Source organism: Microcaecilia unicolor, chromosome 11 (genome assembly GCF_901765095.1).
Source record: "Microcaecilia unicolor chromosome 11, aMicUni1.1, whole genome shotgun sequence".
In the NCBI taxonomy this organism is placed as follows: domain Eukaryota; kingdom Metazoa; phylum Chordata; class Amphibia; order Gymnophiona; family Siphonopidae; genus Microcaecilia; species Microcaecilia unicolor.
The window spans coordinates 127614765-127758943 of record NC_044041.1 but is presented as its reverse complement, the minus strand read 5'-3'; the positions used below and the strand labels follow the sequence as shown (position 1 = coordinate 127758943).

At 44.3% G+C, this 144179-nt stretch overlaps 3 protein-coding genes and 1 long non-coding RNA gene across 6 annotated transcripts; 3 read left to right on the top strand and 1 right to left on the bottom strand.

Moving 5' to 3' along the window:
• The first annotated feature begins 33181 nt into the window (after nt 1–33181).
• On the top strand, nt 33182–52698 carry LOC115480100 (phospholipase A and acyltransferase 2-like). Of its 2 annotated transcripts, none has more exons than XM_030218566.1 (5): nt 33182–33526; nt 43962–44069; nt 49519–49621; nt 51121–51389; nt 52460–52698. In XM_030218566.1, the coding sequence occupies exons 2-5, from the start codon at nt 44055–44057 to the stop codon at nt 52565–52567; spliced, it is 495 nt and encodes a 164-aa protein (XP_030074426.1). In that variant the 5' UTR covers nt 33182–33526; nt 43962–44054; the 3' UTR covers nt 52568–52698. The 2 variants fall into 2 exon arrangements, with proteins under 2 accessions (XP_030074426.1, XP_030074424.1); XM_030218564.1 differs by having other exon boundaries at nt 43958–44069.
• A 23440-nt stretch (nt 52699–76138) lies between these two features.
• LOC115480101 (phospholipase A and acyltransferase 3-like) lies at nt 76139–84614 on the top strand. The gene is made up of 4 exons (XM_030218567.1): nt 76139–76347; nt 82877–82979; nt 83539–83807; nt 84412–84614. Exons 1-4 carry the CDS (start codon nt 76330–76332, stop codon nt 84514–84516), a joined length of 495 nt encoding a protein of 164 aa, XP_030074427.1. The 5' UTR covers nt 76139–76329; the 3' UTR covers nt 84517–84614.
• Nucleotides 84615–120223: 35609 nt separating this feature from the next.
• Nucleotides 120224–129023, top strand: LOC115481060. 2 transcript variants are annotated; one of them, XM_030220059.1, is made up of 4 exons: nt 120224–120276; nt 120360–120414; nt 127377–127598; nt 127650–129023. In XM_030220059.1, exons 2-4 carry the CDS (start codon nt 120402–120404, stop codon nt 128177–128179), a joined length of 765 nt encoding a protein of 254 aa, XP_030075919.1. In that variant the 5' UTR covers nt 120224–120276; nt 120360–120401; the 3' UTR covers nt 128180–129023. The 2 variants fall into 2 exon arrangements, with proteins under 2 accessions (XP_030075919.1, XP_030075917.1); XM_030220057.1 differs by having other exon boundaries at nt 127377–129023.
• LOC115481061 lies at nt 124463–127354 on the bottom strand. Its single transcript, XR_003943882.1, has 3 exons — nt 126827–127354; nt 126095–126103; nt 124463–124645 (listed from the first exon to the last, which is right to left on the bottom strand). It is a non-coding gene; the product is annotated as an uncharacterized LOC115481061 (long non-coding RNA).
• Nucleotides 129024–144179: the final 15156 nt, after the last annotated feature.

Here is a 144179-nt window from a genome sequence, read left to right as displayed (position 1 = left end):
CCTCCATCCTCCGAGACCTTAATATCTATCCACACCATCGCATGATCCGCTACTTCTTCGGGACCTATGGATGCTGTGGCTACGAGATGAAACAGGGAGCGGGCCAACAAAATATAGTCAAGCCGGGCAAAAGTACCATGAGTCCTGGACCTATGTGTGTAATCTTTTTCCCTGGGATGGAATATTCGCCACGGATCTACCAAGTCAAGGGTCCGATTAAAGACTTGGAACTGTTTGGCTGTTGGTTTTGTATTCTGGTGCTCATGGAAGCTGTCAGAGGATTGCATTTGAAGCTGAATTCCCTTTAAATACAGGAAACCTTTCCGTATATTGCCCTGCCGGTGAACTTCGGTCTTGTTTAATGAGGATTACCGAACGAGGTGATTATCGAGCAAACGATCGACATTCGGAGATCTACGCCGAGACCCGCCGCCCCGCCGCCCATCCGTGATCGCACACCCTGTGCTGGGCTCACCGCTCGCGTGGAGGTGGAATATCCCCTCTATCTGGCTTTTACTCCACGAGATTGACGACCGACATCCACTCACGGGAGGTGGAATACCTCCTCCGAAAGAAGCGGTGATCAAGACGCCATTAAACAGTAAGCCACGTGGAGGCCTGCCTGTTGCCCATCTGTGTCCTGTGTCCTGAGAGGTGGAACACCTCCTCTAAAAGGAGCAGACTGATCGCACTGTTGCCCGCGTGGAGTCTCCCCTTCCGCGAACTGGTCCACTCACAGTCAAGGAGGTGAACTATCTCCTCTTTATCGGAGGGAACACTGACTGAAACGTGCCTAGCACCACGGAATCTCTACCGACGAATGCCCTGCAACCCGAAACTGCCTGGTATTAATTCTTGCTGTTACCAGTCTCCCCTGCAACGCTTGATCTCACTCTACCTGCAACGTTTTGATCTCACTCTACCTGCTTATATTACTGCCTCCTTCCACCAAGGCTTTACCCTTTACTGCTGCGCTGTAGCACGGAACTTACATTAGACTGTGTGATCTCCTTTAATTTTATATGTTTCATTGACTCTAGTCGCTACCTAAAATCCTACTGTTCTGTATCATGTTGAAATTCTACTACCTAATTGCTATTTAAACTCTGCAATATTGTAGACGCCGAGGCTTTAACTGCACCTCACTGCAAATCCTCATCTTATTTGCATTATTAATTGCCGCTTTACAATCTGCAATATTGTCAGCATTTAGGCTTAGCTGCATCTCACTATAATTTACTCCAATTGTTGATTGAACTGCATTTAGCATTTAGGCTTACCTGCATCTCACTGTAATCTAATTTATTATTGATTGCACTGCTTTAATACTACTGTTTAAATCCTCAAGTTATTACCTCAAGTTGTATATATAGGACTGCTGTCCCAGTCCTAGCTTTCCTGCCTTCCTCCTCTACTCCTATCACTTCAGCCACTTCACATCTATCCACATCCACCTTAGCCCTATATATGGCCCCTATACACATTCTCTTCATTGCCCTGTCCCTTCCTAACATCTTTCCCCCTCCCCTTCCACTGTCTACCTCAGGAACTCATTGCCCACCCTGGTCCCCTCCCGTCCTGCTCACTACTCCCCCACCCTACCTCCCCCCACGACCTCCCCAGCTCTCCTGCCCCCCTCATCATTCCTAGCTCTTAACCTTCTACACTTCCTCCCCACCATTAACCCATCCCCATTCCTCCTTAACACATCCCGTCTTTGTCATCTTCGTCGACCCTCCTCCCCCACCCTCCTCCGCACTCTCTTACTCCTTCTCCTACTTTCCGCAGGTGACATCAATCCCAATCCAGGTTCCCCCCACCTCTCCTCTCCATATCCACATAACCGATCCCAGAATGCCTCCAATCTCATCTCTATTCCTCTTCTCCCCCCCCCCCCGCTTCCCTCCCCTTCTCGTGTGCCCTATGGAATGCCCACTCAGTATGCAACAAACTCTCCTTCACCCACGATTTATTCATCTCCCGTTCCCTTCAACTGCTCGCTTTAACTGAAACTTGGATAACCCCTAACGACACTGCCTCAATCGCAGCCCTATGCCATGGAGGTTATCTCTTCTCCCACACTCCCCGCCCAGATGCACGCGGTGGAGGCGTTGGGTTTCTTCTCTCACCCTCCTGTAGTTTCCAACCCCTCCTCCTGCCACAGTCTCACTGCTTCTCATCCTTCGAAACTCATGCCATCCGGCTATTCTACCCGACACCACTCAGAGTTGCAGTCATCTACCGCCCCCCTGATAAGCCCCTCTCTTCATTTCTTACTGACTTCGACGCTTGGCTCACCGTCTTTCTTGATCCCTCATCTCCATCCCTCATTCTTGGTGACTTTAATATTCACGTTGATAACCCATCCAACGCCTACGCTTCTAAATTCCTCACTCTGACATCCTCCTTCAACCTCCGACTATGCTCTACCACCCCTACTCACCGTAATGGCCATTGTCTCGACCTCGTTCTCTTCTCTTCCTGCTCTCCTTCCAACTTCTGCACCTCTGTCCTTCCAATCTCAGATCACCTAATCACCCTCACACTTCATCACCCTCCCCCTCAACCTCGCCCAACTATAACCACTGCCTTCAGGAATCTCCAAGCCATCGACCCCCCTACCCTATCCTCTCACATCTCCAATCTCTTCCCTTCCATCTCGTCTTCTGAATCCGTCGACACGGCTGTCTCTACCTACAATGAAATTCTCTCCACTGCTGTGGATACCCTAGCACCATCTGTCTCTCGCCCCACGAAGCGCATTAATCCTCAGCCCTGGTTAACCCCATGCATCCGTTACCTCCGCTCCTGCACCCGATCTGCTGAACAACTCTGGAGGAAATCTCGCACCCTGTCAGACTTCACCCATTACAAATTCATGCTATCCTCCTTCCAGTCCTCCCTGTTCCTTGCCAAACAGGAATATTACTCTCAATTAACCAATTCTCTTGGCTCCAACTCTCATCGCCTCTTCGCCACCCTCAACTCCCTACTTAAAGTGCCCTCCGCTCCCACCCCCCCCCCCACTCTCTCCTCAAACACTAGCTGACTACTTCCGCGATAAAGTGCAGAAGATAAACCTTGAATTCACTTCCAAGCCTTCTCCTCCCTGTGACTTCTTAACCCACTCCCTCAACCAACCTAACCTGGCCTCCTTCTCCTCCTTCCCTGAGATCACCGAAGAGGAAACTGCTCGCCTTCTTTCTTCCTCTAAGTGCACCACCTGTTCCTCTGATCCAATTCCTACCAATCTGCTTACCAACATCTCTCCTACAGTTAACCCCTCAATCTGTCACATCCTCAACCTCTCTCTCTCCACTGCTACTGTCCCTGATACCTTCAAGCATGCTGTAGTCACACCACTTCTCAAAAAACCATCACTTGACCCCACCTGTCCCTCCAACTACCGCCCCATCTCTCTTCTACCCTTCCTATCCAAATTACTTGAACGCTCTGTCCACAGCCGCTGCCTTGACTTCCTCTCCTCTCAGGCCGTCCTCGATCCGCTTCAATCCGGCTTTCGCCCACTACACTCGACAGAAACAGCACTCTCTAAAGTCTGCAATGACCTGTTCCTTGCCAAATCCAAAGGTCATTATTCCATCCTCATCCTCCTCGACCTGCCGCCTTTGACACCGTCAATCATGATTTACTTCTTGACACACTTTCCTCATTCGGGTTCCAGGGCTCCGTCCTCTCCTGGTTCTCTTCGTATCTTTCCCAACGCACCTTCAGAGTATGTTCTAATAGCTCTTCTTCCACCCCTATCCCGCTCTCTCTTGGGGTTCCTCAAGGATCTGTCCTTGGACTGCTTCTTTTCTCGATCTACACCTCTTCCCTGGGCTTGCTGATCTCATCACATGGTTTCCAGTACCATCTCTATGCTGATGACACCCAGCTTTATCTCTCCACTCCCGACATCACAGTCGAAACCCAGGCCAAAGTTTCGGCCTGCCTTACAGACATCGCTGCCTAGATGTCCAACCGGCATCTGAAACTGAACATGGTTAAGACTGAGCTCCTTGTCTTTCCACCCAAACCCTCTTCTCCTCTTCCTCCACTTTCCGTCTCTGTTGACAACGCCCTCATCCTCCCCGTCTCCTCAGCCCGCAATCTCGGAGTCATCTTCGACTCCTCCCTCACCTTCTCTGCCCATATCCAGCAGACAGCTAAGACCTGTCGCTTCTTCCTCTATAATATCAGCAAACTTTGTCCTTTCCTCTCTGAACAGACCACCCGAACCCTCGTCCACTCGCTCGTTATCTCTCGTCTTGACTATTGCAACCTTCTCGCTGGCCTCCCGCTTAGCCATCTATCCCCCTTCAATCTGTCCAAAATTCCGCCGCACGTCTTATCTACCGCGTGAACCGATACTCTCACATCACCCCTCTCCTCAAGTCGCTTCACTGGCTCCCAATCCGCTACCGTATACAGTTCAAGCTTCTCCTATTGACCTTCAAGTGCACTCAATCAGCAACCCCCCATTACCTCTCTTCCCTCCTCTCCCCGTATGTTCCCACCCGTAACCTCCGCTCTCAGGACAAATCACTCCTATCTGCACCCTTCACCACCACCGCCAACTCCAGACTCTGCCCCTTCTGCCTCGCATCACCTTATGCCTGGAACAGACTTCCCGAGACCATACGCCATGCGCCCTCCCTGCCCATTTTCAAGTCCTTACTCAAAGCCCATCTCTTCTCCCTTGCTTTTGGCGCCTAACCACCTTCCCCATTCATGTTCCCTACACTGACTACATAGTTTGTAAACCTTTAGATTGTAAGCTCTCTTAAGCAGGGATTGTCCTTCCCCATGTTAAACTTGTACAGCGCTGCGTAACCCTGGCAGCGCTATAGAAATGCTAAGTAGTAGTAGTAGTAGTCTCAGGCTCTCGTCCCTCTATACTGGGACTCCGTTACCCTTACATAAGTACATAAGTAATGCCATACTGGGAAAAGACCAAGGGTCCATCGAGCCCAGCATCCTGTCCACGACAGCGGCCAATCCAGGCCAAGGGCACCTGGCAAGCTTCCCAAACGTACAAACATTCTATACATGTTATTCCTGGAATTTTGGATTTTTCCAAGTCCATTTAGTAGTGGTTTATGGACTTGTCCTTTAGGAATCCGTCCAACCCCTTTTTAAACTCTGCTAAGCTAACCGCCTTCACCACTTTCTCTGGCAATGAATTCCAGAGTTTAATTACACGTTGGGTGAAGAAAAATTTTCTCCGATTTGTTTTAAATTTACTACACTTTAGTTTCATCGCATGCCCCCTAGTCCTAGTATTTTTGGAAAGCGTTAACAGACGCTTCACATCCACCTGTTCCACTCCACTCATTATTTTATATACCTCTATCATGTCTCCCCTCAGCCGTCTCTTCTCCAAGCTGTATAGCCCTAGCCTCCTTAGTCTTTCTTCATAGGGAAGTCGTCCCATCCCCGCTATCATTTTAGTCGCCCTTCGCTGCACCTTTTCCAGTTCTACTATATCTTTCTTTCTTGAGATGCGGCGACCAGAATTGAACACAATACTCAAGGTGCGGTCGCACCATGGAGCGATACAACGGCATTATAACATCCTCACACCTGTTTTCCATACCTTTCCTAATAATACCCAACATTCTATTCGCTTTCTTAACCGCAGCAGCACACTGAGCAGAAGGTTTCAGTGTGTTATCGACGACGACACCCAGATCCCTTTCTTGGTCCGTAACTCCTAACATGGAACCTTGCATGACGTAGCTATAATTCGGGTTCTTTTTTCCCACATGCATCACCTTGCACTTGCTCACATTAAACATCATCTGCCATTTAGCCGCCCAGTCTCCCAGTCTCGTAAGGTCCTCTTGTAATTTTTCACAATCCTGTCGCGATTTAACGACTTTGAATAACTTTGTGTCATCAGCAAATTTAATTACCTCGCTAGTTACTCCCATCTCTAAATCATTTATAAATATATTAAAAAGCAGCGGTCCTAGCACGGACCCCTGAGGAACCCCACTAACTACCCTTCTCCATTGTGAATACTGCCCATTTAACCCCACTCTCTGTTTCCTATCCTTCAACCAGTTTTTAATCCACAATAGGACATTTCCTCCTATCCCATGACCCTCCAATTTCCTCTGTAGCCTTTCATGAGGTACCTTGTCAAACGCCATTTGAAAATCCAGATACACAATATCAACCGACTCCCCTTTGTCCACATGTTTGTTCACTCCTTCAAAGAATTGAAGTAAATTGGTCAGGCAAGATTTCCCCACACAAAAGCCATGCTGACTTGGTCTCAGTAATCTATGTCCTCGGATGTGCTCTGTAATTTTGTTTTTAATAATAGCCTCTACCATTTTCCCCAGCACCGACGTCAGACTCACCGGTCTATAATTTCCCGGATCTCCCCTGGAGCCTTTTTTAAAAATGGGCGTTACATTGGCCACCTTCCAATCTTCCGGTACCACGCTCGATTTTAAGGATAAGTTGCATATCACTAGCAGTAGCTCCGCAAGCTCGTTTTTCAGTTCTATCAGTACTCTAGGATGAATACCATCCGGTCCAGGAGATTTGCTACTCTTCAGTTTGCCGAACTGCCCCATTACGTCCTCCAGGTTTACCGTGAAGTCAGTAAGTTTCTCCGACTCGTCCGCTTGAAATACCATTTCCGACATTCCCCGCAATCCTGGCAGGGATCAATGACCGCATTAAAATCTCCCACTACTATCAGGCTACTACCACTACTCTGCAAACACTTGCCTGCCAGGGATTTAAAGAAGGCCACATCAGGGCTATTAGGCCCATACAAAACCAACAACAAGAAGTCTTTTCCCCACAGCCACACTCTGATTAAAATATAGTCCCCTTTGGCCCCCTTTTCTAATACCGTTGCTTTGTACGGAAGTCCTTTCCGGAATAACACCACTACTCCCCCTTTCCGACGCTGAGATGAGGCTGCAAACACCTCATTAACCCACAATTTTTGCAATTTGGAATGTTCAATGTCTGTGAGGCGTGTTTCTTGTAGGCAGGCGATATCAGCTTTATGTGTCTTTAATGCAGAAAGAATTTTAGATCTTTTAATAGGGGAGCTGATACCGCCCACATTCCAAGACAATATCCTAGCCGTCATCTAGCCAAACTTCCTATCCTCAAGAAATATATGCTCTCCGTTCCAGGAATAATGCAGATCTTCCCAGCTCCAGAATCTCGCCCCTCAAGCAAATTCCCAACCTTCCAGGTTATCAAACATCATCCCAGCCAACCCCGCCTAAATACATACATTATTCTGTGATACCCTTCAAAACCGATGTTAAACATCCCATTCCCCATCCCATCCCCTTCCCCCCTCCCCCACCCAACCCAATTTTTCCCCTCTATACTATCCCATACCATTCTCGCAGGCTGGTAGGCCTACAAAAATGTAAGAATCACGTGTAAACACTATGAGACCCCCACCCCCAAACCTCCCCCGCATCCACACTGTTACAAGGATCTCTACCTATTCACAATGGACATTCCCAGACAACGGTCTAATCATACACACAGTTACCACTAAACCAAAAGGTCAAGTGTCTCCTAAAATTTTGTTGTCCATCAGAAGCTTCCTCGCCTCCATAACTGTATTGCAGGTATACCAGACATCGTGGACACAAAGCCTCAATCGAGCAGGGAATTGTAGTGCAAACTTAATCTTCTCTATTAGCTGGGAACAAAGGGGGTGAAACTTTTTCCGTTGCTATTGTACAGCAGTCGTATAATCCGGAAAAATCAAGATGTTGTGACCTCCGTATTGTAAGGAGTCTCTTCGCAGCCTGAAGCCCTGGAGGATCTCATTTTTATGTTTATAATTAAGGATCTTCGCTACCACAACTCTTGGCCGGCCATTGGTGTCTGTTTTATGCCCCACTTGGTGCGCACGTTCCACCACTAAGGAACCAGCAGAATCTGTGAGGGCCAGCTCCTTTGCCAGCCAGTTTTCTAACCAGGACTCTAAGTTCCGTTCTGGAAGCTGCTCAGGCAGACCTACAATGCGCACGTTATTCCACCTCGAGCGGCCCTCCAAATCTTCCAGCCTGTCCTTTTGGACTTTTAACTGCTGTTGCAGGTCTTGCATGTTGGGGCCAAACCCACGTGCGTCGTCTTCAAGCGCCGAGACGCGCGTTTCGAGATCGCTCGTTCTGGTCCCCAAAGCATCCAGCGATATTTGGAAGGCATCTAACTTACTGTTCAGGGCGGACCACTTCGGGTCCCATGCCTTTTCAATTGCAGTAGTTAGTTGTAAAAGATGCTGGTCCGTGAAACTCAACGGCGCTACCACTTCCGGGGAGACGTCCGCCATTTTCCCCTCTAAGGTACCTGCTTTGATTTTATCTTTTTTTGCGGATTTTTGCGCCATTCCAATCGGCGATCGGTAAATAAATTTGTCCATATGCCCTTTACAAATTGCAGGGATGTCACCAATTGTTCTGTCGGTAAAAATAGGGCGGTTTTAGGGGTGGAGGTCCCGGAGCCGAAGCACCCACAACCTGCCTAGCTCATAGCGTCACGTGACTCCCAAAATATTTTTAAAGATGTTTTTTGAGGGTGGGAGAGGGTTGGTGACCACTAGGGGGGGTTAAGGGGATGTCATCTGGTCATTTCAGGCAACGTTTTGTGCCTTAGTCGTAAGAAAAACAGGTCCGGGTGAAAACGTCCAAGTGCTCATCAGGGACGTCCTTGCTTTTTCGATTATGGGTCAAGGACGTCCAAGTGTTAGGCATGCCCAAGTCCCACCTTCACTACGCCTCCGACACGCCCCCTTGAACTTTGGCCATCCTTGCAACATAGTGTAGTTGAAGACGTCCTAAATCTAGCTTTGATTATACTGATTTGGACCAGGGCCGTGCCAACACGGTAAGCGAGGTAAGCACCGCAGGGGGGCGCTTGCCTTCAAGGGCGCCGCTGCGGTGCTGCCCCGCCTTACTGCTTCCGCTGCTCCGCCTCCCACCTACCTTTAAAAAAAAATTTGTGAAGCCGAGTTGCAGGCTGCGCCTCGCGTCTGCCCGGCTGCTTGTAAAACAAGTAAAATCAAATCTCTTCTCCTCGTCATCGTCGGCCCTCACTGTGTCCCGGCTTCCTCTGAGGTAACTTCCTATTTCTGCGAGGGCGGGACACAGTGAGGCCCGACGATGCGTTGCCTAAACTTCAGTTCTCTGGCATCCTCCTGCAGTAGCCTCTGCCCCTGGCCAAGTTTTCTCATTCAAGGTCAGGAAGCGTTTCTGAAAGAGAGAGGGCAATAAAAAAACAAAGGCTCAGGGAAAAGCTGCAGCTCCTGCTCTCCACAGGCAGGCAGGCAGGCAGGGAGAGAGAGAGTTTCAATGATCTGTCAGGCAGGGGGAGGGAAGACTCTGGCTGCCACAGCATGGGGCGACAGCTCTGCCTCCCTCCCCTCTCTTCTGCTTCTCACACGTGTCACTTTCCGGAATCCCCAGAGTTTAAGGTGCTGTTGTTTCTACTGCAGGATTTGTTTTCTATCTCTCCCAGGTCTCCCAAAGATTGAAATGACTTCTAGGCTTACTAACAAATGTACTCGTTTTACCTGAAGGCTGCAGGGGATTTCGATGGAACTTGCAGCCTCCATAGGACACAGTGTGTGCCCTTGCTAATGCTTGCCAATGCCAGAGAGTCTCGGGACGGGAGGGGAGAGAAGTACACCATTTCAAAACCTGGGGTGGGGGTGGTAAGTATCCCCCCTCCCAGTATATCCCGTGAATAAGGCAGATTGAAGGGTTGAAAGGTGAGGACATTAGACTAGGATTCACCAATTTTCTCTGACCTGTTGTCTTTCTGTGATTTCACAAATTTAAGCAGCTGTGTGTGTGTTTTTTTAAACAGTTCTCTGCTCACGTTGATCTATAAAAAGTGTCACTTATTAATATAAACAGCTGTACCTCCGTTTATAACACATCTTAGCAGTCCGCTTTGAAATTCAAAATACTTATGCCTCCCTCCTCCATCCACCCACCCACCCACAGGCACAACACTACAATGTGCCTGGGGGGGGGGGGGGGGAATCCCCTTTCTGCTGAGCAAGGCAAGGAAGGACAGTGACAATCTGGGTGTCTTAGGGGTTTGTTTGTTTTTTGAGAGAGAGAGAGAGAGAGAGAGAGAGACTGTTGTTAACTTTTTACCAGCACACCACTGGAGAGGGGTGTTGTGGGGGTTCTCAGATGGGGAGGGGAAGGAGTTCTCAGATGGGAGAAGGGGTGGGGGTTCTCAGATGGGAGAAGGGGGATGGGGAGGGGGCTCTCAAATGGGAGAAGGGGGCTGGAACTGGGGTCTAAGAAGGGGTCATGAGGGAAAATGGGGCATGCCTGGGTCAGGTGGGAGAATGAGTTGGGCTGAAAAGGGGGGCCCTAATGCAAGGCATGTGGATGAAGGGGGCTGAAACTGGGGGCTGAAAAGGAGGGTAGGTGGGATAAGGGGGCTAGTACTGGGACTGGGGGCTGAAAGGGGCAGGGGGAAGTGGCTGGAGGCTGAAGCTCGGGACTGGTGGGAGAAAAGGGCTGGAGCTGAAACTGGGGACTGGTGGGATAGTGGGGCTGAAAAAGGGGGCAGATCCTGGATGGATGGGAGAGGGAGGGTAAATGGTGGATTGAAGGGGCAGAGAGAAAGGGCAGACAGTGGATGGAAGGGATAGAAAGGGCAGACAGTGAATGGAAGGGGGAGAGAGAGAGGGCAGACAGGGGCAGATGGTGGATGGAAGGGGCAGAGATAGAGGGCAGACATTGGATGGAGGGGACAGCAGAGAGGGCAGACACTGGATGGCAGAGAGAGAACAAAGAGATGCTGGATGGAAGGAAGACAGTGAAAAGAAGATGAGGAAAGCAGAAACCAGAGACAACAAATTGTAAATAAAATATATATTTTTATTTTTTTGCTTTAGGATAAAGTATTATTGTAGCTGTGTTAATAAATGTTTATAATAGAACATGTAAACAAGGTAATATTTTTATTGGACTAATTTTAATACATTTTGGTTAACTTTTGGAGAACAAAACCCCCTTCCTCAGGTCAGGATAGGATACTGTAACAGCACTGTACTGTATTGATCTGAGGAAGGATGCTTTGGCCTCTGAAAGCTAAATGTATTAGTCCAATAAAATGGTATTATTTTATTTTCTATATTTGTTTTATTTCTATTTGTTAATTTGTAAAGTGGTGATTGGTACTTGTTAGTTTTTTCAAATTTACATCTGCTGTCTTCATATTTTGCACAATACTAGGGGACAGTTTCTGTTTCTGTGGTGTTGCATTGTATGCAGAGTCTGGCATCTTGGGGGTTCAGTTTAATTTTTGTCTAAATAGAAAGTTTATTATTACCTATTCTATAATGGATTAGGGTGTATCTGTGTTTGTGAAAAAGACATGGCTTTCAGTTGGCATTGACTGTGCAGGATTGATGATCTGTATTATTCTGCCTGGTTTCATTTTACAGTAGGTGAATTGATGCTCTAGTGCTCACTGTAGTGTTTAAGATGCTTTCCTTTTCCTTGTGTGACTCATAGAAATTACTGCTTATGGTATGGTAGAATTGCTCTATAGGTCCAGAGTGTTTTGTATTCTCGGCATGCCTAGTACTAGATTTTGGAGGGGGGGGGGGTGTTAAAAAACCTGCACATGAATGGAGAAAATAGGCAGAAGCTGGATCCACTGGACAGTCAAGTCTGCAGAGGACCCAGCTTTTACTTACAGATGTAAGACAAGAAATGAAGAAGAAAGGAGGAAAGTAAAGAAATAAATGGAAAGGAAGACCTGGAAATTGAGTTAAGAGGACAGCAGCAGAATCAGGTACTGGGCCAGCATGATCAGAAAAACAAAGTCACCAGACAACAACGGTAGAAAAAATAATTTTATTTTCATTATAGTGTTTGGAATATGTCCACTTTGATAATCAGGTGCTCCACGTTAAAAGTTTATATTTACTTATTTATGGTATTTTATGCTAGACGGGGGGGGGGGGGGGGGGGGGGCGCCAACTGATAGTCTGCAGGGGGGCACCAGAGACCCTAGGCACGGCCCTGATTTGGACGTCCCTGGGAGAAGGACGTCCATCTTCCGATTTATGTCGAAAGATGGACGTCCTTCTCTTTCAAAAATGAGCCCAATATGTCTGTCACAGAACCATAACTGCTAACATGGCTCAAATTTCGCTCGGTCTGCTTCAGGACGAGGTCCTAAAAAATAATAACATAACATCATAAACTCATATCCTAAAAAACAGAACAATCTTTATAGAATATTATAACTGCGTGAACAAAACTTACCCAGAGATAATATGTTGCCTGTATACTTCACTCTTCAAACATGATGCCAAACGCCAAGCCAACCTTATATTTATTTATTTATTTATTTATTTCAGTACATTTATACCCCGCCTTTTGCCATAGTGTTACAGCCCCAAAGCGGCTTACAATGAACTAATTAAAATAAATCAAAATAAATACATTACAGTTACAATTTAGTAATTAGAGTGGGAGAACAGGAAAGGGAGGGAAAAAAAGACAGAGATGACCAGCGAAGATCCTGGCGGGCCAAGGAGAGAGAGGAAAAACCAGGCTGACACAGGTGTCCTAACTCAACGAATCGACTAAGAGAATTCATAGAAGTGAAACTCAATCAGTTTCAAGATGTGGCCTAGTGGTCAGAGCACTGGTCTTATAATCCACAAGTAGCCAGTTCAAATCCCACTGCTGCTCCTTGTGGTCTTGGGTAAGTCACTTAACTCTCCATTGCCTCAGGTACAAACTTAGATTGTGAGCCTCCTGGGACAGAGAAATATCCAGAGTACCTGAATGTAACTCACCTTGAGCTACTACTGCAAAAGGTGTGAGCAAAAAATCTAAATAAAAGGTTAAGACTATTTGGAGCTTTTGTGTTCAGGTAATATATCAATCTCTGGTTTCTATAGTTAAAAAGGGCATCCCAATCTCCACCCTACCAACCTAGCTCCACCTTGTCTATTATGCGCCATTGTATTTTGTCTACATTGTGCTGCTTCTCTAACCAATAGGCTACCAATGGTGCCATCCAAATTTTAAAATGAATGCATGATTTATGCTCTGTTAGTGTGAATTTAATAAATCTAATTGATCTCCCCACATAAATAAATCATAGGGGCATTGGATAGCATAAATGACATAAGTTGACTCACAAGTGGTGTTACATCTAGAAATTATTATTATTTTTTTATATCTTGGAAGATACCAACTGTGTCCATCCACTGTGAACTTGCACCATTGGTAATGGCCGCAACTGGTGTGCCCCAATGTTAAATGCTCCATGGCAGCATAGTCTATTCCTGACAGTGTCCAGATAAGTGACTGGCTTTTACTTCACAAGTCTTAGAGTGAACTGTTAAACCTTTTGAGTTTTGATTTTTGAGATGTTCTACATTCACTGATAATATGGGTTGTATGACGACATGGTACTTTGGTGCAACAATGGTACAATTAGTATCCATTTAATAGCATTTAAGCCATCAAACAGTGGTGGGCTCCACAGTCACTCTAAGCACCAAACATTTATTTAAAATAGTATTTTATAGAAATATTTTGGGGTATATATTTAAGTAAAATAACAGTGATTTGTCATGTATAATATTTTATGCTTCTGTAATTTTGAAATAATAAATACTGACTTTTGAGTGCTATTCACAGAATTCCTTTTATGTGTATACTAGCTGTTAAGCTACCCTCCTCGCCGCCGCTCCCTCCCCCCCTCCGTGCCGGGCCCCCTGCACTGACCTGACAGTGCCTCTCACCTCCGTGTGAAGCATTGCTTCCACACGGAGGTGAGAGGCGCTGTCAGGTCAGTGCAGGGGGCCCGATATGGAGGGGGGCGGAAGCAGAGGCAGGGATGGGGGGAGAGGGTGGAGGTTGGTGCGCGCGATGTTCATTTCCAGGAGGCAGCAGCAGCGTCCGACAGTCCGTTTCCCTCTCTGTTCCGCCCTCTGACGTCATCATGTCTTGACACGAGGGCGGGACAGAGAGGGAAGTCTCTACTGCGCATTTGCAGGTGAGTTGGTCACTTGCCATTTATATGTTTGATGTGCTCACACCTCAACACATAACTTTCTGGTCCACCCATGCCTGCCCAAACTCCAACCATGGGTATCCCATCTTCAAACCACATGGTATAGAATACTGTATAGCCAGAATATTGGTCCTCATGTGTACACGTATGTGCATATATGCCAGTATTCGAGTCATTTATGCATGCTCTTGGTACCTAAATGTTAGAGCCCACTTTATAGAATTAACTCTAACATATCTAGTGGCCAGTGACCCTCCAAAGGTCTGAAATCTGTGTTTACAAGCAGATATGATGAGCCATTCTAGTATTACAGGGGGTAGGGAAAATAATGTTGTGGTATTGTTATGTCTGTGCTTTCCTCGCCCTCTGGTGGCCAGTACAGGTGGCTGCTATGGACCATCACCCATTCCAGATTTTAGCTGAGTCCGGTCTGGATCTTCCAGGCTGCCAGGTTTGCTTGCTTGGATTGAGCCTGCACAGCCACCATAGCTTCCTGGTGATTGCTGTAGCTGAATCTTTCCTGTCTGGGCTTATTAGCCATTTTGAAACTCTCTGGCTTTGCCTTTGCATCGCGTCTAAGGCCCTGGTATGTTGGGGTGCTGGTGCACTTCTGCTGAGTCCAGTTTCTAGTTTGGTTTCCTGCCTTGATTCTTGTCTGTTCTAGTTAGTCTGTGGATAGTTAGATTAGCTAGTTGTTTGTTTGTTAGTCTTGTCTCTGGGTTATAGTTTTGTGTGTAGTCCTTGTCTGTTTGTATCTTAGTGGCTGCTCTGCAGCTTTTAGTTTTGTGTCTTGTTAGTCAGTATTTTGCTCCCTGTTTTTGTGGCTGTTTTCAGCTTTCAGTCCTGTCCTTTATTTTACCCTTTCCTTGCCCTGCTGTCCCTGTATGTTCATTTCCCCTCTGACCCTCAGTCCCTGTTCAATCTAGTTGGGATCCTGTTCCTGCCCTGTCCTACAAGTCCTGCCGGCCACCTGAAGCCAAGGGCTCAACCTTTGGTGAAAAGTGGCCAGGTGCAGGTGAAGCCTAACTGTTCATTAAAGCTCTGCCTTGTCACTGGTGTGGGGTGGTTTTGCCTGCCGCTGCCGCTCCTTGGCAGTGGCCCAAGGGCTCACAACCTAGTTTCCTGTTTTGAAAACGTGACAGGTATTAGGCTATCTAAAAATAATATTTTCTTTATTCTGTATTAACAGTTTGAATTTTTGAAATTTTGAGCACTTTGTGAAAGATGTGGAGGTTCAGATATTTTCATGTAAGCTTCAAGTTTTCAAGTTTCATTAATACTTGATATACCGCCCATCAAGCATGTCTTCTAGGTGGTTTACAATATACAAATAAAGGAAAACATAATGAATTCATCAAAGAAAGAAAGATCAATAGCAGAGAATAACATAGTAGCTACACGAGACTTGGGTGTCCATTAGCCTTATTTGAACCTAACAAAGGACTCCTCAACCCATAACGCAGAGGGGAGGGTGCTCCATAAAGTAGGGCCTATGACACTGAAAATACGGGAGCGGAAAAAGTTATGATCAACAGTGCAAAGGGAAGGGACTGTGAGGTTATTGCCTGCGAAGAGTGGAGGGATCTAGCAGGAGCGTAAGGTGTAAGTAAGCAGGAAAGATATATGGGGACCCCAGAATAAAAGGCCTAAGGGGTCTTTTACTAAGCCAGGGTAAGGTTTTTAGCTTGCGGTAGAAATCAGCTGGCAGTAAAAGCCAAGACGTCCATAGGAATATAATGGGAGTCTCAGCATTTACCACCAGCTGATTTCTACCATAGTAACATAGTAACATAGTAGATGATGGCAGAAAAAGACCTGCACGGTCCATCCAGTCTGCCCAAGAAAAACTCATATGTGCTACTTTTTGTATATACCTTACCTTGATTTGTACCTGTCCTTTTCAGGGCACAGACCGTATAAGTCTGCCCAGCACAATCCCCGCCTCCCAACCACCAGTCCCGCCTCCCACCACCGGCTCTGGCACAGACCATATAAGTCTGCCCAGCACCATCCCCGAGCTAAAAACACTACAGCAGTTTAGTAAAAGTGCCCCCTCCCCCAGTGAACTAATGTAAGCAATTTATACGTGTTCCTATAAATGACAGGTAACCAATGTTCTTCTTTCATAAGCAGTGTAGCATGATCAAAACATTTCGATCCTCTTATAAGTTTCACTGCTGCTTGTTGAACAAGTTGCAGGTGACTAACATCTTGTTTACGAGATCCATAAAGCAGTGAATTACAATAATCCACCTGGGTCATTACAAATGAGAAGATCAAAATTCGAAGAGCTGATTTGTCAAAGAGATGATGTACTGAGCAGATCTGTTTGAGCCTGAAGAAAGATATTCAGATGATGTTGCTAAACTGCACCTGAAAATTCAAAGCATCATCAAAGAGGACTCCTAGGACTTTCATAGAAGCAACAAGGTTTATCGGTGCCCTACTAATAGAATTGGGGCTATCAATTCCTTAAACTGTCTTTGCTAAATAAGCAGAGTAACTTAAAAATAAAGACACTCCCCCCCCCCCCCACCCAATATTCAGCGCTATTTAACAGGTCAGAACAGCGCTTAATCGGCTATCCACTGATATTCAGTGGGGGGATAACTGGCTATCTTTTGCTGATTATCCCCAGTTAGTGGATAACTGGTTGGATAACTCAGTACCCTTCTCCACCACCGCCAACTCCAGGCTCCGCTCATTCTGCCTCGCCTCACCCTATGCTTGGAACAACCTTCCTGAACCCTTACGCCAAGCCCCCTCCCTGCCCGTCTTCAAGTCTTTGCTTAAAGCCCACCTCTTCAATGCTGCGTTCGGCACCTAACCCTTACCGTTCAGTGAATCCAGACTGCCCCAATTTGACTGCCCCTATCGGACCGACCGTTCACTTGTCTATTAGATTGTAAGCTCTTTGAGCAGGGACTGTCTCTCTTTGTTAAATTGTACAGCGCTGCGTAACCCTAGTAGCGCTCTAGAAATGTTAAGTAGTAGTAGTAGTATATTGCATGATATAACCAGCTATCCGCTGATTTTTAAACTGAATTTATCAACCATATTTGGCCGCTTGAAATAGTGGGATATCTTTGGATGGTTTGAAGATAATTGGCTAAGTCTGAGTATCGACAGCTGGTTATCTTTAAATCGGCCAAAAATAAAAAGGAAATTCAATGCCGGTCACCGGAAACGTCCTGGCATTGAATATCCGGGCTTAGTGCTGACTGCAGGAGTTAGCCGGTCTAACTCCAGTGGTCTGAATATCGGCCCCACTGAGATTACCTATTTAACTCTAAATCTACATTCCTCGAGTTTAAAAGCAATTTCCAGCAAATAACTTACCAATGAAGTTGTTCTGCTTTGGAAGTTCTCTCATAGCACCTCTTTTGAATAGAGAACAACTGAAAGTCTGGCTTACTTATGTGCTTGTGCTGCTTTGATGACTCACACTACAATCAATGTAACAACAGGGCTTGATTGACAGATAACTGAACATTATCACAGTGTTTCTTACTTCCTAACAGGAAGACCCTCTGTATAAGATTCTCTGTAAAGATAACATTCTCTAGCAAATAATTTTAAATAGAAATACACAAGTATTTTTATTTATTTATTTATTATTTATTTATCAAATTTATATCCTGCTTTTCCAATACATCTAAGTGGGTTATATCTTAAGCTCATAAAAATGAAAACATAACGCAAACATAACACATAGCATATAATAATACAGTAAAAAAAATGCATATAACATATAATTCCTAAAGGAAAAAGGAAAAACAAAATCCTGCATATAGCTAACTTAAATTATTTAACAAAATGCCTCATGAAACAAATAGCTTTTTAGCTGTTTTTTAAAACATTAATAAAGAGATAATTTGGTGCATTTCCAGAGGCAGAATATTCCACATAGTTGATCCAAGCATGAAAAATATATGTGAACGGTCTTCATCAAGACAAACTTGATGAAAAGAAGGAACCTCTAAAAGACAGTGACATCGTGATTTCAAGTCCCTTGAAGGCAAATAAAATTTCAGACTTTGTGCAATGGTTAATGGGGAGTCAACAAAATCTTAAACTTAATGTGCCAAACAATGGGAAGCCAATGGAGCTTAATAAGTTGTGGAAGTCACACTTGAGCTGCAGAATTTTGGGCCACCTGTAATGCCCTCAGAGACGTTTGTTGAAGATCATAAAAGAAGGCATTACAGTAGTCTAAATGGGGCAAAACATAACTCTGCATCACAGACTGAAAATTTTCCGTAGAAATTAAACTTTTAAGTCTTATAACTAAGTGTATTTTTAAAAAATACAGTCTTGATAATAGCAGCAACTTGTTGCTTAAGTGATAGAGCACAGTCCAAAATAACTCCTAAGCTTTTCACTGAACTCAAAATAGGAAGAAATGAATTTTCAAGCTGAAAACTCGGTAATGGACATTTTTCTCCTGAATGAGACAACCATAATATTTAGTTTTTTTATCAATATTCAAGGAAAGACAATTAGCATTCATCCAGGCTCATACTGTTTTAAGATAAAGTTCAATCAATTTAATTCCTTCTTCAATTTTAAATGTAATAAATAGAAATAAATCAAAACAGAGAAAATAAAATAAAATGATACCTTTACATCTTTTGATTAGCTTTTGAAGGTAACCCTTCTTCTTCAGATAATGTTGACAAATATCAGAATATATAAGTGAAACACAAAAGCACAAAAGCATTCCAATGACAGTCTCACAGGAAGAGGGAGGGGTAAGTTAGGTGAGAAACAGGGAGAGCTGGGTGGATGAAAGTCAGGGAGAGACGGATGGAAGATAAGAGGGTGACAAAGCAGTAGAATTTTATGGTTTATAATGGGCTAGGAAACCCAGATCTTTGTTGTCAAAATATTTCATCATTTTGACTTCAAAGGTCTTATGTTCCTGGATTGCCTTAAAATTTCCTTTTAGTATTTAAAATTTTTAAATTTATGATGTGTATCCCATGTATATTTATATACATACATACATACAATTTGTTCATTTATCTTTTAGGTTTTTGTGATTCTTATTAACGATCATTAAGTGTTCCATCAACCAGTATACCCTCATATATTTATTGATTGGTAGGTTTTTTCCTCTTTTCCTTATTTATGTCTTATAAGTGATTTAAAAATATTATAAAGTTACAAACCTACTGAATATTATTTGATGTAATATATTCTATTGGTGATAACTCTATTTTTATATACATATAAAGGTTGGGTATTTGTAATAGATTTACCTATCTATATTATATTTTTATGTTAAAATATCTAAGTTTTATCCATTAGCTTCTCGATATTATGGCTCTCTGCTATTGATTGACTTAAAAAATTTTTGTCTTAAAAATTCTTGTCTAAAAACTTTCTTGAATATAGATATATAACTTTTTATATAAAAGAAATGTATATGTTATGTTCTGTTTGGTTTTTATAATTGTATCTATGATGTTTTTAATAAGTATTATATAAATATATGATTGGTTATGATTATGTAAATGATTTTTTATATATTTTTTTTATATGTTTTGATTATGTTTTTATATGTTTACAATTTTGTAGACCCCTGAAGAAGGCTGATATAGCCGAAACACGGGCCATGTTGGGTCCTAATAAAGGTTTTTCTGGAGCATCTTACCCTTATATGTGGTGACTGATCTCTTGATATTGGGCTCTCTCCACCCCATTTCCTTGTTGTGTTCGATTGCTGTGGAGAGCGTGAACCCCGCTTTGCCTTTCTTTTAGTATTCTTACCATAAGATCGTTGATGCAGTGTTCTGGTTTTGTGAAGTGCTGTCCCACAGAGGTAACATCCTGGTTGGCATTGGAATGTTTAATATTGTATCTATGTAAATTGAGCCTTGTCTTTAGCATCTGGCTTGTTTAACCAGTATAGCCCCCTTCTTCACACTTTTTGCATTGAATGATACACATCACATTTGAAGATGAGCCCGTAAATGATCCTTTTATTGAATGTTTTTCCCATGTGAGTGATTGTAGGATCCTGTGAGATGTGTTGGCACAGTTTGCAGCTAGGCATATTGCAGGGACGTGTGCCATTCTCTTCTGCTTTTCACTAATTTCTGTTTCAATGGCTGTCGGAAGGCCAGCACTGGTGGGGCTGGGAATATCTCAATAATTCAACCTCTAGCTCTGGATTGTATGTCACTACAAGAGGGATTCTCTCTGTGGCTTTCTTCTCTTTGCACTGCAGTAGGTTTTGTCTAGGTATTTTAATGGAAGAAGCAATATTCTTGGAGGTTGTTTTGGGGTTGTAGCCAGTTTGTTTGAAGGAATCAATCAGGAGTTTGAGGTGTTTATCTCTGTCTCTTGGGTCAGAGCAGATACAGTGGTATCGTGAGGCTTGGCTGTGTATAATGGATTTTTTTGTATGTGAAGGGTGGAAGCTGGAGTTGTGGAGATAGCTGAATCTGTCTGTAGGTTTCCTGTATATCGATGTTTGTATATAGCCATTGCTGATGGAAACTGTGGTGTCTAGAAAGTTGACTTTTTCTGGGGAGAAGTCAATTTTCAATTTGATTGTAGGATGTACATAAGTACATAAGTACATAAGTAGTGCCATACTGGGAAAGACCAAAGGTCCATCTAGCCCAGCATCCTGTCACCGACAGTGGCCAATCCAGGTCAAGGGCACCTGGCACGCTCCCCAAACGTAAAAACATTCCAGACAAGTTATACCTAAAAATGCGGAATTTTTCCAAGTCCATTTAATAGCGGTCTATGGACTTGTCCTTTAGGAATCTATCTAACCCCTTTTTAAACTCCGTCAAGCTAACCGCCCGTACCACGTTCTCCGGCAACGAATTCCAGAGTCTAATTACACGTTGGGTGAAGAAAAATTTTCTCCGATTCGTTTTAAATTTACCACACTGTAGCTTCAACTCATGCCCTCTAGTCCTAGTATTTTTGGATAGCGTGAACAGTCGCTTCACATCCACCCGATCCATTCCACTCATTATTTTATACACTTCTATCATATCTCCCCTCAGCCGTCTCTTCTCCAAGCTGAAAAGCCCTAGCCTTCTCAGCCTCTCTTCATAGGAAAGTCGTCCCATCCCCACTATCATTTTCGTCGCCCTTCGCTGTACCTTTTCCAATTCTACTATATCTTTTTTGAGATACGGAGACCAGTATTGAACACAATACTCCAGGTGCGGTCGCACCATGGAGCGATACAACGGCATTATAACATCCGCACACCTGGACTCCATACCCTTCCTAATAACACCCAACATTCTATTCGCTTTCCTAGCCGCAGCAGCACACTGAGCAGAAGGTTTCAGCGTATCATCGACGACGACACCCAGATCCCTTTCTTGATCCGTAACTCCTAACGCGGAACCTTGCAAGACGTAGCTATAATTCGGGTTCCTCTTACCCACATGCATCACTTTGCACTTGTCAACATTGAACTTCATCTGCCACTTGCACGCCCATTCTCCCAGTCTCGCAAGGTCCTCCTGTAATCGTTCACATTCCTCCTGCGACTTGACGACCCTGAATAATTTTGTGTCATCGGCGAATTTAATTACCTCACTAGTTATTCCCATCTCTAGGTCATTTATAAATACATTAAAAAGCAACGGACCCAGCACAGACCCCTGCGGGACCCCACTAACTACCCTCCTCCACTGAGAATACTGGCCACGCAATCCTACTCTCTGCTTCCTATCTTTCAACCAGTTCTTAATCCATAATAGTACCCTACCTCCGATTCCATGACTCTGCAATTTCTTCAGGAGTCTTTCGTGCGGCACTTTGTCAAACGCCTTCTGAAAATCCAGATATACAATATCAACCGGCTCCCCATTGTCCACATGTTTGCTTACCCCCTCAAAAAAATGCATTAGATTGGTGAGGCAAGACTTCCCTTCACTAAATCCGTGCTGACTTTGTCTCATCAGTCCATGTTTTTGTATATGCTCTGCAATTTTATTCTTAATAATAGCCTCCACCATCTTGCCCGGCACCGACGTCAGACTCACCGGTCTATAATTTCCCGGATCTCCTCTGGAACCCTTCTTAAAAATCGGAGTAACATTGGCTACCCTCCAGTCTTCCGGTATTACACTCGATTTTAGGGACAGATTGCATATTTCTAACAGTAGCTCCGCAAGTTCATTTTTTAGTTCTATTAATACTCTGGGATGAATACCATCAGGTCCCGGTGATTTACTACTCTTCAGCTTGCTGAACTGACCCATTACATCCTCCAAGGTTACAGAGAATTTGTTTAGTTTCTCCGACTCCCCCGCTTCAAATATTCTTTCCGGCACCGGTGTGTCCCCCAAATCCTCCTCGGTGAAGACCGAAGCAAAGAATTCATTTAATTTCTCCGCTACGGCTTTGTCCTCCTTGATCGCCCCTTTAACACCATTTTCGTCCAGCGGCCCAACCGACTCTTTGGCCGGTTTCCTGCTTTTAATGTATCTAAAAAAATTTTTACTATGTATTTTTGCTTCCAACGCTAATTTCTTCTCAAAGTCCTTTTTTGCCCTCCTTATCTCCGCTTTGCATTTGGCTTGGCATTCCTTATGATCTATCCTGTTACTTTCAGTTGGTTCTCTTCTCCACTTTCTGAAGGATTGTTTTTTGGCTCTAATGATTTCCTTTATCTTACTGTTTAGCCACGCCGGCTGACGTTTAGTCTTTTTTCCCTTTTTTCTAATACGTGGAATATATTTGTCCTGAACCTCCAGGATGGTGTTTTTAAACAGCATCCACGCCTGATGCAAGTTTTTTACTCTGCGAGCTGCTCCTTTCAGTCTTTTTTTCACCATTTTTCTCATTTTGTCGTAATCACCTTTTCTATAGTTAAACGCTAGCGTACTTGATTTCCTAGTTTCACTTCCTTCAATGCCAATATCAAAACCGATCATATTATGATCACTGTTATCAAGCGGCCCTCGTATCGTTACCCCCTGCACTAGATCATGAGCACCACTAAGGACTAAGTCTAGTATTTTTCCTTCTCTTGTCGGCTCCTGAACTAGCTGTTCCATGAAGCTGTCCTTGATTTCATCAAGAAATCTTATGTCCCTTGCGTGTACAGATGTTACATTAACCCAGTCTATATGCGGGTAATTGAAATCCCCCATTATTATTGTGTTGCCCAGTTTGTTTGCGTCCCTGATTTCCTTTAACATTTCCGCATCCGTCTGTTCGTCCTGGCCAGGCGGACGGTAGTACACTCCTATCACTATCCTTTTCCCCTTTGCACATGGAATTTCAATCCACAGTGATTCCAAGGAGTGTTTTGTTTCCTGCAGAATTTTCAATCTATTTGATTCAAGGCTCTCGTTAATATACAATGCTACCCCTCCACCAATCCGATTCACCCTATCACTACGATATAATTTGTACCCCGGTATGACAGTGTCCCACTGGTTATCCTCCTTCCACCAGGTCTCAGAGATGCCTATTATATCTAATTTTTCATTTAGTGCAATATATTCTAACTCCCCCATCTTATTTCTTAGGCTCCTGGCATTCGCGTATAGACATTTCAAACTATGTTTGTTGTTCCTAAGTACATCATGCTTAGTACTTGACAGTATTAATTGGCAATCTTTTGTCTGATTTTTATTGTTATTTAAAGATACCCGATCTACTACAATCTCTTTTGCAACCTCACTATCAGGATACTCTATCTTCCCTGTTATGGTGATATCTTTGAAAGATACCTTATCCCGAACCATGCTCTTTTGAGCGACTGTCGGCCTTCCCCCCATTTCTAGTTTAAAAGCTGCTCTATCTCCTTCTTAAACGCCGATGCCAGCAGCCTGGTCCCACTCTGGTTAAGATGGAGCCCATCCTTTCGGAATAGGCTCCCCCTTCCCCAGAATGTTGCCCAGTTCCTAACAAATCTAAAGCCCTCCTCCCTGCACCATCGTCTCATCCACGCATTGAGACTCTGGAGCTCTGCCTGTCTCTTGGGCCCTGCGCGTGGCACAGGTAGCATTTCAGAAAATGCTACCCTGGAGGATCTGGATTTCAGCTTTCTACCTAAGAGCCTAAATTTTGCTTCCAGAACCTCTCTCCCACATTTTCCTATGTCATTAGTACCCACATGTACCAAGACAGCCGTCTCCTCCCCAGCACTATCTAAAATCCTATCTAGGTGACGCGTGAGGTCCGCCACCTTCGCACCAGGCAGGCAAGTCACCAGGCGATCCTCACGTCCACCAGCCACCCAGCTATCTATATTCCTAATGATTGAATCACCAAGTACAACAGCTGTCCTAACCTTTCCCTCCCGGGCAACATTTGGAGATATATCCTCGGTGCGAAAGGATAATACATCCCCTGGTGGGCAGGTCCTGGCTACAGGAGTACTTCCTACTTCACCAGGGTGATGCTCTCCTTCTAGGAGACCTCCCTCCTCCAAGGTAGCACAGGGGCTACCTGACTGGAGGTGGGACTTCTCTACAACATCCCTGTAGGTCTCCTCTATGTACCTCTCTGTCTCCCTCAGCTCCATCAAGTCTGCTACTCTAGCCTCAAGAGAACGGACACGTTCTCTGAGAGCTAGGAGCTCTTTGCATCGGGCACACACATATGACACCTCACCAATTGGGAGATAATCATACATGTGACACTCAATGCAAAAGACTGGATAGCACCCCTCTCGCTGCTGGACTGCTGACTCCATCTTAGTGTTTGTTTTTTTTTTTTTTTTTTTGAGTTTTTCCGTAATTTAAAACTTGCTAAAGTATTAAGGATATCAGCCTATCACTAACTTACAGTTCCTCCTTTAAACCCCAATCTTCAAGTTCCGAAAGCACAAGCAAAATTTGTTCACTTACCAGAGAAATATCCTCTTCTCCCAGAACTTATTATAAGGAAAGCTTTCGCGCGCCGTTAGGCGCGCGGCACCTTGAGCAGAGGCCCCGAGTGGATTGGAACGGACCTGGGAGTCACTCCGGCGAAGGCTCCGAGGATATGCAGATGAGCTGCAAGTCCTCCACGGCACCTGAGAAGGCAACCGGTGGGAGAGCTGGGCACCTCTCAACCAAGAAAAGGCTTACCAAGGGTTAGGCCGAAGCCAGCATTCCTCCCCCTGAGGGTCACCTGATCCTGGCTAAGAAGTACCTGGTAGCTCTGGGTAGGTGGAGCGAAAGCCCTGGGTAACTGTGGCGAAGGCCCTGGGAAGGTCGGGGTGGATTTGGGAGTCACCCCGGATGCAGCTGTGAGGATATGCAGAACGCTGCAAGTCCTCCACAGCACCTGGTAGGAGCACTGTGCACCTTGAGCAGAGGCCCCGAGTGGATTGGAACGGACCTGGGAGTCACTCCGGCGAAGGCTCCGAGGATATGCAGATGAGCTGCAAGTCCTCCACGGCACCTGAGAAGGCAACCGGTGGGAGAGCTGGGCACCTCTCAACCAAGAAAAGGCTTACCAAGGGTTAGGCCGAAGCCAGCATTCCTCCCCCTGAGGGTCACCTGATCCTGGCTAAGAAGTACCTGGTAGCTCTGGGTAGGTGGAGCGAAAGCCCTGGGTAACTGTGGCGAAGGCCCTGGGAAGGTCGGGGTGGATTTGGGAGTCACCCCGGATGCAGCTGTGAGGATATGCAGAACGCTGCAAGTCCTCCACAGCACCTGGTAGGAGCACTGTGCACCTTGAGCAGAGGCCCCGAGTGGATTGGAACGGACCTGGGAGTCACTCCGGCGAAGGCTCCGAGGATATGCAGATGAGCTGCAAGTCCTCCACGGCACCTGAGAAGGCAACCGGTGGGAGAGCTGGGCACCTCTCAACCAAGAAAAGGCTTACCAAGGGTTAGGCCGAAGCCAGCATTCCTCCCCCTGAGGGTCACCTGATCCTGGCTAAGAAGTACCTGGTAGCTCTGGGTAGGTGGAGCGAAAGCCCTGGGTAACTGTGGCGAAGGCCCTGGGAAGGTCGGGGTGGATTTGGGAGTCACCCCGGATGCAGCTGTGAGGATATGCAGAACGCTGCAAGTCCTCCACAGCACCTGGTAGGAGCACTGTGCACCTTGAGCAGAGGCCCCGAGTGGATTGGAACGGACCTGGGAGTCACTCCGGCGAAGGCTCCGAGGATATGCAGATGAGCTGCAAGTCCTCCACGGCACCTGAGAAGGCAACCGGTGGGAGAGCTGGGCACCTCTCAACCAAGAAAAGGCTTACCAAGGGTTAGGCCGAAGCCAGCATTCCTCCCCCTGAGGGTCACCTGATCCTGGCTAAGAAGTACCTGGTAGCTCTGGGTAGGTGGAGCGAAAGCCCTGGGTAACTGTGGCGAAGGCCCTGGGAAGGTCGGGGTGGATTTGGGAGTCACCCCGGATGCAGCTGTGAGGATATGCAGAACGCTGCAAGTCCTCCACAGCACCTGGTAGGAGCACTGTGCACCTTGAGCAGAGGCCCCGAGTGGATTGGAACGGACCTGGGAGTCACTCCGGCGAAGGCTCCGAGGATATGCAGATGAGCTGCAAGTCCTCCACGGCACCTGAGAAGGCAACCGGTGGGAGAGCTGGGCACCTCTCAACCAAGAAAAGGCTTACCAAGGGTTAGGCCGAAGCCAGCATTCCTCCCCCTGAGGGTCACCTGATCCTGGCTAAGAAGTACCTGGTAGTATGTATTGAAGGAAGGATAATAAACAGATTTAAACATAACCTACCAGGAAGGATTTAAACCATGACAGCACCTTACCAGAAATCCCAAATGATTGTAAGCATTCAATTAACACAGCATATCAAATGCTGCCGCAACATTCAGCAACATCTGAAAAAAAGTTTCCCCTCTGTCAAAACCCAACCAAATTTCATATAACATAGAAATTAATAAGCTTTCAGTATTATGTTTAGATCTGAAGCAGAATTGAAAAATATCAAGTAAATGATGCTGCTCCACAAAATCTGACAATTGAGATAGAACCAACGTCTCCATAACTTTAGCAAAAAACATTAAGTTAGAAATAGGATGCTAATTCTCAACTTGATTAGAATCCAAGGATGACCCTACCTTGCCTTCTGATAGGTATTCCTTTATTTTAAATGGCTAAGCTGTGCTGCAAACTGAAGTAACAACTCTAAAATGAGGAGAGGATCCAAGATGGCGATTTAGGAGGTAGACGCACCTGCAGTTGCTCTCCAGGCTATGCTAATTTCATCTCTTCAGCGCGACTTCCAGCCCGTTGGAGATGGGCAAGCGGAGAGGGAAAGTTAGGGAGACTCCCTCAACTCCTGGTGCAGTCCAGGCGATGACACAGATGACACTGGATTGCTTCAGAGTGCCTGCGGGGCTCCCAATGACCTCAAAGCTCAGTTATCTACCCAGCAGTCCTCTAAAGTTGAGTCCTTAGAGCTAAAACTTCAGACTTTGGAGAATTTGGGGGCTGTCTCAGTTAAGGATAAGAACTTTTTACACCATCGTATGGAATACCTGGAAAACCAAGTTAGGAGACGTGGAGGGGCATAATCAAACAGCGCCGGCCATATAGATGGCCGGCCATCTTTGGGGCCGGCTCCGCAAAGGGGCGGAGCCAACCATATTTTCGAAATACTGTTGGGGCCGGCTAAATCATTTGCAGGGTTTAGAGCAGATGGCCAGCTTTGGTTTTCAGCCATAATGGAAACCGGGCCCGGCCATCTCAAACCCGGCGAAATGCAAGGCATTTGGTCGTGGGAGGAGCCAGCATTTGTAGTGCACTGGCCCCCCTGTCATGCCAGGACACCAACCAGGCACCCTAGGGGGCACTTCTAAAAATAAAAAATAAACAAACAAAATTGCTGGTAGGTGTATAGCTCCCTTACCTTTGTTGCTGAGCCCCCCAAATCCCCCCCAAAACCCACTCCCCACAACTCTACACCATTACCATAGCCCTAAGGGGTGAAGGGGGGCACCTACATGTGAGTACAGTGGGTTTGGGGGTTTTTTGGAGTGTAACAGGTAGGATGGGAAGGGCCTGGGTCCACCTGCCTAAAGTGCACTGCACCCACTAAATACTGCTCCAGGGACCTGCATACTGCTGTCAGGGAGCTGGGTATGACATTTCAGGCTGGCAAAAAATGTTTTATTTTATTTTTTTTTTGGGTAGGAGGAGGTTGGTGACTACTGGGGGAGTAAGGGGAGGTGATCCCCAATTCCCTCCGGTGGTCATCTGGTCAGTTGGGGCACTTTTTTCAGATTTGGTCCTAAAAATAAATGGACTAAGTCCAGCCGGCGAAATGCTCGTCTGAGTCGGCCATCTTTTTTCCATTATGGGGTGAAGCCGACCACAATACACTTTTGAAACTTTCCTTTAGAGATCTAGAGATGCAGTTTTTGGGATCAACAATGCGCATATTCTTTGATCTCTCAAGAGAGACGCAGATGAGGCGTAAAGCTTTCCTGACCTTACGGCCTAGTGTATAAACTTTAGGCACCAATTTTGTGCTAAGATTTCCTTGTTTCTGTTTTGTAATTTATGAGGGTAAACAAATTCAAACTTTTGACCCAAAACAGCTAAATTTTCTAGTTGCTAAAGAAGAATTGAATGTCATAACATAATCCTGAATGTGCGCTATGAGGGGTAGGCTAGAGAGAGTATTCGGGGGGGGGGGGGGGGGGGGGGGAGCAATTGCCTGGTTAGAATTTTTATGTATATTTCTTTATAATAGTTTATTTCTGATACCTTGGATCTTTATTTTCTTAACTTATGGGTGTAAGATTAATGTTTATTTCCTTTAAATATATGAGAATTGTTTCTTTTTCTATGTTTTCTGATTATCTCAGAATTTTGGACATACTTGTTTAAAAATTTGAATAAAGAAAGTAAAATAAAAAAAACACCTTGAAAATGAGGTTTCCTGTGACTATCAGCTCTGCTGTACACTGATGCTATGATTGAACTCTAGAATAGTCCCTTAACTGCTAGGCTATGGAATCGTCACAGAGACTTTAAGGGGGAAATTCTGTATACTGTGCCTAAAAATCAGCGCCGAAAAAAGCACTATTCTATAAATCAAGCTTAAAGCTATTCACGGTTTGTAGAATAGTGTTTAGTTGCAAAAGTCATGTGGTGCAAATGCCCGCACCTAAATTTACACGCAGTGCCCCAATTGTGTGCGTAACTCAAAACTACGCCCCTGATCCACCCCCAAAATCCCATGACCCTCCCATTTCTGCGCCCCCTTGTTTAGACCATGCATAAAATTTAGGCGCAGATCCCTTGCCTACATTTATGCCTATAGTTACCAATTAAATCTAATTAGTGCCAATAATTGCTTGATAAAAAAGCCAATTATTAGCACATATTGACTAACTATTCAATTAATTTGCCCACACAATTTTGGGTGACTTTTATAGAATTAGGGCATAAATGCTAAACAAAAATAAAAAAACCTTATTCCTTAAACCGCCTTTGCTAAGTAAGTAGAGTAACTTAAAAATAAACAAGGCCGATATTCAGACCGCAGGGGTTGGCCTGGCTAACTCCTGTGGTCACTGCTAAAACCCAGATTTTCAATGCCAGGCCATTTCCGGTGACCAGCCAAACATATCCCACATATTCATGCAGCCAAATATAGCCACCAAAGAGGGGCTGAATTGATGGATAGCCAGTTATGTCGGTCAATCTAACTGGCTATCTGCTAACCAGTGATATTCAGGAGGAGATAGCTGCTATCCCCTGCTGAATATCGCCAAATAGCCGGTTATGGGGCATTTAACCAGCCAGGTGCCGATCTTGGCCAGTTAAATGCTTTTGAATATTGAGGGGATTGTCACTTAGGATTAACCCTAAGTCTACCAGAGAGAACCTGAATGGACCCAAGGAATGGAGAGAGAGGGAGAGATGCCGGCAATTCTGTGCCATGACGCTGGAGACAAAAACATTACTTTTCTACTGCTGGTTTTGAGGGCCTGCCGACAGTTGGCCTGACCATTGAAATACCGGCCAGTTGGCAATCCTATTTTAAAATATAATATTCATTTTTTAGGCTATCATTTTTGAACATTTTTTTCTGGCAGAGTTCCTGTTCCATCCTACCCCATCATCCCAGAATTGAAAACCAAAAATCTGGTAACCTTGTTTTACATGTGTTTCACACAAGACATTAACTTAAAACTCAAAGGAGACCACAATGGGTACAAACTAAGTAGCCTCAATGGTGAGCCTTAACAGACATCCACTCAGAACTCCACAGACAATCCACCACACAATCTCTAGGGCATTGGTCCTAAAACCTGTCCTGGGGGACCTCCAGCCGGTCAGGTTTTCAGGATATCCCCAATGCATATGGATGAGAGAGATCTGCATGCCTACTACCTCCATTATAGGCAAATCTCTCTCATGCATATTCATTATATTTCTATGTATGACTAATACATTTTTCAACAATTATAATCTTTGATATCAAAGATTATAATTGTTGAAAAATTTATTAGTCATACATAGAAATACATTGGTATATTGAGGACTAATTTCAAGTAGATTTAACCCTGTTTTTGTGGACAATCCATATTCATTAAGGATATCCTGAAAACCTGATTGGATTGCTTTAGGGAGTTCAAGTTTAAATAGAGACGGGCAGAACCACTCAGTCATCCCAGCAGGAGGTGCTATAACAGCAGGGCAGGATTAACCCAGTGGGTGGGACCTAGGCAAACAAACACATTGGCCCCCATCCTTTAAAATATAAATACAGTTTAAAACTCCAACAAATGGGGCTCCCTTTGGTAGAGGAAACAGCAAGTAAGAAGCACAGTTTGCTGACTCTCCCTGATGACTGGAAGACAATGCACAGAGGTGATGAGAATAGACAGGCACCTATGAGCAGTGGTCTCTCCCCTCAAACTCTTTTTTTCTGGCAGCAGCAAAAATCTACCTCGGGAGCCATCGAATTAGAGCACATCTCAGAGGGTTCCTCCTAAACATTTGGGCCCTAATTTGCCTATGTTTTGATCCTGCCCTGTGTAACAGGATAGCACACAGCTCCTGTCTGCTCTAACTTGTTATGTCCTGAGTAGAGAGGTGTGGTAGCCGTGTACCCTTCTAGTCACGATGGATGTAGAATCACTATACAGCAACATTCCCCATGCGGATGGCATAGCTGCATGTGAGAAGCTCCTAAAAACATCCACACTGGATCATCAATACTCACCAGAAACTATTACAAAATTAATCAAATTTATTTTAACTCACAACTACTTCTGTTTTAACAATGATATCTATCTACAAATAATGGGCACTGCGATGGGCACCAGGACAGCACCCCAATATGCCAACCTTTTTATGGCTGAGCTGGAAGAGACATTTCTGAATACATACCAGACCAAACCCCTAAAATACTACCGGTACATCGATGACATTTTTATGATTTGGACTTAGGGGGAAGAAACTCTGAAACAATTTTACAATTCCTTCAATACATACCATCCAACAATCAGATTCAAAATTGACTACTCCCCAGAAAAAGTCAATTTTTTGGACACCACAGTCTCAATCAGCGATGGCTATATATAAACATCCATATACAAAAAACGCACAGACAAATGCAGCTACCTCCACAACTCCAGCTTCCACCCTTCACATACAAAAAGATTCATTATTTACTGCCAAGCCACAAGATACCACCGTATCTGCTCTGACCCATGGGACAGAGACAGACACCATGAAATCCTGACTGCATCCTTCGAACAGAAAGGCTACAACCCCAGAATAATCTCCAAGAATATTGCCTCCTCCCTCAAAATACCCAGGGAAAATCTGCTATAGTACAAAGAAAAAAAAGCCACAGACAGAATCCCCCTTATAGTGACATACAACCCAGAGCTGGAAAAATCATAAAAGATCTACAGCCTCTACTCCAGGAGGATGAATTACTGAAAGAGATATTCCCATCCTCACCAGTGCTGGTCTTCTGACAGCCACCCAACTTAAAACACAAGATAATTAGAAGTAAGCTCCCAACACAGACTCAAAAAGAAGAGAATGGCACACATCCTTGCAATATATCCAGCTGCAAACTATGCCAAAACATTTCACAGGATCCCACGGTCATTCACAAAGGAAAAATATTCAACATTAAGGAATCTTTCACATGCTCATCTTCCAATGTGGCATATATCATTCAGTGTAAAAAATGCAACGAAGGCTACTACATTGGAGAAACAAGTCAGATGCTAAAGCACAGATTTAATTTACATAGACACCATATGAAAAATGCTAGTAACAATCAGGATGTCAGCTCTGTGGGGCTGCATTTTACAAAACCAGAACACTGTACCAGCGATTTCATGGTAAGAATCCTGAAAGGGAACTTTAAAACAATACAGGAACGTAAGACCTTTGAAGTCAGAATGATTAAATATTTTGACACCCACCAGACAGGACTTAACAAAGTTCTGGGTTTTCTAGCCCATTATAAACCATAAAATTGTACTGCTTTGTCACCCTCCTATCTCCATGATATCTCCCTGTCTCTCACCCACCTGACTCTTCCTGTCTCTCACCTATCCACCCCCATCCTGTTAGACTGTCACTGAAATGCTTTGATGTTTCACTTACATATACTGTCAACGAAGAAGGGCAACCTTCCAAAGCTAATCAAGAAATGTATTAAGTTATGTCCAATAAAAAAGTTATCACCTTATTTTCTTTTCCATGTTTTATTTTGTTTTATTTCTACTTGTTATGTCCTTAAATCAATATGATCGTTCTGTACACATTTCATTTTTTAGGGAGAGGTGGTGATGGCACTTTAAACAGGTTTGTGAAACGGTTCTTGTCTCACCAAGAGGATCAGAACTCCTTGCTAAGCACACGGCATAACAATCGCCATGGTGTGTCCCCCTTGGTTTTTCAGTGTGTTTGCCTGTGTGGTTGATTGCACACACGCCCGGAATTAAGATGTTGGTGCCCATAGGCTGGGCTGGAGAGTGGAAGGATGGGAGGTTTGTCCCTCAGAAGTCATACAGGGGCAAGCTGTTTGCCTGTGCTTAAATCCAGATCCGTTCTGTGTATTCGCAGGATTGTTGTCTGTAGAACCTAGCAGGGGCTTTATTATGATTGTATCAAAATCTTAAGTGTCAGTCCTTATGGGCTGTCCGCGTCCGCATGATCCGTCTTTTACCCGGATCGTCTTTTTACAGGCCACTAGCAACAGCCTGCCTTGCTGCTACGTTACGGAGCCTTGTCTTAGTTGTCGTGCACGCACGGCAGGGGTTAATGCAGCGAGTCACCTTGCAGATTCCAGGGTTTGTGGAGGAATTTGGAAGAAGTCCCGGTCATGCTGCTCTTGCCATTGGCTCAGATTCCTGGCTGTTTTGCAGTTTACTGTTTATTTGTTGATTTGTCATAGGGAGGGGCACATCAGGATTTCCCGGCTGTTGAAGAACCAAAATAACTTTATTCCATTTCCAGGCAGCAACTGATGATCAGCTCCCTGGGTGACGATTAGTTCCTGGTAGTGAACTTCAAAGTTACTTTTAAGGTCTGTATGGCTTCTCCTCTCACTTTTTTTATGTCGGGGTGGCTTTGAGCATTTCAGTTCTGGCAGCCCGGGATGAAGGATTCTAATGACCAGGAAACTGTTGGGACAATTTATGGATCTAAAGATCTGTGGCTAGGAGGAGTTTGGACTGATGCCTGAATTTAGGTATCAGTGCTGTTTGCATGTCTTCTGTCATGCAGGGCTGCTACAAAAGGTAGGCATTGAAGGGCAAATACCCTGGGTGCCAAGTGGCAGGATGGGATGGGGCAGAAGAGTGCTACGCTGTCCTTTTGATGATACCAGCCCAAGGAAGCACGGGAAGCCCACAGCCCTTTCTTAGGGCACCATTTTGCACAGCAGCTGTCATTTGATCTCATGACCAGGAGCAGCCCGGGAATGGGGGGAGAAAAGAACAGGGAGACAGAATGGCAGTGAGTAAGTACGTTCATATGAATATATCAAGGGAAAGGGAAACCTTTCTGAGGTTTTTGCAACTACATGCAAAGCGGTTTACATATATTCAGGTACTTATTTTGTACCAGGGGCAAGGTTTGTCCAGATTCTGGGAATGCGACCCCCCAGAACTAGAAGTTAATGAACTCCCCTTCTAGATGTGGGCAGGGGAGTGGCCTAACCGTTAGACCAGTTGCCTGGGAACCAGAACCCTGGGTTCAAATCCCATAGCAGCTGGTTGTGGCCTTGAAGAAGTTACTTGACCTGATGCCTCTAATATATATATTTATATATATATACATTTTCCTCCAGAAATATCCAAATTATCCACTCCTACCCAAGCTGAGATAATATTTAACCATCTCTCTGACCTCATGTGCAACTTTCTTTAAATCAGTCACCATACTTTCTAACTCTTCTTACTCTCTTACCTGTCTATATGTTTCATCTTTGCTTTACCCTTCACTATCAATTACAATGTTCTATTATGTATTGTGTTGACATTGTAAGTAGTATACTATCAGGCTCATTTTCAAAGCACTTAGCCTCCCAAAGTTCCATAGAAACCTATGGAACTTAGCCTCCCAAAGTGCTTTGAAAATATGCCTTGGTGCCATACTTTGTATTATTATTTGAATATTTTTACTTCTGTAATTGCCTATTGCTCATGTTTGATCTATTCTTACTGTACACCGCCTTGAGTGAATTCCTTCAAAAAGGCAGTAAATAAATCTTAATAAATAAAAAAAGATATAAATAATTCTCTTCTGAACAATCTATTGGTATACTAAGGATGTCTTTAAAATCATTTTTGTTTTACCTCACTCTCACTTTGACTTCATCCTTTTTGCTAATAGTGGACCATATCTTCTTCTGTTTCCTTCTCGTCTCTGTCTGCACATACTGGAGGCAATAGTACAAATTAGGCACTAAAATTTACGCATGCTTATTACATTTTGTAGATGTTTTGTGCTTAGTGCATCTATCTTTTTGGACCATCTTCAGCAAAAAACTGTCCAAGTGAAAAATGCACAAATTCAAGTTACTGGGATGTAGGAGGAGCCAACATTCTTACTAGACTGGGCATCCCAGCAGTAGGGCACCAGGAAAAATAGGTTTTGAAAATAGTGATTTCAACATTTTGGGGAGGAAAAACATCCAAATGGCACTTTATGCCATTTTTAGAGGTTTTTCTCTTTTGAAAATGAGCATCCCCCGTATAGAATTACCCTCTGCATGTCTTGTATTGTGGTCATATCTATTCCACTGTGTTTCTAGGGAGCAATCCAGGGTGAACGTATGTGGCTTTCCATGTCCCTATGGTGCTCATTTTCAAAGCACGTAGACATCTCAAAATGGCCCAAAAAGAACCATTTACCAAAAACGCCCAATTTGTGATTGTGGAACGGCAGAATTTGAAAGTCCTACACTGCAGTTCATACAGATAGCAAGGAGGTGTGTTGTGGGTGTATTTTGGGCATGACTAGTGAGGGCCCAAAATTAGGGTGTCCAACAGCGATAATTGAACAGGAAGAAGCATCCAAGGATGGTTTTCTTTAGACCTGTTTCAGTCACGTCCAGGGTACAAAAAGGTGCTCTGATTGAGCAGCTGACCACAGAAGAGATTAAGGCATGACTCCTCATGAATCCCCCAGTGGTTGCTGTCCCACTCCCTGTTCCCTGAAAGTGACCTCCCCCCTCCCCCCCAATAGGGATTCACCTTGATTACAGGCTTGACTTTGAAACTCAGATATCCTCAGTAGTCAGGGTCAAGTTTTTTGCGCTTTGGTGCATAAGATCCATCCGTTCTTATATAGATGACGCAGCCTGTGCAACACGTCTTTATTCTCTAGTTACATTCTTCTGTGACTACTGCAACATCATATACTCAAGGATTGCCTCAGTTCTTCTAAAACGGCTTCAATCCGCTCAGAATACTGCAGTATGTTTCCTCTCACATGCATGTCAGTATCACCACGGATCTCCCCTTTTGATGCACTATCACTGGTTACCGATGCCTTTGAGAATTCAACATAAAATACTCACGATGGCTCATAAGATCCTACATTCTGAATCCCCTGCTTATCTTTTCACATTGATTACACCTTACACTCTTCTAAGGACACTTCGGATCATTGACTGCTCCCCAGCTTTCTATCCCAGCTCTAAGCTTTAAATGACTACAAGCTACTTGTCAATGCTAATTTTTTATTCAAGCCCCCTCCCTTTGGAATTCCCTTCCTCTGGCTCTGAGGGCAGAACAGATGTTTTCAAAGTTTAAGGCCGCACTTAAAGCCCATTTGTTCGTTTTGGCATATAGGGACCCGACGGACAGTATAGTAAACATAGTAGATGATGGCAGAAAAAGACCTGCACGGTCCATCCAGTCTGCCCAAGAAGATAAATTCATATGTGCTACTTTTTTATTTGTACTGTCCTCTTCAGTGCACAGACCGTATAAGTCTGGCCAGCCCTATCCCCGCCTCCCAACCACCAACCCCGCCTCCCAACCACCAGCTCTGGCACAGACCCTATAAGTCTGCCCAGCACTATCCCCGCCTCCCAACTACCAGTCCCGCCTTCCACCACCAGCTCTGGCACAGACCGTATAAGTCTGCCCAGCACTATCCCCACCGCCCAACCACCAGCCCCGGCACAGACCGTATAAGTCTGCCCAGCACTAGTCCCGCCTCCCAACCACCAGCTCTGCCACCCATTTCACTGGTAGCAGTCATAACTGTAACCCAAAATCTTTTGCTGGCTCTCCCTATACTGTTAGGGAATCTTGTTTCATCTTCTCTACCTTCCTACTCTTTGCTTTCCTATCTGAATTGCAGTTCCTTCCTTTTGATATTTATTTTATTTTTTGTTTTTTGAGTCGTAAACCGCTTTGCTTGATTGTGAAAGGTGGTATATCAAGAGTTCAATAAATGATAAACAATAATAAATATTAGGCTTTATGATAGCTTCAGGTATTATGTGCATTCTGAACAAAACAGTGGCCAGTGCAGTGGAGTGTAAACCAGGGCCGTGGGTTCAATTCCTACTTCAGCTCTGTTTTGTTTCCTTTAAATTATGACCCCTTCATTATGACCTCTCCATAAACACACATATACCTACTGTACCTAAATATTTATGACTTCTGCAAGTCTGGGGGCTATTTAGGTGGTGTATGACAGGGGCGTAGCCACATCTTGATTGGGGGGGGGGCAGTGCCCAAGGTGGAGGGGCACATTTTGGCCCTCCCTGCCGCCACTACTGCCCCCTGCCGCCGCTTCCACCCCCCGCCGGCGCACCCCCCACTACCACTGCAAAGGTACCTTGGCTGGCAGGGGTCCCCAACCCCCACCAGCTAAAGCGTTTGTCCCGCATTGGGCTCAACTAGGAGGCTCTGGGCTCAGCAGCCGATGGGATATGAAAATCGCTGCCACTGTCTGCCACTCTCTACTGAAACGTGTTGGATGCACATGAAGGTATGGGGTGAGATGGGGTTCTGAGAGCTCTAAACTGCCTTTTAAACTCTGATAAATTATGGCTTATGGTGGTGGTGGTGTTGGGGGGCCCACTGAACTGGTCTGCACAGGGCCCCGCAATTGCTAAGACCGGCCCTGGTGAGCGAGCTCCAGTCCTTGTATCTGTCCAGTAATTAGTAAGTTCAGGAACAATGCTGTTTGTTTGGACTCTATAAACAATAATCATTGTGATTGGTGGTATGTGATTCCTTCCATCCCAACTGAACCAATCAGACAGGTGTTCCTTACAAGGCTCTGAGTCTCTGACATAATCATGACAGCGGTTCCTGGAAAGCACTGTTGTGTCTCAGCTAGTGGCTTTTCACAGATAGTGGCTGGCTGTAGGCACCGAATCTAAGGGGCCCTTTTACAAAGGTGCGTATGGACCTACGCACATGCAGCGTGCATCAAATCAGCATTATCGCCCAGCTAGCGCATACGCCTGGCAGTTATTCTGAGTTTGGTTGGGGCATTCCTGGTGGTAATCGGTAGTTGGCACGCGCTGGACGATGACTGTGTGGGTAACACGTGAGCCCTCACCGCTAAGTCAATGGGTAGCGTTAAAGGCTCAGGCTGTAAATAGACGAGTGCTGGTTTTCGTTTTGCCACACATCTATTTCCCGGCCCAACCCCCCCTTTTTTTCCATACAAGATACAGAAATGGTCCAGCGTGTGTCCAATACACGCACCCACACTACTACAGGCCACTTTTTGGTGCGCTTTTGTAAAAGGGCCCATCAGTAAACAAAGGTCACAACAAAAACAAATTTTTATACAGACCTGAGACAATTGGAAAAGGGGATAGTACTACAGTTTTAAATAGTAAAGATGGGATGGTTAAAACAAAATGTATATCTTATTGTATACACAGTCACAATGGAGTCCACAGAATAAAAAATGCATCCTTGAAAAGAAAAGTTTTGAGTCCAGCTTTAGATGTGTTCAAAGATTGACATTGCCTTAGATGAGTTGGTAATGATTTCCATAGGTCTGGTGCTTGAACTGAAAAGATGATATGTCTAGTATGTTCATGGACATCGAGAAGGTGTTGTTCAGCAGATCTAAGGGAACGCAAGGGAATATACGGAATTAAGTAACATGAGAAGGCCCGCTAGCGTTTTTAGTGTGCACTAAAAATAAGCGTACACTAAAAACGCATATATTCCTATGGGCGTCTCTAGCATTTTGCGCACACTAATCATGAACACACACTAAAAATGCTAACGCGCATTTGTAAAAGACCCCCTTGATTTGGTTCTGTGATGCACATGAAAAGTTAGGCTCAGGCTATGCCCCACATTTCCAGTAAAAGTAATTTTTTCCAGGACTCAAAATATATATTCTCATATACTTTATCAGAAGCTTTCTTGGCATCCAGGCTCAGCATCATTCCCGACTCCTTTCTTTTGGTCTTCCACTTAAAACTGCAGTTAACTTGCATACATTCTTTACCCTATGTCTATCTTGAACAATACCCATTCGATTTAATGGCACTAAATCTGGGAGCACTACGTGGAGTCTGCCAGTCAAATGTCACCATCAAACTTTTTGTGTCTAATGTTTCTCAGTGAGTTTGGGTAGCTTGATCTCGTCTCGTGTGAGTCTGCCCTTTTTGAGGCGCACCATCACCAGTGTCTGAGTCACCTCCAGAAGAGTAGAACCCATGTTGCATGGAATGGTCAACCACATTTCATAAAGGCTTAGAAGCTGAGATTTTTATAGAATGCCAGACATAGTCCTCCCAAGCCTCAGGCCTTTCCTAGCTGAAGTTTCTGAATCATTACCTAGAGTTTTGAATCTGTAATTGAGCCATACATTTGCTCCAGATATTCTGTCCATATTTTGGGACAGACTAAGTTCTTGTTTTGGTGTCTTCTTCCTTCCTCCCATAAAATTCCTTATTTTATTGAAGAGACCTTCTGTGTAGTTACTTGTAGTGCCCAACCCATTCTGTATCCCTGTAATGTATGTCTACATTACCCCATATTTAATCTAGTCAGCATTTTCCTTGTTGTATTTCTATACTTGTGTAGTTGGTGTTCATAGAACTGTATTGATTTTGTTGCTGTTTGATGTAGGATGTGATTAAGAGCTATCTGCACGCACCCTAAAGTTTTCCTTTGCTCCTTTGTCATTATTGTTATGTGTTTGTTCTTCCTGCTGTACTACTTTTGCTAGTTTTAGTATTTCTGCATGACTTTTTTTGCAGTTGCATGACCATACGTGCACTTAGTTCCCACGTCACTACTGCTTTCCCCACTTCCATAATAATGATGGGGATGCATCAGATTGTTTGTTAAATTTAAAATATTCTTCCCACTTTCATTTCAAATATTTACAAAAGTTCTCTCTTTTTCCACCAGCAAAACACATGGCAAGTTCTGTCACTAAACTCCAACTTCAAATATACAGATTACTCTTGCCTGAACAATGTGCAAAAAAATTCAAAATTCTGTGCATAAAATTTGCAAATTCTACAAAATTCTGTGCACAAAATTCAGGTTTATTAGTCATAATTTAACCAATATTACAGCCCTCCTCCCTGTACACAGATACTATCCATATTTTTCCCAGCATCCATATTTTTCCAGCTCCCTTCCTACACACACACACACAGAGCGTCCACCTTTACAGCCCCCTGCCCTCCCTCCCTCCACCAACCCACATATAGCATTCACTAGCATTCACTTTTTTTACAGCCCCCTCCTCCCCACAGCAGCCACCATTTTTTACAGCTTCCTCCCCCACCCCCACCCCCACCCCCACCCCCATCTTTTTATTTCCCTACATTTCCCTCCCTGCACCTACATCCATATTTTTTTTCCAGTCTCCCCTGTACTAGGCAGGAGCAGGAGGAGCTGCATGGAAGTACCTCATTGGGGGCAGGAAAGAATCCCACTCTTTCCTGCCACTGCTCTGGGCAGGAGGCCCACTTTTTCCAAATGGCTGCTGAGACTTCCTGTGGCTGTGGCAGTCTACGAGGTTACTGCTTGAAGTCTCGGTGACCATTTTGAAAAAGTGGTGGCACCGGCCCAGAGTAGTGGCAGCGGGTAGGAAAGAGTGGGGTTCTCTCCTACCTCCAATGGTGCCTCTAGACCACCAGGGCATACTCAGGTAGGCCCAGGGGGGGCTTGAGGGGCAGCAGGACCAAGACTGGGGGGGGGGGGGCAGCGGTGGGACCAAGCCTTAGGTGGGCAATGGTGGTGGTGGCAGCGGCAGGACCAAGGCTCGAGGGAGCCAGCAAGCCTTTACCACAGGCTGGGGAGCCCACCCAGTCAACTCTTCTTGGAGCTCAGATTCTGTACAAAAATGTGGAATACAGCCTGGCTGCAGAATTCTGCACAAAAGAGTAACAGATGTGTGATCTGACAGAGAGAATGCTCTTGTTTTGGCTGTCTGTACTGCAGGGAACACAACCCTGAAATGAATATTAAAGCTTCAAGTTTAATACTCACCAGATAACTCTTAGCCCCAACTGCCTGCTCAGCAAGTTAACCCCTTCATCTACCACTCCCTGCCTCATTAGTTTTGGCATTTACAATCCTTACTTCCATCTGGACAGGGTTTCTCAAACCCAGCTGCAGCAGGGGTACAACCAAGCCAGGCTATTTTTTAAAGATATCCACAATGAATATGCATGAGATATATTTGGATACAGTGGAGGCAGTATATAGGGTTGCCAATTGAATCCAGATTTGCCCGACAGGGTTGATCCAATCCTGTTACACCTGCGCATGTAGGGACTTGTAGTTCTGATTTCCCTAAGAAAAGCAAGACTACAAGTCCCTGCATGCAATGGGATAAAACCAGGAGTGGATTAAACCTGTCATGTGAATCTGGATCCTGTTGGCAAGCCTAGTAGTACATGCAAATTTATCTCATGCATATTCATCCAATTAGCTTGTGCTTTTTAAATAGGGCGTCCACAAAATTGTGCGCTAAACCCAAGAAAGCCCACGAGTGAAGCCCAGCGCATTATACTGCATCAGCTCCTAAGTTTGTATCTGAGTTAATGAAGGGTTAAGGGGCAATTCTGTAATGGGGCCCCTCTATTTAGGCACCCTGAGACGGTGCTGTAGGAGCTTATTCTGTAACAGTGGAGGAGTGGCCTGATGGTTAGTGTAGTGGGTTGCAGACCTGGGGAACTGGGTTTGATTCCTGCTGCTGCCTGATGGTTGGCAGTGGGTTGAGATCCTGGGGAACCTGGTTCAATTTCCTCTACAGCTCTGTGTGACCCTGAGCAAGCCACTTAACCTTCCGTTTCCACAGGAACAACAGTAGTAGAATATACTACTTAGATTGTGAGCACACTAGGGACAGACCCAGTACCTGTAAAATGAAGCTGTAAACCACTTAGGTCTAAGCGGTATATAAATACTTAAATGAATGAATGAATGAATGCATGCATAGCTTCCGTTAGAGAATACCATCAGAATCTGGTGAGCCTAACTTGTAGGGATCCACACTTTCACCAGCCTTGGTGCGGTTATCCAACTTCCAGTATTCTGTAAATGATGGGGGCGGACTGAAAGTGGTCTGGGCTCCTGGGCACTGAGTGTGGTCTGGGCCCTCCGCCTGGCTGGTGCCCAACACACCCCCTACCACTGCTCTGCTGCCCCCCCCCCCTCTGCCGCAGCCGATGCCCCTGCTGCCCCAGTCATACCTAAAGGGCCCTGGTGGTCTAATGGTCTCTGCGGGGGAGAGGGGGAAGCATGTTCTTTCCCACCCGCTGCACTGCCACTATTCCCCCGCCTGCCGGCGCCACCATGTTTTCAAAATGGTGGCCAAGACTTCCCGCGGTTGTCTCACGGATCTCGACAGTCTCACGAGACATCTGCAGGGAGTCTCAGCCACCATTTTTAAAATAAAGCAGTGCCGGGAAGGGGGAATAGCAGCAGCACAACGAGCAGGAGAGAACATTCCCCCCCCCCCCCCCCCGCAGAGGCCACTAGATCACCAGCAGTTTGCCTTTAAAGGTAGGAACGTGGAGGGCTGTAGTGTGCGGTGGGCATCTGTGCAAAGCCTCTGAGCCATCGGGCACTGCCTGGTTGCCCAAATGGTCAGTCCGCCCCTGGTGACACTCATAAGTGAGAGCCCCTCCTATGTCCCCCCATGCTCCACCCCTGTGCATCCCCTCCTTACAAATACGTGCTTAGGCAGAATTATGGCATTTACGCGTGTTTGTGCACACATATGTATATATATGGCAGTATTCTAGACATTTATGTATATAACATGTGCAAACACGAGTGTTTAGCTTATAAAATTTCCCTTTACTAGCCGTTAAGCCCGTAACAACGGGCTAGTTTTCCTATGACCTCTCCCCGTCCACCAACCCTGCTCTCTCCCCTCCCATCCGCTCCATCCACCCATGTCCTTCAACTGTTCTCTCCCCTACCCTCCATCCTTGGGCTCCCATCCACCGCGATTGTGACCTCCTGTGCCCTGCCGTCCCCGCCGCCGCCACCACCTTTGACCCCCCCCAATGTCGCCCCCCCTCTTTCTGCTGTCGTCGTGTCGTCAGTTCTCCATCGCTGCATGTGTTTCCCTCAGTTCCGCCCCCGCCTTCCCTCCCTGCTCCCTCCTCCTCCGATTTCCATGCCCATGTCCAAGCCCTCTTCCCTATTGGGCTGTACTGCTGGTGGAGGCGGGGCTTGGACTTCTACACTCTCAGCGTTCCGACTCTACTGCGCATTTGCAGGTGAGTCGGTCACTTGCCATTTATATGTTTGATGTGACTTTACTGCACTTTTCCTGATCCTTGATTCTGACAAATAGTATTATATTTTCTTTCTGTAGCTTTGTGATTTTTGGCTTACTGTTTCAGATGTTTCCTCCTGTACAGTGATCCTTTTCTCATTCTTTGATATTCTCTGCAATCGCATCTCAAAATTTTGCCAGATTTCATCCTTTGCTGACAGTAGTTTATGCAGGAGGTCATCCAACACTACTTAAATGCTTTTGATATTTTTTGTATCAGGTATTCAGACATCACTACTGCAGTTTTTACTGTCTGCCAATTTGTACTTCAGACCCACGCTAAGGCTTTGAAATTGTAGCCTGTTTTACCACTATGCAAGTCTCTGTTTCTGGTGGGTGGGAGGAGACAGCTGCCCCTGGTCTTGGGTCTTTTTGTTTAAAAAAGAAATAAATGAATAAAAATCAAGGGGGCGATTGGACTAAGTGATTCTGGTTCCTTTGTTGGTTAAGAAATGTGAGTTTCCAGGTTTTTCTCAGTGATATCAGGGAAAGATTTGAAGGTGCTTTACCAGACAAGCTACAGAATGCATTCAAAACCTCAGAACACAAATGTGATAAGGCAGAAAATGACAACAGCAAACACTGTTTCTCCAGTGCTAGATTAGAACCCAGAACCGTCTGAGGAGATTCTGAGGTAAGACTAAGCTTTCCAGAGACATGTGAAAGAGTTAACTATTGATCTCAGGTATGTTTTCTTATTACTCAGACAGAAACAGAAAGTTGTCAGTGAATAAAAAGCAGCAAACACAGCAAAGCGGAGCTTGGAGCTAGTTGCAGTCTGATCTCTACTCAGCAGCCAGAAGATGCCTCCTGTCACAGTAAGCATTTGTTGGGGCTGTTAATGATTCTGTTTATATTTTGTGACTATGAGATCACCTGATGGGGACTTGAATAATACTGACATGTCCCCAGTCTTTTTTTTTTTCTGTTCTTTCTTTTCCTGTCTCTGCTCAGTTTCTTTCCCTGTTTCAGGGGCTGAATTTTGAATTTAGAGTGAGAAATGTCTGTCACGTAGGGATCTTCTCTCCAGCATGGAAGGAAGACAGGCTGGGGTGGGGGAAAAATTCTCTCCTAACTCAACCTCATCTCATCCCAATGTAAAATTGGTCTTAAAGGCTTCTATGTAAAAAGTGTCCTCCTATTCATCCATTTAAGGATTGGATCAAATTTGTAGAATATTTGCTGTAAAATATGTTCCCCTTCCAGAAGTTGCTGTTGCCCTTCTTCCCGTGCCTGACACCTCACTTGAAACTGCCACTTCTCTCCCAATACTAGTGCCCAATACCGTTTGTACATATTGCCGTTGCAACAACAAGAAAACCGCTTGCTGACCGACTGAATACTGCCCTGTAAATTGTTTGTAAAAGGGTCACATTTTTTATGTAATCTCACGCATACGGTATTCTGAATTACCACTGTAACTCTTGACATGATGCTGTAACTTCATTATAAAGTCACTGCCTGTTGACCCAATGTAAACCATAGTGAACCTGCCTTGGGGATACAGCAGTATACAAACAATATATTGATATTGATACAGGACTAGATTCTGTAAATGGTACCCAAATTTCAGTACTGAAAAAATTAGCACTGAGTGCTATTCTATAAACAGGTCTCCAGGTTGGGTGCCATAGCACATAGTGCGGGGATCTGCGCCCGAGTTTGGACACGAGGAGTCCTCATATGTCAATTAGGTACGGATCCCCCAAATTCTATAATAGTGTATGCATTCTTTATTGAACGCCCCTGACCCACCCACGGTCCACCTGTGTTCACTCCCCCTTTTCAGTTGTACGCTTAAAGATTTACGTGTGAATCTGTATAGAATAGCGCTTAGCAAGATGCGTGCGTAAATCCAAATTGTTGCCAATTAACGCCAATAATGAACTGTTAGAGCCCAGTTATTGGCGTTAAATGGCTCATTAGTCAATCCAATTGTGTGCACGCCTAAATTTGCACGCACAATTTTGAGTGCCATATATAGAATCTGGAGGAAAATCCTTGAGCCAAAAATCTGTCTCCTGTGCAAATCAAATTAACATGTTGGCTGTCTACCCCTTCTTTCACTGGGGCCCGATTCAGGAAGCTACCGTGAGCCAAAGCGTGCAGTAACTGGGGGGTGTACACGTTACTGGCCACACAAAACACAGGAGTTAATTCCTGTGGTATAGATGGGCACATACTGCATTAAAATGAATGGTAATGAGGCCATTAATTATTCCCCTGCCATTCATAGAAGGAAATGGTAGTTTTTAATGCATGCACAATGTGAAATTTTTCACCAGGTCCAAGGCAGCGTAGAAGGGTTGATCAAGAGGATTTAGTGTTGATTTTTGGGTGTAAATAATAGTTTTGTCTTTTTTTTTTCACTGACAGATCAGTGCCTGCAACTTTAAAAGACAGATGGGAGGCAGAAGTGTAGCCAAGTTTTGTCGTCAGGGGGAGCAGACCTTTTGTAAAATAGGCACCTATGTGAGGCTGAAGGGTCCGTCCACATACACGCCATTTCATTCAAAATCTGTTTGGGGAAGCAAGCACCAATGGCGTACCAAGGCCAGGGTAGTGGGAGCAGTCTGTTCCGGGTGCAGGCAGTAAGGGGGTGCACTGAGCAGTCACAGCCACAGTCTACTGACTGTCGGCTCTAACAGTCCCCTGCCCCAGAACAGGAAGTTGACATCAGAGGGGCAGGTGACCGGCAGAGCCAACAGCCATGCGCCTATACACTGCGCTCTGTGACTGCTCAATGCACCCCATTACTGCTTGGAGGAGGGGGGAGGTGATGCGCCTGGAGGAGGGGGTGAAACCAAGTTAAGTATGCCACTGGCGTCCTCTCTCCTTGCACCCCCTAGCTATGCCTCTGACAAGAGATAGCAGCTCATATGCGCAATTTTTGAAGAAAAAGGAAAATGCCAGCATGCATCTGTGGCTGTTCTGCGCTTAAATATCAATATCACAAAAATTTTATGTGCAAGAAATATTTGGTCGGCTAATATGTATGTACTGAACAACAGGTGCAAATGTGTGCTGGCACTTTTTTTTTGTCTGAACATTGCGCACAGTGAGCTGCCCTAACAAATAACTTTTACGCGCATGTGTCTGGCAGGCTTCCCCTGATTAGAGTGCAAGTTCTGAGTGTTTGAAATGAGCATCTCATTAGCTTCTTGCATTACACAGTTCTAATTTTGTGATAGAAGCTGCCATGCTCAGCCATCCGCGTTTAGCTCTATTGTATGGCTTTCTGCATCGACTCCCTGGGTCTGCAATGGCTTGGCTAAAAGGATAATAACTAAAGTAAATTATAGATGCATCAAACTATGAATCTAAACTGACTGGATGGTGACCAAGGAAAGAAGAGGGGCATTTTTGAAAGGATGTCAGTCACAATAGCAGGATCCAGGTCAGGATGTCCCAAACGGATGTCCATCTCGCATGTATTTTCGAACAGGTAGTACATCAAGATTTCCTGTTCGAAAATGCATGAAATGGATGGCTATGTGCTGGAAACGTCCAGTATGAACATCCATTTTACAAACTAGAATGAATGTCCAAATTATGAAGGGGGGGGGGGGGCATGGATTTCTGTCTGGCAGCATTCTTTGAAAATGGCCACACAGATGTCCATGCAGAGCAGAGGAGTAGCCTAGTGGTTAGTGCTGTGGACTGTAAACCAAGGAATGTGGGTTCAAATCCCACTTTAACTCTTTTATTTTGTAATTGTGAGCCCTCTAGGAACAACAACTTGCCTACTGTATCTAAAAGTACAACAATTCTGTAGCCTTTAGGCTTGCAGGTGGCTTATATATTTAGGTACAGTAGATATTTTTCTGTTTCTGGAGGGCTTACAATTATGATAAATAAACAAACAGTTGAAGTGGGTTTGAACCTAAGTCCCTTGGTTTATAGTCCACTGCACTTCACTAAGCAGTAGGCTTGCTTCCTGCTCTCTTAAGAATGCCCATAATACCTGAAGCTGTCATAGAGCCTGGTATCCCCTTTCAGTTTCACTTTCAGGGGGGAGATAGGAGGACAACAGTTACTGAGGGATTGAGGAGGTGTCAAGCCTTAATCCCTTCAGTGAACAGCTGCTCAATCAGGGCACCTTTTTGTACCCTGGATGTGCCTGAAACAGATCTAAATAAGGACATCCTTCTTTTTAGACGTGGACATTTCTTATTCAGTAATCGCTCTTAGACGTCCAGGTTTCAGGCCTTCCTTAATCCCGCCCAAAACATGCACACAACATGCCCTCTTGCTATTTGGATGTACTGCAGTATTGGACATTCAATATCTGGGTTTGATTGGACAGCTCCTGACTTCTGGGACTTATGAAGATTCTAGCCGGTATTCAGTCAGACAGCATAAGACGTATATATACATCCCAGCTAAATATTAGCTGGGACCCACATAAGGTGATTAGCAACCTTGCCTCCCTAATTCTGAGCCCCCCCCCCTTCAAGAAAAGCACCGCTTCCCCTCTCAAGCAGAGCAACTCTTCCGACAGCCTCCATCCCCAGAAAGCCTCCCTAGGCCTACCTTCATATTCCATGGTAGCCTAGTGGTCTTCAGGGCAAGAGTAATGCCCACTCACTTCTACCCATGCCTGCTGCAGCTTCAAAATATCTGCCATGACAGCAAGCAGTCATCTCATGGTACTATAGCCTCTCCTGCCTGCTTAAATCACTTTGAATATTGGTTCCTAGATGTTTATTGTCTAAATACTAGAAAAAGAACACTTTCCCTAGTACTCTGTCACCCCTCTCTTGACTTTTCTTGTATCCTATGCTTGTTTTTTGTGCCTTTACCCTAAATGAAACAAATGTACATAGTAGTACCTGTGCAGTGAGAATAACAATAAACACTGGGCCCAATATTAAAGGATATGTTCTCCTATCTTTAAGAGTTATCTGCCCAATATTTAGCGCTGTTTAACTGGTCAGAACAGCTGCTGACTGGTTAAATAACGCATAACTGGCTATCCTCCACTGAATATCCTCAGCGGAGAGCCAGTTATATCGCCCAATATAACCGACAAACTGCCGATTTTTAAAATGGGTTTAGCGGCCATATTTGGCCATGCGAAACCATAGTATATCTTTGGCCGGTTTAAAGATAACTGGCTAAATCTGAATATCGACCAGTCAAAAATAAAACAAATATTCAATGCCGGTCACTGTAAACGGCCCGGGATTGAATATCCGGACTTAACGCCAACCATGGGAGTTAGTTGGTCTAACTCCCACAGTCTGAATATCGGCCTGTATATAGTAACATAGTAAATGACGGCAGATAAAGACCTGTACGGTCCATCCAGTCTGCCCAACAAGATAAACTCATTTTACATGGTATGTGTTACTTTATATGTATTCCCGAGTTTGATTTGTCCTTGCCTTTCTCAGGGCACAGACTGTAGAAGTCTGCCCAGCACTGTTCTTGCACTGAGTTGTGAAGCTAATGTCAAAGCCCCTTAAAATTTAAACTCCAGCCCACCCCTATCTATTCAGTCACGATCAAGGCGTAGACCGTAGAAGTCTGCCCAGCTCCCATTTTGTTTCCCTAATTACCGGCGTCACCACCCAATCTCCACTAAGATTCCATGGAACCATTCCTTCTAAACTGGATTCCTTTGTGTTTATCCCACGCATGTTTGAATTCCATTACCGTTTTCATCTCCACCACCTCCCGTGAGAGGGCATTCCACATATCCACCACTCTGAAAATATACTTCCTGACATTAGTCCTGAGTCTGCCATGATCCTAAATTGTTCTGTTTGAAAATTTTCTAGTGCTGAGCACCTAACTTTGTTCTCAAAATTTCACTAAACGTTTAAATTTAGGAACATAAAATATGGGTGGCAACGTGCAGATTTAGCACAGGGGAAAAAGGTTAGGTGCTTAGCACTGAGGTTCTACACTAGGGTCATAAATTAACCTCATAAATGTAGGCAAATGAAGAGCAGGCTTAAATTTATAAGCATAGTGGCTTATGTTCGGCAGGAGATCCCTGGATATTCAGTGGAGCATAATCATATAGTGCTGCTGAAAATCCAGAGACTGCTGCAGTATTATCTGGTTAGTGCTGGGTTGGTCTGGGGACAGAGCCGAGAGTTACCAGGGCACCACTGTTATTCAGCTGTCCTTGATAGAGGACAATCACCATCTTAAGTCTGAGAATGAAAGAGTTGAGCACACACAGAGGTGGATAGGGACGAGGGATGGAGGTACCCTGCCAGGTCTGTGAGAATAACAGCGATTTCTTTTGTCTTTCAGATAGAACCTGAACTTGGTGACCTAATTGAAATTTCTCGCTTTGGCTATCAGCACTGGGCTATTTATGTAGGAAATGACTACGTGATCCACCTGGCCCCTCCGAGTAAGGACAAGAGATGGTTGCATAAGTACATAAGTATTGCCATACTGGGACAGAGCAAAGGTCCATCAAGCCCAGCATCCTGTTTCCAACAGTGGCCAATCCAGGTCACAAATACCTGGCATGATCCCAAAAAAGTACAAAACATTTTTATACTGCTTATCCCAGAAATAGTGGATTTTCCCCAAGTCCAATTTAATAATGGTCTATGGACTTTTCCTTTAGGAAGCCGTCCAAACATTTTAAATTTATTTTTATTTATTTGTTGCATTTCTAACCCACATTTTCCCACCTATTTGCAGGCTCAATGTGGTTTACATAGTACCGTAAAGGCATTCGCCAAGTCCGGTAGAGAAACAAATACAAGGTGATATTGTGGTCGAATAAGGCATTCGCCAAGTCCGGAAGAGAAACTTTGCTAAGCTAACTGCTTTTACCACATTCTCCGGCAACGAATTCCAGAGTTTAATTACACGTTGAGTGAAGAAAAAATTTCTCCGATTTGTTTTAAATTTACTACTTTGTAGCTTCATCGCATGCCCCCTAGTCCTAATATTTTTGGAAAGCATAAACAGGCGCTTCACATCTATCCATTCAACTCCACTCATTATTTTATACACTCTATCATATTTCCCCTCAGCCGCCTTTTCTCCAATGAAGAGCCCTAGCCGCTTTAGCCTTTCCTCATAGGGAAGTCGTCCCATCCCCTTTATAAGAACATAAGAGTAGCTGTATTGGGTCAGATCAATGATTCATCTAGCCCAGTATCCTGTTTTCCAAACAGTGGCCATGGCAGGTCACAAGTGCCTAGAAGAAACCTAAATCATGGCAACACTCCACACTACAAGTCCCAGGGCAAGCAGTTGCTTCCCATGTCTGCCTCAATAGCAGACTATGAACTTTTCCTCCAGGAATTTGTCCAAACCTTTTTTAATCCCAAATACACAAACCTATAGTAAATTCTGAATTACAGGATCGGGGTATCTGGAATAGATATTTAAGAGGTAGAGACCATTGAAATTCATTCAGGTAAATGATTTGGGGGAATCAGATCTTTAAGAGGGGTAGTTGACATGGGGAAGAAATAATCTCCTCAAACTAAGAATGGCCAATCACCACATCACAAAACTTAGCCACAATGGTGGAGAAGGACATTGTAGCAAAAAGTCTTTCCAGCTGCGATTTTGGACTTTGTAAACATATTATGTGTATTCTCAATGCAGCTGGAAAGACTTTTTTTTTCCTGCCACGGTGTCATCCTACTCCCTGGGTATGGTTGATGAAATCTTTCAGTCAGGGACACCACTGAACTGTATGCAGGTGTATGACATGGAGGAAGAGGGTGACAGTCTTTCTGAGCACTGTGTAGAGGTGAGGTGAGGGAAGTAAGATGTAAAACTTTTGAACAATAACATAAAAAGTCTAGTTTACTGGAAGATAACACTTGAGCAGGGATTTTCCTGTCTCAGTGCTGTTTTGACCTCTTTTTCCTGTTTGTTTAGGCGAGTATGCAGGCGCAGGTTCTTCCAGCCTCACATCTGCCCTAATTGAGTATGCCGAAGTGAGGAAGGACCGTTTGTCTCTGGTGGTGGGAAGCAGTTCCTATTGGGTAAACAACAAGTATGATAAGAAATATAGACCATACCCTGTGAAGGAAATCCTTCAGCGGGCCAAGGAAAGGGTGGGAGAGATTCTGCCCTATAGCGTGACCAGCTATAACTGTGAGCATTTTGTGACCGAGGTTCGCTACAACCAAGCCGAGTCTGAACAGGTGCGTGCACATCCATTTACTGTCTCATTAGTTCTGGATCTCAAAGTTAGGCTTCTAGATTTCCTGAACTGGTCTGACATTTCAGAATATCCAAAGAATAAATTTACATGTATTTAGTCTAAGAAAGAAGGTCATTATCTACTCAGGAAACCTGGCCTGATAGGTAAACAAGAGTTCCTCTCTTATCCATTAAAGTTTCTTTCTTCATGAAGGATGTGGTTTTGTTTGATAAGAAATAGAAATTTCTGCAACATTTTCAGCTTCATTTTCTTTATTTTTATTTTCATTTTAAATAAATGAAATGGAAAAAACAAAGAAAACAAATAATGTCTCTGCACACATACACACAATGCTTTCCTTAGTTGAACTGAATAAGATGCCTGGGGATTTCCTTCAGTGTGTGATACAGTGAGATAGAGGGGATAGAAATGCCTGGGGATGATCTTTATTTCCTGCAGTCTGTGATACAGGGACCTAGAAGGCACAGAAATACCTGGGAATGGTTTTTATTCCTTTCACTATAAGAACCAGTGAGATAGAAGGGATAGAAATGCTGGGGATGGTGTTTATTCCCTCTTCCATGTGTAACAGTGACATGGAAGGGATAGAAATAACTGGGGATGTTTTTTTGTTCCTTGCAGTGTATGATAAAGTGAGATAGAAGGTATTGAAATGCCTGGGAATGGTGTTTATTCCCTGCTGTGTGGGATATGCTGATATAGTAGGGACAGAAATGCTTCTCCCCCCCCCCCCCCCCCCATCCAATGTAGTAGGTTGAAAGACAAGAGAAGAACAAAAATGTTCCCCAGAAGACAGAAACAATAAATAGTGGAGATGAACAAAAGGATAATGTTGTCACTGGATCCACATTTAGGTTAATAATGTATTGGTAACCTGACACAACCATGTAATAGGTTGAGACAGAATGGATAGAGATATCCAGATAGACACTCTTTATTCTTTCTCTAATATGACTATTATCTCTAAAAAGATCTGAATTCCTGTGCAGTCATGAGTCACATCCGAAAAGTTTACATTTTCTATTGACTGGTTTGATCCTTTCTCTCCAGGTGGACAAAACCATCGCCACTGCTGGCTGGGTTGCGCTTGGTGCTGTTGTTGGCTTTGCTGCATTGGCTGCTGTTGCGACATCAAGGAACAAGCGAGAAAAACAATGACCCCATTGCATTCCTGGATGAATATTTCCCCACCTCGATTTTATTGAAAAAGTGGTTTAAGGGTCCTTTTAGAAAGGTGCACCAGCGTTTATAGCGCATGCTAAAAATAAGCATGTGCTAAATACTAGAGACACCTATACATTCCTATGGACGTCTCTATCATTTAGTGCGCGCTAATCATTAGTGTGTGCTAAAAACGATAGCGCGCCTTTGTAAAAGACCCCCTGAGTGATGAGAGCAATGGACTGAGAACCATGGAGACCAGGCTTCAATTTTTGCTTTTTCCACTGACGCTTTTTGTGACCTTGAGCGAGTCACTTTTGGGCTCATTTTCAAAACAGAAAAACATCTAAAAAATGGCATAAAGCAGCATTTGGACGTTTTTCTCACAAAAAATGTCCAAATCAGTATTTTCAAAACCTATTTTTAGATGTTTTTCTTTGAAGTCTGTCAGAAGTGCGTCCAAATCTCAAGTGGGCATGTCAGGGGCATGTTCAGGGCGGGACTTGTGCGTTCCTGAGACTTACAGTGGCATAATCGAAAGAGAAGGACGCCCATCTTCTGACACAAATCGGGAGATGGGCGTCCTCTCAGGGTCGCCCAAATTGGTATAATCGAAAGCTGATTTGGGGCGTCCTCAACTGCTTTCCGTCATGGGGATGACCAAAGTTCATGAGGGGCGTGTCAGCTGTGTACTGAAGGAGGGGCGGGGGCGTGGTTAAGAGATGGGCGTCCTCAGCCGATAATGAAAAAAAGAAGGGCGTCTCTGACGAGCATTTGGCCGACTTTACTTGGTCCAATTTTTTTCACGACCAAGCCTCGAAAAGGTGCCCGAACTGACCAGATGACCACCGGAGGGAATCGGGGATGACCTCTCCTTACTCCCCCAGTGGTGACCAACCCCCTTCCACCCTAAAAAAAAAATTAAAAAACATTTTTTTCCAGCCTCTATGCCAGCCTCAAATGTCATACCCAGCTCCATGACAGCAGTATGCAGGTCCCTGGAGTGGTCTAGTGGGTGCAGTGCACTGTAGACAGGTGGACCCAGACTTCAACCTCCCCCTACCTGTTACAGTTGTGGAGGAAACTGAGCCCTCCAAAACTCACCAGAAACCCACTGCACCCACATATAGGTGCCCCCTTCACCCGTGAGGGCTATGGTAGTGGTGTAAAGTTGGGGGTAGTGGGTTTGGTGGATTTGGGGGGGCTCAGCAGACAAGATAAGGGAGTAATGGTGAGATGTGTACCCGGGAGCATTTTTATGAAGTCCTCTGCAGTGTCCCCTAGGGTGCCCTATTGCTTTCCTGAGATGTCAGGGGGACCAGTCTACTAAAAATACTGGCTCCTCCTACATCCCAATGGCTTGATTTTGTGCATTTTGCACTTGGATGTTTTTTTATTCGAAAATGACCAAAAAAACAAAACGTCCAAATCACAAAACCTATTTTTGAAAGCAAAATTGATAGACTTTTTTTTTTTAAATGACCTTCTTTACTATTCAGATTTTGGATATTTTTTGCAAAACATCCAAAGTCGGACTTAGACAGACGTCATATCGAAAATGCCCCTCTTTATCTCCCCCCTGCCTTGGGTACCCACTTGATAGCCAATGGAACTCTTTGCCATTTAGCCTACGAAATATTGCTTTGCTTCTTCAGTTTCATAAGCATCTAAAAGTATATCTTTTTACCCATGCTTTTGCTACTGATTAGAGATGTGTTCCGTTAAATGCTGCCAATGTTAACTGTTTTATTATTGTGAGATCTGATTGGAATCTATTTGCTTGTATTATTCATTCTTTTGTTTCATTATGTATATAACACTAATCCACCTAGAATTGTAGGATAGTGAGGAATATACATTTTTTAAAATAAATAAATAAGCTCTTTGGGGCAGAAACATATTATACCTGAGTACTTGTCACCACGGTACGGCCCTATGTATGTCCAGTTGTACTAGAACATTGATAAGTTAAGAGAGTCTTGAGAATTCAGTCGAGAGCCAGATAACATTGGCCATGCTGCTTGAGGGATTAATTTATGAGTTTAACTGCAAGGGAAGGGAGGGAAGGACATAGGGAATGGTAATTATATTAATTTAAGGAATTATATTTATTAAATAAGTAATCCCCTGTTTACAAAGCCGCACTAGCGGCTGCTGCATGGCAATTCCGACACAGCCCATTCAAAGCGAATGGACTGTGTCGGCATTACCGCACCAACAGCCGTTAGTGCGGCTTTGTAAACAGGGTAAGAGAGTAAGGGAAAAGGGGGGATGGAGGATTAAAATTATTGTTGATTCGTGGCTCTTGTTGTAAGGTGAAGAAGGCTGGAAGAGTTCAGCTGATTGGCTAATATGCAGAGTGGGCGGAGACAGGGTAAGAATTTCTGGCAAGAATTTGGCGGTCTGTTGTAAGGAATTGTTTCTCAGAAGAGAGGTGGTTGGTGGGGTTTTTGCAATGAAAAGGGGTAGTGACAGCGAAGATTGCTCTGAATGAATTATAAAAATTTGTATTAGCAGTAATTCAGTTTGGAATTGTTGATTAATTGTTCTTAATAAAGCTGCGGCCAATTGGTCCACAAAAATAAATATTTAAATAGTTATGTGTATTATTGAGATGTTGAGTGAGCTCAAAAGCAGATGCATGTGCCAATGTTATGGTTATCTTCATTTTGATCTGCTTAGACTATTGTAATGTGTGTCTTACAGTCTCTCCATGAGACCTTAGGGGCCCTTTTACTAAGCTGCAGAAAATAGGACCCTGCGTTAGTGGCAGGGGCCATTTTTGCTGTGCACTGCAGCCCTTTTTACCGCAGTGGGTAGAAAGGCTGCAAAAAAACATGACCATGTGGTAAGATTGCTCTTACCCGTACGGTCATGTCATGGGGAGCTTTTATCACCACCCATTGAGATGGTGGTAAGGGCCTCCGCTCTAACATGGTAGTAATCGGGCAGCGCACGGCATTTCCTGATTACCATCGGGTAACCCCTGTGCTAAAAAATCAGGTCTGATTTTCTGTAGTGTGGGAAATAGTATGCATTGGAGCTGGAACTACCCCCGGTGCCCATGTTGGGCCGGTGGTATCTCCAGATTGGCATGCGATAAGTCCACATTGGGCTTACTACCATTTAATAAAAGGGCCCCATAAAGTGTCTCCAGCTGATCCAGTGAACCACAGTAAAGCTGATTCATAATGCATGCTGCTACAATCATGCATCTCCCTTCTCCAGAAAGAGCACTGGCTTCCCACCTTAGCATAAATCAAATTTAAAGAATTAGTTTTAGTGCTTAGAGCCTGTCAGCTCATTTATCATCTCTCCTTACATCGTACACGCCTGCTTGCTGTCTCTGTTCCATGTGAGTCTACTCTTTCCCTTCCCCTGCACACACCTGTCTTCATATCACAAGAGACTCAGCATTCTCCTATCTAGGCCGTACCTTTGGAATTCACTTCTGGTCCAGATACTCATCAAAGCTTCCTTTTCAAAACTATTATTTTTTTAAACTGTTAAAACATGGTTATTCCAGATGACCTTCTCAACCTCCTAACTGGTGCACTAGAACCTGTATTTTTTTTCACTCCCTCCCCTTGCTATATCATTCCCTTTCTCACACCTGTCAACCGCCCCATAATTCCCTGTTCTCTCCTCTTTTTTTTTTCTTGTGTATCTTACCCACGTCAAACCTATTTTTTTTGTCTTAAAATTCATTGTAAACCACTCTTAAGCCATTGGCTTTAAGGTTGGTTAGTAAATATGTGGAAATAAATAACCTTGCATAAAGTAGTATGGTTGCCATATTAGTTGATATGGTTAATGCTCATTTGAAATCAGTTTCAGCCAGAGGGGAAATTTGCCATTGGCTTCTGGGAGGATAATTTTATAACAGGCCACCTAACCATTTTTCAAAGGGAAAGTAACGCATACACTTGCCATATAAAAATTATCTCATGGAAAATATACATACACAAATTTATACCTGCTGTTTAGTCCAAGAAATTTTGCAGTTTATTTTACGCTCTACACGTAAGTACAAATCTCCCTCCGACCCCATCTCTAAGAAAACCTTCACTCAGGTTGGATAAACTAATGCCCTAACAGGCTGTATGTGTGTGTGTGTGTGTGTGTGGTGGGGGGGGGGGGGATGTCTTTCACAGAGGCGCGTTAGAGTTTTTAGTGCGCGCTAAACACTGGAGATGCCCATAGGAATATATGGGTGTCTAGCACACACTTATAATAGCATGTGCTAAAAACATTGGTGTGCCTTTGTAAGAGGACTCCATAATCTGGCTAATTTTTGTGAAGGTTATTTCTACACATAAAACACTGAACAATATGCCTTTTAAACAGGACTATACCAAGCCAAAATTGCACCCCATGCAACTTGCCCAGTAAAGCCCCTTAAACTGCATTACTGAAAACCATGGGCCCAGCGCTTCCCCTCCGTCACCCTGCCATACACTCTGGCCATGATAGAAAGGACATGAGCCAGGACCCCGTCACCCTTATCCATTGGCTCCCAGCTTTCTGAAGACAACTGCTGTGCCTGTGCCAGTGAGGAGGATTTTTGTACTCCTCTATGTTTGTGCCCTGTGCAGCCATATCTCTTGCACAGCTCTGGCTGTAGTGCTGCTTTTAATGTTACCCCCAGAGCACTACTAGATGTACCCAGTGCTGTGCAAATAGACAAGAGGCAGTCCCTTCTCGGTGGAGGCTACAGTCTAGGCAAGACAAACATACATGACAATAATAATAATAGTAAAAAGGCAGAAAAAGAATATAAGGTGATACCTTTTTCTTGGACTAATAGTACATTTTGTTTGTGTAACTTGGGATCAGTGTTTCACCTAGTGGTCACCTAGAGTGTTCCCAGAATGTGGACAATCACCGTACATAAATATTTCTTAGCTGGGACCGGAATCTTCCAGGAGACTGATAAGGTACTTTCCACACTCTCTCCTTTTACTTCACTGTCACAATAAGCCGGACAAGTCCAAGGCTGTGTCCTGAACCAACTAAAGTCACTCATTTTGACAATCATGATACAAAATGGCAGTAGCAATTTAAAAGTAGCAACAATAATTGATTACAAGTGATCTGTGACTTAAAACTCCCAACTCCAAAGGCCAAGAGAAACTCTCTTTGTATCCTTATTCCTACCACTGAGGTAGAGTCACTACACACTTCCTTTAAGCAAAAGCCTGCTACTAGTAACATAGTAACATAGTAACATAGTAGATGACGGCAGAAAAAGACCTGCATGGTCCATCCAGTCTGCCTAGCAAGATAAACTCATATGTGCTACTTTTTGTGTATACCTTGATTTGTACCTGTCCTCTTCAGGGCACAGACCGTATAAGTCTGCCCAGCACTATCCCCACCTCCAAACCACCAGCCCCGCCTCCCACCACCGGCTCTGCCACCCAATCTCGGCTAAGCTACTGTGAGCAGCAGTGCAGTACAGTTCAGTACAGGTTCTGCTTACAGTTTTTAGATACTGCTGCTGTGAGAATCGAGGGCCTTGAGACTCCAAATGCAGGTTCTGCTCAATTTGGGATCAAATGAGGTGTTCTTAGTTCCTCAGGAGCCCAGCAGTTGTAGTGGATGATGCCTTTCCTTCTGCTCAATAGATGTTCCTGAATTTCCAGCAGTTAGGAATAAATCCCGGTCACCTTACAGTCATTACACAGATAGCCCAGTCTCTTCTTTCTCCTCAAGCTAGCACGAGGGATATAGAGGGTCCCAGTTCCCCCTAACATCCAATAGAGCAGATGCTTAAGTGGCTTTCTGTCACCAGTCCCTTGTTCACTCCTTGCCCTTAAAATACCAGTATACAGGCTGTATGTTCTGGATCTAAATGACCAAGTCTTTGGCTTGAAGGTGCTCCCCTCACAGTTAAGATCAGAGGTAATGAAGGATCAGGAACCAAAGACAACAAGTCACATGTGAAACTGTTTTATAGTCAGGGGAGTTTCCATCTGCAAATAGCTCCCTCCCTCTTTTTATAATAATACACTCCTAGCTTTTCTCATTTTCTGGAAGAAGCTAGAATAATCAAATATGCAGATGGTGCTCTGCCTGCCTACCACTGAGATCATTCAAGAAGATGAGAGGGAGTCCAAAGCACACAGTAGAGAGTAACAGCAAAAAAAGAAAAGGCCTCCAGGCTAGCAGAAGTTTATTATAAGACCCGACAAGAGCCATGTTTTGGCATAAGCCCATGTGTGAGGGGGTTAATGTTGTATGGCTCACTCAGTACAAGAAACCTATCCAAAAACAAAAATTACAGCAGTTTAGACTGAACTCCATTGCTGAGAAGTGCTTGAGCATTGATACTTTGGCGTCTTTTGAATTAACATTGTATATCTGATTACTGTAATTTTTGTTTTTGAATAGCGTGTCTGGTCTTATAGTAAAATTCTGCTATCTCTATCCCAGAGGTCCTTGGTACTTTTTTTTGCTGTTATCACTGAGATCATCTCAGTCAAGAGGTAAACTCCTATTGATTATCGTAGTGGCACTGAGAATTATTTATTTATTTTATTCGATTTTGGTATACCACCTCTTGTAATAATACATCAAAGCAGCACCAATACTTCTAGATTACCAGCTGCCCTACAATTGATTAGCCTTTGAGAGCTAAAACCCTTGACTATCAGAGCCAGTTCCTCTCTCACTAGGGACCCTGATGTTCTTTCACATCACCCATAGTAGCCTCCTTTCTCCTCAGGTTGAGCTATTCAGTACTCAGAGGCTGAAAGGAGACATAGGCCCAAGGTGCTCCCAGCAGGGAGGAAAAGACACCAGATATTCAGTAGAAAAAGATAGCAGGAGAAATACTGGGTGTGAAACAAATAACATCAGCAGGCAGGTTGTGTGGAGAGTTCCAGGGTTGTTTAAATACAGGAGGCCAATTAGCATAGATGCATACTACAGGAACCAATCAGAGCAGGGGCATTTATAGGAGACCAATCAGGATGTGCCAGATCATCAGCCCAAGACTAGTATAGAAACCCTAGGGTTCTACTCCCTTAAGGACTTGAGACTTTTAATGGCTCTACCAGGATAAAGTACTCTGATTTTTTCTTATAGTTTCCATTCTGGAAAAAGAGATGTCTTTCTGCTTTGAATGACAAAGGTAGAAGGAGTCACCCCTTGGAGGGAAAACTGGTATAATATAAATATGAAGTTTGGCTTTGGCTACTGCTCCCTGGCCACTACACCACTGAAATAAGGAGAAGCTAGTGACTATCCACCCAGCAAGTGCACAGGGGGAGAGTAGGAGTGAGGAAATTGTAACAGAGCCTCTCCAACTGCTACAGTAGTCCCTGGTGGAACCTGAAATTGAGAGCAAAGCACCACCAGTTCCTGCAGGAAAAGAAATAAAATGAGTTAAGCTAGGTGTGAAGGTCATGAACCTGCTAGTTGTCTGGTCTAGAATAAGTCTTATATCCATCTGCCAATTCACTGAATAGTGGATGGTAGGAGTCTCTCATCTGCCTTAGGAATGGCTGCTCCTATCTGGAAGAAAATCTAATTACATCTGGAAATTGCTATCCCCCTTAACCTTGCGGTTCAAGGTGGATGACAAAATGATAATCTAACTGCACACATACTACCGCAGTTGTTTCAAATCTAATTACAAAATCAATTCATCTCCTAGATTAATTGCAATAGGGGTAGATATTCAGCTGCAAGCCAATAAACCCCAGATATTCAGTGCTGAGCCATGTCTGGGCTCTGTTGGTGGAGGTGTACATTGTGTGCTGCTTAGTACAATGTACACCTCCACCAACAGCTCCAGCATTGAATATCCGGGTAAGTGCGGTCTTCCAAAAATTAATTGGGCACTGACTGATATTCATTTTGCTGTCCTAAATGTGTCTGCTCATTTAGCTTGTTAGTGGACTGAATATTACCACTAACTAGTTAATTTCCAACTCGACCCAGGCTCCATCCCTACCTAACCAGACACTGCCTGGGCATTTATTCAGAGGCACTGACTGTTTAAGTGCCACTGAATATTGCTGGATGGCTAGTTCAGTGGGAAGGAGCTTCTCCTGCTGGTTAAACTCTTTTGAATATCAGGCCCCATAGCGATAAGTCAGGTTACAAATGACAGCATTGAACATAAAAACTCTATTCACATGTGTGCTGAATAATGCTGCATCAAAGGCTACTATCGTTATGCATCTCTTTAAAACTGCTGTGGATTGGGGTTCCGTATTTATGCATTAAAAGGTGTTCTCTCATTTGAGGACTGACTGCTAAGTATGCCCAAATGTTTTGCACTAAGCATGTAGGCAGGGTTGCATCAACCACCAATGGGGGCCCTGGGCCCTCAACCATTCTTCTAATGTTTGGAGATCACTTCTCATTGCTTCTACTCCTTCCAGGGTATCCACTCTATTGGCCATCTTCCTGTCATCTGCAAAAAGGCAAACCTTTCCTTCCAACCCTTCAGCAATATCTCTCACAAATATGTTAAACAGAATCGGCCTCAACACTGACCCCTGAGGAACTCCACTGCTCACCTTCCTTTCCTCTGAGAGGATTCCATTTACTGTTGTGGATGGAATCCCCCTTATTCAAGACCCCCCCCCCCCCCATTCTAGCTCTCCCAGTCCAGCATCGTCCTCCCTATCTCCTCCCACAGTCCACCAGTGCAGCTTATCTTGCTTCCAGGAATAAAAAGCAGCATAAAGGCACAGACCGCAGAGCTGCTGTCATTCTGCATTGCTGTTGGTTCTGCTTGTCCCATCCCATGTCAGAAGGGGTGTGACTGGTAGAGTCATCAGTGGCAAGGACTGAGAGCAGCTGCATGCTTTTATGCCACTTTTTATCCCTGGGAAGCAGCTATACCAGAGAAAGGGAAAGGAGGGAAGGAAGATGAACTGGCATGGGTCCTGTGCTTAGGGTCGCTTTTTCTTACAGGCCCCCTATTAAGCTGGGCAAAGGGCAGCTGCCCCCTTTACTCATAGGAAAAAGCAGACGTAACTATCTTGCAGCGAGCTGTCTGGTTCTCATTCACTTCTACAACTGTTTTGTTATCAGAACAGAACAACCTCCTCTGTGCTGCAGTTGGGCATCCCAAACGAACAGGGCCACTATAATGGGAAACAGCTCCAGAAAGGTAATATTCCTGTTGGTTCCTGTGGAAATCCAGCTGTCTGGCTATTGTGCAGCACAGCAAGATTTCAGAAAACATATCCCCAAACCCATTCCTCTTGAAGCATATAAATACAGTTCAAGGTGATTACTGGATAATGGCTCCCCTGGCTTACTGCTAACCCTTTGTAGGCCCTTAGGAATGTTTCCCACACTTGCAAATCAGTAGGTATGGGTCTTGTCATTCTGATAAAGTGGGATGACCTTTGAATACTGACTGTGGCAGCTGATAATCTGCATTAGAAAATCTGCCCTACAGGTATGATTACTGTTATTACCCCCTTTCATAGAGTGCTCAGCTCTACTATCCCAGGTGTTAGTAGTCATGGTGGATACCTCAAGCTGTTTCTCAGAAACAGTGTGATACAATATAAAGTGACCTTGTCCAAACAACTCAAAGTTGAAGGAAGAAGAAGAAAATCTAATTTCAGAATTTTTTTTCTGGTTTAAAGAAATGAGCCGCAAAAGAGATTGTAAGTTGACAATAACATTTATTTGAAACTGTAATTTGAATGTAATTGTATCATTAAAGCTCTGTCAATATTTTCCAAAATGCAAACAGATATTTTCATCAAAAATTGTAAATCACTTAATGTGTGAGTTCAGCTGAACTTTACAACTTTGTCATATTTACTCTCTTACAGGAATCCACCCTTGAAATAAACAGGAATTTTTCTGCAGACTGTACAGATAGGTCACTCTTATTCCCCTTTACTTTAACCAAACTTTTTCTTCTAATGTGTTTCAACCCTTCCCTTGTCATAAGAATTGATTCTTTGTGTTAATTTTTTTCTTTACTGAACCTGTTTCTATCACCCAGAACTTCTCCAGGTAAATATGCCACCCTGTATTTTACTTTTATTTGTCTTTTTAAAGTCCTTCTTTCTGTTTGCGTAGGTGTAGAGATCACTTAGCTGAGGTCTTAACTCCCTTTGGTCTTTCTTGAATGGTGGGGCTCATAGACAGCAGTGATGATCCTCACAGCATAGACAATCTCCACGACCGATGCAGGGCTCACCTAAATTTACAAACTTAAAGGAAGCAAAACTCTGGTTCCCTAGTCTTTACCCAGGGTCTAAATCTGGGGTTTACATTTAAAATGACTGTGGCCTTGCTAGCTTGTAACATACATAGTAACATAGTAGATGACGGCAGAAAAAGACCTGCATGGTCCATCCAGTCTGCCCAACAAGATAAAAAATAAAATCTTACCCCCCTGTTTACAAAGCCACGTGGCAATGCCGACACAGCCCATTCAACGTGAATGGACTTTGTTGGCATTACTACACCAGCAGCCGCTAGAGCAGCTTTGTAAACGGGGTGTTAATTTTTAGCTGTATCTTCCAAGGACCTCAGTTTTTTAAATCTCTGTGGCTACTGAAGATCCTTTTCTTTTGCTTCACTCACTGTCAGCAGACATTCAGACCAGCATCTTACTTTCATACCTTGTTAGGCTTTCATGCTGAGCTTTCAAACTTGCAAACATTTTCAGGTGTCCAATCACCTGTTATGCAGTTCAGTAAAATGTTCTGACTTTTTACATTCACACTTCAAGCAGTCAAGCAGGTTAACTTTCACACATCCCAGCACCCAAATGTATTTATTTCTGAAAAAGCTTAAAAACGAACAATTTATTTTATTTAGATTTTGCTCATACCTTTTTCAGTAGTAGCTCAAGGTGAGTTACATTCAAGTACACTGGGTATTTCTCTGTCCCTGGAGGGCTCACAATCTATTTATGTACCTTAGGCAATGGAGGGTTAAGTGACTTGCCTAAGATCACAAGGAGCAGCAGTGCACTCCTAGCCACACTCACGACTTATACCAGGTTTCCCAGAAGCAAACTTTAACCACTTTGGCTATATTGAGCCCTTCTTTCTCAAACTTCAGAGACACTGTAAAACACATCTGCTTCTCTCAGATTCCACAGCTCTTCTCTCCAGTAGTCAGAGAAGCTGTTTCCTAAGAGACACTGCTTCAGCTGGGCCACTTGACCTGTCTCGTCCAATCAAACAGCCTGCACGAAACCTTTCGGATTTTCCTAATACATGGAATATGTTTGAACTGACCAAATCCCCATTTTGGATGTAACTTGTCCATCCAGAGTCTCATCCCTCCTTCTCTCCCCTTCCATCCAGCATCTCCTCCCTTTCTGTCTCTCCCCCTTAGCATTTCCTCCTTCTCTCTCTCTCCCTTTCATGCAGCATCTCCACTGTCTCTCCCTCCCTCTCCCTTCCATCCTGTCTTTCACCTTCCCCTTCAATCTATCATCTCTTCTCTTGCACCCAGCGTCTCCAATCCCTTTCTCTCCCCCTTCTCCCTTCCATCCAGTGTCTTCCCTTCCCTCTTCCATCTAGTATTTCCACCTTCCATCCAGTGGCTTCCCTCGTTCATTCTTCCATTCAAAGTCTCCCCTCTTCCTCCTTCCATCCAACATCTTCCCTCTTTCCCCCTGCCATCCAGTGTCTCCCTCTTTTTCCCCTTTTCATCCTGTGCCTCCATTCTCTCTCTCCCCCCCCCCCCCCCACTTTCCTCCAGTATCTCTTCTTGCACTCGTTCTTCTATCCAGCAATGCCCATTTCTCTCCTGTCTGCCACCCAGCTGCCCTCCCTTCCATCTAGCGTCTCCTCTTCTACCTCTTGCCTCCTGCATCCAGTGTCTCTCCCCTTCCCTCTACACCCTTAGCGTATTCAATTCACTTGTACTAAAGCTCCTGCTGTTTGACTGGACCAGAAGCGGCAATAAAAAGAAGATAATTTGAATCCCTTTCCTCTACATGTGTGTGGCTGCTGGCTATACTGTTAATGCTTTTTTGGAAACAGGAAGTTGGCGTCAGAGAGGGCAGAACTGCAGAGCCAACAGTCACGCCTACAGAGACTGCAGCCATGCAGTTGTTTTTTGTTTGTTTTCTTTTTGCCCAGTGTTGCAGCATTTTGTTTTGCATAAGTTTATGTTTGCATGTTTGATTTTCTCATCAAATATTTTAATTGCAGAGGGTACATGCAAAACAATCTTGTCTCAAGCTTGGCAAGCAAAATTCACAAGTTGTCTTCAGTTTTTCCCTACTTTTGACCAGTTCAAAAATCTGACTTTGTATTGTTAAATTTTTTGGAAAGGATTTATCAAGGAATAATCCATTTATACGATCAGCATTAGTACTGATCATATAACTCCTAATGCATTATTTTCACACTTACCACTTTGGTGGCAATTACAGTTAACTAGCACTGTGCAGCAAGTCCTCTGAGTCTTAGCTTCAATAATTCAGTGCAGTTGCACTTGCTGTTTGCCCGGGCTGATGCAGCAAGGCTCACACTGACACATGCATGGGTCAGCTGCACATGAAGGTTGCCATATGCATGCACTAGTAGATCAGGTGACCTTTGTTGTTCCTGGCCCATGCATGTGCCATTGTGAGCTTTGATGCTTCAGCCCTGGCAGAGATCAAGTGTGGCAGTGTTGAATTAGTGCAGGGAGGAGGAGATGGTACTTGGGTGTCTTGGAGAACCCTGGGTATGTAAGTGGTCACTGAGAGGCTCATATACTTCTGCAAGAATTATCTCCATCCCCACGGGATCCCCACAGACTCCACAGGATTTCTGCAAACTCTGTTTTTGTGCAGCTCTCGGCTGCGGCACACCAGTTGAAAAATGCTACGTTAAATAACCCTTTAGTGTCCAATGTTCCCGTAATAAGCCACATGGGAACAGATTGATGGGAACATTGGACACTATTAACCTGTTCAGTGTTGAGGGAGTAGATTTATGTATTATAAATACCCTTCTGAGCAAAAAGGGGGAAGTTTGTAGCATTCATTAAAATTGAATAAATAGTTGCTAGCATGTATAGTCTAGAGCTTGGTCCTTTATTAAAAGGAAAGGAGTCTTTTGGGAGGCCTGGTGGCTTAAGCTGAAGAAGTGGAAGCCTGTTACAAGGTAGAAGAGTGGACAGAGCACCTTCTTTTGGGTCACACTATTCCCAAATTATGCTAGCTCCCAAATGCCATACTTTGCTAAGGTAGAGGACTGGACCTATGAACCCTCACTAGGGTGACCCCTAGTGGTGACAATATTCATGAGATATATTTCTATACAATGGAGGCAATGCTTGCAAATTTATCTCATGCATATTCATTGTGGATATCTTGAAAACCAGGCTGGTTTGGACTTCCCTGAGGACTGCTTTGAAAGCGCCTGAGTGGAGCAATATTGATATTTCCCCCAACTATAAGCTGGTATTCTCATAATTCCAGCAATTTGGAGATTGTACTAGCAAAGAACCTGTGTGAATAAATATTTGGGCAATACAGGCTGCATGGAAAAACCTTGTGTCCATATGAAGGAGCCTATCAGAATAATATATCTACATTCTTTGTTTTTGGATGGTGTTTTCCAGTTCAAATGGGAGCTGCTTATGTATGACGACTGCCCCAAAGTCTTGTCTTATTGTGCAGGAAGGATATCTGCATTATCCCATGTACTCACACCTTAACTTAGTGGGGTTATCATCTGTCAAGTGTGGTTTCTGTAGAGCAGTGGTTCTCAACCTAGTCCACATGACACACCTAGCCAATCAGATTTTCAGGATATCTACAATGAAAATACATTGATCAAGAAGGCTAAAAGAGACTATGAAGGAAAACTTGCCACAGAGAAAAAACTTATAGTAACATATTTTTCAGATACAGCAGAAGCAGAAAGCCTGTGAGGAAATCTGCGGGACCTTTACATCATGAAGGAGCAAAAGGGGCACTCAAGGAGGACAAGGTCATCATAGCGGAGAAATTGAATGAATTCTTTGCTTTGGTCTTTATGGAAGAAGATGTAAGAGATCTACCTATACCAGAAATGGTTTCAAGGGTGACAATGCAGAGGAACTGAAGAAATTTCGGTGAAATTGGAAGACATACTGAGCCAAATCGACAAGTTAAAGAGTGCAAACATGAAATTGCTGTTCTGTTGGTACTGATCTCTAACCTGTCGTTAATATCATCCATAATACCTGTAGATTGGAGGGTGGCCAATGTAATGCTGATTTTTAAAAAGGGTTCCAGGGGTGACCAGGGGACTTACAGACTGGTAAGCTTGATTTCAGTACTGGGGAAAATAGTGGCAACTATTATAAAGAATAAAATTATGGAACACATAGACAAGCATGGTTTAATGGGACAGAGTCAGCATGGGTTCAGCCATGGAAAGTCATGCCTCCAATTTGCTTCACATCTTTGAAGGAGTAAATAAACGTGGATAAAGGTGAGCCAGTTGATGTAGTGTATCTAGATTTTTAGAAAGCTTTTGACAAAGTTTCTCAAGAGGGACTCCTGAGAAAATTAAACATAGGATAGAAGGCAGTGTCCAGCTGTGGATTAGGAATTGGTTATTGGACAGAAAACAGAGGGTAGGGTTAAATGGCCATTTTTCTCAATGGAGGAGGGTGAATCAGGGGCGTAGCCACGGGTGGGCCTGGACGGGCCCAGGCCCACCCACTTGCCCTCCAGGCCCACCCATCCAAATCCTTCATCGCTGTCGCTGCCTTTTCTCCCGCGGCTTCCGGGAGGCAGCGATCAGCGTTACCTGTCAGTGCCTGCCCTGAAATTATGCTTCTCTTCTCCCCAGGCTTCGTTTCTTCGCTCGTCGGCAGCGCTACGCTGCGCTGCTATTCAAACAGGCAGCTCCGCTCCTCTCTGCCGCGTTCTTATGAGATAAATTTGCATAAAGAGGAGGTAGTGCATGCAAATTTATCTGACATGCCAGGACATCAACCTGGCACCCTAGGGGGCACTGCAGTGGACTTTAAAAATTGCTCCCAGGAACATAGTTCCCTTACCTTCTGTGCTGAGCCCCCTAAAACCCACTACCCTCAACTGTACACCACTACCATAGCCCTTACGGGTGAAGGGGGCACCTAGATGTGGGTACAGTGGGTTTGTGGTGGGTTTTGGAGGGCTCACTGTTTCCTCCACAAATGTAACAGGTGGGGGGGGGGGGCTGGGTCTGCCTGTCTGAAATGCACTGCACCCACTAAAACTGCTCCAGGGACCTGCATATTGCTGTCATGGACATGAGCATGACATCTGAGGCTGGCACAAAATATTTTTAAAGATGTTTTTTTAGGGTGTGAGGGGGTTGGTGACCACTGGGGGAGTAAGAGGAGGTCATCCCCGATTCCCTTCGGTGGTCATCTGGTCATTTCAGGCACCTTTTTGTGCCTTAGTCGTAAGAAAAACAGGTCCAGGTGAAAATGTCCAAGTGCTCCTCAGGGATGTCCTTGTTTTCTTCAATTATGGGTCAAGGACGTCCAAGTATTAGGCATGCCCAAGTCCCGCCTTTGCTAAACCTCTGACACACCCCCTTGGACTTTGGCCGTCCTTGCGACGGAGTGCAGTTCAAGACGTCCTAAGTTGAGCTTCGATTATACCGATTTGGACATCCCTGGGAGAAGGACGTCCATCTTCCGATTTATGTCGAAAGATGGACGTCCTTCTCTTTCGAAAATGAGCCCGATAGTGGAATTAGAAAAGGTTCATAGAAGGGCGATGAAAATGATAAAGGGGATAGGACAACTTCCCTATGAGGAAAGCCTGAAAAGGCTTGTGCTCTTCAGCTTGGAGAAAAGACGGCTGAGGGGAGACAAGCGATTCACTTCTACCCATTCCACTCCACTCAGTATTTTATACACCTCTATCATGTTTACTCTTTCCAAAAATACTAGGACTAGGGGGTACACAATGAAGCTACAAAGTAGTAAATTTAAAATGAACCAAAGAAAATATTTCTTCACTCAGCATGTAATTAAACTCTGGAATTTGTTGCCAGAGAATGTAGTAAAAGCAGGTAGCTTAGAGGTTTAAAAAGATTTGGATAGCTTCCTTAAAAAAAAGTCCATAAGCCATTATTAAAATGGACTTGGGGAAAATCCACTGCTTATTTCTGGGATAAGCAGCATAAAATGTACTATTTTGGGATCTTGCAAGGTACTTGTGACCTGGATTGGCCACTGTTGGAAATAGGATGTTGGGCTTGACTTCGGTCTTTCCCAGTATAGCAATACTTATGTAATAACATCTCTTAACTGTTTTATATTCATCTGGAGTATACCCATGCAGAATCTCCTTTCACTTCAGTGAACCACTTAATTTGCCATGTCATTAATTTGTAACACACCTTGCCCTTTTGTACCTCCCACTCCCTAGTAACACATTAACATTTCACTACACTGGCACCATTTAGCAAAAAGCCTCATCCCACTCTCTGCTGGACTTGGTGTGTAGGTGTGTATATATGAACATCTAGCTCAATTGCCATTGGTCTTCAGTTAACATTTCCACTGGACTACTTATAGTGACTTGGATAGTTACATCGTGCCTTTATGACACACTATCTTTCTCCGTCTTTCTTGCAGGTATTGCATTTATTGTCTATGTGCTTTGTACAGCTGTTGAAGTTAATATCTGCTGTATGGTCACATTTTGCATTTCTCTTTCATTGCCTGTATCACACATGGCTCTGAGTTTATCACTGTTCCTTTCTATAGTTGTTAAATTACTATCTGCCTCTGCTTTTAAGTTGTTTTCAACTGTTTACACCTTTCCTACATCCCGAGAGCCTCAATTCTTCATATTATTCTTTTAAAATTGCAAACCCACCTGTGGCAAACCTTGAAACTTCCAAGTATAAAGTGAGTTTTGTGGCAGTTTTGTTTGGACCTGTCTGTGTCATAGGATTAGCCTTGTACATTTTCTTCTTTTTCAGGCCCTCTTATTCCATCATTTTATATTTCTATCTACTGTGAACATGGAAGAATATGAATCTACATGTTTGCATGCTTTAGCATGTTCTACTCATTATCTGTTACTTCTGCTCACACCTTTGCTCCATTAAATTATCAAACAACAGCGAGGAGTGGGAAATAGACCAGGCAATCCAGAGACAAATGAGGAGACTTCAGCAGTGCTGCCAAGGGGGGGGGGGGGGGGGGGCAAAATTCCCTGGGCCTGAGCCTCCAAGGGGAGCCCGGTGCCGGGGTTTCTCTCTCTCCCCTGCTCATGCCAGGACCTGAGTAATTGTGTCCCGACAGGAGCAGGAGAGAGAAAACTCCGGCGCCTCAGCTGGTCCCCCCATGGCTGCTGGGGAGGACGTGGAGGAGCAACTCCAGCGCTGCTCTTCTGCCCAGCTGAGCAGTGGCTTTTCCTCTCAGGACCCGAGGCAACATGGCTTTACCAAAGGAAAATCCTGCCAAATGAATCTTATTGACTTCTTTGACTGGGTGACCAAAGAACTGGATGAAGGACGTGTGCTAGATGTAATACTTGGACTTCAGCAAAGCCTTTGATATGGTCCCCACAGAAGACTCGTGAATAAGCAGAAAGGGTTGAAATTAGGACTAAAAGTGGTGAACTGAATAGGAAACTGGTTGACCGACAGGTGGCAGAGGGTGGTGGTAAATGGAATCCGCTCAGAGGAAAGGAAGGTGAGCAGTGGAGTTCCTCGGGGGTCGGTGCTGGGGCCTATTCTGTTTAATATATTTGTGGGAGACATTGCTGAAGGGTTGGAAGGAAAGGTGTGCCTTTTTGCGGATGACACGAAAATAGCCAATAGAGTGGATACCCTGGAGGGAGTAGAAATGATGAGAAGGGATCTCCAAACCTTAGAAGAATGGTCGAGGGTCTGGCCATTAAAATTTAATTGCTCTTATCATGAAATAACAAAACTGTGTCTGTGTAAATTTATTTTCTAAAAATGATCGTGCAGTGCTCAGTTTTCACCTATTACAACGGAAATGGTTATTCTTAGTAATAGTGTGTACCAGACATCATAGCACTGCTGTTCTCCCTACCTCCATGCAATATCACTACATAGTTCAATGCTGTAGTATTATTTAGCAAAAAGAAAAAAACACCTTTTTTGCTCTATTCATTTATCTTATGGCTGCAGTTTTGTTCCGTACTGATGCTGGTTAGCCTTTACTTCCAGTGTAACAGCTGAATGTGTAGTGCTTGTGAAGTCCCGATTTTCTATATACTGTTCATTATTTTCAGTTCATTATACCTGGTCTTCGATTCTCAACTAGTTCTTGGTTCTCAACACTAGCTGTGTTTTGCTGATGTCCTTGCGTCCTCAGGAGAACTTTAAACCTCTGCAAAAGATTCATATGTTATTCTTCTCCTTTTTCCTTAAGCTTGCTGAGCTTTACCTTCATAGGCGGTCGGTGATCCAACTGTTTGGGGAGGCTAAAGGGGGCAGGGTTAGGGGTGGGGTCAGGGGTGGAGCTTAAATCCATAATTGTCTGATAACACACAGAAAAAATAAATAAATAAAAATAAAAGTCACAATTAATACCTTTTATTAAATTTAGATATTAGATATGTATCATATGTCAAAGAATAAAGTGGTTGCTCAAAGCATATTCTAACCACAATCGCTCAACTGCAAAACACTATGCACAACTTTGTGCAAAAACACACTCAGAGCATACCAATCCCACTTCCTAGCACCTAAATTCTGCAATTAGATTTAATACAAATACTTTTAAAATTTATTTTTAGCACTTTTAAAATCTCAAGTGGCAGTGCAAGTCTCTTTGGTATAAACTGCTCATGCAGGAAGTCATCCTTGTTAAATATCTCCCTGGCAACCCAGGACACCTCCAGCCAACCCCCCTGCTCTCCCAGCAGTAAGGTAAACAAATTAAACCATAAACCAATTTCTACAACTGGTTACACAAGGCTAGAGACGGGCTTTCACAGCAGCTGCTGGTAAATGAACAATTTAAACCCCCCCCCCCCCCCAGAGCAGCAGGACTCCAGGGAGAAACAGCTGATCCATCCTGCTGCAGCAGGAGAGGCTTAGCCTCCCCAAGCCTCTTATACCGGGCGCCTATGTTTACCTTACATTTTTCAATCTCATCATTGTTACAGATTAAATCTAATCCTTATTTTTCTACTATTCATTCAACATATATTTTATAATTCAAGTTTTGGGCATACCTGGCTTGGAGCATCGATCCCTCCAAGATCACCAATCCAAAAAATGCCAGTGCATGCGTTCTGACTTTATTTACGTCAATGATGACATAATACCCTTCAATTCAGTCATGTATCCACTCTATCTCCCAGTTTAGACTGAACGGTATCACCGTATTCCAATAGAATATGAGTTGTTGTTCCTTTTGCAGTAGTCCCCTAGTAATATCACCCCCATCTGGTAGATGGATCTGCACTAGTATTAAATATTTAAAATCCTGCAACTCATGATTCAACTCCGTCCAGTGATCCACTAAGGGGGCTTCCTTCTTTTTTATTCTTATGTTACTAATGTGCTCTGCTATCCTTTGTTGTATTTTTCTAGTTGTGTATCCTACAGTATGTACCATTTCTTGCAGGGACAAATAATTCCGTATACTGCTTGAGTTGACTCGCAGTTGGTCTCAACTTTAGTCCAATAAGGTTTTCCCGTTACGGGATGTGTTACATGATTTGTTGCCAAATGAATTTACAATATACACATCTCTGACAGGGTGTGTGTCCTCCTCCACCTATAGTCTTTGGATTATTTTGCTGCTGTAACATTTCCCCCATATTTTTCGCTCGTGTGTAGGTGAATCGAGGATGTTGTTCAAACAAACAGAGATAATAGTGGCCAGTGTTTATTAATTACATTTTTTACTTGCCCTGTTTGAGTGGAATATGGCAATATGCACGTAAAGATGTTCCGTTGCTCCCTTGCTTTGGTTGTGGGGTGTAACAACCATTGCTGATGCGTACTTGATGCTCTTTTCTGGGCTTTTCTAATAATCTTCCTGGGATACCCTCTGGTTCTAAACCAATCATACAATTCATTTGCATGTGCTTTAAAACTGTCATCTGTACCACATAATTTTCTTAGTCTAAGAAACTGTCCTGTTGGGATGCCAGCCTTTACTGTGCGTGGATGACAACTTTTAAAATGCAACAAAGTGTTGGTATTTGTCTCCTTCCAAAATATTGTGGTGTCAAATCTATTGTGATGGTACATTATTTTTATATCCAGATAGTTAATTGATGGTCCGCCCACCGCCGACTCAAATTTAATATGAAGGAAGACTAAGAAGGCTAGGAGTTAGGAGTTACCGACCAAGAAAGGGATCTGGGTGTTGTCGTCAATAATACACTGAAACCTTCTGCTCAGTGTGCTGCTGCGGCTAGAAAAGCAAATAGAATATTGGGTATTATTAGGAAAGGTATGGAAAACAGGTGTGAGGATGTTATAATGCCGTTGTATCGCTCCATGGTGCGACCGCACCTAGAGTATTGTGTTCAATTCTGGTCGCCGCATCTCAAGAAAGATATAGTAGAATTGGAAAAGGTGCAGAGAAGGGCAACTAAAATGATAGCGGGGATGGGACAACTTCCCTATGAAGAAAGATTAAGGAGGCTAGGGCTATTCAGCTTGGAGAAGAGACGGCTGAGGGGAGACATGATAGAGGTATATAAAATAATGAGTGGAGTGGAACAGGTGGATGTGAAGCGTCTGTTCACGCTTTCTAAAAATACTAGGACTAGGGGGCATGCGATGAAACTACAGTGTAGTAAATTTAAAACAAATCGGAGAAAAAGTTTCTTCACCAAACGTATAATTAAACTCTGGAATTCGTTGCCGGAGAACGTGGTGAAGGCGGTTAGCTTGGCAGAGTTTAAAAAGGGGTTAGACGGTTTCCTAAAGAACAAGTCCATAAACCACTACTAAATGGACTTGGGAAAAATCCACAATTCCAGGAATAACATGTATAGAATGTTTGTACGTTTGGGACGCTTGCCATGTGCCCTTGACCTGGATTGGCTGCTGTTGTGGACAGGATGCTGGGTTTGATGGACTCTTGGTCTGTTTTTTTTGTTGTTGTTACATTTGTACCCCATGCTTTCCCACTCATGGCAGGCTCAATGTGGCTTACATGGGACAATGGAGGGTTAAGTGACTTGCCCAGAGTCACAAGGAGCTGCCTGTGCCTGAAGTGGGAATTGAACTCAGTTCCTCAGGACCAAAGTCCACCACCCTAATCACTAAGCCACTCCTCCACTCCCAGTGTGGCATTGCTTATGTACTTATTTATTTTTTTATTTTTGTTACATTTGTACCCTGCGCTTTCCCACTCATAGCAGGTTCAATGTGGCTTACATATTGTATACAGGTACTTATTTGTACCTGGGGCAATGGAGGGTTAAGTGACTTGCCCAGAGTCACAAGGAGCTGTCTGTGCCTGCAGTGGGAATCGAACCCAGTTTCCAAGGACCAAAGTCCACCATGCTAACCACTAGGCCACTCCTCCACTCCACTTATGTACTTATCGCAAGCATTTATATATTGGAAGAATTCCTGCAGGCGTGGCCTATCTCCTGTCCATGCCAGGAATATGTTGTTGATGTACCTCTTCCAGATTTTTATGTGAGGAAAAAATCTGGAATTATAAACATACTTCTGTTCAAAGTTCGCCATATAGGCAGGCAATGGTTGATGCCACTGTTGCTCCCATCGTGATACCGTGGGTTTGAATGTAATATTGTTCCTAAAAATGGAAATAATTTTGCTTTATTACTATTTTGGCTATTTGATTTAATAAGTTGATTTTTCCCATTGATAGATCCATTTAATTTGTGATGTGCTATCTCTCACTGTTACCAATAACCTACCCTTCAATTATGGGCTGCTCATGTCTTTGTCAGTGGGCAAACTTACAAAATCAGCAAGGGATCAAATACTTATTTCCCCCACTGTAAGTTCTGGAACACATTACCAGAGGATGTAGTAGCAGCTGTTAGTATATCTGGGTTTAAAAAAGGTTTGGACAAATTCCTGGAGGAAAAGTCCACAAGCTGCGCCTGCTATTGAGATAGACACGGGGAAGCCACTGCTTGCACTGGGATTGGTAGCCTGGAACCTTGCTACTATTTGCGTTTCTAAAAGATATTTAAGGGGAAAGGGGCACTCCACAACAAATAATCAGCAAATATAGTAGTGCACAATTATTTTGAAAAAAATAGCCTACACTGTGAAATCTATACACTATTTTTACGGCAAAGAGGCATCATACAACAGTGAACCAGGCTATTGGATCTCTTATAGCACACAGCTATTTCAGATCAAGAGCACTCTCAATTGTATTAATCATTTGCCTCAAAAGCCTGATATCATTTTATTATTTAAAGTCTAAATTTACTACTACTACGACTATAAATCATTCCTATAGCGCTACCAGTCGTACGGAGCGTTTCACAATTTAATATGAAGAAAAGACAGTCCCTGCTCAAAAGAGCTTACAATCTAAATTAATTAAACATTAAGCATTAAAATGACTCAATAACCAGCGACACAAATAGTTAACTGAATCATCAGAGTCACAGCACTGTGACTCTGATGATTGTTAAGTATTTAGGTCGCTGTGAAGAAACCGTGTTTTAAGCCTATAAAATGTATTGGATATTTTTCTGCAGTACATCCTGTTTCCAACAGTGGCCAATCTAGGTCACAAATAGCTGGCAAGATCCCAAAAAAAGGTCAATACATTTTATGCTGCTTATCAGAGAAAATATTTCTTCACTCAACATGTAATTAAACTCTGGAATTCGTTGCCAAAGAATGTAGTTAGCTTAGCGGGGAAAGAACGCATCACGTTCAAGATAAGTACTCTAGTTCATAAAATCATCCACAGAAATGCCCCAGCCTACATGTCAGATCTGGTAGACCTGCCACCCAGGAACGCCAAAAGGTCATCTCGAACATTCCTTAATTTGCACTTCCCCAGTTGTAAAGGCCTAAAATACAAACTAACGCACGCGTCTAACTTCTCCTACCTGAGTACACAGCTATGGAACGCATTGCTGCGCAGCTTAAAAACTACTTATGAACTAACTAACTTTCGCAAATCCCTGAAGACCTACCTATTCAACAAGGCATACCAACAAGAGCAGTAACTATAAATGTAACACATTACAACCTACAAATTATCAACAATGTTCTCGCTCATATCTATTTGCTTGAAATTCGATCATGCTATTTTATATGACATCTCCACCTTACTTACTATCAGTAACATCTTCTAATTATATTTACCTGTCTAAAATTCGATTATGCTACTTTCTATGTAACAATAACTGTTATCTCTTTAATCTACTATCTACTAATAACGACACATTGTAAGCCACATTCAGCCTGCAAAGAGGTGGGAAAATGTGGGATACAAATGCAAAAAATAAAATAAATAAAAAGGTTTGGATGGCTTTCTAAAGGAAAAGTCCATATACCATTACTAAAATGGACTTGGCGAAAATCCACTGCTTATTTCTAGGATAAGCAGCATAAAACGTATTGTACTTTTTTGGGATCTTGCCAGGTACTTGTGAGCTGAATTAGCCACTATTGGAAACAGGATGCTGGGCTTGATGGACCTTCGATCTGTCTCAGTATGGCAATACTTATGTACTTATTTTAAAGAGTTAACTATTGCTCTCATGTATATTTTCATATGATTCAAACAGAAACAGAAAGTTGTCAGAGATTAAAAAGCAGCAAACAAAGCAAAGCGGAGTCACTGCAGTCTGAACTCTACACCACAGCCAGAGGATGTCTCTCTCTGTCACAGTAAGTATTTGTTGGGCTGTTAATGATTCTTTTTTATATTTTGTGACTATCCAATCTCTTGATAGGGACTTGAATGATACTGACATGTCTCCAATCTTTTTTATTCTTTCTCTTCCTGTCTTTCTTCAGTCTTCTTTCCCTGTTTCTGAGACCAAATTCATTCTGTTTGTCACCTAGGGATCTTTCTTTCCAACTTCTAAAAGGAGAAAAGGGGGAAACATTTCTGCCTAACTCAACCCCGCCCACCCACAAGCCTCTACAAAAAATGCATTCCCCCCCCCCCCCCTCAACCTGAAAATTAAATAAACACTAGCAGGTGTTCAGTTAAACAATTATTACTATACATGATGCATAGGAGGACACACAGAGTCTAGGTACAGACAAAGTACATTGCAAACACTTGACAGGGCCAGCTCCTGATACAGAGAATTTGCCTTATTATTACATATGTATATGTTAGTTAACCTATGACTTCATACATAAGTTTTATGGCTTCCTTGGTGTTATCATGTATACACAACTCTGTGGTAGATCGAACAACTCGGAGTCTATTGCTGTTAGTATTTTTATAAAGGGAAGTCTCATATATGGTCACAGGATAATCTATTGCTCACTCACTCATGGAACTTATTCTGTGCCAGTTTGTAATCATCGACAAACCCCCTTTCTCCTTATAAAGTATCTATGTTCGGTCACAATTCAATATGTAACTTTTTAAATTTTTTTATCAATCTTTTTTTCTTCTTTTTGTTTATTTATCTTGTGCCGACATATCAATTACTATTCACGGCAATTCATGCCCTTAACTTTATATCTGCATCATACATCATAACAGTGCTGGTATTGGCAGGCTAGTGATTATCACTTATCTGTACTGTTCTGGTGTGCAGTTGTATTTTCACACCCTAACACCGAGTTTTTGCTCACCGAATCATGACATCCCTTGGTATTATCATTCATCCCTTGCCTATCTGGGGTTTATTCCCTCCCCCCCCCCCCCCCCCCCCCCCACCATTAAGCTTATCTCTGGCCAATGCCAATTATAAGTGGCTTAGGTTTCTTCCCTTCCTAAAGGTTACAATGTCAGGGAACAGTATAGCCTGATTTTCTTCTAAGGCAGTGTAATGTGCATTGTGCATGACAAGCTATTTATAATGCAGATTATCTATAGGTTAGGCATGCATCTATTCCAGCAGCATTCTACTCTAATTACTATTATTATACTAATAGATATATATTTCTGGTATAAAATTGGATCCATTTAAGAACTCGGTCAAAAGTTTGCAGAAGATCTCTCACATGCAGGTTCATTGCCCCATCCTTCCACTAGGCGGCTGATGCAGAAAGCCACTGTAAGCCAAAGCATACAGTTACGCAGGGGTGTACGCAGGTATTGCTGGCCGCACAATGCAGAAAGGGGTTGAGGTGGGAGTTAAGGCTGCCAACTGGACCCATATTCACAGGAAAGGGTTGATCCAGTCTTGGGTTTGCCCTGTGGCATGCAGGTACTTGTAGTTCTGATTTCACCATTGCAGTCCCTAAGAAAAGCAAGACTACAGGTCCCAGCATGCACTGGGGTAAACCGAGGACTGGATCAACCCTGTCCTGAGAATCTCGATCCATTTGGCAGCTTTAAGTTAACGAATAATGGAACACATGGGCACACACTGCATTAAAATGAATGGTACCAAGAGAAGTAGGTCCACTTTCCACTGCAGCTCCTTGTGACCCTTGGGCAAGTCACTGAACCCTCCATTGCCCCAGGTACCAAAACTTAGATTGTGAGTTTGCCGGGTTCTTGAAGCCTTGATTGGCCGTGGTTTTGCCGGGCTCTTGAAGCCTGGATTGGCCATTGTCGGAGACAGGATGCTGGGCTTGATGGACCCTTGGTCTTTTCCCAGTATGGCGGTGCTTATGTGCTTATGAGTCCACTAGGGACAGAGAAAGTACCTGCATATAATGAATGTAAACAGCTTTGGTTGTACACCACAGAAAGGAGGTATATCAAATGCATTACCCTTACCACCTAATGAGGCCATTTCCTCTGCAAAGCACAGAAGGAAGCAATGGCTTTTAATTAACGCACAACACGAGATATTTGTTGTCAGGTCTGAGGCAGAATAGAAGGATTGGATGAGAGAATTTAGTTCTGGTTTTGGGGGCTTAAGTAACAGTTTTGTCTTCTTTTCATTGACCAGAACAACTGCCTGCAACTTTATGCGAGGTAACGGCTCATGTGCGCATGTCCTAACAAAATCAAAAATGCCAGCACACATCTACACTTGTTGTTCAGTACATATCAGCCTTACAATAATTTTATGCACAAGAAATTTTTGTTTGGACATGTGCACAGTGAGTTGCCCTCACCTCAGAATCTTTATGCAACATGCGTCTGGCAGGCTTCCCCCAAGTAGTGCACAAGCTCTGCCCATTGAAATTAGCATCTCAGCTTACTGCATCACACAGTTTTAATTTCACAGTAGAAGTCACATGCACATTCATCTGCATGTAGCTCTACCACGTGGCTTTCTGCATCAACCAATGGCTTAGATAAAAGGATGATTAGTAAAGTGAATTATAGATGCATCAGACTTTGAATCTAAACCCACTGGAGGGGTGACCAAGGAAAGGGAAAAACTTTGCACTGATTAAGACCAGAATTGGATCATGATGGTTGATTCAGTGTCAAACTCCACCCTACCAAACCCCACCCCATATCTCTATCAGTCCAGAATGGGGGGGGGGGGGTTTCAGATAAAAATCCTAGAATGTCTGTCACAATATAGTAATATTATAGTTTGGATTTCATATTTTAACTGAAACACACCAAAAACCACACCTCAGATGCAAAAAGAGAAAGAGGAGACAGTGAGATTTGTTCAGTATTTATCCAATATACATCTAGGGGTCAATATTCAAAGCAATTTAAGCAGGCAGGAGAGGCCATAGTTCCATAAGACAGCGGTTAGAGGTCACAGCAGCCATTTTGAGGCTGTAGCCTGCATAGGCAGGAGCGAGTGAGCATTGTTGGGGGAAGGTCTTATGCAGATCCCAAATTAATATTGGCCAGAAGGTGTCCAGTCAGACCAGATATTCAATGCCAGTAGCTGGACATGGCCCGGCATTGAATATCCAGGTTTAATTTAGCCAGCAACAGTGTATTAAAAAAACGCTGACTACCAAACAGAGTAGCCCTTCCAGGGTAGAAACAATGTTCACTCACTTCTGCCTATTTATTTAGTTGTTACATTTGAATTCCACATTTTCCCACCTATTTGTAGGCTCAATGTGGCTTACATAGTACCGGAGAGGCGTTTGCAGACTCTGGTGAGAGCAAATACGTGGAGGGGCATAATCGAACGAAAACATGTATCTCCATGGGCGTTTATCTCCGAGAACGGGTCCGTGAAGGGGCGGACTGGACCGTATTTTCGCAAAAAATAGAAGTCCATGTTTTATTCGACAATTTGTGAGCTGGGCGTTTTTGTTTTTCAGCGATAATGGAAAATGAAAGCGCCCAGCTCAAAAACGAATAAATCCAAGGCATTTGTTCGTGGGAGGGGCCAGGATTCGTAGTGCACTGGTCCCCCTCACATGCCAGGTCACCAACCGGGCACCCTAGGGGGCACTTTTACAAAAACAAAAAAAAAGGTAAAAGAGCTCCCAGGTGCATAGCACCCTTCCCTTGTGTGTTGAGCCCCCCAAATCCCCCTCAAAACCCACTGCCCACAAGTCTACACCATTATTATAGCCCTAAGGGGTGAAAGGGGGCACCTACATGTGGGTACAGTGGGTTTGGGGGGGGTTGGACGACTAATAAGCATTAAGCAGCACAATTGTAACAGGTAGGGGGGGATGGGCCTGGGTCCACCTGCCTGAAGTCCACTGCACCCCCTAACAACTGCTCCAGGGACCTGCATACTGCTGCCAGGGAGGTGGGTATGACATTTGATGGTGAAAATAAAAAGTTGTGAAACATCATTTTTTTGTGGTGGGAGGGGGTTAGTGACCACTGGGGGAGTCAGGGGAGGTCATCCCCGATTCCCTCCGATGGTCATCTGGTCATTTAGAGCACTTTTTTGGGACCTGTTCGTGTGAAAAAAGGGTCCAACAAAAGTGTCCTAAATTTTCGCTAAAAATGCCTTTATTTTTTCGATTATCGCCCTAATGCGTACATCTCACCTCGGCCGATAACCACGCCCCAGTTCCATCTTCGCCACACCTCTGACATGCCCCCATCAACTTTGTCCGCATCCGCGACGGAGTGCAGTTGAAAACGTCCAAAATCGGCTTTCGATTATACCGATTTATTCGTTTTTGTGAGATAAACGTCTATCTCCCGATTTGGGTCGAAATCTAGGCGTTTTTCTCTTTCGATTATAAGGTGGAAAGTGATGTTATGGTAAGATAAAGTTCATGTGGCATGGCCACATTGGGAAAACGTACATCAGAAGAGTTGAGTTTTGTCCATTATGTACTTTAGTTTTGCTGTGTTGCAGGGATCAGGCATTTAAGTTGGATCGGTGAGGTATGCCTTTTTTGAACAGGTTAGTTTTTAGTGATTTCTGGAAGTTTAGGTGGTCGTACATCATTTTCAAGGCTTTTGGTAGTGTGTTCCACAATTGTGTGCTTATGTAGGAAAAGCTGGATGCGTAAGTTGATTTGTATTTAAGTCCTTTGCAACTTGGGTAGTGCAGATTTAGATATGCTCATGTTGATTCTGATGTGTTTCTAGTTGGTAAGTCGATCAAGTCTGTCATGTATCTTGGGGCTTCACCGTAGATAATTTTGTGGACCAGGGTGCAGATTTTGAAGGCAATGTATTCTTTGATTGGGAGCCAGTGTAGTTTTTCACGGAGGGGTTTTGCACTTTCAAATCACATTTTTCTGAATATAAGCCTAGCTGCCATGTTTTGAGTGGTTTGGAGTTTTTAAAAATGTTTGTTCTTTGCATCCTGCATAAATTCCATTGCAGTAGTCTAGGTGGCTTAGCAACATTGATTGTATCAGGTTGCGGAATGTATCCCTCGGGAAGAATTGTTTCAGGCGTTTGAGTTTCCTGAGTGGAACATTTTCTTTGTTGTGGATGCTGCTTGGCTCTCTAGTGTTAAGTTGCGGTCTATTTTAACTCCAAGCATTTTTAGGCTGTCTGATATAGGCAGGGTGTAGTCTGGGGTGTTGATGTTTGTGGGGTTGTCCGCGCTGTGTTGGGATGAGAGGATGAGACAGTGAGTTTTTTCTTTATTGAGTTTTAGTTGAAATGCATTTGCCCATGAATCCATGATGTTCAAGCTGAGTTTGATTTCGTTGGTGATTTCTGTCATTTTGGTATTGTACGGAATGTGTATTATGACATTGTCTGCATATATGGAAGGGTTAAGGCCTTGGTTGGATAAGGACTTGGCTAGTGGGGTCATCATTAGGTTGAAAAGTATCGGTGATAGCGGTGATCCCTGCGGTACTATGCAGGCTACAGCCTCAAAATAGCTGCTGGGACCTCTAACAGCAGTCTCATGATGCTATGGCCTTTCCTGCCTGCTTAAATTGCTTTGAATATTGACCCCTAGATGTATATTGGATAAATACTGAACAAATCTCACTTTCCCTAGAACTTTCTCCTCTTTCTCTTGGCTTTTCAGCCTTTGCTGACGTCACTTCCTGTTTCCTTTCTGGCGGGACACGGCCAGTGTTGCCAGGTGGGCGGTTTTACCGCCCAATTGGGCGGTTTTCCGCGACCCGCCGCGGGAAATTTTTGCCCGCAGCGGGTTGCGGTTTTTTGGGCTGTTTTTGGGGCTTCCGGGCGGTTTTTTGTGCGGCTTTTTTGGCTGCGGGGGGCGGGGTTAGTGACGTTTTTGGGCGGGGTTAGTGACGTAGGAGGCGGGGCCGATGACGTGGGAGGCGGGGCCGGTGACAGGGAGGCGGGGGCGGGGTTAATGACGGCGGGGGCGGGGGTGATGACGCGGGGGTGGGGGTGTCAGGGGCGGGGTTTGAGTTTGGGCGGGTTTTGGGCGGGTTTTGTGCTGCATTGGGTGGGAAAAAAATTTTCCACCTGGCAACACTGGACACGGCAGAGTGAAGCCTGTGAGGCCTGAGCAGGGAGCAGACATACATTGCTGCTGCCGCTAGTGAAAATGCTAGCGGGGAGGAGAGTTCAGAGAGGGAGGCAGTTGCCAGGCTGTGAGTGTGGGTGTGGGAGCAAATGATGGATCCAGGGGCTGAGGAAAGGGAGAGAGATGCAGAACAAAGTGTGTGTGGGGGAGGGGGGGAGAATTATTGGAAGGCCTCACCATCTTAACTCTGGCAAATGAATGGCAGCCCTAAATTTATAAGCATAGAGGCTGATAGTCAGAAGGAGATCCCCAGACTGCTGGTGAAAATCCAGAGACAGCACTGCAAAACTATCCAATTCATGCCGGGGTGGTCTGGGGGCAGAGCCAGGAATAACCTGGACACTGCTGTTATTCAACTGTCCTTAATAAATGATGCTCGCCACCCTGCAAGAATAACAGAGACTTCTTTTGTCTTTCAGAAAGAACCTAAACCTGGCGACCTCATTGAAATTTTCCGCTTTGGCTATCAGCACTGGGCTATTTATGTAGGAAATGGCTACGTGATCCACCTGGCCCCTCCAAGTAAGGACAAGAGATAGGTGATAGGACATGATTGCCCTATAGTAAATTCTGAATTACAGGATCAAGGTATCTGGAATAGATATTTAAGAGGTAGATACCATAGAAATACATGCAGGTGAATGACTCGGGTATCAGAGCTTTAAAAGGTGATTGGCATAGGAAGAAATATCTCCCCAAACCAAGAGAGGTCAATCACTACAACACAAAATCAGCCACAATAGTTGAAATGGACACTATTGCAGGGTCTTTCCAGAAACATGTTTTGGACTTTGTAACTATATTAAGAAAGACTATGGATTCTCAGCGTAGACTTTTATTCCTGCTATGGTTTCCTTTTCCACTGTTGAGGCTGAAGAAATCTTTCAGTCAGTGTATTCAGGTGTTTGACAAGTTTCAAGAGGGTGACTGTCTCCCTATTCACTGAGTGGAGGAAAGATGAGGGAACTTTGAGGTAAAACTTTTCAAACAGTAACATTTTTATAAAAGCTGACACCTGAGCAGAGATTTCCTTCCCTAGTGCTTTTTTTTTTTTTTAAACCTCTTTTTCTTGGGTGTTTAGGTGAATGTGCTGATGCCGGTTCTTCTAGTGTCATGTCTGTCCTAACTGAGTGGGCTGTGGTAAGGAAGGACCCTTTGTCTGTGGTGCTGGGAAGCAGTTCCTATAAGGTGAACAACAAGTATGATAAGGAATATACCCCATACCCTGTGAGCAAAATCCTTCAGCGGGCTGAGAAAATGGTGGGACAGAGAAGGCGCTACAGTGTGACAAGCAAAAACTGTGAGCATTTTGTGACGGAGCTTCGCTATGACCAAGCCAAGTGTGAACAGGTGTGTATATGTCCATTTGCTCTCTCTTTAAGCCCAGATCTCAAATTCAACTCTTCAGGTTTCCTGACACTACAGAATATCCTAAGAACAGATTTATACACGTTTAATCTGAGACAGAAGGTTAAGTGCTCTGGAAACTTGTGCTGTAAGGATAAACAATTCAAAGAAAACAAAAAGATTTCTCTCCTCACATACGCACAGCACTTTTCCTCAGCTGAACTGATTGAGATGTCTGGAGATATACTTAATTCCATGCAGTGTGTAATACAGTGAGATAGAAGAGACAGAAATACCCAGGGATGGTCTTTATTCCCTGCAATGTGTGATACAGTGAGATAGAGGGGATAGAAATGTCTGGGGATGGCGTTTATTCCCTGCAGTATGTGATACAGTAAATGCTTAGAGAGGTTTCTCTTCCCTCCCCCCTCCCCAGCCTATGGCATGTTGTATGGTGTGACGGAATGAACAGGCATACATAGAGACACTTGTTATTGTCTGTGAAATGTGGTTACTGTCACTGAGAGATCTGAGTTCCCTGTACAGTCCTGAATCACACCCAAAAGGTTTACATTTTGCATTGACTAGTTTTGTTCTTTCTCTCGAGGTGGAGAATGCTATCAGATATACTGGCTGGGCTGCTGCAACTGGCTTTGCTGTATTGGCTGCTTTTGGCATTGTGATGTCGAGGAATAAACAACAAAAACAATGACCCCACTGCATTCCTGGATGAATATTTCTTCACCTCATTTTTATTGAAAAAGTAGTTTAGTGGTGAGGGCAAGACAAACATACGTGATAAGAATAAAGCAGAAAAAATATATAAGGTGATACCTTTTTATTGGACCAACTAATAATACATTTTTTGTTGAACCTGGGGTCAATGTGTCATCTAGGCAGTTGCCTAGTGTGTACCCAGGATGTGGATAATCCTTGTACATAAGTAATATTTGTTAGTTGGGATCAGGATGGGGCCAGAATCATCCAGGTGGCTGATAAGCAGTTTTCCACACTCTCTCCTTTTACTTCACTCTGTGTCCTGAACCAACTGTTTACTAAAGTCACTCCTTTTGACAATCATGATACAAAATGGAGAGGCAGTAGCAATATATAAGGTAGCAAGTGGCAACAATAATTATTTACAGAGTCTCTGTGACTTAAAACTCACAACTCTAAAGGCCAAGAGAAACTCTCTTTGTATCCTTATTCCTATCATTGAGGTAGCAGAGTCACTTTACACTTCCTTTAGGCAAATGCTGCTATTGTGAGCAGCAGTGCAGTACAGTTCAGTACAGGTTCTGCTTACAGTTTTTAGATGCTGCTGCTGTGAGAATTGAGGGCCTTGCCAGGGGCGTATCTGGACTCGGGCGGTAGGGGGGGCCAGAGCCAGAGGGAGGGGGCACATTTTAGCCCCCCCCCCCGGCGCCACCGATCCCCCCCCCCCCCCGCCATTTCCGGACCCCCCCCCTCGCCACCAATGACACCCTCCCCCGCTGCTGTCACTTACCTTTGCTGGCGGGGGACCCCAACTCCCCGCCAGCCGAGGTCCTCTCTTCCATGCAGGCTGCGCCGCTGCAAGTTTCAACGCTTCCTGTTCTTCTGAGTCTGACGTCCTGCACGTACAACGCGCAGGACGTCAGACTGAATTCCAAATTCTGAGTCTGACGTTCTGTACGTTGTACGTGCAGGACGTCAGACTCAGAAGAACAGGAAGCGTTGAAACTTGCATCCTGCACGGAAGAGAGGACTTCGGCTGGCGGGGGCTTGGGGTCCCCCGCCAGCAAAGATCGGCGACGGGTTGGTGGCGGGCGGGCGGGAGGGGGAGGTGGAGAGGGTCTGTGGTAGGGGGGTCCAGGGCGAAATCTGCGGGGGCCCAGGCCCCTGTGGCCCCACGCAGATACGCCCCTGCTTGAGACTCTAAATCAGTGGCATAGCCACAGGTGGGCCTGGGTGGGCCAGGGCCCATCCACTTATGACTCAGGCCCACCCAACAGCAGCACATGTTTAGCAGTAGCTGGTGGAGATCCCAAGCTCTACCAGCTGAAGACTTCCCCCTGATGGTAATGAAAATGCTACTCTCCACGATACTGGCACCTGCGCATGTTCAGTTTTCAGCGCATGCCTGCTGCAGACTGCCAAGGTAGAAAGAAGCATTTTCCTGCCAGCTGAGATGTCTTTTGGTGGTGGTGGGGGGAGAACATTTGGTGCCCACCCACTTCTTGCCTAGGCCCACCAAAAATCTTCTGTCTGGCTACGCCCCTGCTCCAAATGCAGGTTCTGTTCAATTTGGGATCAGATGAGGTGTTCTTAGTTCCTCAGGACTCAGGAGCCCAGCAGTTGGTGGATGATGCCTTTCCTTCAGCTCAATAGATGTTCCTGAATTTCCAGCAGTTAGGAATAAATCTAGGTCACCTTACTGTCATTACACGATAGCCCAGTCTCTTCTTTCCCCTCAAGCTAGCACGAGGGATATAGAGGGTCCCAGTTCCCCCTGACATCCAACAGGGCAGATGCTTAAGTGGCTTTCTGTCACCTATCTATTCCTTGTTCACTCCTTGCCCTTAAAATATCATCTAGAGTAGCACAGTATACAGGCTATATGTTCCGTGGCTTGAAGGTGCTCACTTCACAGTTAAGGTCAGAGGTCATAGAGGATCAGGAACCTAAACAACTAATCACATGTGCAGTGCATTTTTTCTAGCAAAAAAGGTGCTGGTACTCATATGCCTGACCACCCTTCAGGGGTGGGGTGATCACTGATGAGCCCATCCCGCAATAGCCAGATCCCATGCAACCAGTCACAGAATCTATGACAAGGCAGAATTGTTGTGTACAGCCTGAGCACTTTCAGTAAAACTTGGGGCTCATGGGTCAAGTTTAGCAGACAATGGAAAAGGTTTTGGTACTCAGTACCCCCAAGCACCTCATCAAAAAAAGCCCTGCACATGTGAAACAGTGTTTTATAATCAGGGGAGTTTCCCTCTGCACTAACTGCTTCCCACTGTTTATAATAGTACATTCCTAGTTTTTCTCTCTTTCTGGAAGAAGCTAGAATGAACAAGTGGTCAGATAGCGCTGTCTGCCTACCACTGAGATCGGACAAGAGATGAAATTCTATTGGTTACCATAGTGGCACTGAGAATCTAGGCAGGCACCAATTCTTCTAGATTACCAGCTGCCCTACAATTGATTAGCCTTTGAGAGTTAAAACCCTGGACTGTCAGAGCCAGTTCCACTGTCAATAGGGACCCTGATATGCTTCTTTACTTCACTTACAACAGCCCCTCAGGTTGAGCTCTTCTCCTTCAGGTGCTCCCAGCAGGGAGGAGAAGACACCGGACATTCAGTAGAAAGAGAAGGCAGGAGCAGTACCAGGTGTGGAACCAAATACAAATCAGCAGGCAGATCCAAAGTCCAGGAATCAGGCAAGAGTCAGGAAGGCACAGAAGGTTCATTACCGGGAGACTAGCAGAGGTCAAACACCAAGAGGCAGTCAACAACAACGAACTGAGAAACTCACAAGAGACCTGTCTAAGGACAGGGTGTGTGGAGAGTTCCAGGGTTGTTTAAGTACAGGAGGACAATCAGCATATATGCACACTACAGGAACAAATCAGAGCAGGCAGTGGCGTAGCGAGGGCGGCTGACACCCGGGGCAGGTCGCCACTGCGCACCCCCCCCAGGTGCAGCACAGCGCACCCCCCCTTGGAGCGCATTCTTACCACTGGCGCTCCGCCCCAAGTGCACGTCATCGCTGGGAGCTGCGTTGGCTCCGCTGGTTCCCTGCTCTCTCTGTCCCGGAAAAGGAAGTAACCTGTTCCAGGGCAGAGAGAGCAGTGAACCAGCAGAGCCGACACTCCCCCAGCGGCGTGCACCCGGGGCGGACCGCCCCACCGCCCCCTTCCTACGCCACTGAGAGCAGGGACATTTATAGGAGACCAATCAGGATGCGCCAGATCATCAGCCCAAGAGTAGTATAGAAACCATAAGGTTCTGCTTCCTTGAGGACTTGAAAAGACCTGTAGTGTTTTCTACCAGATAACTTTTCTATTCTACAAAAAGGGATGGCCTTCTGCCTTGAATGACTGGTAGGAGGAATCACTCCTTGGAGGGAACGCTAGATTAATATAAATACCAAGCTAAGGAGGGACTTAGGGGGATTTTTTTTGTCTTTGGCTTCTGCTCCCTGGCCACTGCATCTCTGGGGTAAGCTGTTGACTGGCAAGCCTAGCAAGTGCACAAGGAGAGAGAGGGAGTGGGGAAGCAGGAACAGTGCCTCTCCAATTGCTACACTAGTTTCTGGAGAAAACTAAAATGGGACCATTGTTTATGTTTATTATGGTTTCATATACCACCTTTTAAATTAAAATCAAAGTGGTTTACAATAAAACTTAATACAATCATAACTGAAAACAGGAGCGAGAACTACAGTTTTCAGATAGGGCAGAGAGAACAGGGGGTGTTAGACAGAGGTTGCTGCTGCAAGAGTAGCGGACGCCGATGACCATCATCTGCCATGCTACGACCCCCCCCAAGAAGGCCAAGCAGAAAAGGTGGGCTTTCAGGGATGAATGAAATTTAAAGTAGGATTGTTCTGAACACATGCGGGTGGGGAGAGAATTCCAAAGATGAAAGGCAATACAGAAAAATGTAGAATGAGGTATTGATTCATGGTGTGAGCAAAAAACTGAAAGAACAAAAAACTGGGGAAACAGAGCAAAGAGCATGGGAAGGTTAGTAGGAGGTAATAACAGGAAAGGTAGGAAGGGGATCCTGAGTGTAAGACTTTGTGTTGAATGAGAAATGATACAGGAAGCCAGTGATGGTGAGCAAGGAGAAGAAAAAAAAAAAAACCACAAATAAAATAATAAGCTAGATGTGAAGGTCATGAACCCACAAGTTGTCTGGTCTTGTATAAGTCTTATAGCCATCTGCCAATTTGCCAAATAGTGGAGGGTGGGAGCCTCCCATCAGATGTAAAAGTGGCTGCTCCTCTCTGGAAGACAATTTAATCTGGGCGTTTCTGTTCCCTGTAGCCTTGCGGTTCAAGGTGGATCACAAATAACAATCTAACTGTACAAATACTATTACAGTTACTACAAATCTAGGGCCCCTTTAACAAAGGCTCAATGGCGTTTTTAGAACACGCTAAAAATAAGCGTGCACTAAATGTTAGAGACGCCCGTATATTCCTATGGGCATTTCTAGCATTTAGCACATGCTAATGATTAGTGCGTGCCTTTGTAAAAGAGCCCCTAATTACAAATCAATTCACCTCCCACATTAATGACAATAGGGGTAGATATTCAGCCTGTGGTGGGTCAGTAGTTTTTACGCCGCTTGCAGCCACAGGCTGAATTAACCCTAGATATTTATTGCTGGGAATGGTCTGGGCTGTAGCATTGGATATCCATGTAAGTATGGTCTTCCAGAAGTGAATTGGGCACTGGTCCATGTTCAGACCAATGTCCAGTTATTTCGGTGGATAAAGTTAGGACATCTTTTTTGCTGTCCTAATTTTATCTGCTTAGCTGGCTAGCTGACTGAGGGACCCTGTTACTAAGGCGCGCCGGAAAATGGCCTGTGCTGGTGTAGGCGCGTGTATTGGATGCGTGCAGGTCCATTTTTCAGTGCACCTGCAAAAAAGGCCCTTGGACAGGCGGCAAAATTAAAATTGGAGCGCATCCAATTTGGGCCTGAGACCTTACTGCCACCCATTAACATAGTGGTAAGGTCTCACATGTTAACCGGGCGGTAATCGTCAGTGCGCAAACACTGCCGATTACCACCTGGTTAGTGCCAAACAGTAGAAAATATAAATTATTTTCTGCCATGCATTTTGGAAGCATATAAGAATTAGAATTACCACCATGGTAGCCAGGCAGTAGTTCTAATTTGACGCACATTGTACATGCGTAGGTGCCTGTGCGCCTTAGTAAAAGGACCCCTGAATATCACTGCTAAATGGTTAAGTTCCAACTCTACCCAGGCTCTGCCCCCGGGCTACTCCTGCACTAACCAGACACTGCCTGGGCAGTCACAGCAGGCATTATTCAGCGGCATTAACTGCTTAAGAGCCACTGAATGTTGCTGGATGACTGGTTCATCAGGTTTAACTGAGTAGAAGCCTTTCCTGATGGTTAAACCCTTTTGAATATGAGGCTCCACAGTAATAAGTCTGGTTACAAATAATTCCGAAAAAGTAGGACAAATATTCATAATGGAGGGAACTTCATCAGTGACATGTACCAATTCTAGCACCAAATATACTTGGAATTCGCTCGGAGGAGGGAAAGGTGAGTAGTGGTGTGCCTCAAGGATCGGTGCTGGGACCGATTCTGTTCAATATATTTGTGAGTGACATTGCCGAAGGGTTAGAAGGTAAAGTTTGCCTATTTGCGGATGATACTAAGATCTGCAACAGAGTGGACACCCGGGAGGGAGTGGAAAACATGAAAAAGGATCTGAGGAAGCTAGAAGAATGGTCTAAGGCTTGGCAATTAAAATTCAATGCGAAGAAATGCAAAGTGATGCACTTAGGGAATAGAAATCCACGGGAGACGTATGTGTTAGGCGGGGAGAGTCTGATAGGAACGGACGGGGAGAGGGATCGTAGGGTGATAGTATCTGAGGATCTGAAGGCAACAAAACAGTGTGACAAGGCGGTGGCCGTAGCTAGAAGGTTGTTAGGCTGTGTAGAGAGAGGTGTGACCAGCAGAAGAAAGGGGGTGTTGATGCCCCTGTATAAGTCGTTGGTGAGGCCCCACCTAGTATTGTGTTCAGTTTTGGAGGCCGTACCTTGTGAAGGATGTAAAAAGAATTGAAGCGGTGCAAAGAAAAGCTACGAGAATGGTAAGGGATTTGCGTTACAAGACGTATGAGGAGAGACTTGATGACCTGAACATGTATATTCTGGAAGAAAGGAGAAACAGGGGTGATATGATACAGACGTTCAAATATTTGAAAAGTATTAATCCGCAAACGAACCTTTTCCGGAGGTGCGAAGGCGGTAGAACGAGAGGACATTCAAATATTTGAAAGGTATTAATCCACAAATTGGAGTAGAGGAGTGGCCTAGTGGTTAGGGTGGTGGATTCTGGTCCTGAGGAACTGAGTTCAATTCCCACTTCAGGCACAGCTCCTTGTGACTCTGGGCAAGTCACTTAACCCTCCATTGCCCCAGGTACAAATAAGTACTTATAAGCCACATTGAGCCTGCCAAGAGTGGGAAAGCATCAGGTACAAATGTAACTAAAAAAAACAAATGAACTTTTTCAGAGACAGGAAGGCGAACTAGAGGATATGAATTGAGATTGAAGGGGGGCAGACTCAAGAAAAATGTCAGGAAGTATTTTTTCACGGAGAGAGTAGTGGATGCTTGGAATGCCCTCCCGCGGGAGGTGGTGGAAATGAAAACGGTAACAGAATTCAAACACGCGTGGGATAAACATAAAGGAATCCTGTTCAGAAGGAATGGATCCTAAGGAGCTTAGCTGAGATTGGGTGGCAGAGCCGGGGGCGGGAGGCGGGGATACTACTACTACTACTACTATTTTACATTTCTAAAGCGCTACTAGGGTTACGCAGCGCTGTACAATTTAACATAGAAGGACAGTCCCTGCTCAAAGGAGCTTACAATCTAAAGGACAAATGTACAGTCAGTCAAATAGAGGCAGTCAAATTGGGGCAGTCTAGATTTCCTGAACGGTATAAAGGTTAGGTGCCGAAAGCAACAACTATAGAGTACTAGGTCAATCTTTTCACTATTAGGGCTCCTGGAGTATGTTTAGGAATGCCCTCCCGCGGGAGGTGGTGGAAATGAAAACGGTAACAGAATTCAAGCACGTGTGGGATAAACATAAAGGAATCCTGTTCAGAAGGAATGGATCCTAAGGAGCTTAGCCGAGATTGGGTGGCAGAGCCTGTGGCGGGAGGCGGGGATAGTGCTGGGCAGACTTATACGGTCTGTGCCAGAGCCGGTGGTGGGAGGCGGGACTGGTGGTTGGGAGGCGAGGATAGTGCTGGGCAGACTTACACGGTCTGTGCCCTGAAAAGGACAGGTACAAATCAAGGTAAGGTATACACAAAAAGTAGCACATATGAGTTTATCTTGTTGGGCAGACTGGATGGACCATGCAGGTCTTTTTCTGCCGTCATCTACTATGTTACTATGTTACAATGTTACTTAGGGCTCCGTTTACTAAGGTGTGTTAGTGTTTTTAGCACGCCTACATTTAGTGCACGCACTAACCATGTAGGTGCCTATAGGGATATTGTAGACACGTACATGGTTAACACGTGTACATGGTTTATGCATTTTAAAAACATTAACGCGCCTATAATGCTGCTTAGTAAATAGGGCTCTTAATCTCCTATTAAGGTCTGATGCTAAACATTACACAATTTAAATGCAAGCTATTATTTTTCATTGATCCTCAGAATACTTAACATAGTAACATAGTAAATGAACGGTCCATCCAGTCTGCCCAACAAGATAAACTCATTTTACATGATATGTGATACTTTATATGTACACCCAAGTTTGATTTGTCTTTGCCTTTCTCAGGGCACAGACCCTAGAAGTCTGCCTAGTACTGTTCTTGAACTAAGTTCTGAAGCTAACATCGAAGCCCCTTAAAATTTAAACTCCAGCCATCCCTATCTATTCAGTCACAGGGTGTAGACCGTAGAAGTCTGCCCAGCTCCCATTTTGTTTCCAATTACCGGCGTCGCCACCCAATCTCTGCTAAGATTCCACGGAACCATTCCTTCTAATCAGGATTCCTTTGTGTTTATCCCACGGATGTTTGAATTCCATTACTGTTTTCATCTCCACCACCTCCTGCGGGAGGGCATTCCATATATCCACCACCCTCTCCGTGAAAAAATACTTCCTGACATTAGTCCTGAGTCTGCCCCCCTTCAACCTCAATTCATGTCCTCTAGTTCGCCTTCCTGTCTCTGAAAAAGGTTCATTTGGTTTTTTTAGTTACATTTGTACCTGATGCTTTCCCACTCTTGGCAGGCTCAATGTGGCTTATAGGTACTTATTTGTACCTGGGGCAATGGAGGGTTAAGTGACTTGCCCAGAGTCACAAGGAGCTGTGCCTGAAGTGAGAATTGAACTCAGTTCCTCAAGACCAGAATCCACCACCCTAACCACTAGGCCACTCCTCTACTCCAATTTGTGGATTAATACCTTTCAAATATTTGAATGTCTGTATCATTTCTCCCCTGTTTCTCCTTTCCTCCAAGGTATACATGTTCAGGTCAGCAAGTCTCTCCTCGTACGGGTTGCAGTGCACATCCCGTACCATTTTCGTAGCTTTTCTTTGCACTGCTTCCAGTCTTTTTACAACTTTAGCAAGATACGGCCTCCAAAACTGAACACAATACTCCAAGTGGGGCAGCACTCCATACTGGGCAGACCAAAGGTCCATCAAGACCAGCATCCTGTCTTAAAGCACAGCATTTCTTTCTTTGGTGCTATAGTAGCCCATTCCTCAGGGATTCAAGTAATTTTTTAAACAAGCGTTTTGAGAATAGACTTTTTCTCAAACTTAAAAATGTTTTAAGAATTTCATAGTATTTAACTTCACAACAATGTGCTGGCAGCAAGTTCAGCTTCAATAACAGCTATTCAATTCTATTTACATCATTTGTATTTGCCTTTAACCGCAGCTGCAAAGTGGATTACAATAAGAATTACTTCTAATAGAAGGGAATTACATTTACAATATAAAATTCAATCAGTATATTATGAACGTGAGAAAAAAAAACCACTCAAAGCTCAATGCAAAGAAAAAAAAAATGATTTTCTAAAGCTTTGCAAAACTGTAAATATGAAGTGATCTGTTTAATATGAACTGGAACACTATTCCACATTTTAGCACTTTAGTATACAAAAGAGTGTTCCCAAATTGATTTTAATTTAACATTTTTCATTGAAGGAAAATCCAAAGTTAATTTAGAGCTACTTCTCAAAGATAATAATGCAGGTGGTCACATTCTCCAATCCCAAAACATAAAAATTCTTACATACCAGACATGCTATCTTAAAATAAATATGCTGCTTCATTTTCAATCAATGAAGCTTATATAAAAGTGGAGAAGCTTCCTGAAATGTATCCAACTTAAAAATCAGTGTAGCTGCTATATTTTTTAACAACTACAATCTTTTCTTTACATTCATGTTAATAGGGCTATACAAGAAATTACAATAATCAAGATAGGTTGTAAGAACAGCATGCTCAATAACCCGAAAATATCCAGGACTGAGCAATGATCTTATAGCTCTTAATTTACGTAAATTGAGAACGAACTTCCACACTAATTCATTGATATGTGGCTCAAAAGACAGTCTAGAATCTAAAATCACCCTAAAACATTTGATCTATCCTCAAACTGAAGAATTTCCTCAAATGACAAAGTGATGTTAACTGATGCAACCTTCTGTATGTTCCTGAACCAGAGTAATTGAGGGGCCCTTTTACTAAGTGGCAGTAAGCCCACCATGGGCTTACCGTGTGCCAATCTGGAGCTACCACCAGCTCAACTCAGGTGCCGGTGGTAGTTCCATCCCCAGTGCGTGGAATTTCTGGCGCTAGCAGAAATATTCAAAAACATTTGCACAGGCGTTAACCCAGCAGGTGTGGGAGCTTATACCGCCACCTCAATGGGTGGCAGTAAGAACATAAGTATTGCCTTACTGGGACAGACCGAAGGTCCATCAAGCCCAGCATCCTGTCTCCTATAGTGGCCAATCCAGGTTACCTGGCAAGATCCCAAATCAGTACAATATATTTTATGCTGCTTATCCTAGAAATAAGCACTGGATTTTCCCCGTCCATTTTAATAATAGCTTATGGACTTTTCTTTTAGGAAATTATCCAAACATTTTTTAAATCCTGCTAAGCTAACTGCTTTTATCACCTTGCATTACATAGCTATAATTCGGGTTCCTCTTTCCCACATGCATCACTTTGCACTTGCTCACATTAAACGTCATCTGCCATTTAGATGCCCAGTCTCCCAGTCTCGTAAGGTCCTCTTGTAATTTCTCACAATCCTTTTGTGATTTAACAATTTTGAATAACTTTGTGTCATCAGCAAATTTAATTACCTCACTAGTTACTCCCATCTATAGATTATTTATAAATATGTTAAAAAGCAGCGGTCCCAGCACAGACCCCTGGGGTACCCCATTATCTACCCTTCTCTATTGAGAATACTGACCATTTAACCCTATTCTCTCTCTATCTTTTAACCAGATTTTAATCCACAATAGGACACTACCTCTTGTCCCATGACTCTCCAATTCCTCTGGAGTCTTTCATGAGGTACATTGTCAAACGCCTTTTTAAAAATCCAGATACACAATCCAGCTTATAATCGAAAGAGAAAAATGCCTATATTGCGACCCAAATCGGGAGATGGGCGTCTTTCTCCCGTGGGCGCCCAAATCGGTATAATCGAAAGCCGGTTTTGGGCGTTTCCAACTGCAATCCATCGCGGAAACGGGTAAAGTTTAAGGGGGTGTGTTGGAGGCATGGTGAACGCAGAACTGGGGCGTGGTTATCGGCCGAGGATTATCAGTGTTTAGCTGATAATCGAAAAAAAAGGCGTTTTTACCGCGATTTTGGGTCACTTTTTTTGGACCCTTTTTTTTCATGAACAGGTCCCAAAAAAGTGCCCCAACTGACCAGATGTCCACTGGAGGGAATCGGGGATGACCTCCCTGGACTCCCCCAGTGGTCACTAACCCCCTCCCACCAAAAAAACCCCACTTTAAAAACTTTTTTTCCAGCCTCTATGCCAGCCTCAAATGCCGTACCCACCTATATGACAGCAGAATGTGTTCTATCCTGTGACAGCCTTTCCCTGGTTCTGATGTGGCTCTCGGGTGAATGTGACACCTTTTCTGTTATGCGCACTGCAGAGTCACATCAGCAATGCATTGTGGTGGGTGTAGGGTATTGGGCTCCGTGATTCCACTAGCTTGTGGCAAATGCTCACGATGTTGGTAGTTGGTAGGCTCTACTCCCATGGTGCTTTTCCCCCTGCTTACTGGGTCAGAGTGTGCCCTGTTTTGTTTCCAGTAGTCCATGAGGTAGTGGCCATTTTTGTAAGCCAGTTTTAGATCCCTTTCATGTGTTAGCCACGTTACAGAACTTAGTTCTTCCCTTGAATGTGGCTGAAAGAGGGCATTGTACAGCATTCTGCCAGCTCTGACCTACTGCTCATCTCAGTACCAGGGAGACTCGTTGCCAGTGGGGCAGAACCTCTGATCTGCAGTTAACTGTGAGTAAACATGCTTATTCCAATAAAGGATGTTTTCGGAGAGATTAGTCTTCAGGTGTCAACTGCTGTGCCAATGTTATATAGCAGCAACGAGTCCTAGAGGCCTGCATGTATGCAGGTCCCTGGAGCACTTTTAGTGGGTACCGCAGTGCACTTCAGCCAGGCGGACCCAGGCCCATCCCCCCCACCTGTAACACTTGTGCTGGTAAATGGGAAGCCTGCAAAACCCACTGTACCCACATGTAGGTGCCCCCTTCACCCCTAAGAGCTATGCTAGTGTTGTACATTTGTGGGTAGTGGGTTTTGGGGGAGGGGGGTTGGGAGCTCAGAACCCGTGGTAAGGGAGCTATGCATGTGGGAGCATTGTCTGAAGTCCACTGCACTGACCTCTAGGGTGCCCAGTTGGTGTCCTGGCATGTCAGGGGGGCGAGTGTACTACGAATCGTGGCCCCTCCCATGACCAAATGGCTTAGATTAGGACGTTTTTGAGCTGGGCATTTTTAGTTTCGATTATCGCTAAAAAAAACAAACGCCCAGCTGAAAAACGTCCATTTTTTCGAAAATACGGTCTGTCCCGCCTCTTCACGTACCCGTTTTCGGACATAGACGCCCATGGAGATAGGCGTTCACGTTCAATTATGCCCCTCCACATCAACTGGCTCACCTTTATCCACATGTCTGTTCACTCCTTCAAAGAAATGTAATAGATTGGTGAGGCAAGATTTCCCTTCACTAAATCCATGTTGGTTTTGTCTCATTAAACCATGCTTTTGAATATGCTCTGTAATTTTATTCTTTATAATAGTCTCTATCATTTTGCCCAGCACCGACATCAGGCTTACCGGTCTATAATTTCCTGGATCCCCTCTGGAACCTTTTTTAAAAATTGGCGTTACATTGGCCACCTCCCAATCTTCCGGTACTACGCTCGATTTTAAAGACAAATTACATATTACTAACAGTTCCGCAAGTTCATTTTTCAATTCTATCAGTACTGTAGGATAAATACCATCTGGTCCAGGAGATTTACTACTCTTTGTCAAATTGCCCCATTACATCCTCCAGATTTATAGAGATTTCATTCAGTTTCTCTGACTCATCAGCTTTGAATACCATTTCTGGCACCAGTATCTCTCCCAAATCTTCCTCTGTCTGATGTGTATTTCTTCTGTTTGGCCAGCAGATGGTGCATGTTTATGTTTAAAACTGTTTACAGAGGACTGACTTCTCTTTCTTTTAGTTGGCACACAGATAAAAGGAAGTTCCTGTAATGATGTTCCCAGTAGAGAGTTGCACGGGAATGGGGTTCGCGGGAATCCCACGGAACCCGCGGAGTTCCTGCAGGAATGGAAACAGCTCTGCGGGTTTCCAGCGGGGATGGAAGCAGTTCTGCAGGGTTCTTGCAGGGATGGAGGCAGTTCTGCGGAGTTCCCGTGGAAGTGTAAGCTTCACCTGCACTAGCCTCTCATCTACTGAATATCAAGTTCTTTGACTGCTGTCTCCTCCTCCTCCTTGCGTTAACAGAACAAATGAGGAAAGTCTTCCATTAAGGAGGTGGTAGAGACACAAATGATGACTAGGGTTACTATATGGCTCCAGAAAAAGGAGGACGGATTGAGCCAGCCGGGTTTTATTTCCATTGCTTTCAATGGAAAGCAATGGAAGTAAAACCCGGCTGGCTCAATCCGTCCTCCTTTTTCTGGAGCCATATGGTAACCCTAATGATGACAGAATTCAAAAAGGCGTGAGATGAACACAGAGGATCTCTAATTAGAAAATGGAAGTTATAAAAAACCTAACCTTAAATGGCTGCATGTGTATGGATGTGTCGAATGATGCTTAGATGGCGACCTTGGCTGTGATGAATTAGGGCCAATACTGGGCAGATTTGTATGGTCTGTGTCTCATATATGGCAATCTGGTTTAGGATGGGCTGGAAAGGGCTTAGACAGCTACTTTAGTGGCTAGAACATGAGGACAGTGCTGGCCAGACTTTTATGGTCTGTGTCCCACAAATGAGAAGATGAATAGACTGGAGTGGGCTTCGACGGCAACTCCAGCAGTTGGAACATAAGGATAGGGTTGGATAGACTTCTATGGTCTATGTTCCAGAAACACAAAAGAAAGACCATAATCAAGTATATAATATCACACTCGTTGATTTAATCATGAATTGATAATAAGTGTGACTATTGGGCAGACTGGATGGACCGTTCAGGTCTTTATTTGCCGTCACTTACTATGTTACAATTAATCCTCTTTGCTCCCGGGCTGATGCACAGACCTCAGCTCTGACACAGGCATGAGCATCAGATGCCACCTGACCTATTGACGCGTGCATGTGGCGATCTCTCAGCACAAAGTGCCAGTAAATCAGAGACAAATCTTACATGTGTGCACCAGAGTGTTCCAATTTTCAACTTCCATCCCTTCCTTGCCTACAGTGCTGTGGCTCAAATCCAGAGAAAAACTGAGGGAGCTGACTGGAATTTTCTTTTATGTACCATTAAATTCTCACGAGGATGGGTGGGGATGGCTTAAATTCTTGCGGGGATGGTTTGGGATGAGTTAAATTTCTGTGGGGATGGGTAAGATTCTGTGGGGATGGGTGGGGATGGGTAAGATTCCAGCAGGGACAGGTGGGGAGGGGTAAGACTTCTGTCCCTGTTCAAATTTCTAGTTCCCAGTTTATATTTGAAATCTTGTTGACTGGGCTCTGATTGGCCCAGGAGCTTATTCCTTTAGAGTGTACTGATTTTGCCTTCAGTTTCAACCAGGTAAAGAGAGACAGATCTCTTTGCTGAGGCTCGGTGAATTATATGTCCTGGCCTTCCCAGGTACTGCTTAGACTATACAAATGTTTAGTTAGTGTTATAATTGATCCAATTTCAGTTACCTCTTATTGTTTGCCAACTGCACATTTTTGTCCACTGTTCCAAGTTCTGAGAAATTGTTTGTTCATTCTGCCTGTCTGAACTGATCAAGAATCCTGGTGGTTTGTGTGTTGAGTCTGTGCGTGCTTTCTGAGGTACTTCCTCAGAAAAGTATTTATAAACCTCTTAAAGATATTTATAAAAGGCTTCTTTAGGTGTTAATGATATTAACTGAGGAAAATTAAGCAGTTGAAGATTTAAAAACTTTGTATAGTTCTCAACTTTTCTCTGAAAAACCAAAAGATCCTGAATAAGAGAAGTATGAGAAATTTTAACTTGCATAACTTGGCCTGCTAAGTCTTCCAGCTTTCCTCCATGTACTTTAAAAGTTTCCTCAGACTGCTGAATCTTCAAAGCATTTTCACTCACAAGTGGAAGGACTGAAGAGCATACCTTGTAAAAGACTCTAAACCAGCCCAGATGGAATCAAGGGTCACCTCTGTAGGTTTGACCAGGGGAGGGATCTTCAACTTCTCCCCGGAAACTTCTTTAATGCCTCCGGTCCCAGAGAAAGCTACAGGCTGACTAATAGATGAAAATTGCTCAGAATTAGAGTGGGAAGCCCACCCTCCCATTGAGGCTGGAAGCGGCAGTGAAAGTCCTGACGCTAACAGTGTCTCCGGCATCACCATGCTCCGGAACGCCGGAGGAATCCGAGAGCCCATTGGGCTAAGCAAAACCTCGCTCTCCAGTGCAGGGCTCTTACCCCCACCCTGCACAATAGATTCACCCATGGCAGCGTTCACCGAAGTAACCGAATAATCTCTGTCTGCCGCATGGAAGATCCCAGGAGGCTGGAGGGAACCTAGGTCGTCCCTTTCCGCATAGGCATTTGAAAAATTGCAGGTAAGCACAAAGGAAGAAAGAAATAACAGAGTGGCAATGGAGCTCAGATCACCACAACCTGTTGGCAATTATCTTGTCCCACTATGGCACAGGAGGGCTAACGCATGGGTAGCGCACACCAAATCAGCACTATCCCTGGGCTACCACGTGTGCCTGGCGGTAATTCTGAGTTTGGTGCATGCCAAATCCAGCGGTAGAAAATAATTCTCTATTTTCTACCGCAGTGGGCGTTCCTGGCAGTAATCGGCAGTTGGTATGCGCTGCATGGTTACCACACGAGTAGTGCGTGAGCCCTTACCACTAAGTCAATGGGTGGCGGAAAAGGACTCAAGCTGTAAATAGGCATTTGCTAGTTTTAATTTCAGCACACGCCCGTTAAAAAAAAGCTCTTTTTCCCAGCCATGGTAAAAAATGGCCTAGCACACACCCAAAACATGAATCCACACTACCACAGGCCACTTTTTACCGCGGCTTAGTAAAAGGATCTCTTAATGTTTAAATGATAAAATGATACAAGGCTTTTGAGGCAGATGATTAATACAACTGAGAGTGCTCCAGATCTGAAACAGCTGTGTGCTATAAGAGATCCAATCGCTTGGTTCACTGTTGTGTGATACCTCTTTGCCTTAAAAAGAGTGTATAGATTTCACTGTGTAGGTTATTTTTTTCAAGATATTTAGCCACGTTTTGTGCACTCCTATATTTTCCTGACTATTTGGGTTTCTGCCAGGAACTTGTGACCTCGATTGGCCGCTGTTGAGAACAGGATACTGGGCTGGATGGACCATTGGTCTGACCCAGTATGGCTATTCTTATATTCTTAGAAGGGGAAGGGAGGGAAGGAAGATGGACTGGAATGGGTCCTGTGCTTTGGGACGCGTTTACTTACGGGCTCCCTATTAAGCTATTAAGCTGGGCTCAGAGCAGCTGGAGCTATCTTGCAGTGAGCTGTCTGGTTCTTGATCACTTCTATAACTACTTTATCAGAACACCACCCTGTGTGCTGCAGTTGGGCACTCCAGATGAAGAGAGCCACTGCAAAGGGAAACAGGTCCAGAAAGGTGATGTTCTTGTTGGTCCCTGTGGATGTGGAAATCTACCTATCTGAAAATATATACCAGAAACCATCTCATTTGAAGCATCTGAATATAATTTAAGGTGATTACTGAATTCTGGTTCCCCTGCCGTACTGCTAACCTTTTGTAAGTCCTTAGGAATGTTTCCTACAATCGCAAATCATTGAGTATAGATCTTGTTATTTTGATCTGTTGTCTAACCTTTGAATGCTATGAGAAAGAAATCATCCAGACAATGGTACTATGTTCTGGGTCGCTACCGTTCTAGTGGTCACTCAGTGCACGAAGAAGCTAAAGGTCTCAAAGTGTGCATAAGAGACAGAACAGACCATTAGCATCCATCAAAACAGAACATGCTGTCAAAACTGAAACCCAGCAGATGGAAGTTATCTGGGTGTAGCTGATAGCTGACTCTGTCTGCTTTGGCCATTAAGAAGTTGGAACCATAATTTAAACTTTTACTGACTGGTTGAAAGATGTATATTGTACCGTCCAGGCTTCACCAGGGAGAAGGCCATTAATGGAATTCCCTTCAGGATAAGACAGGTAATATATCAATCTATATTTTGCCTGCTGTTGGCCTTGCCTGGGCTGCTGCCATGGATATACCCATTGCTGAATGATTCTCCCCATGGACCCAGCAGCCTAGCAAGGGAAACTAGGGAAAGGGGAGGAATACACAGTGGGTACTGGAAATCTGTGCAGATCAAAATTATTCAGTTAGGTCATCACTGGAGTATTTTGGTTGTATGAAAGAGAGTAAAGGTTGTAGTTCCAAGTCATGGGCTGAAGTGGACCTTGCTATATTGGTGGTACTGGAGCTGCACCTGGCATGTTGAATGGGCTTTTTCTTCTGTTGGTTTTTCTTCTTTTTTTGTCATAGGCATTCCACTAGCAGAGACTTCTCTGAAAGAAGAAAAGGAGAAATGTCTGCAAAGACAACTCTGAAAGAAGAAATACCTAGTCTTATGTGCACTTAGAAAGTTTGGTTTTTTTTTTTTACTGTTTCATTGAGAAAGCATGTATTTAAATTAAAAAAAAAATTAATTTCTAGCCCCACTCCTTGTTTCTATCTCTGGGCAGCAGGCTGGGACTTCTTGAGCATGTGAGAGAAGTTCCAGCATGCTGCTCAGAGCAAGACGTTGGGAGTGGTGGCAGTCCATTTATTAGCTGCCAGCAAAGGTATGCCTAGCGTGCCCACACAAAGGGAGGGAGGAGAGAGAGGCAAGTGTTGCTCCCCCCCCACCCCCGGCCCTTCCAACTAAAAAAAAAATCTGTCCTTCCGCCTCCCCCCAAGAAGTGTGATGTCTGTTGAGGTTATTGAACAAGTCGAACACATCATTATTTTAATTAGATTTTTTATCAAATGCTGAATTAAGGCTCAACAGTAGCTGGTCACTGAGACACTCCGTCAGTTTTAAAAAACCCAAATAAGAATCAAACTGAGAAAAAGCAGACGATGCCATCAACACAGAGAAAAAAAAAAAAAACAAGAGGGAAGAGATGGGGGTCAAATGGAAGGGAAAAAAAAGAACAAACAAATCAAGTACTACAGCACTGTATATCCATAAATGCAAATCCAGAATGGTGAAAAAAGGTGAGAAAGCTTCACATACGTGAGTAAATATGCATAGCAGAAAATCATTAACACGCTTCTACGATAGGTATTGGACTCAACTTATTAAATGACAAAATGTGCTTTGCAAAGAAATAGAAAAGCATGTGTAACATGTATTGTGCTTAAACAACGGTGACATTTTGCAGTCAAATTGTTCTGCCAAAGGCTGTGGGCATTAAAGCATTCCAGTTTTAACTAAAAGTAAACGAAGTGAAGAATGGATATTCACAACACCAGGAGCACTGAAACTGAGAACAGTATCTGAACTGCCCGACATTAAAAAGTGAAAAAGGAGTGAAGATGAATGATGTTAGCATGAATAGTACATGAGAACTGTACTTGCTCTTAAAATAGACCACAATGAAATGCAATCTAATGTACTTTAAAAAAAAGACAAAAGATTATCTGGCAAATCCAAAAATCTGCTAATTCCATTATTCTCTTGCCTTGAGTGAATGTATGGAGCCTCTAACAGGTCACAGGGCCTAAGCTTCCAACCACTGCAGGCTTGGTACGGTCAGGGTCCCTTTCTCAATTACATCAGGTGGGCTCACAACTTCCAAACTTCAGTCTCACAAATTTATATCTTAAATAAAACAATCGAAGATGCTCACTGTTAAATAATTCACATTTCTTAAAAATATATATATTGTGTGTTTTAGCATGGGCCATGGATCACAGGGCCATCCTTACTTACGGTTTGTTTGATGATCCACAGAACAGACCAGCAAACGGTGACTCTTTGGAAAAATGGCAATGAAGGCAAGAAGAGATGAAAGCCGGGTCCAGGTCTGGTATCTCTCCCACTCAGCTCCTCAGTTACCCCCTGGGTCCTCTAAAGGCTGCAGTGGGTCTCCTCAGAGCAGAGGCAGCGCTGAAAACTGCCTCTCTGGCCTGCGGGACCTTTCCTCTGCCGCATCCTGCTACTTTGATGCAACTTTCTGTGGGCAGGACATGTTGGAGGAAATATCCCACTGGCACAGAGGCAGATTTCAGCACTGTCTCTGCAGCGACCCACTGCAGCTTTTGGAGGAGACCGCGGGCAGGTGAGGAGCTGGCTCCCTATCCGTTTTCGCATCCTGTTCAAACTTCTTCTACTAACCTATAAATGTACTCACTCTGCTGCTCCCCAGTATCTCTCCGCACTCGTCCTTCCCTACACCCCTTCCTGTGCACTCCGCTCCATGGATAAATCCTTCTTATCTGTTCCCTTCTCCACTACTGCCAACTCCAGACTTCGCGCCTTCTGTCTCGCTGCACCCTACGCCTGGAATAAACTTCCTGAGCCCCTACGTCTTGCCCCATCCTTGGCCACCTTTAAATCTAGACTGAAAGCCCACCTCTTTAACATTGCTTTTGACTCGTAACCACTTGTAACCACTCGCCTCCACCTACCCTCCTCTCTTCCTTCCCGTTCACACTAATTGATTTGATTTGCTTACTTTATTTATTTTTTGTCTATTAGATTGTAAGCTCTTTGAGCAGGGACTGTCTTTCTTCTATGTTTGTGCAGCGCTGCGTATGCCTTGTAGCGCTATAGAAATGCTAAATAGTAGTACTAGTAGTAGTACTCCAGTGAAGGTGGGAGAGATGCCCCACAGTGGATTTCGAATGATCCTCCCCCAATCTTCTGTGGCACAGCGATTGAAAATAACTGAACTGAACTAAGTTGTTGCTCCCCACAAGCTTAAAGATGTAATGTTTGCTGCCATGATGCCTGTTTTGTTCCCCTCCCTCACACATTGAAACTGAGCATGGAGGGGTGGACGCAGGGAAGGCTGTATGGTGGCAAACATTACTGGAGGAAGACCCCTGCTTCACTGCACATTGGACCTCAGAATCAGCAGCCCCAACAATGCATACCTACTCCGGTGTAGAGGTCCCACTGCACTCCCGCAGCACACCCGCGGCCAGTTCTTGTACTAGACCTCCCGGCAGGATAACTTGTACCAGCCACGTGCAACAGCAGCTGCTGGTGAGGTGATGTCAGACACTGGCTTTCCTTTAATTGGGCCCAAACTTCCAGTCCCAGCTTAGCTGTTTTTGGGACCGGAAGTTCAGGCCCAATCAGCTGTAAACCGCATCTGAAGGGGAGAAGCAAAAGTAAGAAAAAATACTTTAAAAAATATATATACTTTCTTAACTTGTACTTCATTACTAAGTACAAAAGTACAGCTTATTTGTAATGAGTTACAAGTAAAAAGTATTGGAAAAAAATGTAACTCGTTACAAGTAAAAGTACTGACAATTGTACTTAAGCACTGTAACGAAGTACAAGTACTTCATTACTACCCATCTCTGAGCACCATTTATAGAGGCCCTTTTAATAAGCTGCATAGACGCATACGTGCATCCTACACGCAACAATTTTGAACTACCGCCCGGCTACCTCATGGCCCGGGCGGTAATTTCATTTTTGACACACGTCCACTACGTGCACTGGAAAATATTTTTTTATTTTCTGGCACGTGGTGCTAACTGGTCGGTAATCAGCATTGTACGTGCACTGATGATTACTGCCCAGTTAATGCGTGAGACCTTACCACTAAGACAATGGGTGGCGGTAAGGTCTCAGGCCCAAATTGGACACACGTCAATTTTCATTTTGTTGCACGTCCATTTTCAGCCCCCAAAAAAGGCCTTTTTTACAGGCACGCTGAAAAATGAACCTTGGCGTGCCCAATACACGCATCTACACCAGTGCTGGCCATTTTTCGGCACACCTTTGTAAAAGGATCCCATAGAGTTTGTGGGATATTGTACTAGGAGCACAGAAAACATGAGAAATATTACACAGATAAGGCTAACTTGCAGTCTCATATACTGTAAAACAAACAAACAAAAGAAGTCATCTAATAGAACACCCTAATTCCTAAATGAGAATTCAGCACTTTGTGGTCTACCATGCTTCCTTTCTCCTGCTGCGATTTGGCTCTGTGTAAACTTAGCTGTACGGTACAGGAAGTTTGGGCTGGCCTCAAGTCCTGTGAGACTTCCTGAACTTCCTTTATCACACGGTTCAAATTTACATACAGCTGAATTGTGGTGTAAATACAGAAAATGTACTGTTCTGAGGCAGCTCTTCACAAAAACATAAAATTCAGGGGACATAAAATCCCAGGTGCCAGCATGCAATTTCTAGGTGCCATGCTGACCTGGCACCCGGGTTTTGTTGAGTCCTGGTATAAAAATTGTATATGAATAACTTTCCAGCTCATTTTCGAAAGTGATCGCTGGCCATAAATCGGGAGATGGCCGGCGATCTCGCAAAAGCGTTGAAATCCGTATAATCGAAAGCCGCTATTTTGACACCATCGCTGCTTTCCCGTCGCAGAGCCGGCGAAAAGTCAAGGGGGCGTATCGGCGGCGTAGCAAAGGTGGCATGGGCGGGCATGGGTGTGGCTGTCAGATGGCTGGCTTTAGCGTATAATGGAAAAAACAAAAGCGGCTTTAAAAAGCATTTCGCCGGTTTTACTTGGTCCTTTTATTTTCACGACCAAGCTTCAAAAAGGTGCCCCAACTAACCAGATGACCACTGGAGGGAATCGGGGATAACTTCCCCGTACTCCCCCAGTGGTCACCAACCCCCTCCCACCCAAAACAAAACCAAAACACTTTTTTGCCAGCCTCTATACCAACCTCAAATGTCATACCCAGCTCCCTGACAGCAGTATGCAAGTCCTTGCAGCAGTTTTTAATGGGTGCAGTGCACTTCAGGCAGGCAGACCCAGGTCCACCCCCCCCCCCCACCTGTTACACTTGTGGTGGTAAGTGTTGAGCCCTCCAACCCCCCCAAAACCCACTGTACCTACATGTAGGTGCCCCCCTTCACCCATAAGGGCTAAGGTAATGGTGTAGAGTTGTGGGGTGTGGGTTTTGGGGGGCTCAGCACCCAAGGGAAGGGAGCTATGCACCTGGGAGCAATTTGGTTAGTTTTTAAAAAATTTTAGAAGTGCCCCCTAGGGTGCCCGGTTGGTGTCCAGGCATGTGAGGGGGACCAGTGAACTACAAATGCAGGCTCCTCCCACGGCCAAATGCCTTGGATTTAGCCGGGGTTGAGATGGCCACTTTTATTTTCCATTATCGCTGAAAAACAAAAGCGGCCATCTGAAACCTGACTAAATCCATGGCATTTGGCCGCTTCCAACCGTATTATTGAAAAAAAAAGATGGCCGGCCATCTTTTTCGATAATACGATTCCGTCCAGCTGTTGTGCCGCCGCCAAAATAGATTGCCGGCAATCTATTTCGCCGGCGCCTTTCGATTATGCCCCTTTTTGTGTTTTTAGGACATACAGCTTTATCTTAAGATTTCTAAGTGCAGTGCATTGAAGTGCAGAGATTCAGAAGAGCTATATGCAGCACTCATTTGAAATGATATTACAGTATAATACATCGCAAACAAAAGTATTAGAATAGCCTGCTTTCTGAGATATCAGATTGCAATTTAAAAATTGATTAAAGGGTTTTTGAGACCAGTGAGTGAGAGAGGATGTAACTGATATGGGAGCAAAAAGGGGGTCCATGCTTTCCACAAAGAAGCAAGCACAATACGGACCATGTAGGGTCCCAATAAACTTGTTTTGACGCTCTTACTTCCTGTTTGGGCTGGTCATTTGTGTGTTGTGTAACTGATATGAAACAGTGGCTGTTTGAATCTTTCTGAGCTCCTTTTTCCTTTAATAGAAAACTATAATCTTTAGTCTACATGGAGGGGCATAATCGAACAAGGAGCCTAAGTTTTCCTGAGGACGTCCCCGCGAAGGGGTGGGGAAACCTGTATTATCGAAACAAGATGGGCGGCCATCTTTCGTTTCGATAAAACGGTCAGGGATGCCCAAATCTCAATATTTAGGTCGACTTAGAGATGGTTGTCCCTAGAGATGGTCGTCCCCAATTTTCAGCGATAATGGAAACCGAGGACGCCCATCTCAGAAATCCAAGCCATTTGGTCATGGGAGGAGCCAGCATTTGTTGTGCACTGGTCCCCCCGACATGCCAGTACACCAACTGGGCACCCTAGGGGGTACTGCAGTGGACTTCAGAAAAAGCTCCCAGGTGCATAGCTCCCTTACTTTGTGTGCTGAGCCCCCCAACCCCCCCCCCCACCAAACCCACCCCTCACAACTATACACCACTACCATAGCCCTTAGGGATGAAGGGGGCACCTAGATGTGGGTACAGTGGGTTTGTGGTGGGTTTTGGAGGGCTCACATTTACCACCACAAGTATAACAGGTAGGGGGGGATGGGCCTGGGTCTGCGTGCCTGAAGTGCACTGCAGTACTCACTAAAACTGCTCCAGGGACCTGCATACTGCTGTCATGGAGTTGGGTATGATATTTGAGGCTGGCATAGAGGCTGGAAAAAATATTATCAAAAATTTCTTTGAGGGTGGGAGGGGGTTAGTGACCACTAGGGGAGTAAGGGGAGGTCATTCCCGATTCCCTTCGGTGGTCATCTGGTCATTTAGGGCACATTTTTGTGGCTTGTCGTAAGAAAAAAAGGACCAAGTAAAGTAGGCTAAGTGTTCATCAGGGACGCCCTTCTTTTTTCCATTATCGGCCGAGGACGCCCATGTGTTAAGCACGCCCCAGTACCGCCTTCGCTATGCTTCCGACATGCCCCCATAAACTTTGGTTGTCCCCGCAACTGAAAGCAGTTGAGGACACCCAAAATCGGCTTTCGATTATGCAGATTTGGGCGACCCTGGGAGAAGGACGCTCATCTCCCGATTTGTGTCGAAAGATGGGCGCCCTTCTCTTTCAAAAATAAGCCTGATGGTCTTAGAAAATATTTTGTTACATCAATAAAGTTTTTTGTGCTTGGGAATTTTTTTTGGGGGGGGGGGGATTTTTTTTTTTTGTTTAGGTCTAACACTTGTGTATTGTCTCTGATATGTTTCACAATTCAGGTAGTACATAAGATATAAGAGAAACATTCAAATAATGTAAAGATATAAATTAGGTGGAGGAAACTTTTTTTCAGTAGAAAGAAGGCTTTAGTGGGCATCCATCCAATTTTTCCATGTTTTACAGAGCAGGGTGATTTCAACTTTTATGACAACCGTATGCTGGAAGTGACTTAGATCTTGTAAAGAATTGTATCTCAACTCTGCATACGATAAGATAAAAGTCCTTTTTATTAATTACTTAAAGTGTGTTTTACAGAGCAAGGTGATTTCAAGTTTCAGAAGAACTGTAGGCTGGAGGTGATTTATATCTTCCAAAGAATTATATTCCAATTCTGCAAAAGAGAAAATAAGAGCTCTTTTTATTAACTACTTAGGGCCCTGATTACTAAGGTACATTAGTGTTTTTAACACACCTACAATTAGCATGCGTGCTAACCGCGTAGGCACCTATAGGGTTAGTGTAGGTGCCTACATGGTTAATGCACATAGATGGTTAACGCGCGTTAAAAACATTAACATACCTCAATTCTGATTTGAACATCCTTTCTATAAAATGCCAGTCTTTATCGACTGGCTCACTTTTATCCCCATGTTTATTCACAATTTCAAAAACATAGCAGATTGGTAAGGCAAGGCTTCTATTGGTTCAGGTTTAATTTGTTTAACCACTGTAGCTGGGTTGCCCATCCAGGACCCAGCCAGGCTCAACGCTGCTTAGCTGTCTTTTCCTCCACCTGACTGTTGCCTTCACTCCACAGCAATCTGGCTCCTCTGAGCCTTGGCTCCAGGCCCTGCGAACTCCCAGGACTTCCTCCTCCCTCCGTTCCTTTCACAGAGGCACATTCAAAGCCCAATGTTTATAAGTAAGAGCTTTTATTTTCTTGCTTCAAATCAAACAAAACACCCTTCACTCCAGGTTGTTTAGGCCAGCAGCCCAGAGCACAATTCAGGTTCAACACAGTCAAACTCAGGTTCAAAACAGTCCATATAACTTCACTTTACTTTAGCTCAGATTACGTCACTTAGGGAACAGTACATTATCAGAGGGAAAAACCCAATAGCTTGGCAGGTTGCAGGCCAGACCTTTTTAGTATGCAACTGTTTACACAGTCTTTCTTGCACCTTCTTACAGCATGGTTACACAGCTTTATTCCCACCTGGTTCAGGCTGGGGTTTCAATTGTGCCCAGCTCTCTTTCTCTCCCACAGGCTGCACCTGTTTCCTTTTTAGTAGAGATTTCCCCCAGTGCCTCAGCCTCTCTCCTCCGGTCTTCCACCAGTCTCTCCAAGGTACAGCTAGCCACCCTCTTACAGCAGCTTTTTGGGTTTGAGCCAGGGCTCCATCTGTTCCTCCCGTAGCCCTTCAGTAATCTCCATTTTATCCTCCTCTCCAGCTTCCCCCACCCCCAATCTCTCCAGCTGGCCCTCATCACCTTCCTCAGAGACCATTTCCCAATCTTCTATCTCCTCCCCTAACTCTTGCACAGCTGGGTGGGGAAGAGAAGGATTCTGGGACTGGTAGTTCCTCCCCTTCTTCCTTAACCCAGCCAACCTCTCTGCCTCCGGTAGCCCAGCTTTCTGAATGTGGGTGTTGTGCACATGAAATCTGCCCCGTTGGGATTCCCCGGCTCCCTGAACCTCCTTTCTTCATGCCTTCCCGGATCCCCTTTTACCTGCACTCTCACACCACTTAAGGCAACCATCAAAGCGGAGTACTAGATATAATAAAAACTAAAATCAACAACAGAAAAGAATGCCAACTATTAACAGAAAGGGACAGAAAGAGAGAAAATAAAACCTCCTGTGTCACTATTGCTCCAGGTCTTAATACATAACTCCAAACCCACCACCAGCTATTCCCAGGGAAAGCCAGATTATGAGTTAACTAGAAAGGCTTCCCGAAAAAAAATGGCCTTTAAGCAGTCGTTTAAAAGTTACCAAACAAGCTTCCAACCTCACACCAGTCGGCACTAGTTCCACAACGTAGGACCTACTATATTAAACATGGAATTCCACAAGGAAACCAGAAAAACCAGACTGAAAGAGGACACCACCAACTGTTGGGCTGTCCGAAGGGTGCAGGAAGCAACATAAGGAAGCAAAAATTGTGCCAGAAAAAAAGGGGAAACTGGTCTGGTGGATCCAAACTACCAAGGTCAGAATCTTGAAAGCAATACAATACTGTGGAACCCACTCCTCTCACCCAGAAGCGGTTTTTCATGCTCAGGAGGTGAACTCTGTGAATGTAGCTTGGGGTTCGGGAGACTTGGTGCTGCACTACTCAAACCATGGTTCCTCCAGATCACACACAGGAACCACATAGTAGTCAGGAGAGTCAAAGAAAACAACAGAACTTTATTGAACAAAATGAACTCTGTAACAAAGGTCATGGAATCCACAGTACATGACTCAGATGGTACTCAACTCTGATCTTACAAAGTCAAGAACACTTAGTCTTTCCTTATTGGTCTGTGCACTCATGCACAACCCCTTTCACCTGACCTGCAACCATTCAGTACTCCATTCGGTACTCCACAATCACTTTCTCCAAGATATAAGTCACCATCAATGGAGAACTAGATCAGAATTCACTGTCTAAGCCTTTCAGGGTTCACCCTGGAAGGAATCACCAGCGGTGGGCAGACAGCGTCCTACCCTTAAGCCCGGGTTGCAGCGAGACTCCCCAATCTCCAGCCTGCAGGTAATCTCCAGCCTGCAGGTCAGCTTCTCAATACAGCTCACGTGATTAACAGCAATGCTTAAATCCTACTCCTTTTTCAGGGTCTTAGCAGGTAGCCCATCTTCAATTGCAATGGGTCTCTTGATGAAGTTTATGGTCTTCTAGAATACAGGTAATCAAGGACAAGTTTACACAGCACTGTCCTCCCTTAAATAACAATATATCAGTTCCTTCCCACACTGGGCCTCCATGAATCAGGACATCCTCCAGTGTGTGATGGACTCATGATGTTTATGCTGGATTCCTTCCACACAGGGCTCAAATATAACAGTGAGTTGGTTACAACTGTGCTGGCAGCCAGTGCTCAGCCTGCAAGAGCGGGTTTACATGATAATATTTCCTTGCACCAAATAGTAGCTTCACCGTAGTATTTTGAATCAGCTGGAGTCTTCTAAGTTCCCTGTGGATCAGTCCTTGATACAAAGAGTTACAGTAATCTAAGTGGGAGTATACTGGAGCATGCAGTAGCATCCGCACAAAATCTGCCTTAATCTGAGGAAGAATCTACTCACCACTACAGATACATGAGGGTGGAATGATAGATCAGACTCCAACAGGACATCCAGCACCCTATGTTTTGTACAAAGTGGAATCTGATACCCACATATCGAAAGAAATGAAGAATCCAATAGGGGACCAGCTTTGGAGAAAGATAGGACCTTTGTCTTCTGCATATTCAGTTGCCTCCAATGAGTCTGCTGACAATTAATAATGTTGGATTATTTGTAGTAAATAATTAGCAGATTTTAGTACACACAGCTTCAGCTTTAGAAATGTTAATTTCTTTCTTCATCTCTCTCTCATTCACCCCTGAATAATTCACTGCTGAGTCACTTTAAAGTTGAAGTAACAAAACATCTGTTTACTCACAGTTTGTAGTTAGATTATAATCAGACAGGCTTATATTTACATATTACTATACATTTGTATTATCAGCTCCTTCCATGTGCTTAGATGGTAATGGATGCTCACACCACCATAGATCCTCTCAGGTTAGGAGAGATCATGAGCTCCATGTGCTCCATGTGCTACATGTGCTGTGTCTGCTGTGTCTAACCCCTACAGGAAGTTGCATAGCTGTGTGACCTCTCTAAGTAATTCACATCAGAGGTCACAGAGTAATCACAGAGAAATAATAGGTGACAGGCAATGCATGTAAAATACAATTACATTCCAACAAACCCCTTCTCATGCATAACTGTCATGCAATTATTTATTCATACAAAAGTCCAAGCTTTATACGCAGATTCACAAAATGTTCTCTGGGTAACGGTTTGGTCATGATGTCAGCTGTCATCTCACTGGTGTGACAATAGTGTAGACTGATGACCCCTTCTTTCGCCAACTCTCGCACGTTGTGGTATTTCGTTGCGATGTGCTTGGTGCGTGACTGAACCTTGTCATTCTGTGACAGTCGGATGCAGCTCTGATTATCTTCCATTATCTGGATTGGTCTCTTTTCAGCTATTCCGAAATCCAGCAAAAGTTTTTCAATCCACATCAGTTCTCTGCACGCTTCCGATACGGCCACATATTCAGCTTCTGTAGAAGACAAACTCACAATACTTTGTTTATGACTGGCCCATGAAATGTGTACATTTCCATACATAAACACATATCCACTTGTGGATTTATAATCAGAATGATCCCCTGCCCAATCTGAATCACAGTAACATATTAGTTTTGGATTACTATTGGCTGAAATCTTTAATTTACAATCAATGGTACCCTTTAAATACCTTACCATCCTTTTAACTGCAGTCCAATCTGATTTGGTAGGTGAGCTGACCCTTCTGCTCAAAATTCCTACTGCATTTGCTATATCAGCCCTGTATGTGGTAGCTAGATATAAAAGCTTACCTATGGCTGATCTATATTGGATGTTATCTGGTAAAGGTTCTCTTACTGTTTCATCCTTCAGAAAATCAGTGATCATGGGAGTGCTTACAACTTGGGCATCTTGCATACCTAAACTTTCAATAAGCTCATTTATTTTCTGCTTCTGGCTTAGAAGATAAGAACCATCATTTTGTTTCTCAATTTCTATACCAAGATAGTATGACACATTACCCAGTTCTTTTATCTCAACATTGAGGTTTAAACACTTTACAATGTCCTTGTACTCTTGCTCACTTTTGCTTGCAATGAGCAGATCATCAACAAAAGCTAAAATGTATGCATATTGTCCATTTGTGCACCTAGTGTACAAGCATTTATCTGCTTCACCTTGCTTAAATCCTAAATTTGTCAATATTTCATGCAATTTTTCATTCCAACATTTTGCACTTTGCTTTAATCCATAAAGACCTTTGTTTAATTTACACACTAGCTGTCTTTGTTTTGTATTTATGAAACCTGTTGGTTGTTCCATGTACAAGTCTTCAGTTATATCTCCGTGAAGAAACGCTGTTTTCACATCAATGTGGTTTACTTGCATGCCTTTTGAGACTGCAATGCTCAGAAGTGTTCTAATTGTCGTGTGTTTCACTACAGGTGCAAACACTTCATCAAAATCTTCTCCATATTTTTGAAGATATCCCTTTGCCACTAATCTGGCTTTATACCTTTCCACTTTTCCTTGTGCATTCCTTTTTAACTTGAATACCCATTTGCATCCTATAGCTTTCTTGCCAGGAGGTAATTTTGTAAGAATCCAAGTATTATTTTTATCCAATGCATCAATTTCTTCTTGTGCAGCTTTACGCCATTCAGCAGCTTCTTCTGCTGACATTTTCTCAATCTCATCCCATGTTAAGGGCTCTTGAGCTTCTGCTGACTTTGTTAGGTAAGACAGTCTTGGGGGTGGAACACCTTTGTTTTCCCTGGATGAGCGTCTGACAACAGGTTGGTCTGACCTTTCCGCATCCTCTAAATCTGAGAGTCCTTCTCCAATTGATTCCCCTTCTCCAACTGTACTGTCTTCTTCAATGATCCTTTCTGTGTCTGCTTCCTCTGCCTGTTCCTCGTTAGATACAGATGAGTTGCTTTCAGACATCTGCCTTGGTATGGCATTTATATACACTGGCATGTCTATTATTGTTCTAGTTTCATATTCTGGATGATAAGGCTCATCTGGAATAATCCAGCCTTTATCAACCCTTTTGTTTTCATCAAAATATGTAACATGTCTTATGCCAACAATGCCAGTTTTCAGATTCAAAATTCTATATCCTTTGTGTCCTGGAGCATAGCCAACTAAAATGCCCCTTTCTGTTGTGGAATCCAGCTTATGCCTTCTTTGCTTTGGTACATGAGCATATGCTGTACTTCCAAATGTTCTTATGTGTGACAGGTTTGGCTTCCTACCATGCCATGTCTCATGTGGTGTGCGCTCAGCGCCTTTAGTTGGCATTCTGTTTTGTAGGTACACTGCTGTGAGAATGGCTTCCCCCCATAGTCTTTTAGGGAGATTGCTATCTGACAGCATACATCTGGTCATTTCCACAAGTGACCTAAATTTTCTCTCTGCAACAGAATTTTGCTCTGGTGTATAAGCTACTGTTGTGATATGCTGAATGCCTTCTTGTTCTAGAAATGTGCGCATGCTTTGTGAAGTGAACTCACCACCATTGTCGGTCTGAAGAACCTTTGGTTTTCTTTCAAATTTATTGCTCACCATGGCTACGTATTTCTTCAGCATGTCTGTGACTTGACTTTTCTCTTTCAGCAAATAGGCCACACAGTATCTAGAGAAATCATCCAAGAATATTAGCACAAATCTGTTATTTCCCAATGATGGGATATTAAACGGTCCACATAAGTCACTGTGTATTAAGTCCAGTACTTTATTACTCCTATTTCCTGTGTATGCAGGAAATGAGGGTCTCACACCTTTTTGAGTAACACAGTCTATGCATTTCTCCATTTTACCAGCATCTGCACTTATCTGAATGCCAGTGGCTAGTTGCTTACTGTGAAGATCCTGGATCACCTTAGAATCACGATGTCCCAGGCGGCGGTGCCAGATTTCCAGACTACATTTACCATCATTCTTCCTTACTTGCGCCAGATGTGAGGCTTCACCTGAAATGTTCAGCTTATAAACATCATTATGCATAAAAGCTTCAGCATACACTTCATCATTTTTAGAGATTGTGCACTTACTGTTTTCAAAATGAATCACAAATCCCTTCTTATCTAATGTAGATACACTAAGCATATTGCAAACTGCTTGGGGAATATACAAGACATCACTTACAGGAATTTCTTTAACTTCATTAGACACTTTGCATTTTAAGAATCCAATACCTTTTGCTTGGATCTTAGCAGTCCCTGCGTTTGCAGTTTTAAGAATACCTTCCTCTGGACACATTTCCTGAAAGAAATCTTTACAATTGGTTAAATGGCATGTGCTCCCTGAATCCAAAATCCAAGTACTTTCATTTGAATTATTATTTACCATAGTCAAAGATTTTTCTGCCATTAGAAAACCCTTGTGTTTATCTTTGTCCTTCATACATTTCCTGGTTTGAAAATTCTTTAGTTCCATTGGCTTAGGTGAGCTAGAGGGAGTGTTTTGTGTTTCCTTACACCATTTAGATACATGTCCCTCCTTTCCACATGAGTAGCAAATCAGCTTGCCCTTGGGTGGAGTTTTCCCATAGCTCCGCCTTCCTCTGTTCTTTGCCAAGAAATTTGTTTCATTTCTCTCTGACTTGCTTTGAGAACACATCTCCTCAGAATCATTTATTATGCATTCCTGCCTTAGTTTTGATGTTGCCTGTTCAAAAGATTGCCCTTCAATGGCCTCATTTACAGACCTAAAAACATCAAACTTCTTTGATAGTGAGGTAAAAAGAAATGCTCTTTTCAATGCATCACACATGGGAATTCCAGAAAGTTCTAACTTTTGAAATGAAGACATAAGATGCATAATGTGATCATTACATTTACTTTTATCCCTTAATTTGGTTTCATTCAACTCTGCCAGCCAAATTGGTTGCTGCTTTGCATATGTAGTTGCATACATAGTTCTCAGTTTATATAAAATGTCCTTTGGTGTATCTTTTCCCTCCACTAATATGGCTTGTTTCTCTGAGAGAGCTTCCAAAAGCATGCACTTCACATAATAGTTTGCATTGTCCCATTCAGCCATATTTTCAGCTGTTCTGTCTTGGTCTAAGCATATATTTAATCTTTTTGCTCGAAGGAGACATATGAATCTTAATTCCCACTGCTGATAATTAAACTCAGTTAATTTAGGCACCTTGAGAGAATAGAACAATGGTGAATTTCTTCCCTCAGCCATTTTCTTAGCCTTCTGTCTGCTGTGTGGGGGGAGAGAGAGACAGACTGAATCTTTCCTTTAAAACTTAAGAGAAAAATGTGGCCTTTTTTTCTGCCTGGTAATATTTCTCTTCTTTTTCAATTCTTGGGCCTGGGCCCATAACCCTTTTGTTGGATTATTTGTAGTAAATAATTAGCAGATTTTAGTACACACAGCTTCAGCTTTAGAAATGTTAATTTCTTTCTTCATCTCTCTCTCATTCACCCCTGAATAATTCACTGCTGAGTCACTTTAAAGTTGAAGTAACAAAACATCTGTTTACTCACAGTTTGTAGTTAGATTATAATCAGACAGGCTTATATTTACATATTACTATACATTTGTATTATCAGCTCCTTCCATGTGCTTAGATGGTAATGGATGCTCACACCACCATAGATCCTCTCAGGTTAGGAGAGATCATGAGCTCCATGTGCTCCATGTGCTACATGTGCTGTGTCTGCTGTGTCTAACCCCTACAGGAAGTTGCATAGCTGTGTGACCTCTCTAAGTAATTCACATCAGAGGTCACAGAGTAATCACAGAGAAATAATAGGTGACAGGCAATGCATGTAAAATACAATTACATTCCAACAAATAATTTGCGAAAAATGAGAATCCAGTAGGCATGCGAAACAAACGTCCCATAACTCAAACGTGGCCAATACCTGGATATCATCTGCATAAATATAAGGGACTAACCCCAGTGATTGGATCAAAGCTGCCAACGGAGTCAAAAAGATGTTAGAGTGGGAGCCAGCAGGGATCCATGCGGCACACCACTCGGTAGCAAAAAAGGCTGTGAGTACAGCCCCACAATACCTGATAAGTTCTATCACACAAATAAGACTGGAACCATGCTAGCATAGTGCCTGAGACCCCTGTACTGCGTAGCTGGTTAAGGAGAAGATGATGGTTCATCAGGTCAAATGCTGCCAATAAACCCATAGATAATAAAAGGACCATCTTTCCATCATGCAGGCCCCCCTGCCCCCCTGAATGTTCGTAACCATGTCCACTAACACTTTCTGTGTATCATGACATGGACAGAAACTTAACTGATGAGGGTGAAGGATGGCTTGCTCTTCTTTAAAAGAAGTGAGGTGGTCAGCTACCAAAAGTTCAGCTAAATTTATGCTAAATCTGTGTTGACGCCATACCATTAAACCAGGTCTATTTAAGTTTTCAGTATTTTATTTCTTTATAATAGTTTCTACCACTGTACCTGGCACTTATGTAAGGCTCATCAATCTGCAGTTTCCTAGATCACCCTTAGAACCCTTTTTAAAAGTTGACATTGGGTTTGCCACCCTTCAATCTTCTGGCTATCACGGGGTGGGGAAGGAAAGGGTTACAAAGTTACACTTAAAGGGGTAATTCTATAAAGATATGCACATAAATGTTTAGAATACCAGCACACAAGTGCCTATGTGCAGGGCCGTGCCAATGCGGTAAGCCAGGTAAGCAATGCAGGGAGGCGCGCTGCTGCCCTGCGGTCCCTGCCTTCCACTCACTTGCAAAATCTTTAAGCTGAAGTTGCGATCGCCCCTGCCCTCCTCCTTTTCATGGCAAACCAGAAGTGAAAGCAACAGCAGTATTCACTGAGGCAGGCAGGCTCTTCAAGTTATTTTAAAGAATGCAACCAAATTGCTATATATGCTGTGGTTTGGGGCTAATTCCTCACTCAGGGTGAGCTTCAGAGCTTGAACCGCATTCAAATTAAAGACAACCTGAAATTTTAAAAGTGCTAAAAATAAGTTTTAAAAGTATTTGTATTAAATCTAATTGCAGAATTCAGGTGCTGGGAGTCTGTACTTGGTTGTCATATGCTCAGATTTGTTTAAATCATATGCAAATTAGTCCGTTTTTGGGAGGTTCTCATTTGCATATTTATGAATAAAAAATGATGGAAGTGTTTACAGCCTTAATGTTAGGGCATGGCTCTGATCAAAAGTGTGAAGTTTGGTCCAAAAACGAAGGGTTTATCTAGTGTTTTTCACTAAAAATTCCCATTACAGTGTCTGTATGTTAATCTGCATTCAAATAGAGCTCTCTGATTGGATGATCAGCTTTTGTTAGAAATCTGCCGGGAAGGGAACAGAGCAGTGTTGCCAGGTGGGCGGTTTTACCGCCCAATTGGGCGGTTTTCCGCGACCCGCCGCGGGAAATTTTTGCCCGCGGCGGGTTGCGGTTTTTTGGGCGGTTTTTTAGGCTTCCGGGCGGCTTTTTGGGCGGCTTTTTGATTTTTTTCGGCCGCGGGGGGCGGGGTTAGTGACGTTTTTGGGCGGGGTTAGTGACGTTTTGGGCGGGGCCGATGACGTGGGAGGCGGGGCCGATGACGGGGAGGCGGGGCTGATGACGGGGAGGCGGGCCCGATGACGTGGGAGGCGGGGCTGATGACGGGGAGGCGGGCCCGATGACGTGGGAGGCGGGGCCGGTGACGGCGGGGGCGGGGCCGGTGACGCGGGGGTGGGGGTGTCAGGGGCGGGGTTTGTGTTTGGGCGGGTTTTGGGCTGGTTTCTGGCCCGGATTGGGCTGGAAAAAAAATTTCTACCTGGCAACCCTGGAACAGAGTGAGACAGCAACTGACTGTCGGTTTGGCCAAGAGAGACATGCAGCTGTGAGTTCCTGTGTGTGTTGACTGAAATTATAAAAGACTGCCAGATTATGTGGTAAATGAGAAAATATGAATGAAAAGAGGTTGGTGGAGATTGAAGTTTGAGATTTCTCTAGTGAAAAAGGATCTGAATATTTCAGGATTACTTGAAGTTTATGAAGAATAGAAAAGGGTGAATTTCAGTTTAAGAGTGTTTAAATCCTATAAGCTATATAAAGGCTAGGTAGATTTAAGTGACTGTAAGCAAGGAAACCTTAATATTTAATCTGAAATAAATATTTGATCTGAGATAGTTGATCAGAGACAAATGTTTGATCTGAATTATATCCTTTGGTGCAAAGGAGATTAGAAAAAGAATCTTTGGAAACTAAGAGGACTTTGCTCACATTTTGAATTAGCATTCCTATTTTGAGTTGGAAATCTTTGAAGTGTTATGAAAATACATTTTGCTTTAATGAAATTGCTAAACTTTAGAGTCAGAGACTTATCAATGAGGGATACATACAGTGCTATTTTTTTCCTGAGGTCCAGCTTACTTGCCTGCTCCCTTCTGTTCCTGCTCTGCTAGACGGAGGGGGTGGGGGCGCCAACTGATAGTCTGCAGGGGGGCACCAGAGACCCTAGGCACGGCCCTGCCTATGTGCACACATACATGCATACAGTATGTGCTAATTTTCCACCTAAATGTTATTTTGTAAATACATGTGAAATTTACATTGTGCATATTTGACAGGCGTCATTCATGGGCAGATACTGAGCATGGGTGAGGTTTACACTTCTATGTATAACTTATGGGCATATCTCTGGTACTTAGGTGTGAGCATTTACATCAGTTCTATGGCTGGCACATGTGCTTCCACCTATGCATATAGGCTTATATCTAATGGGATACACTAGTATTCTATAAAGGCACCTAGTGGGTGTCCTGTTATAGATTTGCCTTCACAGAGCTTGTTTTAATAGAGGCATGCCTTGGCTTGATAAGGTTGGTAAACACCGCTCTAATGCTCACTGGTCATGCCAAGAATGACTAAACATTTCCACAGAATTACCCTGGAAAGTGATTTTGCAATAATAATTATGGGGGAGGATGGGGGTGTAAAAGACTATAAATGCAATGGATAACACGAGCACAGATTAGAATTCTCCAGGACGTTTTTTGCAGGTGAGCCGGAAAATATTTCTTAAGTTATAATGAACTACTATTACCTGTGCCACTTTTCAGCACTTTTTCCTCACTAATTGCAGGATTCACTGCCTTCTCTCTTGAAGAGTCTGCATCCCGGGATAATGGCTGACAGAGGTAAAAACTCCAATTTATTACTGCTCTTTTCTGACCAAATGAATTAGTCAAAGGCATTGTGCGAGGTAAGAATGTGAAATCAAATGCAGCATGAGCCCCCAGGAAATTATTTGTTATGCTGCACAATTCAATTTAATTCAATTCAAATTCAGTTCAAATCAATTCTTGTATATTGCTAGTATCCCCTTTCCAGGGTTCAGTGTGGTTTACATTCTAGGTGAGACAAAAGCAAATAGTGTTAGTGTGAGGTTTGAGAAACATTAGAGATCACTGTATTAATGCATTGAGACTAAAAACATTAAGGAAAGGATAATGCATGATACTAGGAGATAGAAGTCATGATGGATTGTTTGAAATCCTTAATGCTCTTATATTTATTTTCTTTATTAAATAATCAGACCAATATTCAAAAGTCCTGATAGGATAATTTTATAACTGTGTACCTATAAGCATTGTTGACATTCTGGTCACCAGCTCTCAAAAAAGATATAGTGGAACTGGAAAACGTATAACCAAAATGTTAAAGGGGATGGAATGACTCTCATATGAGGAAAGGCTAAAGAGGTTAGGGCTCTTCTTTCTGGAGAGAGATAGCTAAGGAAGGATATGATAGAGGTCTGTAAAATCTGAGTGGAGTGAAAAAGGGAAAAGGAAATTGGTTGTTTACTCTTTCAGAAAGTACTAAGGTTAGGGGAACATAAGAGTAGCCAAACTAGGTCAGACCAATGGTCCATCCAGCCCAGTATCCTGTCTTCCAAACAGTGGCCAAGCCAGGTCACAAGTATCTGGCAGAAACCCAAATCGTGGCAACACTCCATACTACAAACCCCAGGGCAAGCAGTTGCTTCCCATATCTGTCTCAATAGCAGACTATGGACTTTTCCTCCAGGAAGTGTTACTAAGTAGAACATTTAGGGCTAGATTCTACATATGGCACCTAAAAAAGCGCCATTCTATAAACCACGCTTTAAAGTTAAGCACGGCTTATAGAATAGTGCTTATGCCTGGGAATGGTGCCTAACCTTAAGTGCAGCCATTTGTATCAGCTGAAACGTAGTGCAAATTGGTGCGCCTAAATTAGGCGTGCATCCCCATCATTCTATAACTTCGCATGTAAATTTTAGGAATGCCCCTGTTCTGTTCATGACCGTCCCACTTCTGCACGCCCTTTTTGAACTTTAACGTAAAATTTAGGCATGGATCCCACACCTAAATTTACGCACATATATTGCAATTAAATCAGTAATTAGTGCCAATAATTGCTTGTTAAAAAGCCAATTATTGGCACTAATTAGCTCGTTATTCAATTACAATGCACTTGTAAATTGGGTGCATGCCCAAATTTGCGCATGCATTTATAGCGCTTTTTATAGAATTAAGGGGTTAAAACAAAGCTGCTACTTACATGTGTATACCCACAGTGCATGCAAATTTGAAGAGGACATGTTCTGGGTGTGGTTAGATGTATATGTATAGTTCCTATTTTGAAATAGAAATATTACAGTCAATATTCAGCCCACCATGGGCTGATTTGCAATCCAATTTTCAGTGTCAGGCCACACCCAGGTATAGATTCCGACTATCTGGTTGATTGGTGGCTGCTTCAGCTACTGCCGATAATCAGCGCTGCTACCTGGATAATTATCAAGACAAAATAGGCCAGCTAAATAAATATGAATTTGATTTTTTCTCACTTATTCATTTTCCAGTCAATATTCAGCCAGTGGTGGCCAGTGTTTTCCAAATGCTGACCACCACTGGGTTGACTTCAGTGCTACGCCATACCTGAGTTGATCGGTGGCTACCATAAGTTATAAAGCATTAGTACTTAGATTGGTATCTGGGCATGTTAGGTCACCTGTGTTCAGCCCCTGGGCCACCCTGGCAAAGCCCTGATAGTGTCAAGGCAGTCTGACCAGATATTCAGTGGCACTATCCAGTTAAGGAGAAGCGGAGGAGTTAGGAATGTTGTCTACAGTAAAGATGTAACATAGTAACATAGTAGATGACGGCAGAGAAAGACCTGTACGGTCCATCCAGTCTGCCCAACAAGATAAACTAATATGTGCTACTTTATGTGTATACATGACCTTGATTTTTATCTGCCATTTTCAGGGCACAGACCGTAGAAGTCTGCCCAGCACTAGCCCCGCCTCCCAACCACTGGCTCAGCCTCCCAACCATTAGCCCCGCCTACTACTACTTATCATTTCTAAAGTGCTACTAGACGTACGCAGCACTGTACACTTGAACATGAAGAGACAGTCCCTGCTCGACAGAGCTTACAATCTAATTAGGACAGACAAACAGGACAAACAAGAGATAAGGGAATATTAAAGTGAGGATGATAAAATAAGGGTTCTGAATAAGTGAATAAGGGATAGGAGTTAAAAGCAGCATCAAAAAGGTGGGCTTTTAGCTTAGATTTGAAGACGGCCAGAGATGGAGCTTGACATACCGGCTCAGGAAGTCTATTCCAAGCATATGGTGCAGCAAGATAAAAGGAACGGAGTCTGGAGTTAGCAGTGGAGGAGAAGGGTGCAAATAAGAGAGATTTCCCCAGTGAACGGAGTTCCCGGGGAGGAATGTAGGGAGAGATGAGAGTGGAGAGGTACTGAGGAGCTGCAGAGTGAATGCACTTATAGGTCAATAAGAGGAGTTTGAACTGTATGGGGAAACGGATAGGAAGCCAGTGAAGTGACTTGAGGAGAGGGCTAATATGAGCATAATGACACTGGTGGAATATTAGTCGTGCAGCAGAATTTTGAACAGATTGAAGAGGAGAGAGATGGCTAAGTGGGAGGCCTGTGAGAAGCAAGTTGCAATAGTCTAAGCGAGAGGTGATAAGAGTGTGGATGAAGGTTCTGGTAGTGTGCTCAGAAAGGAAAGGGCGAATTTTGCTGATATTATAGAGAAAGAAACGACAGGTTTTAGCAGTCTGCTGAATATGTGCACAGAAGGAGAGGGAGGAGTCGAAGATGACCCCAAGGTTACGAGCTGATGAGACAGGGTCTAGTGCACATCTTTTGCATATATAATTCAAAACATTTCAATGCCCCAAAATGTAGGAGCCAGCATCTAAGACCTTTATTGAGTCTCCTTCCCCACCCTTCCAACATTGTTTCCAGTGAAGTTTTTTTTTTTAGGAGGGGGTTGAAATCCCCTCCCAGATTAGCAGTAGCTGTTTAGAAATTGACTTACTAAGGTTTTATCCCCCCCCCCCCCCCCTATTTTTTGTCTGTGGGCAGCAAAACTTTAGTAAATCCAGAGGCGGACTGAGAGTGGTCTGGGCCCCCGGGCACTAAGGGTGGTCTGGGCCCCCCACCTGGCCACTGCCTGACACTCCTCCTACCGCCGCGCTTCTGCTCCCCCTACAACTGCAGCTGACAACCCTGCTGCTCTAGTCCTACCTGAAGGGCCCTGGTGGTCTAGTGTTCTCTACAGGGGGGAGGGAGAGGGGAGCATATTCTTTCCTGCCCGCTGAGCTATTTCCCCGCCTGTCAGCACTGCCGTGTTTTCAAAATGGTGGCTGAGACTTCCCGCGGTAGTCTCGTGGGTCTCGACAGTCTCGGCCGCCATTTTTAAAATACGGCAGTGCCAGGCAGAGGGAATAGTGGCAGAACAATGGGCAGGAAAGAACATGTGTGTCGTCCCCCCTCCCCACAGAGGCAACTAGATCACCAGTGGCGCGCCTTTAAAGGTAGAACTGGGGAGGGCTATAGTGTGCAGTGGGCATCCGAGCAGAGCCTCTGGGCCCTCAGGCACCGCCCGATTGCCCGAATGGTCAGTTCGCCCCTGAGTAAATCAATTCCTTAAGATGCCTCTGCTAATCATTGCAGATGTCAATAGTCTCCCTTCTCAAACCATGTTGTCAGCTGTGTGACAGCACCCTCTAGTCTATTCAATACTGCTATTGAATATTTTTACTGCTGTAATTGTCTGTTGCCTATGTTTGGCTTATTCTTGTTGTATACTGCCTTGGGTGAATTTCTTCAAAAAGGCAGGAAAAAAATGTTAGGGATCTTTTTACTAAAGCACGCTAGAATCTGGGCTTAGTGTATTCTAATGCGGGACTTTACAGTGGGCTAAACCCAGATATAATGCAGCAATTTTGGGAGATTTTTAAAATATATTTTATTGTAGGTCGTGAGCTAATGTTATCAGTGTGCTGTACCTGCATAGATTTAATGTGGGAGCACTTACGGACTTATATTTAGCAGGTGCTGTGTTCCTGCGTTAACACCTTGTTAGCCAGTTAGCTCAGTAAGGTGCGGGTTATCGCATCCAAACAGGCAAAATGCTTTAACAAGTTTCAGTGGTAGCTGAATACTGCATCTGGGATGCTAATCATGCATTAACGGCTTAATGTCCTTTAGTAAAAGAGCCCTTTAGTTTTTGAAATTTGTGTCCTGTTTTTAGTCAAATTTAGGAGCCTTTCAGTCAAAAATTCATCTTAATTTAGAAGCTTAAAAGTTATAAATTTAGGTCTGACTTTCATTTCTTAGATTTATGAGCCTAATTTATGAGCCTAGTGCTAAGCTCCTAAATTTTTTCCCTGTCCTAAATTTGCCTCTGTTGCCATCCTCTTTTTATGCTCCTAAATGAAGAAGATTAGTGACATGTAGGGACCTGATATTCAAAGGATTTTTGTTCCAGCATTGAGAGTGGCCTCTTTGAATATTTACTGGGGCTGAGTGCATACATTTTCAGAAAGTGTTTAACAAAGGCCCTCATGAGAAACTCCTGAGAAAATTTAAGAGTCATGGAGTAGGAGGCAATGTTCTGTTGTGGATTAGGAATTGGTTGATGGATTGAAAACAGAGGGTCCCTTTTACCAAGCAACGGCAAAATGGGGCCGGCGCTGGCATCAGCACACGTTTTACATGCGTGCCGAGGCCCCCTTTTACCGCTAATCATTAACGTGCATTAAAAACGCTAGTATGCCTTTGTAAATGGATCTCTTAGGAACATAAATGCTCATTCTTTTTTTGAATGTCAAGCCTTCTGAGTATAAAATTAGGCACTCAGCCCTAGAAAATTTTCAAAGATGCCAATTTAGGAGCATAACTCTCAAACTTTAGGGTATAAATCCTTTGAATATCAGGCCTTTGTGATCTAACAAGATCAGAGGAATACTGTGTCGCTTGCAGACAACTCAGTTTACTATGGCTTGTGGTAATGTGGGTGTGGGTGTGGCACTGAATCTTCCCAGAAACAGCCAGACAAATCGATAAGGTAAACAAAAACTCTTTATTGCTTCCACCAAGAACACCAGAATCTGTTACTGTGCAGACTGGTCATCTTGCAGTTTCAGGGGTCCTTTTACTAAGGTGCACTAATAGATTTAGCATACACTAATGATTAACGTGTGGTAAATGATAAGAAGCCCATTATATTCCTATTGGTGTCTTATCATTAGCGTGTGCTAAATCTGTTAGCATGCCCTAGTAAAAGGACCGTAAAGTCTCTTGTGAATCAGTGAAAAGTTCTCTATGGGTTGGCATTTGGCTAGACTCAACCCTGATATACAGCTGCTCAAAGACAGCCTTACATAGTCCCAGGCCTAATTTAGCATGGATTCTCATGAAAAAATTGTTCCTACCTTGGCAGTCTCCTATTCTATACACACATATAATGGAGACATATGAAGAGGAGCTGTTCCCTTCTTTCCCATGCCCACCTTTGGACACTACAGCCCTGGAGAACTCTTCCTCCCTGCTCTGGGCCTCCCTGTTCTGTTCCCACTCTAGGGATGGTAACCCTCTGTCTGCATGAGCCCCACTCTCCTGGCTAGGGAGGCTATCTCTCTTATTATGACCCAGTGACAGAGTGCAGTTAAAGAAACCTGGGCTTACTCCAGGCACTCGATCACATTGCTACTATTACTCATACAACAGCACTACAAGGTATGTGCAGTGCTTTAGAGACAATGGGGTAAATTCTATAAATAATACCAATACCTCTGTACCGAAAATATAATGCACTTAGCACGATTCTATAAGGAGTATGCATCCTTTATAGAATCACACATAGGACTAAACTACACCTAACTGTAGATTGCTGCAATTAGGTTTGCTATTAGCAGGCTTAAATGCCAGTGCCTAACTTAGGGGCAATTTGTTCTGATTCTATATCAACCTACATAAATATTGGGAATGCTCCCAGAAATGCCCCTTTCCATGCCCCCAAATAGTAACTCGCATTAGAATGTAGACACACTCTGTTATAGAATTGGATATGCACCTAAATTCTAATGATTGCCAATTAGTACTGATAATTGGTTGTTATTACCCAATTTTTAGCGCTGGTTGGCTTGTTATCCAACTAATTTACATGCGTAAATTGGGCTCGTACCCAATTTAACACACGTAACTGGTAGTACTATTTATAGAATTTAGTCCAATGAGAATACTTCAGTGCACTTTCAGACAGCCCAAGATTGCCTGATGAACTTCAGGGAGTCTGTGGTGGAGGGTGCAAGAGAAAGTAAACACAACACCTCCTATCTAAAATTACTGGTCAAAGCAGTTTATCAAATAAAATAACCTTGAACCTAAGAAAATACAGCAGCACTGCTGCTGTTAAATATTACAGAGAGAATTTGAAAAATACATACAAGATTAATAAAAGCTTCCAAAATCACTTAGGGGAACTAACAAGTCTTGCTGTACTGCAGCAAAATTATTGCCTAACAAAATGTTACCTGCAGAGAATTGTGCCTAAGCAAAGCAATTTACATTGTTTACAATGACCAAAACTAAATACACCGTTTCAAATGTTGCCATCTCATTGTTCCCAGGACACTTCTTCACTCTACATTGTTCAGCAGCCATCACCACCCTAACTCCCACCCCTATCCCTTCCAGCTCTGAATAAAGGGTTTACTTTCTACACTCAAGGAAAAACTTCCCTATCATGTATTTCAAGCCAAAAGAAGTTTATGTTTTTTTTGTCTCTTACAGAACTTCCCGTTGATGCTACTGATGCTGCCCATCGCTCCTTCAATTTTGGTCTTGATCTTTGCAATCCCAGTGGGTTTGGTTTTAATTTTGGTATTAATAGGCCTTCTCCTGATAGACCTGGTGGAGTAGGAGTAGGTGTTAATGTAGGCAGACCAGGTGGAGTAGGAGTAGATGTTAATGTAGGAAGACCTTCTTCTGATAAACCTGGAGGAGTAGGAGTAGATGTTAATGTAGGAAGACCTTCTTCTGATAGTCCTGGTGGAGTAGGAGTAGGTGTTAATGTAGGCAGACCAGGTGGAGTAGGAGTAGATGTTAATGTAGGCAGACCTTCTTCTGATAAACCTGGAGGAGTAGGAGTAGGTGTTAATGTAGGCAGACCAGGTGGAGTAGGAGTAGATGTTAATGTAGGCAAACCTTCTTCTGATAGACCTAGTGGGGTAGGAGTAGGTGTTCATGAAAATGGAACTTATCCTGTGATGTATTATGGAACTACTGTGCCTGATGCTGTGCAGATTATTCGCCGTGGGTTTGGCCATTCTCAAGATAGCAATTCCGGGCATGCCGTCTGTCTAACCCAGGACATTGCCAGTGTCCGATCTCACCTCCCAAGACAGAATCCTAACCGCCAGGTCATTCTAAAAGTCCAAGTCAATCTTCCTAGGGACCAGGTGGTTCCCAACAATTTGGGGGAATACTGTATCTGGGATTACACACTACTGCAGCCTGTGGAAGTGATGGAGGCTCCAGGTGCCCAGTTAAGGAGACTGCAGAATATGCTAGAGCGTCTGGCAAGGCGGTGGTGAGAGATCTTTCATGTTAATGAAGAGACATGGTGGAAAATGTTGCTTTTTATTCATACACTGGTGTGATTACAAAGGGTTTGCATCAGCTCCAATTGATTTACAGTGCTTCACTATGACTGATAGCAGGTTGTAAGTGATGTGATCACATTACATCATTCCTGCAAGTGCAATAGAGGACTAAATGTAAAACTGTATGTCTGATCTTCAAGGCTCTTAAAGGAAAGGGGCCACAGTTCATGAAGAACAGGATCTCCCTCTATACACCTCCAAGGTTGCTGAGGTCCTCCCAAAGAATATCCCTAACCACACCCTCTCCAAAGGAAATCATTGGATGTGACACTGCAACAAGCCTTCTCGGGAGTAGCCCCTCCCTCCAACTTGAGCACACTTCCAGAAAGGCTTTGCTTAACACAAGACTATCTCTACTTCAGGAAGCAAGAGAAAGTTTGGCTCCTCTCCAAAGCCTTTAATGAAAGAAGCAACTATCTATCTTGTCACCCACACGAGGACTAAAACCATCTGCATATACTATAGCAGGGCTTCCTTATCCACTCTTACTCTAGCTGAGATCATTTTCATGCACTTTTTCCGACTCCACGAGCAATTTTTCCTTATGCACCCTTATTTCTATCTAACACCTATTAATGATAAGATAGATTATTACCTACACCCTATGCTGCCTATTACAATGTTTTAATGTGTATTGTGCTGACATTTTAAGTAGACTACTGTAACATAATGTGTACTGTTATGTGAATATTTTTTTCTGTTGAAATCTGCTATTGCCTTTTGTCCAAATTGTTCTTGCTGTATACTGCCTTTGGGTTAGCTTCCCCCCCCCCCCCCCCCCCCAAAAGTCAGTAATAAATCCACATAAATAAATAAATACATAAATAGAGATGAGCATGTGCCATGTACTGTACACCATATTACTGAATCACTATCATGTATTGCAATTAGTACAACGGCTGGCAGATATTTCTGGTGGTTTTCTGTCTCCTGTCATTTTCTGCACTTGTACAGCTTAGTCATTCCTGATTTGGATCTTCCACTGAAGGTTGGGACTTTCTGCTCCTGTATTGCCTTGGGTATGCTCTGTAGAAAGTGTTTTTAGGTCTTTTTGGCCCCCACCCCAAATCATTAAATATCCACTATCCAATAGATGGAATGAGGGAAGACCAAGGCTGCATATGAGAAAGGTTATATACTTTATTTGCCAAGTGCAAGTTACAAGCTATAGTTTCTCATGGGAGATCCAGCTGTTACACATCAGTGTTAGCTGCACAGAGTCTCCCGTCATATATTTGGTACAATCACTTTTATACAGTAATTAAAAATAACTGTATAAAAGTGATTGTACCAAATATATGACAGTATAGGCAGTTAATATGTTAATAAGGTGGTTACATGATTAAAAAAAAAACAACAAAAACTACGACAAACTTAACGCCCATGGACACCTACAGAGGGCATCAAAAGAAGACACAAAACCAGCACATCAAGAAAACAGACAACTGATAAAAATCACCACAGACCCGAACCCAAGAAAACAACACCAATTAATACAATAGGATACACTAACGCCAGATCAATAATAAAAAAAAACTACATCGATAGCTGACTGGATAACGGAAGATAACCTTGACTTCCTTCGCATCAATGAAACTTGGATCCATAATTCCAAAGACCCGATAATCATAGAGCTGTGTCCACCTGGATACAAAATCACTCATTGGACAAGAGAAGGAAAAAGAGGTGGAGGTATAGCCATAATTTATAAATCCCAATTCAAAGTTACAACAACAGCTGCATCAATCCTCCCCCAACTCGAAATAGTCACAGTCAGAGTCACCCACCCGAACCTACATGATCATCTAAACATAACCCTATTCTACAGACACCCGACGAACTGGCAAGACGCACAGATCCACTTCACAGACTTCATATCAAATACTTGTCTGTCCTCCCAAAATGTCCTCATAGCAGGAGACATAAACCTCCATCTTGAAAACACCAACTCAAACAATGTACACGAATGCAAGGAATTCCTCCAACTATGGGAGATCCACTGGCCTAACATGCAACCCACCCACAAAAAAGGACATACACTAGACATCATAACTCATAAATTTTCATCAGAAGCGAACCTCATATTCAGGGATACAAAATGGACAATCACACCATGGTATGATCACTACAAGGCAACCACCTCCCTCCTCTGGAAAACAAAAGAGAAACAACAAAAACAAGAAAAAGAAAACCTATACTACGAGAGGCAAAATAGACCCTCTAACATTCTGGCAACAAATATATGCCGAGGAATGGAACACAACTACAGAATCACCCCAATTTCTACAAGAATGGGACCACAGATGCAGAACAGTGCTAGACAAAATAGCACCGCTCCAAACGAGAACCTCACACAGGAACAACTCAATCCCATGGTTTAACGAAGAACTGAAAGAACTAAAAACACAGGTTAGAAGACTAGAAAGGGCATGGAGCAAAAAAAAAGATGATCACACACTCAAAGAGTGGAAACAGGTACAAAGAAAATACAAATACAAAATCAGACATACCAAAAGAATGCATTACAAAACTATAATAGGACCAAACTACAAGGACACGCACAAACTCTTCTCACTTGTAAACAACCTCCTAAACACCTCACGGGTCACCAACTTAGTGAATTATTTCAATGAAAAAAATACAAAGCTCCGACGTATGATACCAAGCAATACCATTGAGTATACAAGCTTCCTTGAATGCTTAGACCCAAATCCTGGGGAATACCCAGCCGATCGATCATGGACCAATTTTGACCTGATTTCAATAAATGAACTCACACACTGGCTCAGTAAATATGCCAAATCTCAATGCAAACTTGACATTTGCCCTACCAGCCTAATAAGATCTGCACCCAAACAATTCAAACAAGACCTCACGAACCAAGTAAATTATAGACTCATAAATGGACTCTTCCCCACGGAAAATGGAAACATCCTACTCACTCCATTGCCTAAAGATGCCAAGAAAAGCACTATGGACTTAACCAATTACCGACCAGTCGCTTCTATCCCACTCACAACAAAATTGATGGAAGGCATAGTGATGAAACAACTCACAGAATACCTGACCAAACACTCAATTCTACACGAGTCTCAATCAGGATTTCGATCAAATCATAGTACTGAAACTGTACTAGTGTCGGCAATGAACACATTCAAAAAAATGATCGCAACCGGCAAGAACATACTCATACTGCAATTCGACATGTCCAGTGCCTTCGACATGGTGGATCATGAGATACTATTACACCTATTAGAGTACTTCAGAATCGGAGGCCCAGTTCTCAAATGGTTTGAAGGATTCCTCACCACCAGATCCTACCAAGTAACAACGAACACGGACAGATTGCCACCTTGGAGACCAGAATGCGAAGTTCCTCAAGGATCCCCCCTCTCTCCAACTATCTTCAACCTAATGATGATACCATTAGCCAAACTCCTAGCCAATCAAAACCTTAACCCTTACATATATGCCGATGACGTTACGATCCATATCCCGTTCAAAAGTGACTTAAACGAAATAACAAACGAGATCAACCAGAGTTTCCAGACCATGCACTCTTGGGCGGACTTATTCAAGCTAAAACTCAACGCAGAAAAAACTCAGTGTCTAGTTCTCACCTCCCAATACAATACAAACAATTACCACACAATAACCACACCCTACTGCACACTTCCTATCTCAGATAATCTGAAAATCCTTGGAGTCACTATTGATCAAAACCTCACTCTCGACACCCACGCGAAGAACACAATGAAAAAAATGTTCCAATCGATGTGGAAACACAAAAGAATAAAACCTTTTTTTCCAAGAAACATTTTCCGCACCCTAGTACAGTCATTGGTATTAAGCCACTTGGACTACTGTAACGCTCTATACGCAGGCTGCAAAGAACAGACCATCAAAAAACTCCAAACAGCCCAGAACACCGCAGCCAGACTCATTTTTGGAACACCTAAATACGAAAGTGTGAAACCCCTCAGAGAAAAACTACATTGGCTCCCGCTCAAAGTACACAGTTTTGGAACGCACTACCCATGGCCCTAAAAACCATGACCAATCTAACCAGCTTTCGCAAAGCTTTGAAAACGCATCTCTTCAACAGAGCCTACAAAAGTCACCCTCAATGAAACAAATCATTCCTTAAACCACCCAAGTACACCAAAACACCTCTTTCACAACCTTACCTAACACCTTCTACCTAAATTCCTCTTTCACCTCAGCTTATGATCGAACAACTGTTTTCTTAGATCATGTAATGACGTTCTCATTTCCATACTCTAAGCCACATTGAGCCTGCAAAAAGGTGGGATAATGTGGGGTACAAATACAATAAATAAATAAATAATAGGGTAGTTAACACTTAGAAACTTTGTCATCTTCCTGTGGGAATACATTCTTCTGTTTTTCTCCTGAACATCTGTTACCACAAGTTTGCTAACTGTTGAAGTTCTGCTCTTGCACCCCTGTTCCTTCCTTGTTCTTGCTGACACCTGCATGTCTCAACAGATCATAAGTTCTTGAGCCACACTGGAGTTGGGTTCGGGGTCACTACCACTAAGGCCTGTCAGATCATTTGTCTTAGCAGGTCCTGAACCAAAGTTCATGGTCAGGCTCATATTATACATCTCCCCCCTTGAAGGTCTTAGAAAATAAGGGCTTCACACAAGGTAAAGTCTCCAAATGGGTCTGGTCGTGCACCCAGACTCGTGTTCATACCTCAGGGTTCAGCATTATTGTACCATAAGCTGAACCAAAGCGCATTGCCCTTGCCAGTTGGAAGGCAGGGTGGGGTATAAGAGGATGGAATTTGGACTGATCATACAGGCAGAATACCACAGAGCTTTTAAATATAATTTAAATGAGCTCTGCAGTTTTCCCTGGTGCACTCACGCCAGACCCCTCTGATCATCCTGCTCTGATAAATGCTAAGTGGCTTCTAGTACCCTCATTTACCTTTTCTCATCGAGGTCTCAGAGATGTTCAGGCTCAATCCTCTTTTTTAAATGAGTATTTTAAAATCACAAATGTAGAAAGGAAATAGGTAGAAGGTTAATGTACATAATCTAATCAACCAGATAAAAACATTAGAAGTAAACACAAATCCAACACCTTCAATAATTAGTTCACATATAGAGGCTGGTTCCATTTTGAACTGCATGTGAGGTGGGGTGGGGGGGGGATATAAATTTGCTGAGAGCTATGAGCAGAAGCCTGCTGTGAGAAACAGTTTGCATGACATAGGATGTTCTCTGCAGAGCCCAAGGTTAGGATCACCTTGCTTCTTTTTAGAGAATGCCAGCTTTTCTCCAGATGGGCTCAGTTAAATGTAATCCAACCAGCTGCAGATGAATTGACGATATCAATGTCTCTGGTAACATCCAATAAATTGCACACAAACCAGGACTCAAACCACCAAAATTATATGAAATACTTAATGTCACAGCTCACACCAGTATAAACTCAAACATATATATATTTTTTGTATATAGAGAACCCTCAGATATTTTCCACTATTCATGCAGACAATAATGCTGCTATAATCATCGGGTTACTCTAAAGAATTTTTTGGGAGACTTTTTCTCATTTTCATTGGCTTCCCAACACCACAGTGCTATAATAATCACATCAACTTTGAAAATATATATGTACTTGGTGAAAAGCTGTGCACTTATCTCGCCTCGCTGGAAAATACTAATTTTCAATGTTCATCACACGTCTTCCCCTGGAACCGCCCGACTCTGCGGGTTTCAATTGCTTTCTTCAGGGACAAGGGTTAAGGCTAAGGAGTTCTCTTCTTCCTTAGTCACCAAAAAAATGCGAGACTTAATTCTCAATTACTAAATGTGGCTTATAAAGGCGCCTGCGTCCACGTAATGGCCGGAAATATCCTTTAAGTGACGTCAGAATGACAACTAACTTTATGTAAACAAAACACGAGATATACATCTTAAATTTACTATGAATAAGAGCAGTCAGCAAGCCATATTCCTTGATATGAAAATTTATAAATGCAATGGCAGTTTACATACCACGGTCCACCATAAGCCAAAGGATATAAATACATTACTGCAGTTTAATAGTCATCACCCTCATAGACTGAAATGGTCTTTACCGATTGGACAATTTTTAAGACTGCGGAGAATATGTGCTACTGATGCAGCATTTAAACATCAGGCTATACTACTAACACATAAATTACGGGAGCAGAGGTATCCAGAGAAATACATTCGGCAAGCGTTCAAACGAGCGTGGTTTGCTCAGAGGTCGCTTTTATTAACTGATAAGCCTAAAGAACCTATGAATAGGATGGTTTGTGTTTTAGGCTTTTCCACAATGGCCCCTCAACTTGCTCGAATTATAAACAGACATTGGCAAGTTCTAACTTTTCATTCGATTTTTTCCGAGCAGCCTTGTATCGCGTATACTTGGGGGCAGAACCTTGGGGACCAGTTAGTGCACACGTCGATGACATACGAGTCAGACCAGAGAAGATGGATTACATCAACCTTGTGGCACTTGTCAATTTTGTAGTCAGACTTCTACTATGACACAATGGACTCATTATAAATCATTACAGACGATGCAATGGGCGGGGTTACGTGTCACCACGGACCACCAGGGATTTGTTGAGAATGCGGGGTGGGGGGGGGGTTGGGGTGGACCTCCAGCCCCACCCCCCTCGTCGGTAGATTACAGCGGCCACAAGGATTTCTTGGGGTTTGGGGGGCTGGAGGCCCACCGAACCTCCAGCCCCCCCCCCCCCCCGGAGGCGGCCACGATTTCGGGAGGGGGGGGTTCGGCTCGTCGGGGGGGGGGGGGGGGGACCAGAGGTCCTCCGGACCTCCGGTCCCGTGTGCTGTTGCCTTGGGGGGGGAACGGGGGCCTGCCAGCATGCAACTGGACAGGGCTCACCATTCCTCTCCAATGATCCGCAAAATCTAACGCCAGCTCGGAACTGGCATTGATTTTGCTGCAGCCAGCGACCCAATCTTTGGCGCGCTGGTCGCTGATCATTGGGGAAGAATGCGTAAAGCACCAATTAGCATGCATTTGCAAGCTAATTGCGCTAGAAGCCCTGTTTAGCATGCATTTGCATGCTACTTGCGCTGAGAGCCCTCGAGTGCGCTGTTTCAGGCACTCGAGGGCTCTGATCATGGGTCGGCTGCAAACTCTGGCGCTAGTATGGCGTTAACAGCCTCTAGCGCCAGAGTTTGCTTTTGATCATGAGGGCCTTTGTGTGCACTATTGGTGTTTTTGCAGGGATCTCATGGATTTTTAATATCTGATGGTCTGTTCCTTTGTTTTCCCTTAAAATGTTGTGAAAAAAATAATATATTTCTTTCAACACCCTTGGCAATGTCACTTAGCTGTGGTTGAATTTATTTAGGTGATGTCTTTTTTGCGTTGGAGCTCATCTGGAACCCTTCAGAGGATGACTCCCCCAGATTTCTTCTCCCTAAACCTCACTTATAAAGAAAATAAATTGAGGCAAGACCCTTGAACTCCCTCTGTTCTTGTTCAGGCTCTGGTGACTATTAACCAATTCTCAATACTGTGGCCAAACTCTCTAATTGAAATAAAATAATTTAAAGGTTTTCTCACTACAAAACCTATTTCTCACTGTTGTTTCCCTAGTCTAAAATGATCCAGCAGGCTTCAACATTCCATCTCACAGACTTCACATAAAAGGTAAAATTATGTATCATACCTGATAATTTTCTTTCCATTAATCATAGCTGATCAATCCATAGACTGGTGGGTTGTGTCCATCTACCAGCAGGTGGAGATAGAGAGCAATCCTTTTGCCTCCCTATATGTGGTCATGTGCTGCCGGAAACTCCTCAGTATGTCGATATCCAAGCTCCATCCGCAGGACTCAGCACTTAGAGAATTACACCCACAAAGGGACACTCTGCCCAGCTCACCACCGCCGAAACGGGGGAGGGGAATTAACCCAGCTCATCCCCACACAAGTGGGGGAGGGGAATCCATCCAGCTCATCCCCGTGGAGCGGGGGAGGGACACCACCCCACCGATGCGGGGGGATCTGGCTTATCCTGCAACCGCAACCGCGGGAGGAGCTGACTGACCCTAACACCGCCGAAGCGGGAGGGGTACAAAGCTGCCCTACAGCCGCACGAAGTGGGAGGGAGCGCCGGCAGAATTTATGTCTCAATCCAGCCCCGTAAAACGGAGGGGAGAGGAATGCAGCAGCTCACTGTAACACAAACTCGTCTCAACTCTTGAAGAATCCAATTGAAAAAACTTGAACACGAAGTCCTCCTGAACAGGAACTGAAGACTAAACTTGAATCTGAAATGCAACCAGAATATAAACAGTACAGATATCTGGGAGGGGCTATGGATTGATCAGCTATGATTAATGGAAAGAAAATTATCAGGTATGATACATAATTTTACCTTCCATATCATCATGCTGATCAATCCATAGACTGGTGGGATGTACCGAAGCAGTACTCACCCAGGGCGGGACATTGAAATCCCTGACCACAACACTGAAGCTCCAAACCGGGCCTCTGCCCGAGCAGCCACAGTCAAGCGGTAATGCCTGGAGAAGGTATGGGCCGATGCCCAAGTTGCCGCCTTGCAAATCTCTTCCAAGGAGACGGACCCGGCCTCTGCCATCGAGGCCGCCTGAGCTCTAGTGGAGTGAGCCTTCAGCTGGATAGGCGGCATCTTCCCCGCGGCCACATAAGCCGCTGCAATGGCTTCCTTGACCCATCTTGCCACTGTAGGCTTAGCAGCCTGCAGACCCTTACGAGGACCTGCAAACAGGACAAACAGATGATCCGATTTCCGGAAATCATTGGTCACTTCCAAGTATCTGATGATGACTCGTCTCACATCCAGATATTTGAGAGCAGAGTATTCCTCTGGGTAGTCCTCCCTACGAAAGGAAGGGAGACAGAGCTGCTGATTCACATGGAAGCGAGAAACAATCTTGGGCAGGAAGGAAGGCACTGTGCGAATAGTCACTCCTGCCTCAGTGAACTGCAGAAAAGGCTCTCGACATGAGAGTGCCTGGAGCTCGGAAACTCTTCTGGCTGAAGTGATAGCCACCAAAAAGACTGCTTTCAATGTCAGGTCTTTCAGAGATGCCCTCGACAAGGGTTCAAAAGGCGGCTTCTGCAAGGCTCTTAGCACCAGATTGAGATTCCACGCAGGCACCACTGAGTGCAGAGGAGGGCGCAGGTGATTAACTCCCTTGAGAAAACGTACCACATCTGGCTGCGAAGCCAGGGAAGCACCCTTCAGGCAGCCCCTGAAGCAAGCCAGAGCCGCTACCTGGACTTTAAGGGAACTGAGCGACAGGCCTTTCTCCAGACCTTCTTGCAGGAACGCCAGCACTGAAGAAATTGGAGCAGTGAAGGGAGAAAGTGAGCCTGCTTCACACCACGCTGCAAAGGTACGCCAAACCCTGGCGTAAGCAGTAGAAGTAGAGCGCTTCCTCGCTCTCAGCATAGTGGCGATGACCTTGTCTGAGAAGCCCTTCTTCCTCAGACGCTGCCGCTCAATAGCCAGGCCGTAAGACCAAAGGGGGAGGGATCCTCCATCACCACGGGACCCTGATGCAACAGGCCCTGCTCCACTGGCAGCCGCAGAGGGTCATCCACTGAGAGCCTGATCAAGTCCGCATACCAGGGACGTCTGGGCCAGTCCGGACCCACCAGGATTATCCGGCCCGGATGCTTTGCCACCCGGTCTAGTACCCTGCCCAACATGGGCCAGGGCGGGAACACATAGAGAAGCTCTTGTGTCGGCCACTGTTGGAGAAGAGCATCTACTCCCAGAGATCGAGGGTCCCGTCCTCTGCTGAAAAAGCGCGGCACTTGGCAATTGGCCGATGACGCCATCAGATCTAGGCTCGGCTGGCCCCAGCGCTTCGTGATGTCCAAGAACGCCTGAGCCGATAACTGCCACTCTCCGGGATCCAAGGTATGGCGACTGAGAAAGTCCGCCTTGACATTCATGACTCCGGCAATGTGGGCAGCTGACAGCTGTTCCAGGTTCGCTTCCGCCCACTGGCATAGATTCATGGCTTCCTTGGCTAGAGGGGCGCTCTTGGTACCTCCCTGGCGGTTGACATAGGCCACAGCTGTGGCATTGTCCGACAGGACCCGTACTGGCTTCAACGCCAGTACCGGGAGGAACTCCAAATGCGCCAACCGAATGGCTCTGAGTTCCAGGAGGTTGATAGACCACTTTGCCTCTGCAGGAGACCAGAGCCCCTGCGCTGTCCTTCCCAAGCAGTGGGCTCCCCAGCCCGTCAAAGAGGCGTCTGTCGTGACGACAATCCACTCCGGGGTCACAATAGGCATCCCTGCAGACAACTTGTCTGTCTTCAGCCACCAGCTCAGCGCCTTGCGCACTGATGGGTCCAAGGGAAGGCGCACAGCATAATCCTCCGACACCGGAGACCAGCGCTGCAGCAGAGAGTGTTGTAGTGGTCTCATGTGAGCCCTGGCCCAGGGCACTACTTCCATCGTGGCCGTCATAGAGCCCAACAGCTGCACATAGTCCCAAGCCCGAAGCGGAGAGGCTACTAGGAACTGGTCCACCTGAGCCTGAAGTTTGACAATCCGATTGTCCGGCAGGAACACTCTGCCCACTTGGGTGTCGAATCGAACTCCCAGATATTCCAGGGACTGAGTCGGGCACAGCTGGCTTTTCTCCCAGTTGATGATCCACCCCAGGGAGCTCAAAAGAGCAATCACCCGGTCCACAGCTTTGCCGCACTCTGCATAAGAGGGGGCTCGGATCAACCAGTCGTCCAGATAAGGATGGACTTGTACTCCTTCCTTTCGCAGGAAGGCCGCGATGATCACCATTACTTTGGAGAAGGTCCGCGGAGCAGTAGCCAACCCGAACGGGAGGGCTCTGAACTGGAAGTGTCGGCCCAGGACTGCAAAACGCAGAAAGCATTGATGAGGAGGCCAGATGGGAATATGCAAGTACGCTTCCTTGATGTCCAAGGATGCCAGGAACTCCCCTGCCTTCACTGCCGCTATAACAGAGCGGAGAGTCTCCATGCGAAAGTGCCAAACTTTCAAGGCCCGATTGACCCCTTTGAGGTCGAGGATAGGCCGTACAGAACCTCCTTTCTTTGGTACCACAAAGTAAATGGAGTAACGTCCCTTGCCAAGCTGATTTTCTGGCACCGGAACGACTGCACCCAGGCGGATCAGATTGTCCAAGGTCTGCTGCACTGCCACAGCTTTGACCGGAGACTTGCAGGGAGAGAGTACAAACCCGTCTCTTAAGGGTCGGCAGAACTCTAGCTTGTAGCCGTCTCTGATGACTTCCAGCACCCAAGCGTCTGAAGTTACCCTGGTCCACTCGCCCAGAAACGAGGACAGGCGTCCTCCAATCTGCACTGGGCCATGGACCAGGACCCCGTCATTGGGTACGAGACCCTGGGGGAGGACCGGAGGGCGCACCTCCGGGACGGCGGTCTCTGCGAAAGGAATGCTGCTTGGGGGAGAAATTCCTCTTGAAGGAAGAGGGGGCAGAGGAGCCCGACTTGCCCGGGCGGTACCGACGGGCTTCCTGAAACCGTCCTCTGGAGATACCGGGGCGAGCACTGGCCCGAGCCCTGACCTCTGGTAACCTCTTTCCCTTAGACGTGCCGAGATCGGTCACAATTTTGTCCAGCTCGACCCCAAAGAGCAGCTTGCCTTTAAAAGGCAACTTAGCCAAGCGGGACTTAGAGGCGTGGTCAGCAGACCAATGTTTCAGCCAAAGCCACCGCCGCGCAGAGACTGTCTGAGCCATACCTTTAGCCAAGGCTCTCAAGACATCATACAGTAAGTCTGCCAAATAAGCCAAGCCCGATTCCAGGGCCGGCCAATCAGCCCTCAAGGAAGGATCCGAGGGGGAAGCCCACTGCACAATCGTCAGGCACGCCCTGGCCACATAGGAGCCGCAAACTGAGGCCTGCAAACTTAAGGCAGCCGCCTCAAAGGACGACCTTAAGGCCGCCTCCAATCTTCTGTCTTGGGCGTCCTTTAGGGCCGTGCCACCTTCCACCGGCAACGCCGTTTTCTTAGTCACCGCAGTGATTAAAGAATCCACGGTAGGCCAAAGAAAGGCCTCCCGTTCACTTTCAGGCAAAGGATAGAGGCGGGACATAGCCCTAGCCACTTTGAGGCTCGCTTCCGGGACATCCCATTGAGCCAAAATTAAGGTGTGCATTGCATCATGCATGTGGAAGGTTCTAGGCGGGCGCTTCGTCCCCAGCATAATGGCGGAGCCAACAGGGGCTGAGGGAGAGACGTCCTCTGGAGAGGAAATCTTCAAAATGCTCATGGCCTGCACTAACAGGTTGGGCAAATCCTCTGAGCGAAAGATCCGCGCTGCAGAGGGGTCATCCGCTCCATCCGAGCGGGAATCCGTCTCCTCCAAGGAATCCCCAAAGGACCGTTGGGAGAACTCAGATACGCTGCCCTCATCTACATCAGAGGAAACAGAGTCCTCTAAGGCCTGGGAATCCACCCGAGGGCGTTTACTTCCGGGGGCCTCAACCCCTTTATCGGACAAGGGAGAAGGGGCAGCGTTTTGCATAAGGAAGGCCTGATGCAGCAGCAAAATAAACTCGGAGGAGAAACCCCCCAGACTGTGCAATTCAGCAGCCTGGGCCACAGCCCTAGACGCACCCTCAACCGGCGCTCGCAAGAGCGGGGTAGAAACATGCTGCGCATCCAAGATGGCGTCCGGCGCGACACTCCGCGAAGGAGCCGCGCGGGAAGAACGGCGCTTAACTTTAGCCGCTTTTTTGCCGTCGCCCAAATCAAGGGCGGCCATGGCATTAACGTCTCCCAGCTCAAGGGCGGCCCAAGAAGAAGCCGTCCGAGCAGAGTGGCCGGCCAAGATGGCGGAGGCGAGCAGCGGGGGATGGGCGTTTATGGCGGGAAAAACCGCCGCACCGGAGGAAGACCCGGGACACTGACCGGCCTCCAAACTGACACCCAACAAGGGCGAATCAGACTTTAAGACCCCCGCATCCCCGCTAGAAGCGCACACGCGGTCCGGGGAGCGATTCTTCGCGCCCTCGCCCTCCGACGCCATAGGCCACGTGGAGATCGATCGGGGAACCCCCTGCCCGCTATAAAAAGGTAAAAATTACCTGCTTCTCGCTCCGAGCTGTAACGACCTGGTGTCCCAGTGAGTAGCTGCAATAAACGTTTAAATAAACGTCGAAATAAACGCCTTTAAGGACGTCCAAAATTTTTTTTTTAACGGAGCCAGCGGGAGGGGGGAGAAAAGGAGGAACATGGCGCCACCAGGTTTGCACTTGCTCAAGAAGAGCCCTCAACCCCAGGTACTCAACAAAACCTAAAAATTAGGCTTGGAGGCCTAGCCAGAGCTGCTGCTGTGTGTGACCACCACCTGCTGAGATAGAGAACATACTGAGGAGTTTCCGGCAGCACATGACCACATATAGGGAGGCAAAAGGATTGCTCTCTATCTCCACCTGCTGGTAGATGGACACAACCCACCAGTCTATGGATTGATCAGCATGATGATATGGAAGCATAACTTTTCCCTTCACAGCTATCAGATCAATCTGGAGAATATAGCACACTCAGACAACAGCAGTGCTGGATTTTCTTTATTCTGAAGTCAGATTCCAAACCTTGCTTGCACTGAACTCAGAACTCTCACAAACAACACACCTCCCCCCCCCCCCCCCCCCCCCCACCCCCAGACACAGCTTAATGGCTTCTTTCTTCAAATCACAGATTCACCTCTCAGTCCTTCCCCTGTGTCAGAGTTAAAATCCTTACACACTTTTTCCTGACACCCTTACAGTTTCTTTCACTTAGTATAACTACCAGCAGAAATCACAGTCTCTCAGAACCTGAGTCTCAACTGTTTTCCCCTGTTCTAAAAAGAGTAGGCAGCCATGTGTCCACTTAATACCTGAGCCTACAGACTCTCATTCCACCTTCCATGACCTTAAATTCCCTTAGAACTTAACCATTCCATTCACTGCATGCTGGGACATACATACCTCTGTTTCACTCCAAACCAAACTAAATTTGGTTTAAAACTTCTCACAGCTTTCTATTAGTACAGCTCTCTCCCACCCAATATACATCAGTTTTTCCCCACATGTATTCAGCAACACAATCATGAAAAAGGCAGTCTGTTTATTGAAGTACTCACTTTTAAGCTCAAATCATCTCATTCTCAGCACCACAGCTCACCTTCACTCACTTTCAATATTAAAGTACCCTTTTTCAATATCACATTTCACTTTAAACTCACAAAATCCATACTTTTATTCTTACTTTTACACAGACACACACTATACGTTTTTTTCTTTCTCAATCCATGTTCACAGCCCTGGTCTCTCTGTTCACTCCAGTCTCCCTGGCAACTCACCCCCCCCCCCCCAGAGGATCTGACATCACTCAACCAATCAGCTTGTCAGAGAAAGACAGTTTTGTTTTTCTGATCTGTTTAGAATCTCCCTCCCCCATAGAAGTAAATGCAAAACTTCTTATACAGAGAATTTCAAAGTCAATTTTAACCTGACTTGTACCCAAAACAGAAAGGAACATTTTAAAGTACAATCCCCACTTAATCATGGTTTATTTCTTGAAAAATAAAACCACATTTAAGAAACATCTCACACTTTCTTCAGCTAACTCCATTAACAATTCCCAAACTAAACTTTAAACCTTTTCCAGCCAGCAGCCTCCACCAAAACCCTGGAACAAGCCCCCCCAGAGCCCCAGGAAAAAACATTTAATATATGTTACTATATATTACACTATCCCTTCCATCCACTGTCTGCCCTTTCTCTCTGCCCCTTCAATCCACCATTTGCCCTCCCTCTCCCATCCATCCGGGTCTGCCCTCCCTCTCGCTCCCCCTTCCATCCAAGATCTGCCCCTCTCTCTGCCCCTTTTTTCAGCCCCCAGTTCCAGCCCCACTATCCCACCAGTCCCCCGTTTCAGCCCCAGCCTTTTCTCTCACCAGTCCCAAGCTTCAGCCCCAGCCACTTCTCCCTATCTCCTTTTCAGCCCCCAGTACCCACAGTTTCAGCCCCTGCCCATTTTCAGCCTCCAGTCCCAGTACTAGCCCACTTATACCACCTACCCTCCTTTTCAGCCTCCAGTTCCAGCCCCCTTCATCCACATGCCTTGTATTAGTGAGGCAGTGAGCAAAAGAAATTGAATAATTCTGAGAAATCATATGAAGGGTTAATTTTGTTTAAAGGTGCTCAGATATTATTTTAAATTCTCAGTTCTGCTAGCAAGTGAAGGAATGTTATCTGGTTTAAGTTATTTACATTTGCTGGGCTGGGTTAGAAAGGTCAGACACAGGAATTTCTTTCAACCTTGTGAGAGATGGATTGCTAAGCAAACACATGTATTCTATTATGAGCCGGTATATAGCAGGCTGTTTGTTTAGGATTAGTTTAAAATGCTTAGAAGAAATACTGTTTAGAGAGAGGCAATAGATTAGTATTTACAAGTTTTTGATATTTAGAATATGTTTACTCTGTGTAGTTAAATGTAGAATGTCTGTTAAATTCTGTATTACTCTTTGTCTGCTGTTTAAGACTGCAGTTGAGGAGATCAACATGTGGTTAGACTTATCTGCAGTTCTGGCTGGTTTAATATATAAGCTGATAGGTGAACGAGGTCAGGGCTAGTTAGCTCTCGTCTCCTTGATTAATTATAAGCTAAGTGTAGGACTGGGTCAGTTTGAAGAATACCAAACCTATGTAACTGATATTTCAAAAGTAATGATTGGTTGAGGCAAGGTGACCAATCTATTCCTTAAACCAATTGGGAGTAAAGGGGGCTAGGCTAGGAGGAGGGCTTAGGACCCTATTTAAGTAGGAGCAGAAGCAGTTTACGTCAGAAGGAGCTCAGAAGAAAGGAAGAAAGCTGGAA

Bases quoted from the DNA above. Each gene is read 5' to 3' on its own strand.
- LOC115480100 (XM_030218566.1), top strand. The intron at 49,622-51,120 runs GTAAGGACAAGA...CTGTTTGTTTAG, and splicing joins GATCCACCTGGCCCCTCCGA to GCGAGTATGCAGGCGCAGGT. The intron at 51,390-52,459 runs GTGCGTGCACAT...CTTTCTCTCCAG, and splicing joins ACCAAGCCGAGTCTGAACAG to GTGGACAAAACCATCGCCAC.
- LOC115480101 (XM_030218567.1), top strand. The intron at 82,980-83,538 runs GTAAGGACAAGA...TTGGGTGTTTAG, and splicing joins GATCCACCTGGCCCCTCCAA to GTGAATGTGCTGATGCCGGT. The intron at 83,808-84,411 runs GTGTGTATATGT...CTTTCTCTCGAG, and splicing joins ACCAAGCCAAGTGTGAACAG to GTGGAGAATGCTATCAGATA.